General features: G+C 46.7%; 5 protein-coding genes across 13 annotated transcripts; 3 read left to right on the forward strand and 2 right to left on the reverse strand.

The window, feature by feature from the left end:
* Positions 1-292: 292 nt before the first annotated feature.
* On the forward strand, positions 293-29097 carry LOC134170963 (galactosylgalactosylxylosylprotein 3-beta-glucuronosyltransferase 1-like). 4 transcript variants are annotated; one of them, XM_062632806.1, is made up of 7 exons: positions 293-618; positions 17914-17978; positions 19227-19375; positions 19743-20281; positions 21907-22203; positions 22669-22776; positions 25804-29097. In XM_062632806.1, exons 3-6 carry the CDS (start codon positions 19264-19266, stop codon positions 22753-22755), a joined length of 1035 nt encoding a protein of 344 aa, XP_062488790.1. In that variant the 5' UTR covers positions 293-618; positions 17914-17978; positions 19227-19263; the 3' UTR covers positions 22756-22776; positions 25804-29097. The 4 variants fall into 4 exon arrangements, with proteins under 4 accessions (XP_062488790.1, XP_062488780.1, XP_062488771.1 ...); XM_062632796.1 differs by lacking the exon at positions 17914-17978 and having other exon boundaries at positions 19231-19375; XM_062632787.1 differs by lacking the exon at positions 17914-17978 and having other exon boundaries at positions 295-618.
* Positions 29098-33050: 3953 nt separating this feature from the next.
* LOC134171046 (beta-1,4-galactosyltransferase 3-like) lies at positions 33051-46943 on the forward strand. Its single transcript, XM_062632977.1, has 6 exons — positions 33051-33570; positions 40444-40679; positions 41297-41487; positions 42033-42155; positions 45212-45316; positions 46277-46943. The coding sequence occupies exons 1-6, from the start codon at positions 33333-33335 to the stop codon at positions 46416-46418; spliced, it is 1035 nt and encodes a 344-aa protein (XP_062488961.1). The 5' UTR covers positions 33051-33332; the 3' UTR covers positions 46419-46943.
* Positions 46944-47834: 891 nt separating this feature from the next.
* Positions 47835-71454, reverse strand: B4GALT4 (beta-1,4-galactosyltransferase 4). Of its 3 annotated transcripts, none has more exons than XM_062632956.1 (7): positions 71343-71454; positions 59622-60104; positions 58172-58404; positions 54356-54543; positions 51443-51565; positions 48651-48755; positions 47835-48394 (listed from the first exon to the last, which is right to left on the reverse strand). In XM_062632956.1, exons 2-7 carry the CDS (start codon positions 59887-59889, stop codon positions 48253-48255), a joined length of 1059 nt encoding a protein of 352 aa, XP_062488940.1. In that variant the 5' UTR covers positions 59890-60104; positions 71343-71454; the 3' UTR covers positions 47835-48252. The 3 variants fall into 3 exon arrangements, with proteins under 3 accessions (XP_062488940.1, XP_062488947.1, XP_062488930.1); XM_062632963.1 differs by having other exon boundaries at positions 71355-71440; XM_062632946.1 differs by lacking the exon at positions 71343-71454 and adding an exon at positions 64386-64505.
* TMEM39A (transmembrane protein 39A) lies at positions 51641-99663 on the forward strand. 4 transcript variants are annotated; one of them, XM_062632930.1, is made up of 9 exons: positions 79130-79267; positions 90823-91003; positions 92914-93136; positions 94510-94593; positions 95923-96065; positions 96463-96811; positions 97601-97788; positions 98223-98343; positions 99135-99663. In XM_062632930.1, exons 1-9 carry the CDS (start codon positions 79264-79266, stop codon positions 99366-99368), a joined length of 1527 nt encoding a protein of 508 aa, XP_062488914.1. In that variant the 5' UTR covers positions 79130-79263; the 3' UTR covers positions 99369-99663. The 4 variants fall into 4 exon arrangements, with proteins under 4 accessions (XP_062488903.1, XP_062488914.1, XP_062488887.1 ...); XM_062632919.1 differs by lacking the exons at positions 79130-79267; positions 99135-99663 and adding an exon at positions 51641-52030 and having other exon boundaries at positions 98223-98742; XM_062632903.1 differs by lacking the exons at positions 79130-79267; positions 99135-99663 and adding an exon at positions 79313-79433 and having other exon boundaries at positions 98223-98742.
* A 467-nt stretch (positions 99664-100130) lies between these two features.
* Positions 100131-117938, reverse strand: LOC134171005 (uncharacterized). The gene is made up of 20 exons (XM_062632860.1): positions 117753-117938; positions 117608-117664; positions 115579-115616; positions 113440-113580; positions 111834-111896; positions 110589-110709; positions 110049-110141; positions 108825-108985; positions 107784-107869; positions 107484-107567; positions 106394-106456; positions 106206-106283; positions 106024-106112; positions 105492-105528; positions 104117-104265; positions 103880-103942; positions 103528-103603; positions 102831-102915; positions 102571-102658; positions 100131-102063 (listed from the first exon to the last, which is right to left on the reverse strand). Exons 1-20 carry the CDS (start codon positions 117906-117908, stop codon positions 101953-101955), a joined length of 1839 nt encoding a protein of 612 aa, XP_062488844.1. The 5' UTR covers positions 117909-117938; the 3' UTR covers positions 100131-101952.
* Between the last annotated feature and the right edge of the window lie 14458 nt (positions 117939-132396).

Below are 132396 nucleotides of genomic sequence, written 5' to 3' on the forward strand. Positions count from 1 at the left end.
ATCTTATTCAACCCCTACACCCTGCCGTGATGGCAAGTGGTTTCTCCTTAGAGCATCCCCGGCGGGGAGTGAGAAATCACTCCAGCACTCGGTCAGCAGCAAAACGAGCCTCCAGGGACAGACAACGAAAGTCCCACCCCACCGCCTTCGGAGGGCAGAGCACAGGGAAGGGAAAACCTGCCCCTTGGAGGGACAGAGCTCCACTCCCAGCCCAGCTCCCCTTCCCCTCTCCCCGACTCGCTTTGGATCTCCTTCTCGCCGCTCCTTCCCCTCCTCACCAGCCCCGCTCTTGCCCCTTCCCCATTTAAGGTGGCCCCGCGGGATGCGCGGCGCGCAGGAGCCTGCTGCGGGCGGCCTTTGGCGCTCTCCCACCCCCGGCACGGGGTGGCCTTAAATCGGCTCCGCGCCGCGCGTAGCCGCATCTCCGGCGCCGTCTGAAGGCGGTCGCCGCCATCCGCGCCGACGGGCCGGTTTCTGTCTCGGGAGTCCCCGTCCCCGGCGGCAGGGAGGACCCACCTCCGCCCGGCGGCGGGCGATGCTCCCCTGTCAGCCCCCGGCCCGGTGCCGCCCCTCGCCCGGCGCTCCCGCATCTCCGCCGTGACCGGCGCGTCTCGCCAGGTAAGCGGGACCCTCCCCCGCCATAGGGCACTGGGGTCTGGGGGTGTAGGGAGGAGCGCTGGGGATGCGGGGTTGACCTTGCGATCCCCCCGGCGCTTGGCCGCAGGAGGGATGCCCAGCCCCGCGACCGGCAGCCGGGTCCCCAAACTTCGTCCGTGCTCGGCACCCTAACTGGGTCCGTGCTTCACGGGGAGCCCATGTCCTTGCACACACATATACACATACACCGCCTGGGCACCTTCTAGAAGAGCAACATCCTGCTCCCAGACTGGAATGTTCCAGCTGTGGGGAGATGCCCCAGTCCTGGTGCCTGTCCACCCGTGGCTGCAGCAGCCGCCGGGATCTCCGGCCGGGTTGTCCAAACGTTCCCCCCCGAGAGGCTTTATTGTGCCTTTTCAGTGGCAAATACCGGGGAAGCCGAAGTCCAGAGTGGTGCTGGGGTTTGTGTGCAGGCATAAATCGGGAACCGACCCCGAGCGAGCATCCCGGTGAGGAGCTCTGGGGAGATGGAATGAGAATGGGAGAGGGCAAGAGCAGGAGGGTCTGGACTCCTTTCACCCCCACCTGGCACACGGGTGTCTGCAGAGGGATGCACTTGCTGGTTTTCTGGAGCTGAGTTTGGGGTGTCTGTACCTAGGTGAGTTGGAAAGTACTTTCTGCTCACCCTCCTACCTCTGCCACTTGCCCATCCAGCTTGGGGCCAGGGGAGGGAAGGGAGGATCAGCAACCAGTGCATGAGAGAGAAACCCTGCAGGTGCTGCAAATGTGGAGAGAAGCAGCTGGTTCCTCTGTAACCCTTTAGGGAAACCTGGCAATGGGCAGTTTCTGTGCGTGCTTGGGAGCAGGGGTGTTTGAATCTGCAGAGCAGCACAAGCATCATTGTAGCAGGGCAATAATGACAAGCAATAAATACCCATACAGCAGCTTGAAGTCTGCATAGCTCAGAGAGTGAGTGGGGAACTGCGAATGCAGGTGATAAAGGTGCTTTCAGCTCCTTTCCTGGACCTCAGATGCTTCCTTGTGCAAAGCACATATGCAGTGAGTAGAGCAGAGTACAGCGGCTTTGCACACCGGTCTGGTCACCCACCTCTACTCAGGCTTAAATCGTGTCTGGTGCAAAATGAGGACTAAAAATGAACGGTGAGGTTCATGCCTTGCATCTCTGGACTGCCAAACAGCCTCAGGCAGGGCTAGGAGCAGGGGCCGTATAGCGAGTTGGGAGATGGGTGCATGCAGACAGCAGGACGGGATCCTCACATTGCAGAGGCCATCATTACTCCGAAATGAGATACTTTGGAAGGAGATTATGGGGACATCAGCCTCAGGTAATAGAAAGAGTTCCAGGGCAGGAGGAGGCCACTGGCAGAGCTGTGTGTGACAGCCTGTATCACATCTGCTTGCAGCAGTGCGTGCTGCCAATCCCCTTCTCTCTGTGCCTTGAAGCAGGATGCGAGGACCAAGATGGTTTTTGGTCGGTGCCTGCTCCATGGTTTACTGGAAGCTCTCTGTTAACAGGCGCGCTTGGGACACAGGCTGTAGGTGAGCACCAGTGGCTGAGCACATGCTGTGCTGGCCCAGCGTGAGGCCAGGAGCCCCGTGGCTGTGATTCCTTCTGCCTTCCCTCCTGTGAGCAACCAGTATCACTTTCAGGGCGCTTCAGTCTGTACTGAATTAAGGCTCTGAGGGGCAGTTAACGTACAGAGGTAGATGGGCTGAGCAGCTAACACATAGTATCGGGTATTTCAGGAATCGATTGAAATAAAATTAAAGCTCTTGGCTTCTTTGACATCTTCTGTGTAGTAATAATAATAACAATAACCATAACAATAATTGATAAATCATTTAGGCAACATTGCAATCCCAAAGCAATTCAACCAGCTGACACAGAGCCCAGCTGAGATGCAGCCACGTTTACAGAGAAGGGCCTCAGCCTGATCTGCAAGACACTTGGCAGCTGTGGGATAGGAAGTAACGCAGTTGGGATGGAGACACTTGCTCCCATGGCAAGGGTTTTTAATGAGTGAGGCTCCCACACCTTTGGGCTTTGTTATGGTGTCATTTGGGAAGTCTGTTGCCTAGGGAGCTGTACAGAGCTATACAGCAGCTAAAATGTGTGCAGGAGAGAATATACTTCCACAATGTAAAACCCTTAAATTCATGTTCTTTCCATGGTTTGGGAATGTCTTTGCGCCTAGTGCTTGTGTCCTCTAATGGCATCTTCCCTGCAGAGTGCCCAAAGTGGTACTGGACAGCTCAAGGCTGCATCTCGTGTGTACCAAGCATCCTCTTCTTGCCTGTGAGGCATCAGTAGAGGTGCTTTCTGGCAGGGAACTTGCCTCTGCTTCAGCAGCAGGCCAGGAGATGTCCTTAGTACTGAGACCAAAGTCGTTCTAGCCAGGCAGGAGCCTGGAGTGGATTCAGTCCAGCCATACCCCTGCATGGCTTTCCTCCCCTCTTCACAGTAATCACCTACCAGTGGCACTGCTCTGCACACACCCCCTGTTTCTCAGTGCCTTCATAGCTCTAGCCCCTGAGCCCATCTCCCTTGGGGTGCTGCGCAGGCACAGTCACCTTCAGCTATGAGGAGCCACTCCACAACCCCATCTACCTCCCAGAGCTCCTTCCTTTTTTTCAGCATTCTCAGTTGTCTGTCCTAGTCCTGATATTTGGGAACAATAAAGAGATCTCTTGACACATGCTGCACACCTTCCTGTGTATGCCTGCAAGGGATGGGATATTTGATAGGCTCCAAAGATGCCCTTTACTGAGCATGCAAAACTGTTTTGGGAAAGCTCTGCAATTATTCTGCAGGATGTACACAGGAAAGATGGTATCTGTCCTCTTCCTCCTTGTACTTAATTGTTCCTAATACAAGCAGAAGCCTAAACAAGGTGGTAATACTCCAGACTGGAGTCCTACACACCTGCAGGGCTCTGGAGAAGTCTAGCGTTGCTCTGCCCTTCTTGCTTGTGGCCTTTCGGTCTAATAATAAGTATTATGTGCTTCTTCCCATCCCAGAATCTCAAAGTACTCTGCATACGTGATTAAGAGCGCTCGCTGCCCACATACAGAGCTGTTTGTCAGGATGACTACCCCCACTTTACAAGGGAGACACTGCAGCTCATCGCGTCAGAGCTGAGACAGCCCCACATCGTCTGTCTCCCAGGCAAGGCCCATGCATCTCTGAGGCACGCTTGCTGGGATGCAGCTCAGCCTAACAGGACTGTGATTTAAATCCTACCAATACCAGAAGAGACTAATACATGCAGCATGAGGATCAGACCTGTGGCTATCAGCACCCTCCTCTTGGGCATAGACTTGACTGTGTTCAAGGCCAGGTTGGACAGAGCCTTGGGTGACATGGTCTAGTGTGAGGCATCCCTGCCCATAGCAGGGGGCTGGAACTGGATGATCTTAAGGTGCCTTCCAACCCAAACCATTCCATAGTTCTGTGACTGCCTAAAGCCTCTCTTCAGAAGGGACACTGGTTAGATGCCACCAATTCCTCCAGGTAGGGATATGTCTCCAAACCGCACCCCAACCCGCAAAAACTTAATCCTTTACCCTTTCATGCTGTTTTAAGCCATGCAGGCTCATAATTAAGAGCTTGAAGTCTTCGCTCTCATGTGGCATTAGTACTCCCAAAGGTCTTTCCTTAAGAGCTCAAATTTATCTACTTTGCCAACGCTCCCAAGTGTTCAATCAGCTTCCGCCGCCACACAGTGTGGGGAGCTGTCTGAGCTCCTTCTCCCGGAGATAAAAACATTGCACTCTGCAAATCCCTCACATTTGTCAAATGTGAGCAAAGTTTCCTCAGGAGACAAAGCTTCCCAGAGCTCTGACACAGAGCTGGGATCTGCAGCTCCAGCACAAGGGGCTCCTCAGGTTCTGTTTGCCTCCTCCGAGCAGGTAATCCCACTAATGCCTGATAGACATAGAGAGATTAGTTAAGAAGGGGTTAGTTAGCTCAGGGAGACAGAGGAGGGACATTGTGAGAAAACAAAGCAATCAGCGACGTAGAAAGGGAATGAATGCTTCTCTTCATGGCTTTTCTTAGTAGAGGAACTGGATTGCATTCAGGAAAAAGTGAAAGGTAGCAATTTGATGGTAAAATTAAGTCATTTCCCATGCTGCGCATAGTGACATATGGAACTCGCTGCTACAAGGTGCTGCTGGTGCTGAGTGTCGGGTTTGGGAAAAGAGGAGACATTTTGATGGATAGCAGATCATTCATCGCTGGACAGAACAGTCCATTTGAAATAGATCTAAATCACTGAGCTTCAACCTTTCACAATTGTGTAGCATAGGATTCCTCGTACCTTCCGAAACCCACAACATTGATCAATGTAAGAGACAAAGGACAAAAGGAGACAGATGTGTTCAAGAGAAGATCACTGGGGTGTAGTTTCATTTCCATGCAGAAGCAAAAAAGAGGTGTTTTCCAGCCTGTGTGCTGACACTTAGCTCCCACAGGTTTGGGTTTTGTCAGCTGGAGCAGGTTCAGGTTAAGTTCTGATGAGATTTGAGCTGGTCCAGTGGTGCTTACACTGCTGCTTCGCCTGCCTGCGCTGTTGATTTTAATAGACTGCCAGCATCCTGGCAACTTTGTGTGGTGCTGCTTGATGAATAATGCTGCATTACGAAAGAAAATGGTATTGTCCTGTTCTTTGGCTGTTACCCCTTGGCAATGACAGCAAGGGTATTTATTCCCAGCACAGCCAGCCTCCAGCTAAGCAAAGTGCTGGGATTACTTGGAGCTGAACAGGGTAAGCAGTCAGGCAATCTCAGCTCTGGATAAAAGATTTGAGAGCAGCAATGTTGTCTTGTTCTGTAAGTTCACGGTGGGAGTACAGGGCACATGGGAACCGCATTCTGCTAGCAAAGCAGGATCGCTCCTTGGCAGCCCTTCTGTGGGAGAGCTTGCAGGGAAAGCCAAGGACCAGGCAGGCAGCAGTAGCTTGCAGACCCTGCTTCCCCTGAGGTGCTGCAGGGCAGCCTGGCTATGAAGGATGCTGTGCAAGGGCAGAGGTAAAGATGTGGTTTTATCAAGTGTGTCTGCATCCGGCAGAGATCTCCCAGTACCCCGTGCTAGAAACAGCACAGCTGATCCTTGCCTGGCAGGAGAAGAAGTTGCTGGCTCCTCTCCCCCTTCATGCCCCAGTTGTTAAAGCAGGATAGTTAATATTCATCTCATCCTGAGCTTTCCTCATCCTGAAAGCGTGCTAGAAAGCAGCTGTAAGGGGATATTTCTCCTATGACTGGCATATTTCATTTATTATTATGGTTATGTCCATAGCTGCAGGTCAGGCAACAACAGTGAAAGCTGTGACCGCAGCAATTTTGCCCCACTGCCATTCATTGCCAAGCGCCACCTTGGAGAGCAGTGCTGGGTGAGCCTGGGTGGCAGGAAGGGATCTTGTCCCATCTGCAGCACCAGGAGACCTTCCTCACTGGAGCTGGTCCAGCCTAGTGCATCCCTCAGGTCCTCCCCTCCTCTTTCTCCTGCACCGAACACCATGGCGATCTTAGCTTTCTCCCTCCTGATACACCATACCCCACATCCTTCCCTGCTGCATCCCTTCCCCCAAGCCCAGATCCACACAAAGGTGAAAAGGAAGGAGGCGTGGATGACTTCCCTGTATCTGCCAGCTTCTCCCTCCACCTCTGATGTGAATGAGGCCCTTCATGTGCTCCTCTTGAGCAAACACAGATGCTTTTGTTACATGGGCTGGTGGGACGGGATGGAATTAATAAATTGGAGCGCCAGTGCTGTGCTGCCACATTCCTGCAATTTTAAGGCAAGATCACACACCAAAAAAAAAAAAAAGGCAGGAACGAAATAGGCAATCTCTTCAGAGCGAGCTTGGATGCTTTGACGGTGCCTCCTGCTTGCTGTCTCACTTGGTCTCCTGCTCATTCACCCTTGGTCATTCCTCCTCCTCCTTTCTCCCACTCTCTCATTCCCATTAACCTCATCTCTTCTCCTTTTCCCTTCTCCTTCCTTCAGGAACCACTTCCAGTCACACCTTACTATCTCACCTACACCCATTTTTCTTCCCTCACCTTCCTTCCATCCACGCTTCCCTTACCCCCACCTCATATTAAGGTGCATTCAGGTATGAAGTTCAATGTCCTGCACACAAGTCCCAAAGCCAGGAACGCCTCGGCTCATATACTGTGGACTGAAACATCTCCTTTTATACCCGCTTCAGTTTCTCCTCATATGGAGAATGGTGCTGCCTGGGAGATTGAATGAGTAACTCTGGGAGTAAACCACACAAAGTATTACTGTTCTCCTACCTGACACAGTATTTAACAGTGTTCCTGTGAGCAGAACTAACTCCTGCCCCAGAACTGGTGGGTTCTCTTTCTCCTGCAAGGGTAACCAGAAATGCTTTGCCTAAAATGGATTCTTTTTGAGCCAAGATAACAAGTTTTTAACATCTCTTCTTGGCTACCATCAGCCTGTAAGGGGCTAGGAGAACATGGCTTTTCTCCCCTTTAATTAGCTTAGCATATGTCAGGCTTCAGAAAGGCACGATGCAAAGCGTGTGGTTAGTATAAGCTACTGTCAAGGGGCTGAGGCAATTTTTGTTCACTGCAAGGGTTGTTTTTTCTCTAATGAGCTTTAGGCACTTGAAAGTCGTTTCTCCAGAGCGCTTCTACATTGTTGTGCTTATTTTACCTGTGGGGGAACTGAGGCACTGAAGCAGGTGAAATGATTTGCCCAGATCCACACACTTACGTGTAGTTGAAGCCAGAAAAAGAACCAAGAAATCTTGTTTCACACTTGAGTGCTTTATCCTCTGGCCTCGGAGGAGGCCAGCAAAGGCCTTTATCTTGTTTAGATGAGTGGATAGTCATTCCGAGAGGACGCTGGAGCAAGGGTATCTTTCTGTACTAACACATATCTTAATGAGTCCTGTTGCTAAGTGGCTTCAATGATAGATCGCGCAACTTCTTCACTAAGCATTGAAATAATTTTTTAATCATTAAAGCTAATACAGAATCCTCAGAACCATCCAAATCTCACAGCAGGGGCTCAAATTAGCAAGCAAACAGAAACCAAATCCTGCTTATCCCTGCATACCTCTACAGAGCCCACAGCAGCATCTGCTGAAGTCAAACATGAGACTGGCTGAGCTCTCGCTGGGCAGTCAGAGGCAAGCTGTCAAAACCTACTGCTCCAAGTAGTAACCAACAGCAAGTTGGTTTCCTCCTTCAGACATGCATGCCAGCTTGCCAGCACTGTGGAGCAACAGGACGGGGCATTAACCACTGACTCCAGGTAGATGAGGTGTCCCCTGGCAGGTCTTTAGAAAGGATCCAGCCCTTTGCTCTGCCTTCACTCACACATCTCCCCTCCACTGTGGGATACCACTACCTGTTGCTCTGTAGCAGCCCATAGGCTTCTCCATAGCTCCTCCAGTAATCCCAGTGTGTTTCCTGTTCTGGTTAGCAAATCTCGTGCTGTTTCCTGTTTTCCTGCAAGCTAGAATCATAGAAAAGTTAGGGTTGGAAAGGACCTTCCAGCCCTCCTGCATGCTCAGCACCATGATATCAAATGATAAGAGAAGCTTTTCTTGCAACAGAAGTGGTATTTCTAACTTCCATGTTAGAACAGGGTTCTTGGAGCATGAAGGAAAACACAATTTTATTGTGTTACTTATCGCTTGTCTCTTATTACTCAATATGCATCAGCAGCTCCATTACAAGAGAATGCACAGGACACTGCTAAGCACTTTGCTAAGATCCAGTCATCACTGTTGACCTCAATGCTAAGAAGATGAGTGAATATGGTTTGTCCCAAAGGATTCTTTGGGAAAGGATAATTAAAAATTGCTCTTGCCACTTCCAAGAGGCTTCCTGCATGACACTCCCTTTTCTTATCACCCTCTTGAGAATATACCTAGTACTGTTCATATATCATGAACACCTGTGCCCCTGGTCACATTAGCTTGCTAGACAAACCCTGCACATTTCATCCCACCTTGTGGAGGTGCTGCAGAAAACCCTTCTGCAGTAGGTAAGCTGCCATCAGCAAGTTTTGTCCATAGTCAATCAAGCCAAGCCACACTTGGATTGTAGCTCCTGGGATGTCCAACCAAGTCATGTAGCTGCTAAACACTGGTGCAAAGCAGTCAAATAGTCACTAGGCATGATTTCTGCTCTTTTGTACTCCCTTCTGCATCATACTTACCTAATACTAGGTATTTCCTAACCCCAAAGTGGGTCCTGGCCTCAGCAATAGGACAAACACAAATGGCCTAGAAATCAGTTACAGAAGCAGAACCAGGAAGCCAGTTTCTTCCTTCTTCCTCCCCAAGAGGGTTTGAGATGTTTCCCCTGCCTAGGAACTGTTGCTGGCCTTTCGGGGGTATTTTTTTTCAGAGCTGGTAAGGGATGGAAGTGGTTTGCATGTGGGAAGCTGTGTCTGCCCCATTCCTAGCAGTGTTAAAGACCAGGTTGGACAGGGCTTGGAGCAACCTGCTCTAGTGGAAGGCGTCCCTTCCTGTGGCAGGGGGTTGGAACTGGATGAGCTTTAAGGTCCTTTCCAGCCCAAACCATTCTGTGATGATAATGATGACGCACACTTGCAGAGGTTTGGGGAAGAAGTATGGGAGCAACCTTAGTAACATCATCCTAAATTCAGCCCAATTTGCGTAAAAACCAGCATCCATCTGCTGGAGAGGGTTAATAAGTCTAAGAAAGACTTTAGTGCAGCATGAGAGAAAAGGCTGTTCACCAGTCATACAATGCACAGGATCCGGTTAAGGACAAAGACTCTGAAAAGCAACCAGAAGTATGCTCTGTGGGCAGCAAGGACAAAACATCCCCCTGTTTTAAAGCATCCCTGAGTTTCTAGAGATCCAGTTTCTAGTTCTGCAGCTGCCACTTTTACCAGCACTGTGGGGACACTATGCACTGACCATGATGTTCAGAAAGCTTTGTGATAACCAGAGGGTGATTTCCTCCCCCCAGCACTAGGAGAGGTATCTGTTCCTCAGTTATTCTGTCCAAGGCCAACTGGCAGCCTGTGTATGTGGAAGGATAGGAAGGACAGTGCTCCCCAGGATGTAGAGATGTAAAAGCTGGGGAGAGGCATCTCCCAGTGTTCTCCTGCTGGTATTTCTGCAAAGAGCACACTTGAAGCTCAAGGGACAGACAGAGCAACTCACTAGCTTGGACGGTAGCATCAACCCCTTATTGCATCCAGGTCTTGAGCAGCCTGAAGCACAACACAAGTACGATACAGCCTAGGCTGACCTTCCTCCCAGGAGAAGGTTTATAGAGATCACGTGCAAAGACCACTTTCAGCCCAGGTTACTCTTGTGTGCAGTTAAGGAGCACAGCAGAGAGCAATCCCTGTACAAGCAAGCCCTATGCACTCTAAGAGAGCAGAGTTTCTTTCTCATAGTGTGAACCTGTTTGCCCTCAATTCCCTCACAGCCTACCTTGCCTTCCCAATACATAAGCCTCTTCCCTTTTAACAGTGCAAGGCATGGAAAAACAGAAACCAAAACCTACACCTTTTCCTTAAGGTGGGACTGGATTGTTGTCAGAAAGGGGTACTTGGCTTTTGCTTCTCCTCAGTTCCATCTGTTTACCCAAATGCATCCACTGTGTACTTTTTTCCCAAAGAGGAGCTTATTTCCATCATGATGTAGGTTATGTTCTGGCAGCTGCTGTCAGTGCCTAAGTTAGGTATTTCAACCATGGCAATGACCGCTCCCCTGGTATTGCCAGAAGGTGGGAATTGCATTTGGGTCTCTTGATTTCAGATGGCATCTAATTCGGATGTGGCCTGCCTGTGCTCTGGAATCAACAGCTTCCCTGCTAAGGTAGGGAAGGACAGCAGGACACTGGCCATCTCCTTCCTGCATTTCACATGCAGAGGGCAGGAGAACAAATGCTGTCATCTTCTGCCTCTTTAGTTTTAATTCTGGTGTTTAATTAATGGAGCCCAAGCTACACAGGGCAGCTGTGGCAATGAAGGTACAAGTCAAGCAGAGGCCTGTGGTCTCTATCTATTGCACAAGACAATTCTCTAGGTGCCACTTTATTTCTCCATTCCATGTGTGTGTTTAAAAGTGCTTGCTTGACACTTGGATGCCACACTGCAAGTGGCAAACCTAATGAGTGCTGATGGTTTATTTGGAGGAAGAACTCAGAATAAGCATTTTGGATCACCTCAGCAAGTGTATTTCACACAGCTCAGAGAGCTGCAACAGCACAAATGTCCATCAAGGAGACCAAAGTGGTGTTTCTCCTTCTTCTCACTTAACCAACACCTGCATGATGTGGTGGCAACCCATCAGTGCCAACCACTGTGCTAATCTATGGAGCAGCCAGCCATGAAAACACCCTGCCCAAGCCTGCTCTTTGCATGATGCTTTTATTGATCACCTAATTCAATCCCATGTGATTGGGATTGTTGTATGTGTATTGATTGGGATTGTTCCATGTGTATGGGATTGTTGCCCATACACATCCTCTGCCCACAGCTGTTTCTGTGCAATAAGGAGTCTGGAGTCTGACTCTTCAGGGTGCCAACACACACGTGTCACCATTAAAATGCCACTGTTTCCACAGGTTTTGGGAAGATGGGAGGCATCCTGAGCTATGTCTTTGTTTTAAATGGTGTAATTGCTGTTCCGTTCATTTGCAGTGTGATTTTGAGCCACAGCAGCTTCTCCTTTGGTTTCTTTTGCCCTCCCTAGGAGTAACCAGGGAGTCCAGCAGGGAAGAGCATTTCCACATTGCCTTTGAAAGCAGAAGGAAAACAAGCTGTCTAAATCAATCAACAGTGTGCATTAGTGATCGGATGTTCCTCTGGAGGTCTGCATTTGATGTCATATTGACACAGAGCTAAGATCAAAGCCCATCTTTGCATCCTGGCTACTACCAGAGAAACAGCATTGGCCTTTGGGCCCCGTATCTTTACAAGGAGCTTATGATAAATGTGATTTCCCCCTCCTCCACACCCCAAACTAGCACCTGTGAAATATAATTATCCATCAAATAATGCCTTTTTCTCTGAAAAAAATAATTCCTCTCCCTCTTTGGAAATGTTCTGGAAGCAAACACTATAGGTTTTTCCTTTCTGCTTTTGTAAGAAACCTGCAAAACGACAGCTCCCACTCCTGCTGAACAGGCATCAGCTGTTAACTCAGTAGGGAAAGCTCTGGATGAAATGTACGGATACTTTGGAACAATCCAGTGTTGGTTTTGTTTCCTCAGAATCATTTTGCCTCCTTGGAAAAAAAAAGGAAATCTCTGTTGGTGTTGTTTTTTTTTTTTTTTGCTAATGCAGATATTGGGCTGATTCACACGGGTACGTTCGGAATGATTATTCTATCACAGTCATCAGCATCTAAAAAGGACCTTGGTTGTGCCAGAGCTCGGCAGCAGGGGAGGGAAGCCAACGTTTGAATAAGCTTCTGACTTCCCTCTTGAGAGAGAATAACTCCAAGCAGAGAGGGCTCTCAGGAGAGAGCTGGCTTTCTCAGGAGACATCTGGTACCTCCTGTTTCTGCTCGGGCCCGGGCTGCCAATCTTTCTCCGGGTATTTCTGGCACCCCTGGATTGCGGCACTGCAGCACAGGGAAAGCGAGATGGTGCAGAGGGCTGCGGCCCTCTGACTCACAGCCCACCCTTGCCAAAGCCCAGGGGGACAGGAAGGTGGTGACAGGTCCCATGGGTTGATCATGAAGGACGTTTTGGGTCTGGGCTGGTTAAAAATAGCCTGGTTTAGACCTCCTTTTGCAGGCTCTGGAAGGCTCCCTGCCTAGCCGGGCTTTGCAGCCAAGTTCAAGATCTAGTCTATATCCAAACTGGGTTATCTTCATTCCTGCTGATAGCCCAGATAGTGCCTGGATACCCTTGATCTACCTGGGGATGGCAGGCTGAGCCACGTGCTGTCTCAGAAGCATTGGCTCCCGCAGGACCCAGCCAGTAGATTTAATGAGCTTCATCAACCTTTCTTTTTAGTTTTTTTTTTTAATGGGGTTTTTTGCCCTTTTTTTTAACTTGGGAACAAAGCCCGGTCTAAAGCATCGCCCTCCCCCACCCTGTGCTGCTCAGACACAAGTCTGGGATAAGGATGCTGTTGGGAAAAGTGCTGTTTTGAGCTGTTTATGGACCAAGCATGGAGGAAGGTGGTTGATGTGGCAATGGAGGGATGGGGGGGAGTGCACAGTGCTGTTCCCCAGGGATGTGCCTGGTTTCTGGGCTGAAGTAACTGCACTCCCATATGGCAAAGGGATCAGAGCTGGCAGGGAGAGGATGGAGCCTTTCTTTCCATCTGAGGAAGAAGCGTGGGGGCTTGGGAAGGGCGGCTGTTCCACTGGGAGTGACTCACTTCCCAGGGAAGTCATCCCTACAGGAGCCCATGCTCTGAATGACAGAGCGTGGATGGGGCTGAGCCTCGAAACCCCACAGCTGCTGGTAGCTCTGCTCTTCCTGCCCTGGGGAAGGACCTGCCCGTCCTTCCCCGTATTGTGTGATTATTTGTAGTTCTCTGCTGTTTCTCTCTCCAGGGGGCTCGGTGAGCTTTTGCCTTGCCCTGTGTCTCCACGAGCCATAGGGAAGTGCTCCCCTCACTCAGACAGCAAGCGCTGCTTGCCCAGAGCCATTCATGAGGTCTGAGACAGAGGGATGACTAAAACCCGCAGCAGAAGAGCACCAGGACCACAGTGGCCTGCATTGCTTGTGCTACTGAGAGGTCAAGATTCCCAGTTGTGGCTTCAGGAAAGAGCCTTTCCCTTCCCTAATTCCATCATTAAAATTTCCCTTCCTAGAAAAAAATACTTCTTCCTTCTTTTCTTTTTTTTAACTTTGCTTTTCAGCAACCCATTTCCAGCAAAGTTTAGGGGAGAAATTACTTCTTACTAAGCAGAAATCTCTTTTTTACCCTTCTGTTTCTCACCCCACGAGCTGGACGTGAACTCCATTCTGTCCTGCATGGATGCCATTCCTGCAGACCTATCCCGGGGTCAGAGGGAGTCCCACTGCTGAGAACTGTCCTGTTGTGGCTGTGTTTGCTCAGTAATTACTCCTGCTTATCCCAGAGCAATAACCCTTTCCACCCACCTCTCTGGTTGCTTGACTCCATCCTCCCACTTCATTGTGCACATCTCAAGCAGGCAGGAGCCTGCCTGGGGAGGGGAAGCGCTGCAGCATGTTTGCTGTGTCTCAATTTTCACCAGTGTTGAAGTTTCATCTGAAGGCTCTGATGGGCCCAAGGGAATGAGGGGAGAGGGGACAGCAGCTTCCTGTGGATTTCAGCAAAGCAGAGACAGAGCCGTTGCTGATCACCACAAATACCGGTGCTGCCATGAATTATGCATTGCTTGTTTAAAGAGAGGTCGCTCTCATCAATAATTGAAAGCTCCCTGCTCTGCCTTCAGCATCGCATCTCCCACACCGGGAGTTAGGGGAACTCATGAAATCTGCATGGACTTCCTCAGGGTGTCCAGGGGCTGCCGAAGAGAGGCAACAAAATGCAGGCAGAACAAACCACAAACTGAAGCTGCTGATGGCTTCGGTGCGTGAAATTAAGTCTCATCTGCACCTTCCAACTGCTCTGCTCCAGCTCTGCCTCTCGCATCCCTCTCTCCTAGCAGGGTATGCACAGAAGAGGTATACAAACATGGTACAAACCAAGATCAGAGGGTGCTCCTTGAATCCTTTGGCTCCATTCACTGAGACCAGGTTTTTTTGGGGTGCTTGCCTAGAAAATCTCAACATTGGATAGAGGGATGTTCCCAGGGGACAGGTTGAACTGTGAAATTGGTTCCTATGGGAAGATAATGATCTTTAGAGTCTGTGTCTCAGACTATAGGCATAGAGGGCTGGGCTGGTCCAGCATTCAGGGTTTCCTAAGTCTGGCTCAGACAAGCTGATGCCCTGAACCAAAGGCTGCAACATAGGAAAATCACAGGCACCTGAACTGCTCTGTCAGGCTTGTAATCCCCACTCAGCTGTGCCTCTTCCTAACTTTCACCTTTCTCTGTCATTCACCCCATGTGTCCTTTCAGACTGCTTTGTGACTCAGAGAAAGTCACATATGTGACATCTTAAAGCTATATCTGAACAGTGAGGCCGCCTGGGTTGTCCTCCAGCTTATCCTTCTCCCAACATCTGAGCTGCACTGCCGGTAACAAACTGTTCCCTGTTGGTAATTAGTCAACAGCAGATGAAGGGATCTGTCACATGTGATGCTCTGAGCCTCAGCCAGACCTTGCTTCTCTTCAGCATCAGTCTTGGGCATTCAGGCTGGATTTTTCCCCCCCCCATGTGCTTCTCTCATTCTCTTCTCCCAGATCCTTTCAGAATAATGCTCCCTGCATCAGCACAGGAGCTTAAATGGGGACTGGATGGTGTTATGTCCCAGGAACTGAGAAGTCTGACAAAGCAGCGTGAAGCAAGAGTAGTAAGAGAAATATTTTGTCCCTCTCGTACTCAGCTTTGTGCTCTGTGTGTGTCTGTTTGTTTATTTTTTAATGAAGAAGAGAAGATTGATGGATGAAATTAAGAAGAGGGATGTGTAATTGGAAAACAGCTCAAGAAGGCTACAGGCAGCATATTGAAGGCATCCATCAAACATCCAGCTAATGTTATTAAGGGTGTGTAACACAAACACGGGCTGCAGAAGACACTAGGAAACAAAGGGAGGAAGAAGAGGAATAGGCAGGACAGAGGGAATAGCAAGGGAGGAGAAAAGCAAGAGAGTACAATCAATAATATTTGTATTGCAGTCACATCCAACAGCTCCTGTCCGGATCAGGACTGTACAAGCACATTAAGAGACAGTCCCTGCCCTCTACAGCTTAAACCCAGGAATTACGGGATGGTCGCTGTGGATGGGTTTAGATAATCACAACGTTTTCTCCGGATCTTGAATCTCATTTAATAGGATCTCCTCTGAACGGGTTTAAAGGCAGAAGGCAGGTAGCTGGTTGTGCCAAGAATACACACAGTAATGCCTGCCAGCAGGCATGCAATTAATCTGAGCCACTTAGGGGACTTTGGTTTTAATTATCAAAAGTAGGTAAAGATATGTGCAGTAAACCTCTGCAAGCCCCACTGGGGCCATCGGCAGGCTACCCATAGGCATTATCATGTGCCAGGGGTTTCAGAAGGGTGGGATAATGCTTTAATGGACCACTTTGTGGGAAATACTCCATGCAGGGTGGACATAAAGAAAATGCAAAGGGTCTTTGTGTGGGGAAGGAGAGAAGACAAAGGATAAAATTATTTGTAAGCCAGAGGATTCTTTTAGTCCTGGAAATAGGAAAAATGGAGGCTCTCAAGGACTGCTGAGGTGAAAGACGTAAGGGAACAGGGAAGAGCACATGCATGATGGATGCAGAGGGCAGCAGTGGCAGGGAGAAGGTGATGCTTTGAAAGAGAAAATGAGGTATCCCAAGACAGACTTTCTGAAAGCAGTGTTCAAGTCAGCTCCTCTGTTAGGTTCACAAGTGGCCTGGTGCTTTATGCAGGGTTTAACTGCTTTAGCATCGCATGCTTTGGGAAAGCAATAGAGAAGAGATATAGAGGAGCACCAGAGGAGTTGCACACACAGACAGCATCTCCGCTTGTTTGCAGTGTTCAGAAAGCATGAACAGGGCTGGCTGGGAGGAGGAGGAAAAAGAACTAGAAAGAGAATTGGTTAAAGCTCTTCTAACTGATCCACTCTCCTCTGCGCTCTCCTGGTAACAGCACTGCCACCTCTCTGCCACCTCCTCCTTCCTTCCACAAACAACCTCTGCAGGCCTGCTGCATAGAAACTGTGCCTGTGTAATTAAGGCCTTTTATTAAAGGGAATGACTTTAATGCAGGGATATTTGTAATTGCAAACATACTAGAGGAAGCAAGGAGCTGTGATGACTCCGAGCCAGAGCCTGGGTGGACCTAAGCTTCTGCCGCTGTTACAAAGCAGTGCAGAGCTCTCCTTGGATTTCTTTGGTGGCTCTGTCTGTTCTCATGGCCCCGAGTGATGAGAAGCTTTGCTTTGTGCTGGTAAAGGAAGGCATCTCCTGGAGGGAAAGATCTGTAGCTTACCAAAGACCTATGCCTTCAGCACTAACACTTGAAGGAAGCTCTTGTACCTGCCCTGGACCCAGTCATCAGAAAGCAATGAGGTTATGCAGAGCCAGCATGTTTGCTGCACAAGGGTCCTGCAGCATCACCAAAGCATTCCTGTGTGCCTCTGACTACACAGGCTCCTTGGCCTACTTCTTCATCAGTTTTCCATAGCTTGAAAATAGAGGAATGGCAGCATGGTTTTTCCTGAGCGAGAAGGTAGGAAGCAATAGAGATTATCACCATGAATGGTTGGTTTGAGGAGCAGTGGAGGCAGGTTACAGTGAGGAATTGCTCCAGTGTGGTATTGCTGGTGTCTAACAAGGAATATGCTCATGGTGCAGCAGTTTTCTTAATAGAGCCTATGAGTATCTACTTGCCTGCCAGAAGACTTGCTGAGACATGCAAGATTGGGCTGAAATGCGTTTGTCAGTCATTGCTGATAGGGCACTGATGAGCCCTGCGATCACATAATCCTTGTTTCTTTCAGGACACTAAATGTCAAGTTAAAAATTAATGACAAGTACTACGAAGGTCCCAGAGGATGAATTTTGAACAGCATCCCTTGGTATTCTTTACTGTGAGGGTGGTGAGGCACTGGAATGGGTTGCCTAGGAAAGTTGTGAATGCTCCACCCCTGGCAGTGTTCAAGGACAGGTTGGACAGAGCCTTGGGTGTCATGGTTTAGTGGGAGGTGTCCCTGCCCATGGCAGGGGGTTGGAACTAGATGATCTCAAGGTCCTTTCCAACCCTAACTATGCTATGATCCTATGATTCTATGATCTTCCAGGAATACCGTGTGTCTCTGCAAAGTAGAGTCCTTTTGGACTAATCATCATGTTTCTTCTCACTTCTCTAAGGCTGAAGCAAGGCAATCCTTCCTCTTTGAATCAATGAGGAGCCACTGGGCTCAAATCCTGGGCAAGGAGTTTCATTTGCACGAAATGTGCCTATGTCCCTTTGAGGACCTCGGTTTTAGGTGACTGGCCTTCAATACACCTAGGAATTTAGAGCCAACCAGTTTGAGCCTTCTTTCCATCCTTTGCATCAGTGTGACGCCACATCGCTCTCTTCCCTCAGACTGCCTTCAGCCTAGGAGAGCAAGAGGGCCTGGTGGGGCTGTTCATCAGCTCTTCAGTTCCCAGGGGGTGTGTTTCCCAACAGAAATCTCTCCGCAGGAGGCTAATGGAAGTTTTAGGCTCCCTTTAGGCTCCTAATGAGCATCGCTGTGGTAGCAAGGAAGTCCTCTGGGAGAAGTACTTGTCATCAGAAAGGTAATCCCAGAGGAGACAGAATACAGATGTTACCGGAAGGGAGAGAGGGTTAAAATGCAGCTATCAAACACCAGGCAGCCTGCTTGGAGTGGCAGCAGAAAGTCCTAAGATACTAAAGAGTAACTTTGCTCTGTACCCTTCAGTCTTTCCATGGACAGCAGATGTGGATCCCTCCTTCTGGAGCACTGCTTTTGTTGCTGGTGTGTAATAACAATATCATATCCAGAGAGGGACCAAAGCAGAAGCTAGAAGTTGGAGGAAAATGTTCCTGACTGTGCCAGAGCCATACAAAAGGCAGCACATGCACTAGGCAAGCCCATTTGTGAAAACCAAAATTACTGCTATAGCCTGGACCATCTGTAAATAAGCCACCCCTTGTTGTTGATTATTCCTGATACTTTTGTCCTTTATCCCTCTTTATTTCCTTTTAGTTCCTCTTGCTTTATAGAAGGAGTTTTGAAAACAAATGTTAACTGTTGTGATTCCTCAGCTCTCGTGATCATGTACATTACATAAGTGCTAACAAAGCAATTAAAGTATTCTGAAGGCTGTGATTTATACTAAATGCTGCAATGGCCAAACACAGCAAATAAGGATGTGGAACAATTACACTTTCAGCACTGTGGAATGACAGAGGCAGGGATTTCGTGACAAGCTTCGTAGGTGATAGCATACATCCCTGATTGCCTCGCTGCATGTGCATAAGGAGGATGAATTAAAGCAGCTGGAGTGAAAAAGATGCTGGCTATCTCAAGGACAGCTGACGTCTTCTGTTTTGTCCAGTTGCATATGCAGGAATACAACTCTTGCACAGAGTTTTAAAATATTCTACAAAAGAAGCAAATTAAACAGTTACCACAAAGCTCAGGTATTAACACTAGTGCCAGAGAGGGGGCAAGTAACTCTGGTTTCAGAATCAGCAACATGAACAACCCGAAGTCAAGGACAGTGGGTTCATCATGGAGCAGCGGGAGGTTCTTTATAGCAACATAAATAGATAAAAGCTTCTATTGAATAGCACAGGAATTGGCCAGGGCAGCTGGATAACGATTTGGGCCACAACCTTAATGGGGCTCCTTGTAAACTTATACTTAGACAAATGCTTTGCTGGATTGGAGCCCAACATTTACCATGCCTCCCTCCAAGCAAGACAAGCTCAGCCTATTAGTCTGGCCTCTAGACTCAGTGTCCTAATGTTTGCAGTGACTGGTATTTCAGAGGCCTTACTCTTTCTTTCTGCTCGGAAAGGTAGAGAGATGCCTGGGCATTGGAAGCTCTCTGCAGCATGCTGAGGAGACGTAACCTTCTGACCACGATCCTGATTGCCTTGCCATGGGCTCTTCTCCTAACCTTGTGGCACCAGTACCCAACCACCCACTACCTCAGCCTGCTGAGAAGTAAGTGCAAGAGTTCTGCTGCCAGCGTGCTGGTGGTCATGATGATTCCTGGTGTGAACCCTCGGTAGGAGATGCTCACTCTTGGGATGGGTTAAACGAAGACAAACTTGTCTGAAGGGTCCCTTGGGTTTGCCTATAGCAGGCACTCAAACTGTTCTTAAGAGTTACACATACCCCTTAAGGGATGGGGAGAGGATGCTGATGCAGTGGGTTGGAACTAGATGATCTTAAGGTCCTTTTCAATCCAAACCATCCTGTGTGCTGAGCACTGACTCCAGACAGATGTGTCCCCAGCACTCCCTGGAGAGGAGGCAGTGATTAGTTCTCTAACACCTTTCTTCTTCTTCCTTCCTTCCTTTTTCCCCAGAAGAGACAGATGAGAACGTGACCTCTAAAGCTTTCCTCAATGGTACATCTGCGCTGAGAGAAAGCAGCCTCCCATCATGCATTCGGCAGCAGCAAAGCACAGGGGCAACGCCGAGAGTTATCCAGAGCTATGTGTACTCCAGGCCTCCCCCATGGTCAGACACCCTGCCAACCATCTTTGTTATCACCCCTACCTACACCCGGCCAGTGCAGAAAGCTGAGCTGACCCGTCTGGCCAACACCTTCCTACACGTGCAGAACCTGCACTGGGTGGTGGTGGAGGACTCGCCCCGCAGGACCAACCTGGTATCCAACCTGCTGGAGAAGGCAGGGCTCAACTTCACCCACCTCAATGTGGAGACACCCAAGAGTCTGAAGCTGGGGCTGTCCTGGATCCCGTCCCACACCCCAAGGGGGACACTGCAGAGGAACCTGGGGCTGCACTGGCTGAGGGACAGCTTCAGCAACACCGCACCGCCAGAAGGGGTAGTGTATTTTGCTGATGATGACAACACCTACAGCCTGGAGCTCTTTGAAGAGGTAAGAGCCGTAACATTACATGGGACAGAAAAGCAGGATACAGCTGCAAAGCCTCTTAAGGCCAGAAGCACTTGCAAAGGCCTCTTAAAATACGACTACCATGTGGACTTTTAGCATCAACTGGGACATAAGGGCTCCTGCATGCTGCCTAGAGCCCTCCTCACACACCCTGCACTCAGTGGGAGCTGGGTACAGGGCAGATGCAAAGCTATAGATATGCAAACTCAGTAGTCATGCTCTTAAGGGCTGAAAGAGCAAAGAGCAGATCTGCCATGGTACAGGCCCCCCCCACACCATTGCATCAGGTACAGCCCTTTTTGCCAGGGACCAGAGGATATATAGCCCAGTAGTTATATCTCTCCCCAGGGAGAGCTGACCTGATTTAACTAAACCCAAAGAAAAACTCCTGGCAAGGCATAAATGTGCCTTGTTGCAGGGGTGTGATGAGTAGGGGACATTAGGGAAGTCGACAGGCTTTCTAGTCCATCTTTTTGCCTTGGCTGCCCTTCTGTACTCTGAGTTCCAAGCACTACAGCAGGGCTGTGCCCCTGGGATCACAGAAGCTTGCCCACAGTTCTGCTGGAAACCTGGCTTTTGTGAGACTCCACAAGTCTAGTGTAAACTTGCAAATATTAAGTAAACTCCCCTGTCCTCAATTTCAGCCAAACTGTACTACTTGAAACACAGTTCTGCATCACAACACATTGCCAGCTTTCCTATTTTGTTTTGATTCCTGTTAAGCTCATCCTTTCTTACTTCTTTCTAGGTCCTTTCTGATAGTTTAAATAAAACTTTACACTTTTAGGTAATAGCCATGGATGGAAGAACAAGGATTGGGGGGAATTTGTGATGAGTACAGAGATGCAATTCTCAGGGAGGGAGATTACTTGCATGAGGGTGAAGTTGGAGTGGGTGGAGTTGACCATACAGAGCTAAAAGCTGTACTTGGCATTCACAAAAATGATAACATTTTACCAAAAACTGGTAACAGTTTAGATGAGATCAGAAAACCAAAGGTTTTCCTTCAGAGGGACTGAAGATAGAATAACAGAATGGTTTGGGTTGGAAGGGACCTTAAGATCACCCAGTTGCAACCCCCTGCCACAGGCAGGGACACCTTCCACCAGAGCAGGTTGCTCCAAGCCCGTGTCCAACCTGGCCTTGAACACTGCCAGGGACGGGGCAGCCACAGCTTTTCTGGGCACCCTGTGCCAGCGCCTCAGCACCCTCACAGTAAAGAACTTCCTTATATCTAACCTGAACTTCCCCTGTTTCAGTTTGAACCCATTGCCCCTTGTCCTGTCACTACAGCCCCTGATGAAGAGTCCCTCTCCAGCATCCTTGTAGCCCCCTTCACTGGAAGGCTGCTGCTATGTGCATGGAAAAGCAGAGAGTTTGGTGTGCAGAGAAGAGAGTGCTAAAACAGCATTGTGGCTTTACAAGCTGTAGCTCCTCAAGCTGTAGCACGGGTGAACAAGAGCTTGTACTGCCTAGAGCTGTGTGGTTGTGTGGGAAGCCAATGGAGGAGGATAGGTGCCAATGACAACAGAGAGTGGCACACTTACGGGCTGGGACAAAGGTAGCAGGGTGGAATTCTCATAGCACTGTTTCCTTCTGGCCCACAGATGCGCTACACAAGGAGGGTGTCAGTCTGGCCTGTGGCTTTCGTTGGGGGGCTGCGATATGAATCCCCCAAAGTGAGCCCAGCAGGGAAGGTAGTCGGCTGGAAAACCGTCTTTGATCCAAACAGGCCCTTTGCTATTGACATGGCTGGGTTTGCCATCAGCATCAAGCTGATCCTGGAGAAGCCTCAGGCCAGTTTCAAGCTGGAGGGAGTTAAAGGAGGCTATCAGGAAACCAGCCTGCTGAAGGATCTAGTGACTATGGATGGGCTGGAGCCCAAAGCAGCCAACTGCACAAAGGTGAGTAGGACATGAGACCTTGAAGATACATTCTCCTTGCTGAGTCCTGGCTGCTTTTACAGCCTCATGCCATATGCCTCCACCTTCCACTGTGCTGCAATGCTGAGCGGGGCTGAGATAGACAGACAAATTCTTCACAGATGCAGGGCTCTGAGAGCGCTAAGGAACAGTTAGTGCCATGCACTCTGTGTTAATAAAGAGCCTTAGATGTGCAATTCATGCCCAGATTGCTTCTCCAAAATCCAGAAGGACTGGCAGAAGGTTGGTCTGGTTTTGGTCCAGAATCATCCTTCCTCCTTGACACTGTTTCATGTGCCTGTGAAGTCTCTCCCAGGCTCAGCCCCTTTGAACGATGCTTCAAACAGCTGTGAGCCCTGGGTTTCTGAGGATCTCACCCGATGGATGCACTACTTTTGGCATTTCTTTGGCATCCAGAGCCCCTGAACTCTGCATGATTCCCTCTAGGTGTTGGTGTGGCACACAAGAACTGAGAGGCCCACTCTGGTTAACGAAGGCAAGCGTGGATTTACAGACCCCAGAGTAGAGGTGTAAGCAGAGAGCCAGCTCCAGGGTGTGAGTACTCTTGTCTTTACTGCTTTTGGCAAGGTAAATAATCTGTACCTGTTTCCTTATTTATACTATTGTTTCCTCCAAGGCTATATATATATATGAATGTCCCAGTAACTCCTTTACCATGCCACCCGTTGCACAAGAAGTAGATTTTCATCTTTACTCACTGAGTCAGGTTCAGCAGCAGGATGGGGGATTAAGGCAACCACAGGTGAGGGCAGGAATGTATCAGAGATCAGTGCTATGTTCTTAGAAGTAGAGATTGATAAAGAACAGGTTTCATAGAAGCTGTGACCTCCTCTGCCCTCTGATCCCAATGTCTGCCCTTGGCAGATTCCTAGCCCAGAAGTCCCAAAAGAATAAAGGTATCCAATTTGGGAGTACCCAGCTCTTTCTGGAGTCACTTGTATCTGTGGCAGGATAGAGGATGCTGAATGATTTACTCATACTTTAGAAGATACTTCAGGGCTGCTTCCAGCCCTGACCCCAATATACACCTCAGCTGAGCTCTACCAGTGGAAGTAAAACTGACAGCTTTTACACAGGCAGTCATGAGTATTCCACTGCGCTGATCTGCTATGTGCATTACTAGTACCTCCATACAGTATTTCCACATCACTTCATCATCTCTGAGTGACAGCCATATGAAGAGTGCAAAGCAATCCCAGCGCCCACACACCCAGCAGCAGATGGGACAGACAGTTGCTAAACAGAGATACCTGGTGCCACTATGGGGACCCTGGGGCAGCCTACCTGTAGGGCACTAAGTCTATACCATATCTGCCAGCTTTCCATTAATATCTCAGCTAACCCAGCAGCCCATATGTGATGCTAGACACCTACGCATGGGCAGAAGCCCCTCTTTTAACCTGTGCTTCTGTGAAATCCACTAGCAGTAACAGGCTCATTTTGCATACCCACCATGCTGTAGGCTAAAGCTGTGATTGCCCAAACTTAGCTCCTAAGGACTCAGATTCCAGTTAACTGGTCTGGAGGTACGACTTTGTAAAGGATGAGCAGAGTAGACCTGCCTTGCCTACTTGTCAGAAGAGGGGTATACTGCTCCACTACAGATGCAAAGTGTGGATGTGTGCCATTTATGTATCAGCACTTTTGTCCTCATCCTCTCCCAGCCAAACTCAGCCATCCTCCATGAGAAATGCCACACACCTGCTATGGAATCTTATGGGAATGGTTCCCCATATGTCATTTGTTGTGGGAAGCAACCAGTCTGATAGATCAAGGCACTGCCACTCATTCACCAGCAGGACTCGCACCTTTATCTAGAGCCATCCGGTGCTTTCAAGCCAGAGTGTCAGCTGGGTCAGCTCTGTGTATTTATAAGGAGCTTTCCACTTGCATTAGCAGTGAATTTGACCACAGCCCCTTCTGCATCACTGCCAAGTGGGAAGGTGGCATCCATTTCAGGAGATACCTGCAAGGTAATTTACTTGACTGCCCAGCCATGCAAAATCATTAGATTCCCCCCTTTAAAGTTTTAAATTGAGATCTCTGCTGATGGCTACAGTGCTTTAAAGGTCCTTACTATCAAGGCTGCTGAGCCTCAGAACCTTGACAGACATGATGTAGATAAGCCAGCACTGAGAAAGAAAAAGAAGGTAAAATTGCTCCCCTGAGGATGTTCTGTTCTTAGACACAGTAGGAGAATATTTCTGTCTTTCCCTCCTGGCAATCAGTCCTTGCTGAGGATAAGATCAAGCCAGTCAAGCCCAGACCTTCCAGAGGCCTCTTTCCCCTTTAACACTTGCAGATGTGAGCCAGGCAGACAGTGCTTGGTATGGGATTTGGTGCTCTGTTTAGTTGGACCACTTGCATGGCTGCTTGGCACACATCTTGGTGGATAGCCCCCAAGGGACCTGCTCATCATGTGAAGATCAGGCTTCAAACGGCACTACATAAATAGTAGGTATTTTGTTCCAGCTGAATCGCACACTGTCTTCCTTGCCCCCATTCCCACCACCTGTAGCAGTGTCCAGCTAAGGCTGTGAGAGAAAACTGTGCACCAAAGCAGAGGTGCAAAGAGGGAGCAATAACACACGTCAGGGTTTTGCTTTTCATGAGAGACAACAAAAAGATAAACTCATAAGTTTTAAACTCAATGGTTTTCCCTTCTTCCCTAGAAAGTCTGAGATGTGCTGGGATTGGGTCGAAAGCCTCAGCTACTTGCCCAACCTCTTTGCTCAAAGTAGAGGAGCGGGAGGGATAAAAAGGTGGTCTCTGAGCCCATCTTCAGCTGGACAAAGGCTTTCACTGTGGAGATGTTGTGGGAAATGGCTATAAGCCTGATCTCTGAGAAACACTATGGCGGCATGCAGAGTAGGAAGGGGAATGTGGACGATGGGAAAAATCCTTGGGATTTCCTGTATTGCAGCCAAAAGCTCTCCCAGAATCTGTCCCTACCGACTGCAATGAAACCCCCTCAAAACACAGGGTTTGGCTTCTAAGAGCAGGAAACAGAAAACAATTTTGCTTTACACTTTTCTTTGTTAAAGCCCTGAAAACAGTCACTCAGGACTGGTGCTATAAGAACTACCTGTTCCTATTGCTAATATCTATTTACAAGCACCCAAAAGAGAAGAGTTTGCTTAGGTTAGCACAGAACTCCTGCTGCCTTGTGACATTTGGAAACAGGGGAAGTTGTTCATCTGCGTTTCAGAGCTCGCAGACAGACTGTACAGCGATCCTCAGATCTCATCCTCCTGCTCTTTCTTTTAAGATAGGCTAAAATAATTAGTTTATGGGGAGAAAAACTGCCCTTCAAAACCTCTTTCTGATCCATAAATATCTTCCAGCTAGGACTGTAATGCGGACAGAACAAGCAGCTTTTCAGCCATATCCTAGCCCAAAGCTGTGCATGGTGTGATTGAGGAACCTGGCTACTGATGCCTGCCTAGTGCCTACCTGAGCTGGGGACAGCCGTGTTGGAAAAGCATCCCCTGCCCTGCTGTCCTGGGTGTAGCATTGACATCTCTAGCTCCTTCTTACCTCACCCTGTGTTTGTTTTGACAGAGGCAGCGGACAGTGATCACTCCCAAAGTCTGTCATCAACCCCAGTGGCCTGTTCTGCCCAGCTCTGCTTTACTGCTGGAGGATGCTAAACCCCCCCAAACCTCGCCACGCCGATCAGCTCCCACTGCCTGAAAGGTGGTAACAAGGAGGGACAGAGCTGATGTGGTGCCCTGTGATCCTACAAGTTCTTCACCCTTGACTTCATGCACTGGCTCCCGTTCCCCACTTGGGAGAGGAGTGTTTCCCTTCCCCTGTGGGCTCTGTGTTTTTAACTACTCATTAGGATTTATTACACGTGATCTCCATTCTCAGCTGCGCCAGCATAGAGGCTGAAATCCAGGATGGGTATGGGTGCCTCTGAAGGTCTCTCTGGCAAATTGTAAAGCCTGAGCTTCAGTGCAGCAGCTCAGAGCTGCGGTGGTTCAAGGACAGGAGTTAGCTCATAAGCACAAATGTGGACCTGCTGGCCTGAAGCTGGTACACTCTCAAAACAGCTTTAAAACAAAGCTATCCTGAGAGAGGGTCTCCCTCCAAAGGATGCACATAGATACCAACACAGATCAGCCTTCAGTACTGGAGAAGGACCAGTGCTGAAGGGGTTTGGGACCTCCAAAGGGATCTGGTGCCTACACCACAGCTGAGAACTTGAACTGCCCTCACTTAAGGTTGGTTTAGAAAATGCTGTCCCCCATCCCCAGGCCCAGAGCCCCCTGGATGAAGTTCCTCTCCTGCTCAGGGAGACCCAGCAGGTACCATGCCTCCTTGTCTCGCTGCAGAGACCAGAAAGCAGGGGCGAAGATGGGTGGACTTGAAAGTGTTGCTCCTCGCCTTGAAGCCTTTGGTAGCCTCAAATCATGTATGCAGTCTTGCTTCCTAGGCCTCCAGAGAGGAAGACTCCTCTGTGAGATGGAGGTGGGTGAGAAATGCTCAGAGAAGAGGAACTCTCAGCCTGCACCCATCTCCTGTAAGAACACAGAGGAATGTGGAGCAACATCAGTGGGAAACTTATCTTGAGCACATGGATGCCAACTGAAATAGCAAATGTGACAATGTTTTCCAGTTGAACTCTGAAAGGCATGTGTGTTGCTGTGAAGAGAGAGGAGACAGTGTCATGAGGAAGGGTTTCCCTTTCCCTCAACAACACAGGAAGGCAGCCAGGTGGAAGGCAGCCCACAAAGGAGGAGGTGGCAAATGAGGACTGAAAGAAGGATGCACCGGATGAAAAGCACAAGTGTTGGTACCATGTGTGTGTGCGTGGGGAGTGGTGTCGCTGTGACTTTTCCAGGAAGAATCCTCGAATGACCCAGAAACCCCTCTGAGCATATCCTGACATCCATCTTCACTCAGGCCATGAGAAACAAGGCTTTAGGCATCCAAAACACATCGAGGGGGAAAGCTATGCGCAATTGAGTCATGCCCAGCCCAAGAGATTCTGGGCTGACAGGAAACTTATTTATTTGTTGATTTATTTATACCAGAATTCTTCTCTGCCTGTTCCTTGTTTAGGTTTGGGTTTTAGCTTAGATCACCTGAGGCATTCCTGAAGAAAGAACATTACCCCCCTCACCGCAAAGCAGCAGAGCTTGGTGTTCACCAATGAATGTCTATGTTCTGCGCTCCCTGGGGTTTCTTCACAGTGGTGTCTTAAACTGGCAAAACCATCAAAAACACAGCAAGGAAGGGAATTACGGTTCGTTTATGCAGGAGATGTGGGTGGCACTAAGCTTACTGCTCTCGAGCAATCAGAGCAAGGTAAAGAACATGTGCAAAGGAGGGCTTCACTCAGCACACAGTCCCCATGAGATCTCAGGAAGCCTCCGTGAAGGGGGCTTTTTGAAGGCTATCTGAATGAGGGGGTCAGTCCATGTTCCCTCAAATGGGGAATGAGCCAACCTGCATCCTGCTATAGGAGGCCGGCTAAAGCATAGGAGGGGGCAAAGGGATTGAGATGCCTCCTATCAGAGAAGGAGGCAGGAGAAATCAAGGTTAGAGCAGCAAATAGAGAAATGGAGACTGTGTTTAGTTAGGCTGAGGCTGGGGTCTTTCTGAATGAACACACCCAGCACTACAAGGCCACCCTGCCAGCCATCACAGCATGAAGGAATACTGAATGGGCCATAAATTGTATCTCTTTTGGGCCCTGGAAAGGTTCTTACAGAGAAAGGATCTGGCATACTGGTTCTGGATAGCATGAAGGAAACCCAGCGTCCACAAAACACTTCTCATTTTCCATGTGTCCGAGCTCTGTGTCCTGTCTTCTACAGAAGGTAGCAGGCCTTGCACTCCGGTGCTTTGCCAACTCGTCTTGCCACCAGGCAGGTGGGCTAGATGCTTTCACTCAGCATTAAACCAAGATGAAGTCCCCTTCTTTGTAATTTGAATGAATGAGCAAGAGCGAGGGAATAAAGGAGTTGGTTCATGACCTCCGTTTTCTCCTCTGAGATGGGCAGGGTTTCTGCCCGTATGAACAGAGGGGGATATGGTGATTAATTCCCTGACCTCTGATCTCGCACAGCTCCTACACAGGGGTTTGGCACTGACAGTGGGTGTTTGGAGCAAGGATCTGTTCTCATTGCGAAGGATACCCTCACATACATGCTTTTAGAAAGTTCTCTCTGCATCCCTATAAGAAAGTCAAATCATTATTCCTTTTTTTTTCCAATGGGGACCTGGATTCCAGGGATAGGCACTACACCATCAGTTCAGTGCTGCTCGGAGGCTGCTCTCAAGACCAGCCCTCTTGTGCCATCTCCATTCTTGCCCCAGCCTGGCCCTGTGGAGGAGACTTTCTGTGAATCAAGAATCAGTCACAGGACCAAGACCTCGTATGGACACAGCTGATATTGCAGGCTAGCAGACATCTGGACCTGCTCAGCACAAATACTCTTTTCCCAGTAGAGCAGCCTAAGGACTGCTGCTGGTCAGGTTGTATCAGCTAAGGGTAGGTAACAGATAGCACAGGTTAAGAGGGTTGTTTGTTAGCAGAGTTGTGTGGGAGAGCCAGAGTCAAGAGCTCCAGGCTGCAGGGGAAGTAAGGATGGAAGCTGCAGTTGGAGCCTGAAGCATTTAAAGAAGAGAAGGTATCCCAGCACCTGGTTTTTACTAGCTTATTAGTATCTGATATTCATGTTCTCTGAGATTCATCCAATTCACCAACCAGTGAATATTACTAACATTTCCTGTTGCAGAAAATACTATTGATGAAGGAAAAAGAATGTCAAGAAAGTACTTTTTAATGGTTATTTATTTATATTGAATGGTACTAGAGCGTTATTAAATATGATGTGAATAGTACGATATTGCACCATTGTCTTGTCTTGCAGCGTAAACTCATGGCATCTGTAGCTGTCATTTTGGTGGCATGGTGACTGTCCCCACTGAGATAGGAATGTCCACATCTTGGAAGTGAGAGGTGGTCAAAACACCCTGCAGACAGGCAGTTCTCCATCACAAGGGAGGGAGGAAAGGTGCTGCAAGCTGCCTTAGTGAAACAGCAAGCTGCATTGCATGGTCACGCAGAAACAAGGCTGCTGCTGGCAATCAGCAGGCTGCTGACTTCTGTGGAGGTTTGCTGTGTGACAGTACTCATAGAATTATGGAATGGTTTGTGTTGGAAGGGACCTGAGCCAGTTCCAACCCCCTGCCACAGGCGGGGCCACCTTCCACTAGAGCAGCTTGCTCCAAGCCCCTGTGTCCAACCTGGCCTTGAACACTGCCAGGGATGGGGCAGCCACAGCTTCTCCAGGCAACCTGTGCCAGCACCTCAGCACCCTCAGGCTTGTGGCCCTCTTCTGTACAGCCCAATGCATCTTCTGGATGAGGTGAAGACACCCAGGAGCAGCAACCACCAGGATAAGGCATTACAAGCTCTAACCTTCCTACCAACTGCGTGCTGTTTCAGTCCCTACTTCTTTCAGTCCCTGCAAGCTACAACCCACAGGGAAAAAAGCATGAACTCTCACTGGAGAGATGTCAGTGCAATGGGATAAAGGTAGGGAAATGACTCTAGTCCTTCCTTCTCTCTCCAGACTGCAGGAGAATGGATGGACCTATTTGACAGCAGCCTGCTGTTGGCTAATCCACAAGCCTGGGAGAAGCTAGTAGACCCAGGTTACTACTGTTTGTAATGCTCTCACTGATTTACTCTGTCATTCGGCCAAGGCATGTGACATCAGCTGTTTGGTATTATTAATAACAAGAAGGGATCCACATCCCAGAAACATAGAAGCACTCTTAAGGCTCTTTTTTAGGAAGCATTCCTAAAAAATTAGCATACTAGAACACAAACCCCATCTGCTCCTGTGTAATAAAAAAATCACAGTCACAAAGATGTTGCTTAAAGTGCTATGTGAGGTTCACAAGCAGTGATCCTGCAGAAGGCTTAGGAAGAACTTGCCATGGCAAAGGGACCTGAAACATCCACCCTATTAGAAAACACAGTCAGTCCCCAAAAAAAGAGGGACAGCTCTGCTTGCCTGTAGTGGCTGAAAGCTCCTACAATGCCTGTACAAGGCTAAATGTGACCTTTCTCTTCCCTTGATAGAAACCCTGGGGTTTGGGAGGATGTTGGATAAAACACGTTGACCAACACTGCATGAGCACCCTGCTTTGGTATCACTGTTACAGCAGCACATCCCCTTTTTGAGGACTGCATTTTCCCAGCCAAGCTTCCCAGCCACTCTGCTGCATTTTCAACAGGGATCTAGTGCAGGCCCCAGGAGACGAGGCATGGAGAAGAAGGGGAAAGAGCAAGAGCAAGCAAGAATGAATCTTATTAAACAGAGCAAGGTACTTCTCTCAGTCTCACATCACGTTCAGGGCTGATGGGAGGGAGGGGAAGCCCCCTCCCTGAGGACAACCCAGAGGCTCTCGCACAAACTTAATTTCAAGCTCTGTTGAAGATGGTGTTTGTCTGGGGTTTTTTTTTAATGCATTCAATTTAATTTCTCAGGCAGACATGTGAAAATGAGAAAGGCAGACCTTTGACTGCGGAGACAGCCCAGTGCCTGCTTCTTACACATCCGACTCTCGCATTGTTCTCCTCCATCACTGCCCTCAATAAATCTGTGTGCAGGGGTTGCTCGAATGCCCGCCATCTCCCTTCCACGCTTCACTGGAGACAGTTACATTGGTTTGTTTGCATTTAAGCACTCCAATGTATTTTTAATTCAAAACACACCGCAGCTTTCCTTGGCTGTGTTTAAAACAGGAGCACTCTGACCTTGAAAAGGACCTGCAGGCACCAGGAGGTTCTGATCTGTACGCTGCTGGCCAGTCCATCTTTGCTTGCTGTGTTTCAGATCCCCCCATTTCAGTGACAGTGGTTGAAGGAGAGGAACTGCATTTAGTTTTGGAAGGCTTCTGAGGGAGACTTTCCTGGATACAGACACATGCAGCTCGGCTCCTCTGCGGGCAGTTGGCCTGGTTAGTTGTATGTTAGTTTTCCAGCCTTAAGAGCACATCCACATGGTAAAAATAGAGATTGGGGTAGGATTTCCAGCTGACCAGATGCATCTGCCCTGGTGACAATCTTTACAACTAAGCCCTGAATGACAGGAAGTTAGCAGAGATGCTGGCACAGGACAGATCCAGCTCCTGCCTCTGAGACACATGGAGGCAAACAGACCCTGCCCAAGTCGTTCCTACATTGTGATTTCCTACTGTGACCCAAGGGAGGACTGCAAGCAAAGCATAAAGCATAAAAACATAAAGCAGAACCAGGGTCTACAATAACTGCTGTCTGCAACCCTGGGTCACACCACAAAAATCTTGGTTCCTTTGTTTCATGGTTGACGCAGATATTAATTCTTTCCTGTCCACGGCATTGTACTGGCTGGAGCTTTCAGCAGAACATCAAGCACTGCTTTGTTTTCTGGAGGGGAAGACAAGCTGGGTGGGTTTGCTGTGGTGGTGGAGTGAATGGCATAGAGAGAACATAAATGGCAGAGCAGTGTGCAAGGAAACCAATCTTTGCAGCAGCATTGGGTGAGTGGGTTTCAGTAAAGCAAGACTTTGCCCAGGCAAAAGGAATATTAAATAGGCTTTTGATTGTTTGGGTTTTTTTTAATTTTAAAAACAATTAAAATTAAATGTGAAATCACAATTTGCATTCAGGCCTTAAGCAATCCACTTAAATTGGGTAATCAGTTGTTCTGCGCAGCAGAATGACTGAGGTCAAGTTTCCTGTGCACTGGAATCCAGCCGTGAAGCAGGAGCGCTCCCAGCTCCCCATATAAAAGCTGTCACCCCATCCACCCCTCCTTTGTGCCTTGTCACCCAGTCTGGAGGGCAAATATCAGCACTGGCCTGGCTGGTTTGGGGCTGGGTGCCCTGGCTGATGGGCACCTTGGGAGGCTGAGCTAAGGGACGTGCACCTCTCTCACAGGCATTTATTTTACTGCTCTCCTCAGTGCAAACCCAGCCACCGACTGCTCTTTGAAGCCCTGTAGGGATTTAGTGTCTGTACCTTTTTCTGTGCCGAATTTAAGTGAAAACGGGCAACACATGGAGAACGTGTCAGCAGAGCAGGCGGATGGATCATGGGTGCTATCTCCTAAGCCACGTTAAGAAATTAGCCAGTAAAGAGATAGGTGTAAAAGGCAAAGTTGTTTGCTACAGCGAGACCGTGGCAGGAGGTCCCTTGCTGTGGAGGCTGTGCTGCTGCAGTCCCTTCAGGCACAGGTATTCACTCCAGCCCATCTCCCTCTTCTCAGTTCACAGCTCCGTTCAATCCCAGAGTGGTTCGGGTTGGAAGGGACTTTAAAGCCCATCCAGTTCCAATCCCCTGCCACGGGCAGGGACGCCTTCCAGTAGGCTAGGTTGCTCATGAACGCATAGCTACCAGCCCATAACTAATTAAAAGCCGGCACATTGGCCCTGTGTTAACAGAGGAGAAGCGCCACTCAGCAGCCCCTCTTTCACCCCACAGCGCCATTACCCGCTGCCGCGACCGCACTGGGCCTGAGGGAGGGTGGGAACTACACCTCCCAGCATGCTCCGCGGCGGCGCAGCCCGTCCGGGGCTCACGCTTCCCCGCTTTGCATGCTGGGAGCTGTAGTCCCTCCGGAAGAGCGGGCGGGGCTGCGCTGGGTGAACACGGCCGCGCCGCCGGCCGGCTGCTCCGCAGCGGGGTAAGGTATGGCCCTGGAGAGGGGTGGACTGAGGTGAGGTCGGGCGTCTACGGAGGGGTTCCAGGCGAGCCTGCTCTGTCACCTCCCTGTGCTTTCCGCCGCTGTTTCTCTCAGAGCGCGGTCCCGCCGGGGTAGGCGTAAGGCTGCGGGAGGAAGGGGGCCGCTGCGCCTGTGGCTGTTGTGCACCGGGTGGGCTTGAGCAGCTTTTTGTCTCCTTCAGTCCGCCCCGCGGAGCCTGTGGTGGAAAGGGGAGGTGAGGCCGTGGAAAGAGGAGCGCGCTGCCGCCTCCGAAAGTTGGAGGAGGAGGAGGAGATCTTCCGTGCACAGCGATGTAGCCCTGAACGTGGAACAGCACCGCAGCTCCTCACCGGTGTGATTGCAGAGCATGGGCTAAAAACGATGTCCCTCTCCCGTGCGGAAAACCCTTGTTTTCTGCTGTTTCTGTTTGTCTTCCAAGCGGTGTTTATCCTGATCCTGTACCGAGGTGGACCTTCGCATGTGTTCCGGGGGTTCTTAGCCACACCGCAGGTCCTGGATTACTCCAGGACTCACGATGTGTACACAAACCTCAGCTTGTTCACCCGGGCTCCTAATGAAGAAGCTAAGCCCTACTGCTCGGCGCGGTCACCGATATTTGGTAGGTATAAACCCACAGTGATGGAAGTGGCTGCTTTGCTACTGATAATGCTGAACACTTTGTAAATATCAGTTGTGTATTTCGCCAACTTTTTCACTTTAAAACTGTTATACTGGTGTAATACACTGACAATTTTTTCTTGTGGTAATTGACTCATATTGGTTATGTGAGGAAAAGTGCTTTATTGACCTAAAAACTTCCAATCTGAAGGATTTGGCTATGCAGAGGTTGTCGAGCAAGAGTGAAAACAGTGCATATGGGTTTAATGCCAAGTTAGGAACATTTTGGATTCTTTTCCTTTGGCAGTCCTGTATAAAATGTGCCAATGTTGTACTTCAGTAACTGCATGATTTTGACCCCTGACTCAGTGTAACTACAGGGTTCTTTGTCTCAGCCTTACATCAAGCCTCTATCTCAATATAAATCAATTAAGTTGGCTTTAAGTATTGTTTGTATGAGAATGTAGCTTGTATCTTGCTCTTCATGGCCATCTTTTTGGCCGATGATTGTTATGCATCCTTTAGACTTAGATACTTCTCATTTAGACTTAAAAGTCTGGTCATAGGCTAATTTGTATTTATACTAGGACCAAGTTACAGCTGACCCTAGAGGTAGCATTCATCCAGCTACTGCACTGCTAAAAACAGTTGAGGAACTGTAAGTAAGTACAAAGTGGAACCCATAAAGCAAGTTTGTTGGCAGTAAAAGTGGTGCGTCTCCAATAGTAATTAATCAGGTCAACTCAGGAATGGATGAGTTGGTAAGTATGAACTTACAGCTTGTTTGGGGACACCTACTTCTCTGTAGTAAGTTACCCTTGTCTGATTGTCTGTACTGCACAGGTTTCTGCTTAGCCAAGTCTTGAATATACTACTCGCAACTACTACTTAGTAGTTGCCCTGCTGCTCTAGGAGAGCTGATCACCTCACATGGAGCACAGTAAGCAAATGGCTCTTACCACCTGGTTTAAGGTGGAAGTATTGTGGAAAGCCAGTGCTGTGGTTACTCTTCTATCAAGTTGCTTACTTCAGTTAAGAGAACTCTGCTTTGGATGAGCCTTTTTAGACTGCAGTCTTTGTAATGGTGTTTGTTCTTTTGGGAAGATTTCTTCCTTCCTCTGGTGCTGAGGTTAAATGAAATAAATGCGGGATGTATGATGAAACTACATTATAACTTTTGGGAATATACCTCAGTATTTCCCTTGGAAACAGCTCTACTGAAATACTTACAGTACAGGGCCTTTTTGCACAGGTGCCAGCTGGAGTGGGCTTTGTGCAGTCTCTGTTCATCACTAGGTACAGCCCATCAGTTCTTCTGGGAAGCTACAATCCTATGCTTCAGCCTGACCTGTTTTATTGGAAAAAGCACAGCAGAAATGTGCCTGCGCTCTGCTTGTCTCTGCTGCTGAGAATCTGCTGCCCTGCAAAGAGTTAAATGAGAAAGCTTTTGTCTCAAAAAAGAAAAGCAACAAAACTAGGTGCAGTTCTGTGCAGCCTCCAAGCCATCAGATAAGTAGAAGTAGTGACCTATATAAAGGAGGCAGACACAGAGTAAAGTTACAGTGATGAGTGCTTTTAGAGCTGTGAAATCTTTTGAAGACCTCTTCTTCTGCCCATCCCTGATTCAGATCAGCTGAATTAAGCTGCAGCTTAACTTTTACTCAGTGATATTTCCCTTTAAATGTGAGAAATAAATTACTCCTACTGGTATCACCATGTGCCAGCCTTTCTGGGTAGTTTGGGGTTTCTTTTAGCAGAGACACGTGTGCTGCTCTGCAGTGTAGTTGCTCTTTGTTCTGTGTGTGATGGTCACGTATGAATAGATACATAAATACTGTATGAATGTCTTGATCAACTTCTCTTATGGGACTGAGAGAATGACTGAGACTTGTGGGCCTTTAATTTCATAACTCCATTAAATGAGACTTCAAAACCATTCTCGAGGACTCCAGTCTCCAGTTCAGAGCTGTGGCCACTCCAAAGCATGTTAAAGGAATTGGGAGAATGCCAAATAGCTTAAATGGTTTCTGCATCAGGGCTTTCATGAAGTGCAGTGCTTCTCCCACTTATGTATATAGTAGATCATTTGGATAACTGAATGTAAGATCAGCTCATCTGGCTCCCACCTCATAAATCTGCAGCATCTTGGCTCTTCCAGGCCTGCAGAGTAAGAATTACAGTATAATTGAGGAACATCTTTGCCTTGGAGGGACTGGACTTGCTGACTGATGTTACTTTTTTAATGCTTAGTAGTGTCCACTGAGCATTTTGCAACCAGCAGCTTGAAAAGCGTTGTACGAGATCCTCGTTGTCTTCATTAATACTGTGAATAAATCACTCCAGTTCCTTTAAAGGTTAAAGTTTCTACACAAATAACCAGTTGCCTGTTTTCTCTTCCTTTGTTCTTGGCAAAAGCAAAGCATCCTCTTGACTTTCTGACATTGCATGCAGGATGTGTTGTTTCAGCTCATCTTTTTCTCTGAGCAAGAAGAACTTTGATGCTGGAAGACTTAGACTTTAAGAGGTACCTTCATGCATGGTGTGTGCTGAATGAGTTGGTTTGGTCCTCAGGGGCTTTAACAGTTGAAAGTTCTGTTTGTAACTCTGCTGTTCATACTCTGCTCGTGCTATGGATGAATTTCTTTTCCTCAAAGCCCTTCTTAGACTAGTTACTCCCTGTCATAACCCTTCCATGAGTGTAACCATCTATTATGGTAATGAGTGGTTCCTGCTGTTTTTTCTAATGGAGGCTCTCCTATTAGAGTTTCTTCTCTTGGATTTAAAAAGCAGTGAAAAGGTGGGAATGCTGAGATTCACTTTCAAGTGCAGTTGAGGCAGCCTTGTATTCTGGCATTAGAAATTGCTCCTTAAGTTAGGGCTGTTGCTGTGCTTTTTTTTTTCCTGCTTCTTTATTCAGACAGTGGTAGAAATATACAAGTATGACTCTGCTAATGTAGTGTGTGGTGCTGTACTTTCTCAGTGAGGTATTTATCTATACTACTGTTCCCATTTGCTCAGCTTGTGTAAGTTCTATTTATTCTCTTTGAAATGTGTCATAATAGCTGCTAGCTCCAAATGTGTAGCGAGGAGTTGAGATGTCGTGTAGTTTCTTTCCTAAGATGGGATAGATATGGTCACCATCAGTACATTCCCACTGATAGTCAAATGTGTTGCCTAGAAAGTAAAGCAAGCAAGGAGTGTGCTGTCACTGGCACCAGTAACAATTCAGACAGAGATCTGTGGGGTTTAACACTATACATAAAAGTTTCATATCAGTTAAAACATTATGTGAATATACAGGCACAGGAAGAGCTTAGGACCCATCCTATGGAGAAGTGACTTGGATGTTTCAGGGTGCTGATCCTGCACCTTGTCTGAATTGGGATCCTGTGCCAGCACGTCTAAAATGGTTTTTCCTTCTTTTCCAGAGCTGCACTCTAGCAGTTCTGTTTCTCTTTGGTCCAGCCTGCAACTGCTCTGTTCACAGCTGAGATTTAACTGGATTACAGTGCATTAGCCTCTTGGTAGTTGGACAGGAAAGAAACTGGAGAGCCACAAAGTAGCTTGTACCAAGCAGTATAGGGCAGCAGAGGTTTTGGGGTTTTGGAGACACAGACTAACTTCTTTTCTTCTGTGTTTCCATGGCATAGTGAGTTTCTGAGCTGAGGAGTGTGAGGTATGGAGTGAAACTATTGCATGTTACCTTACTCATTCTCTTATGTCCAAATTTAGACTGGATTGTTTGGAATTGAAGGATTATTGCTACAGAATCTTAACTCTGCAATACAAAGAGCCCTGATTGTATTATAGAACATGAAAGACGGCTGTTGTAGGAGAACAAAAGGGATTAATTCCCTATCTTATATTTTCCTTGGAGCAATGATGTGTAGTTGAAATCCAATCTGAATATAACATTACTTTAGCAAGCTCCAGTTGTCATCAAATCAGTGGGTAATGGTGGTTCAGTTAAAGATCTGATCATCAGGGAGTTCATAAATCTGAAAAGCAATAAAACCTACAGGTAACAAACAATGTTGGGCTGAAACGTGGTGGTCTTAAAGGCAGAAAAAGAAACTGCATAGAATCAGAATCAACCAGGTTGGAAAAGACCTTTAAGACCATCAAGTCCAACTGTTCCCCAGTACTGCCAAGGCCACCACTAACCCATGGCACCGAGGGCTTCATCTACACGGTGTGTGAACACTTCCAGGGACGGTGACTGCACCACTGCCCAGGGCAGCCTGTTCCAATGCCTGAGCACCCTTTGGGGAAGGAATTGTTCCTCATCTCCATCTAAACCTCACCTGGTGCAGCTTGAGGCCATTTCCTATTGTCCTGTCACTTGTTCCTTGGGAGCAGAGCACAGCCCTCTCCTGGCTCCATCCTCCTGTCAGGCAGTTATAGGGAGCGATAAGATCCCCCCTGAGCCTTCTATTCTCCAGACTAAATCCCGCACATCCCTCAGCCATTCCCCATCCCACTTGTGCTCCAGGCTCTGCACCAGCTCCGTTGCCCTTCTCTGGCCCCGCTCCAGCACCTCAATGTCTCTCTTGTAGTGAGGGGCCCAGAACTGAGCACAGGATTCAAGATGCAGCCTCACCAGTGCCCAGTACAGAGGGAAGTAGTGTAGAAGTAGGTAATAACTTCATAAAATCTTAACTGTAACTATGACCTAGATTCATGGGCCCACAGCATGATTCTCTGAAGTACTGCTCCTCTGTTTGAGGTATGGCAACATATTCACGCTTCCTACTTGAGGGCAGCAGTCAAAATCAAATTCCCCTGCATTTTACATATTTAGGGAAGGACTGAAAAGTGAGTCAGCTATTGCAAGAGCTTGCTGACAAGCAAAATTCAGGTTTTCCTTTGAAAACCAAACATAACCAATAAACCCCATGAAGTGGGATTCCCAGCAGGTGTACCTTTCTGACAGCATGAGGAATGGCATCACTGGCTTTTCAGACTGACCCTCACGAAGTGCCCTTGCATGTTCCTTGAGGAGGAAAAGGGGACACTTCCCAATACAGGTTTGCCCATCAGATATGGGAGTTACACCAGCTAGCAAACTGTTTCCCAGTTCTGAATGGCCAGCTTGAATCTTAGCCCCTAACACTTGTTAGTGCTCAGAAAACCCCCAAACTTCCCCCCACAGCAGTGGAGGGATGTTGTTGCTTCGTGTCAGTTAAACAGGATGTGGGTGAACACAGGCTCTTTTTTTGTTGTGATTAGAACTGTAGCAGGAACTGGACTCTAGAATGGGCTGGAAAAAGAACCTTATGGACTCAACTGCTTCAATGCTTAGACTTGAAACATGCCTGTACATTGCCCTGCTCAAAGGAAAGCTACTCAGCACCAGGCCTAAATAGTTGTTCTCTCAGGCTTCATTAGCAGAATGATTGATTTCAGTGGTTTAAGAGGGAGTCTGACATACAGCATCCTGAAAACTCACTTTGAGACATTAAAAATGAGCTTGGAAGGGAAAGAAAATTTTATTTATAGCTATTTAAAACCAAAGCCAAACTAAACCAAACCACCAGTAACTGGTGGCAGGCTTCTGGTGCAATACCATACGTTGTCTTTGGGTAGCATGGCCTGCAGAGAACTGTTGGTCCTACTTCAAACTCTCATGTGAAATTATTAGCGTTACTTGTGATTTAGGTGAATCTTGCTCGTTCATTTAAGGAATAGATTTTCAACTTCTGCATTTGTGCTGTCTGTTTCACACAAGTTGACAGTGGTTAGAAGCCATGAAGAGACGCTGGTTTAATATCTAAACTAACAGAGCTCTTCTGGTAGTTCTGGAACCTTCTCTTACTCCCCAGAACAGACACTGAAATAATTGATTTGTTTCTTCATGCTGCAGCAATAGCAAGCCTGTGATAAAATGTTAGTTGAAACTTTCTATAGTTTCTTTCTTACCTGTGACTTGTCAAGCTCTTTCCATCTGATGAATGGACGAATCTGTCTAAAAATGCAGATTTTGCTGTGAAAGAATCCATCTAAAAATGTGGATTTTGCTGAGGTAAGAACTGAGGGACACATCCAGTATGTTTTGTGTTTAATATCAGAGTGCGGAGCAGAGAAAGTACATCTCGGATGTAGTTTTCTTGCTGCCCTGTGCTTCTTCCAGAAGATATAACATCTCTCTTCTTCCTGCTCAGTTGTCATCTGCTGCTCCCCACATTCTGAAGCACTGCCTGCTTATCATAGTGCATATAGTTAAATGACACAGCATGAACAGCCTTTGTGGCATGTACCTAGAATGTCAAATTGAGCTTGAGCCTGTTTTAAGATAAAGCTGACACTTCCTAAAGTGTTCGTATTCATCCAGGCTTTAAGCTATTTTTTCCCACCCTGCTGAATGTCCTTTTGAACATCCTCCATGCCCGTATTAGCAGCCTTCCAGTATCTGAAGGGGGCTACAAGGATGCTGGAGAGGGACTCTTCATCAGGGACTGTAGTGATAGGACAAGGGGTGATGGGTTCAAACTGATACAGAAGTAGTTCAGGTCAGATATAAGGCAGAAGTTCTGGTGGTGAGGCACTGGTACAGGCAGCCCAAGAAGTGGTAAATGCCCCATCCCTGGCAGTGTTCAAGGCCAAGTTGGACGGAGCCTTTGGTGACATGGTCTAGTGTGTGGTGTCCTTGCCCATGGCAGGGGCGTTAGAACTGGGTGATCTTAAGGTCCTTTCCAACCCAAACCATTCTGTGATTCTATGTGAGTACATCTGTTTGGTGGTGTTACCTGTTCTGCAGTAGGGCTGGTGTCTGAAGTAGTAAACATAATGTAGCTGATGTGGTAGGTGTGAATGAAGGTTGAGAAACATCACTGGTCTTTACTTTGTTTCCCTTTTTTCTGTCTTCTCCTCACAGTTGGTCCATTAACCATCACCTTCAGAGTGCTCCCTAGTGAAAAGATGATCATCAGAAAAAACCCTTTCGTTCGGCCTGGTGGCAGCTACAGGCCACCTCACTGCCTGGCCCGCTACCGATCAGCCATCCTTGTAGCCTACAGGAACCAGAAGAAGTACCTTCACCATCTTCTCTACTATATCCATCCTTTCCTGCAGCGCCAGCAGCTGAGTTACACTATCTACTTGATTCAGCAGGTAAAGCTCAATCAGATGTGCCCAGTGGGGTAGCTGGGCTTCCGAGTTCAGGATTAGGTTCTGAACAAGAAAGGTGGCTTCTTCAGTGTGGAAGTACCATTTCATGCATGGGCTGAGAGGAGGTCAGTTATATGCTGTCCCATCTCCGTACCATCATTCTGCTATTGATGGGTTCTGCTTTTTCCCTTCTAGAGGGATAAAGTTGTCAGTAAGTGGTAACTTGTATTTTCATCTCCTCAGGAGTTGCATGTGGCTTGTCTGTAGCTTGCCACTGGGGCTATTGAGCAAAACTAGGGACACTAAATGCTAAAGTGAAATCAGGTATTTTTTAGTCTGTATCAGATAAAAACATCTGGTTTGACCCTCCTGAGGGGAAGCTTGGCTTATGGGCCTTTTAAAAGCGAGCCTTCTTCAGGTGCCTGGAACAGCAAAGTGTACAACTGGGAACACTGGAGAGAATGCGTGATGTTTTTAGAGGCTGGGGCATGAAATTTGCAGCCTGTATTGATTCATCCCAACTTCATTCAATCAAATCAGGCTTTTTTTTGCTCACGTAAATGTACATGGAGTTCTCATCCTTGTTGTTTTGGTGAAGAAATGTAGGTTTGGTTTTCCAGGCGGGGAATGGTACCTTTAACCGAGCAAAGCTGCTCAATGTCGGTGTCCGGGAGGCCCTGAAGGATGAAGACTGGGACTGTCTGCTCCTGCATGATGTCGACCTGGTACCTGAGAATGATTATAACCTCTATGTTTGTGATGAATACTATCCCAAGCACATAGCCAGTGCTATGGATAAGTTTCAGTACGCGTAAGTACCTTCATTTCCTTTGGATGTATGCATTCTAATTGGTTCACTTTGGCATAGAAAGTAGGAATGGGAACAGTGGGAGACACACCTTTGAGAGGTTTTGTTTGTTAGTGTTGCAGTAGTGACTTCCCCAGAAAAGGGTGTTCTTAATCGTAGGCATGCAGTGAGGAACAGTTAGGAACAGTTCCTTACCAGCAGCTCCCTGTTCCACTCTCAGCTCAGCCTGTTTGCCTGTCCTTCCAGGACAAAAGTAGAGGGTGGAAATTACTGGATCAAGTGGAAGGTGTGTGATAGGATGCCAGTATTTTGAACTGCCCCAAGATGTGACTTTCAAAACCAGCTTTACGTCAGTCTGCTGGGGGAGAAGGTGGGAGGGATGGAACGTGGTAGGAATTAACACTGGGTTTGTTGTTTTGGGTTTTACCACTGTTATGACAGTGTCTGTAAAGTATGATTGATGTATGTGCGACTTGGATGATGATGTTAGTTTATGGAAGGCTGGTATTATCCTTTAATACTGATATTTTTTTCCCTTTCTCTTTTAGTCTGCCATCTAAGTCATTTTTTGGGGGTGTATCTGCTCTGACTCCAGAACATTACATGAAGATGAATGGGTTTCCAAACACATACTGGGGCAGTGGTGGTGAAAATGATGACATTGCTACAAGGTACTAATGCTGAAACAGAACTAAGCTGGCTCATGACCATGTAGCATTACCCTGAGAAAGGAATTGAGATGATGGATGTTCCTTCATGTAGTTGTAGTTATTGTTATAATCCAAAATGCTGCTGGCGTTGGGAGTGGTTAATGTCAGCAGATGCTCAGAATCTCTGAATTCAGTCATTGTATGCTGGGAGGACAAAGCTTTCCTCAGACTCTGGAGGGCAGAATGTTACTTCATGTCCTTGTGCTTTCAGTGGCTCTGGAGTGTGTCCAAGGGGTTATAACCACCAGTAGCTGACAAGTGACTCCCTTGACATTAACAGTCCCAAGGGAGGGAAGGAATCCGCAGGCTTGATAAGGAAACCAAGAAGGTACTTAATAATGCTCAGCCAGTTGGGAATTTAAGTTATGTGAAGTGCATTTAGCTTGCTCCAAGTGTTATCGAATCACCAGTACTTGGAATTAAGGAAGACAAGGAGTTCTGGCTGCAGCGCTGAGCGATGGAGAAGCCTGTGTACTCCTGTTAGTCAGTGGCAGCAAATCTGATGGGGTTTCTTGTACTTGAGTTACCATGGCAGCAGCACACTGTACTAGTGAATACAATGAGTTTAGTTCCAACCTAATTCAAATCCTTCATGTAGAAAACCATGGCTGTAGCTGCTTTATTTGGCTTTCCTCTTGCACTGTGCACCTTTCTCTCATGGCAAGCTCATGAGGAGTTTAGTGCACCAGCACTAAAGGCCTCGTGTGGTTTTTGTCTTGCACAGTGTGACAGGTTACACAGTGCAGTGTTCTGTTCCAGCACTGTAGGAGTTTTTGGAAAGCAATATTCTTCTCAGAATTGAAAGTCGGCTCTTCTAACATAGAATTCCTCCTTTTCCTTTCAGACGAAGCTTAACCAAAAGGGTGTAGGATTGTTTAGAGATTCAGCATTTCCTAAATGAATGGAATGCTGGGGAAATAGATCCATCCATCAAACATGGGTCTATTCAGCTGTTCTTGGTACAGCTGAGGCACTTAACATGGCTTTCGGTACCGTGACGGTCATGGCTGCCTTAGGTTATGTACATCTCCAAATAGCCCTTTTGTGAAGGGGAGTAAATCCTGTGGTGTTTCTCTGAAGGTTCACACTAATGATTAGCTCTGTGGTGGCCACAGGTACACAGAGGCCGGGGCAGTGCCTGTTAATGATTTATCCGGCCTCAGCCTGCTGGAGTGGGTCCAGAGAAGGGCAGTGGAGCTGGTGGAGGGCCTGGAGCACAAGTGTGATGAGGGAATAGCTGAGGGACCTTTTGAGGGGGGGTTAGTCTGGAGAAGAGAAGGCTCGGGGGGGACCTTATTGCTCTCTACAACTAGGATGTAGGAGGATGGAGTGAGGTGGGGTCAGTCTCCCAGGTAGCAAGTGATGGGACTTGATGATCTTAAAGGTCTTTTCCAACTGAGCTGATTCTGTGATTCTAAGTTGGAATGAGCTGCCTGGTCTTGAATGACTAACTCGATGCACCTACTGGGATTTGGATTTTAGAGGATGCTCACACACTTCTTACCATGTGGCAATAAAATGACTATTTGAAATTGGACACTGAAATGCAGTACTCTGCTTGTCTTAGCAAACACCAGGATCTGCCTGGTTTTAGAAGAAAACACTACTCAAACTGGTAGCACTTAGGGGTTAACATTATCAGCTCCAGGGAGGTCTGTTGGGTTCTTCTTAATAGTAAATGAATGTATTGACTCTTTTATGTTATGGTTTGAGTTGAATCTTGTAATGCAAAGCCAGTAACAGCAAAGCTAGTTTAGTGTTTGTGCTTCTTCTTGTCTCTTTGATTGAATCTGCTTATGTTCAGGAAACAAGCCTTGTCTAAAACTCAGTCTGAAATGACAGCGTGTCACACTGTCAATGTTGTCATCATGTGATGGCTCCAGACTAACAAATCCCTTCAGTTCTGTGGCCTGTGCCAGTTCTGCAGCATTCCAGGTTCAGTGCAGCTCACTGCTTTACCAGCTCTGGTACACGTGTTGCAAACATGCCACTGAGGTGACCGCAGTTGAGCAAACATTCATTCTTAGGATCACGGGTGTGATGATGGAGGTTTGCTGGCCTTAGCACTGCTGCAGGCACTCGGGATTGGTAAAGTACCATAGGTGCCATCAGCAATGGGTTACAGCATCTGAAATGCTGGGGTTGAGCTCTCCTCTGGAATTCTGAGCCTTCAGCTCACTCTGTTCTTATCAGCCCTGGAGCTGAGTGGCTGTCCTTGGTTTGGCTGGTGCCTCTGGTTATCACATACCAGAGCATCTGAATGAATGGCACTTCTCAAAGAGAGGGAGACTTAATCAGGAACTCTTCATCAGCAACTGTAGTGATAGGACAAGGGGTGATGGGTTCAACCTGATACAGAAGTAGTTCAGGTTAGATATAAGGAAGAAGTTCTTTACTGTGAGGGTGGCAAGGCACTGGCACAGATTGCCCAAAGAAGCGGTAAATGCCCCATCCCTGGCAGTGTTCAAGGCCAGGTTGGGCAGAGCCTTGGGTGACATGGTCTAGTGTGAGGTGTCCCTGCCCATGGCAGGGGGTTGGAACTGGATGAGCTTAAGGTCCTTTCCAACCCGAACCAGTCTGTGATTCTATGACCTGAAACTCAGCACTGGCTTCCTTTCAGGAACTGCAAATTTGGCTGTTGGGTTTGTTTTCATTTCAGTGATGGAAGCCTAGGCAGTGAAAGCTCTGCTCTTGCTAGGGAGTGAGAATCATGCTCAGTTGTCAGATTGAAGGGGATAGCTCTAGAATGCTCTCTGTGCTGTTGTTCATTCCCTGCTTGCTATAATCCTCTCTGTACACTGTCAAAGCACCCTGTAGTTGGGAGCATTCCAGCCCAAGCCTGGGTAGGACTTGCTAGAGAAGATAACGTGGCACTGTGGTGTTAAACCCACTCCCTTCAGCCTTTTGCTTTTCCTGCATCAACACTGCAAATCATCCCTGGGTTTGCATTCCCCTATAACTAAGCCTAGAAATGGCATCTTTATGCCTAAGCAACCATTTCCTTTGTTGTTTTAAAGGATTCAGCTGGCAGGAATGAAAATAGTCCGGACCCCACGTCACCTCGGACGCTACAAAGTGATGGACTATGACAAAGGGACAGAGACACAAGAGCCTTGGGGAAGGTAAGTGTTGGGGATGGTGGTGTGTGGAGTTTGGTGGCTGTTCTCTGCCTTGGTGCCATCATCTGCCTCCAAACAGGCAGTTAAGTGTCACTTTGTCTAATGCCACTGCTTGTCTTTCTGCTTTCACATGGCTATTTAGAGGAGTCTCCCAGGAGCAGAATGATTCTGTTGCAACTGACAGTCTGTGTTGAAGGGTTTCTCCTGGTTTCCTCCTTGTTTTTCCTATGGTTAAGGACACATGCTAGCTAGGAAGCTCATACATGTCAGATTTATTCCCCAAGTGATTTGATGCTTAAAACTTGGGAAAGAAAATACTGCCTTTCTTGTAAAGAGGGAGAGTTTAGTGTGAAGAGGCACTTTGTTACAACTTCCCTATTATACAAACCTGCTCTTCAATCTGTGGATTTACAATGTGTTGTTAAAATGCTGGAAAACAGTAGTGTAGTATGAAGACATGAGGAAGGGGTTGTGAGAGATCTTAGCAAAAACACAGTTGTATCTAAGAGCTGGAAGAGGGTTTTGGGTCAAGTGTGGTGAAAGTTTCCCTTTATTATCTCAAACCCTAAGTTTCCATAGCAGCCCTGTCTTAAACCCCACCTACAGCAGCCTGTGTACATCACTGCTCTGAGGCCTGTGATGCACACCCTGCTCTCGCTAAGCTGCTGCTGGTTCCTGGTTGCTTTCAGGCTGTAGTTGTCGCCTCACTGGTCTCCCTGGCTCATTAGGTTCCAGTCTGCATTGCCCTCCATGTTTAGAATACTCAGAGTGAACTTAATCTGATCTGTTCAGTCTTGCAAAGTGCCTTCTCTCTGGATTATGGATTAGTATTAGCCTCTATTATACAAGAAGAATTTTCTTGGGGCTTTTCTGGTAGCAGCTTTTACCTGCTGAGCCCTTGGAAAACTGTTTCTTCAGCTGCAAACATCACCTTTGTTCTTCTATTTATTTTTCCTTTCTCAGGCCCACTTCCCACCACAACACCAGGAAAACATGGAAAGATGATGGAATGAATTCATTAGAGTTCAAGCTCCTCTCCAGGACAAAGCATCCTCTTTACACCAACATCACTGTGGACATTGGTTATGTTCCCCCCTTCTCTTAGGGGAATGGAAACAAAAGAGGTCGGTTGGATGCAGTATGGCAGCGTGCATGTGAGCCTTCAGCCTCTACCTCCTGGTGGCAGTCTCACCTGAGACTAATCCTTTTGTCTTTCATATGTTTGTCTTTTCTTCTGGGTACAAGTTAGAAGAAGAGGCTTCAGGAATAGAGTATGACAGCAAATAACCAGGCTGGGGCTTACTGTACACTGTAAAACTAACTCCTGAGCCAGAGCCACCTCCCAGCCCTCAGGGATCAAGCTCTCCTTACCCAAGTTGTCTGGAACCTTTGTTCCAGAGCTGGATGGCTCTGTCCTGCTTTGTACTTAAATGGTGATTGAGATAAAAGTTCTTCTGGCATGTGACATGCTGTATTTTAACCACTTTCTATACTTGTTCTGTAAATACCTGGTGAATTTGAGTCAAATGGAGTTGTGTTTGGGTTCAGATTTTTCTAGGATGTTTACCAAGAGTGCAATAAAGGAGAAAACTCTTTTCTTGCCTGCTCCAGCACTTGTGAAATGTGTTTATTGTAACTGTGAGGACTTGAGGGTGAATGAGAGCTGAGGCTGCCACCAAGCCTGACCTCCTGCTCAGAGCAGGGAAATGAATCCAGTAACTCAGCTGTGGCTCAAACATGAAGTATATTTCAAGGTTGAGCTGTCTTTAACATAAAAGACTTCTGAGAAATTAAATACTTGAGGAAAAAGTCAAGCATGCCAGGAGTGGAGTTGGGACACTGCAGGAATGTACTTGGACTTACTGAGTGGCCAAGGCCTTGCCCTTTCTACAGTCTCTCCTCTACACAGCTCCTGTTACTGTGCAAGCATCGCACTGGGTAGTTTTGCTTGTTACATGTAGATAATAAAACCCCTGTTTGCTGAAAAGCTGCATCTATCCCCACTAACACCCAAGAACTTACTTAAAGGTTCAGTTGTTTCTGCAGGTGGAGTAATGGGGCAACCAGCTGGAGCATAACTCTTCAGTGTGTAAAGCAGAAGTTCCTTTTTGGCATGTGTTGTGTCCTAAATGAAACTCTCCCAAGCCTGGCTTCATATCTGTCACTAATGGGTGCACATCCGAGATGCAGGGGTAAGGACAGTCTGGTATATAATGCAGTAAGGAAAGGGAAGCACTCTCATCAGGACTTTAGAAGTGCTGTGGAACAGTTATCCACAGACTCTTACCAGTCCTCTAAAACCAGAATCACAAGTACTAACAGCCTGGGTCTGGTCTATTACAGTCTAGCCCAGAGCATTAGAACCAGGGCCAGGAATTTCTCTCCCTCTGACTTAGCCACTGCATCTCCTTCCACATCTCTCCAAAGTAACATGCAACGCACAGCACCAAGACTTGTTTTGACACGGGATACTTCCACCATCCCACACCAGGGTGAGCTCAGCTCATGAAACACAGAAGCCTTTTGCAGTCAATGGAGTGTATTTATTGAGAGATCTCACCCCTGACCATTATTCCTTCCCTCACACACAGGCAGTTTTTCCTCGGGCTGGAAAATAAAGCAGCTTTCCTCAGCAAGTTTGTTATTTGGTGAAGGACTCCTGTGCCTTTAAGAAGCCCACAAGAAGTTTAGGAATAGATCCAAGAACAAGTGTTTTTTCCATGAGACTTGGTTCACATCCTTCCACTGGCCCATCCCAAACAAGGACGGTTCTGTGAATGTCCCAGCAGAACACAAGGATCGGTCCCATGGCTCCAGCCCTCACAAAAGGGAATTCCCAATCAATCAGACTGTGAAGAAAGACTCTCCTGTGTTACTGAAGTCCTCTTTCAAGCAAACAAGATCTGTTGCCATTTTCACATCCTGTGTGTTGCCCATCCTTATGAGACCTTGGGCTGCATGCTGAAGTCCACTGTGATGTTGATGTATAAAGGGTTATGTTCCACTGAGAGCAGCTTATATGAACAGGAGTTCAGTCCATCTGTCTTCCATGTTTTAGATACTTGACTTAGAAGCTTCATCCTGAAAAGAAAGAGGAGAAAATCTTCACTGACATGCACAGGAGAGGTGTTTTGAGCTCTTTTCCCACTACTAGTAAACTTGGAAGCAGAGCTACTGCTGTTCTGTACTGCTGGCAACATAAAATTATGCTTTTTCCTGTCTTCAGTATGGAAAATCAGACATGAAAATGTCCATTTGGCCTAGAACAAAGCTCTTGGCCCCAGGTGCTTGGCCACATACTAAGAGGATGGAAAGTGGAACCCTGTTCCTGACTCACCTCTCTTCATTCTCCTCATTACCATGGTCTCGCTTGTGGAAGATCATTGTATACCTGGCTACCTCCGCAGGTGGCCTCATCACTCCCATCTTCTGCAGGTGAACCCTGGAAGAAGCAATAGTGCCATGAGCAAGGCCTCACCTAGAAACACACTCCCAAGGAAAAGAGAAACAGCAACATTCGGAGACTTCATCTCTTGTGGATGCCATGGAAGCAAGCACAGAGAACAGCAGGAAACTCATCTACATTTCCTCCAACGCCCATCTTGCCAGAGAAATGGGGCTGAGGGTTGTGTTTCTGGAGAACAGACCCAGCAGGGTGACAGATGGCCCTTTCTTTTGGTAGCAGATAGCTACTACAGTAGGTCATGAAGAGCTTAAATGTGCTCTGTTGTCAGCGTGTGCTTTAAAATAGTATAGTCTTGTCTAGTGTGTACTACCCTGTATTAGCCTGGGAGGGCTGTAGCAAGATCCCACATGCTTTGCAGCAGGTTCATCTCAACTCCTGCCATAAAACCTTTACACTTGATAGCTCTCCCCTTGAAAAGGGGAGAAAAAAAAAAACACACCCAAAAAAGCTTCATTTTCTTTTTCACTAACTGGCACAGAGCTGCAAAACTTGTATTTGTCTACATGAAGAAAAAGTCCTGAGAACGCTGCCAGAAACCCCGAGTCCCACACATGGATTTAAGTGTTGGACGTCAGGAACTCAATTGGAGCTGCTGTTGAGCTTTAACAGATCTTTGGAGCACAGGAGTTTTGCTCTGTCAGCAGAAGGGGTTAACTTCATGACTAGAATTAAGGAATAGCCCAGGTCTTTGTGGTCATGTCAGCAGCTGGGGGAGCAAGAGGAAACCAAGAATTGAAGAATCCTAGAATCAACTTGGTTGGAAAAGACCTTTAAGCTCATCCAGTCCAACCGTTCCCCAGCAGTGCCAAGGCCACCACTAACTCATGGCACTGAGGGCCTCGTCTACACAGTGTATGAACACTTGCAGGGACGGTGACTCCAGCACTGCCCAGAGCAGCCTGTTCCAATGCCTGAGCACCCTCTGGGGAAGGAATTGTTCCTCAGCTCCAGTCTAAACCTGCCCTGGTGCAGCTTGAGGCCGTTTCCTCTTGTCCCATCACTTGTTCCTTGGGAGCAGAGATCAAGATACTGAAGGGGATGGTGCCATCTGCTGCCTTTGCTGGGAAAGGCTGCAGGATCCACAGCCACCCACCGGGACAGCAGCTCCTCATTCCCTACTAGAAAGCTGAGTGCTTTCTAGTAGCTTGCTTGCTTACACAAGCAAGCATCACATTTGATTCCAAACCCCTTGTAAACATGGTGGAGACCCTCAGTAAATCTTGCTGGTCTGCTGCTCACAGCAACATCTGAAACACCACCACCACCACCACCACCACCATCACCTTTGTTTGCACCTTAACTGGGACACTTCCTGCAAAGGTGGGGAATAAGATGGTACCAAGCCATCCCCTACCACTATAAAAGCCAGCTCCTAAGAGAAGTTGGTATCTCTAAACAGGAGTAGGGAGAAGAAAAAAAAACCCAGCTGTGATTAAGAAGTGACAGAAACCCAGGCCTCCAGTAGTCCTTTTACATTTCCTGAGATACAGCTGCCTGATACAGAGGGAAACTTCCATTTGGAAGTTCCTAACTCTTAACACACTTGATTTCACCAGTGTAATCACTGAACATCACCAGGGAGATGAATTTATGTCCCTAAAATGTTTGGTTTAAGCAAATGAAAAGGATAAACACTGAAGAACAATGTAGGCTTAAGCTACAAATGGATGTGCTCTGCCAGCAGAGCTTAGGGGGTTGTTTATTCCTTTTGGGTTTGTGTTCTGTTTGCCCCCTTCCCCTTCCTTCACTAACAGCAAAGCAGGATTAGAGGTTTCCTTCTAAGCAAAGGGCAAAAGATCACCAGAAAAATTAGGTCGAGTCCTTTGTGCCATTCAACTTCTCAAACTGACAGGTTTCTCCTACTTTGAAAGGCCCATTTGCAAAACAGGATTTCACAAGAACAAAAGGCACATGCAGATAGATGCAGTCTTTCTAAAATTCAAGCTATTCACTGTGTTAACTGGAATCAACACCACCCACATACAAACTAAGCTGTGCTTGGAGTAAATCGTGGTAGTCAATGAATGCAAAAAACCCAATCCCACCAAATCAAAGCCCTCCCACACTCTTATAAAACATTGGAACTGAATACATTTGTGTCTCTTTGGCAAATCACCCTCCAGACTTCAATCTTCCTGCTTCTGTTATAACCAATATCCAAGTGACAATGCAAATCCCGTGTAGCTGTTGACAACACCAAACCAACCCAACCAAAAAGAACCCCAACCCAAAACCTAACAAACCCTGCACCCAACCAGAAATACTTGTCAGGAAGAGGACGAGGTCTCTGGCAAAGAGGAAACTGTGCCCAGAACTGCATCCTGCAGCCCACTGTTTGGAACTGAGAGCTCCTGTCATGTTTTGCCTTTGGGGGCCAGGTGGGAAGTTACATCCATTTCTATTTTTTAGGCATCATTTCTCTCTAGGTTTTTATTTCAGAATGGTTTGGGTTGGAAAGAACCTTAGGTTCCAACCCCTGCCATGGGCAGGGACACCTCACACTAGACCATGGACAGGCTCTGTCCAACCTGCCCTTAAAACACTGCCAGGAATGGAGCATTACCACTTCTCTGGGCAGCCTGTGCCAGTGTGTCACCACTCTCACAGTAAAGAGCTTCTGCCTTATATCTAACTTGAACTTTCTTACATGGTTGACTTCTTACCTGATTCGAAGGTCATCATCTTCTCCACCCCAGCCCCAGTAGTTGTTAGAGAATCCATTCACCTTGGCAAACTGTTCCCTTGTTAGAGCAGTTACACCTCCAAAATAGCCAGTGTACCGTAACCTAGAAGTACACAAGAGGAGAGAATGAAGAATTAAAAGTCAAATTCTACCAACAACAAAAACCTCACCCTGAAACTCTGAATTGTCTTCTGAAACTCTGGCTTTAGATGCGTCTTTCAGAGTTGAGGGTGCACAAACCCATGAGGTTGCTCTGGTTGTCTTCCTCTTTTCACAAGAGGATGGTGATTTTCTCTAGGCCTGGAAGATTAAACTCTCCAACTGAGAGAACAATTCCTTCTTCAACAGTTTCTCTCTTCACACAATTCCACTTGCCAGGCAAACAGCACTTCACCTCAAGGACTTCCATGAGTACAAAAGGAACAAAGTCACACACTCACATAGCAGAAGCTCTGCAATAATGACAGAAGCCACTGACCACATTGGAGCTGAAGCTGAGAAACCTGGAATGAAACCAGATCACAGCACAGGTACACATGCCCTGGGATACTGCAGGAACAACTCCAAGGTAAGGTACAGTGTGAGATGCTAAGTAACCTACTGTAACGGTGCTCAGCTCTAAAAGAGATTCAGTTCTGACTTCTACCTTCTTTGTCCTGGGAACTGCAGCTGCTCTAAAAGATATTTACATACCATGTTTATCTTCTTACACCATTTTGCTACTTGCTGTTTATGATACCCTCCCCTTTCTGGGCCCTTAAGGTGAGCAGTACAACACAGCCCCTACTACACTGCCACTGCCAGGGGTGATGTGCGCATGGCTGCAGGTTGAATTTGGATTGCTAGATGGATGTGAATACAAAGAGGTGAACAAACTGCCAGGGCCAGAAAATACCCATGATGGCAATTTATATGCCAGGCAAGGAAAGGTGTGATGCTTATTCCTATTGCTGGTTTACCAGGAACCTAATTTAAACACACACACAAAACAACAAAGAAACTAAACCAAGACCAAACTCAGAAACCAAACTCAGACCGATTTTGTTGGCTGATTTGTGCTCCTGTCATAGCATCACAAGAGAACTGCAGAGCTTGAGGGGCCTCTGGATATGAAGCAGTCCAACCCCTCTGCTCCTACAGCAAGTCACTGAAGACCAGGCCCATTCAGGTTCTGAGCATCTCCAAGGATGGAGACTCCACAACCTCTCTGGGCAGCCTCTTCTAGTATGTGACCACCTTCAAGATTTTAGTATAGAAGCCTTCCTTTCTGAAGCATCTAAACCTGTAGTTTGTGTAACTAAACATAAGGTACTGACTCTCCAAAGCTGCCAAGATTACCACACACTGCATCACCATAGATGATGCACCCACATTCCTGCCCAGGATGTTGTGTGTTAATGCAGAACATGTACAACTTCCACACATCTAAGTGACATCTCTCAGTATGCTCACCTCAACCTAAGCAAAACACTGAGGTCACCCAACTGGGTTTTCAACCCCAGGTCTCAGCTCAGTTCAGGATCTGAATTCCTTCAGATGTACCCAGGAATTCCTTTGGAAATACAGTGCTGTTATGCCCACTTCATGGATGTGAACAGAGGCAGTGACACAGAAAAGAAAGTATGAATCAAACTCAAACCAGCAGTATCCCAATGAATACTGGTGCAGGGTATTCACAACAACATTTTGTCTGTACCCTTTAAAGACAAAGCTTAAACCTTTATACTCTTCAAAGTACTCTTTTAAGTACTCTTTAAAAACAAAGCCTGTAACTAACAGTTCCTTTCCAAAAGCAGCAGAAACCTGAGGAAATCTATAGTAAGAGGATCCTGCAGTAAAAGCAAGAATCCATCTGCTTAACTAAGCAGAACACTTGCGGTAAAACTGAGGCACAGGAGGTTAAGTAAAGCACCTTAAGCTTTGTGCCATGTTATCAGCCTGGATTCTACATGCCTGTGCATTACCCAAAGCAGTGTTTGTCGCTTTGGTGCACTGACCATTCCATAGCCCTCAGCATTCTGTCTGCAAGGCAGAGTGCTCCAAAAGCCTGTCACAAGCCTAGTTCAGTCATTTAGTGCTCCAGTTTGCACTAAATGACTGAGAAGTGAATGGTATTCTGCATAAGAATTTGCACACCCCACCTCTCTCTCATATATTTAAGAAAGGAAACCCACAAGTGAAGCAGAGCTTTGCTTCAAAGCACACAGAGATCAGCTTCTGAAAAGCCCACTTGGAGTTAATATTGAGATGACATGACATAGGAGGCAAATCTTAAAAGAAACAAGTTCAATGGAAATACTCTGGTCATTAAACTCACCAGACTTGGGAGCCTTTTCTTCTCTGAAGTAGACTGAACCTGACTTTTCACATCACGCTGACATTTAGGGGACCCATTGCAAACCCAGACTGATCCTGTATCAGACACTGCCCAGCCATGTCATTAAATACAACCCTATCCCTGGGCATATTCTCATACTTGAGCTCTCCATATCAGATGTTCCCTCTTCAACAGCAAAAGGCAAGTGGCAAGTTTTTCTATAGCAAGATCACACCCTCAAACCAGAGGACCAGGGAACTGCAAATGTATTTCTAGCATTGACAGGTCTCTGCACAACCTCTGGCATGTTGCTTTCTTCTTGGAACACCGTTTACCTCACCCCAGAAACCAGAAGGATTACAATGATCACCTGTACAGGTGACCATGGAGCTGATTTAAGAGATGTCCATACAGTTCTATTTTGCCAAGGGCACTCCAGAGAGATGAAGTGTTACCACCAGAAACCTGGTGTCAGGAGAAGGGGTAGATACAGCACAGAGCTCCATTAGAAGAGGAACATTAACAGTTACATGGCATTTCCCAATTGGTATTTTTTCCATATTCCTGGTTTCCTACCTGTATCCAGTATTGTTCCTGCCAACTACAAAGTGCTTTGGTCCAGGGCCACATGTGTAAATGTTAAAGTCATTTTCTGGCACCAGATCCACATCATGGAAAATGAAACAGTCCCAGTTAGCTTCTTTTAGGGCCTCTAGGTATCCTACATTCAGCAGCTTAGCACGATTAAATTTGGTGCTGCCAGCCTGTGGAAGAGAAGGGAGAAAACCTCTGAAGAAGGTGTCAAACCTTTAGAAGCAGAACTGCTCACAGATATTTGTTCTGATCATATAATTCACAGCCGCATCTTCCAGACAGTAACCACACACAGAGCTGGCCCATAGCACTGGCTACAGCACCACAGAGGCCAGTGACACAGAGAGCTTCTTCCATCTCTGCTTGTCATGAACAGAGCCAGGGCCAGGAGAGTCTATGGTTTTCTGGGCACCAGGAATATGCATCCTGGATGACACAATCTCACTACTATTGCTGTTCCCATCCCAGAGTTCTGGATGCATGTAGATACATACATAGCATAACATACAGGTAACAGTAACAGCTTAGAAATGACAAAGAGGTACCAGTAAACAGCTTCGAAACTGGTGCCCTATACAGTGTGTCAGCAAAGGTTATGGAAGGTGTTTAAAAAAGCCAAACCCAAAGCACATTACTCCCATTCTCATGAGTTTATCCACATCAGAGCACCTGCCACAGATGATTTATGCTTGTTCTGCAGTTCAGAGGATAGCAATGCCTGAAGAATTCACTGTATTTCCTCAGCTCACACAGTAGGTGGCAGACTAGAAAATAAAAAGCAGGTCTCTTCATTTTTAACTCCCATCTAGAACCTCACTGTTACGCTGCACAAGGATTCCCCCTAGCATGGGGCTTCACTTGACTTTTACTAGCCTTGTTGTACAGGCTGAGTAAGTTGGGGCTGTTCAGCCTGGAGAAGCTGTGTGGAGACCTCAGAGCACCTTCCAGTATCTGAAGGGGGCTACAAGGATGCTGGAGAGGGACTCTTCATTAGGGACTGTAGTGATAGGACAAGGGGTGATGGGTTCAAACTGAAACAGGGGAAGTTCAGGATGGGTATAATGAAGAAGTTCTTATAAGGAAGAAGTTTACTGTAAGGGTGGTAAGGCAATAGAAAAGGTTGGCCAGAAAAGTGGTAAATGCTCTATCCCTGGCAGTGTTCAAGGCCAGGTTGCACAAAGCCTTGGGTGACATGGTCTAGTGGGAGGCACCCCTGCCCATGGCAGGGGGTTGGAACTGGGTGATCCCAATGTTCTTTCCACCCCTAACTATGATTCTATGATTTTCTAGAGCTGGGAACTCAAGTGTACTCAAAAGATAAAAAGCAATTTTCAAGAGAAAGGGGTCATTTGCTAGAAGGTGCCTGGACTGGGAGAGACACAGTGAAAGATGAGATAGAATCTGGCCTCCCCAGGCTGAGAGAAAGTTAACTGGAGGGAAAATAGTTGTATAGAAAGCATGGTTTACTGTTCTATAAGGTAATGTTTTGCTCTGAAGCAGCAATTTGTTCACCATCACTAACAGCCATCTCTCTTTGAAGAAAGAAGAGTTATGGGATTTACGGCTCCATACCTGCAATGAGGGAAATGTAGCCCAATGCCCACTCCAAGAAATTAAGAGAGGGATCATCAGTTGCTTCCATTCTGAGTCAGGGAAGGAATTTTCCAAGAAAAAATGAGATAAAATTCCCTAAAATATATGAGGTCAAATTTCTGCGTGAGGGGTTTTTGAGTGTTTGTTTGGTTGGTTGTTTTAAAGAGTCCTGTATATGAAAGCATCCATCAGAGAATCTTCTCCTGATGATGCAAACAGACTATTGAATGACCAGAACAATTCAGATGACTGGCAAAGAACATGCAGAGAACTTCACTTGTGTTTGTATCAAGAGCAGGTGAAGCGCAGACCATCTGGTCCAGTTGTGTCTCCCCTCCCTTTGCCCACTTCCTGTGCAAAGGCAGCCAAACACCAGCTACAACAACTGTCCAGGAAGGGAGTTTTACATGTTAGACCTCATGCTGAGCAAATAGCAAAGTTTACTCTCATCTTTTATTGAGAAAAGAATTGTCTTCCTTTGTTTCTATGGGAGGAGAACACCAACCACAAGACAAACTTAAGTTGGGCAATAAATTACCCGCCCTTCATGGATTATAAACTCACATTTTTTCCAGCACTCCACTCACCTGTGCACACATTTATGCAAAGCAACGTGATGTTCAAGATGTTACCATTATCTCATAATGAGAGCTGGAGTATGCCCTTCAATTGCTCAGAGAGAGAGATACAGAAGACCCATTTCTTAATCTTCCTCCCAAGTCAACTCTGTGTATTTTAATAGTTAAATCCTGGTTTTAACTACGTCTTTCCTCAAAAGATACTTAAAACAGCTAATGACATTACAAATGGAAAGTGAAAATGGATTTGCCATCAAAGAGCTGTGTCAGACCCACTTTTCAGTCTTGGGTGCTTCTACCTACATGGAAAGGGGAAGCCAAAGCTTCAAATCTTCAAAGTAAAAACTCTGACAGAACAAGTCCAGACTTGACACTACTGCTCACATCAGACAGAACTTTCATAGTCTTCTACTTCTTTATGCTAATATGCCATCAGCTGTTCTCCACCTCAGAGATTTCAGGAGATAAAGAAACAGGTTGGATGGGGCTTGGATCAACCTGATCTAGTGAAAAGTGTCCCTGCCCATGGCAAAGGGCTGGAACTGGATGAGCTTTAGGGTCCCTTCCAACCCAAACTATTCTATGATTGTCCTAACTTGGTTGACAGCTGGAGTGAGCCATTATACATATGATTACACACTAAGGCTGAAAAAAGCCTCAATTTCTCGACTCTATGGGCCATATGACAACTTTAAACAAGGGAGGACCAGTCTATTCAGACAAAGCATATAACCTGCCATGACTTCTGCTGCTGTTCTCCTGTGCCACTGAGCAGAATTGTAGGCTTTCACCTCGAATGCACTGCCTCATGCTGGCTGACTGACTCTTTGAACAGAAGGGAAGAGAAACTCTATTGATTTATCACCTTTTTCTCATGCTGTCTGCAAAATCTGTTTAGATTCAAGGCAGAACATATAAATAAATGAGAGCAACAGAAAGCAAACAATGAAAGATCAAAAAAAAGTCAACATATTACATAAGAGAAATCTGTATCTTAGATGAAAATCAACATAGCACAAATCTGCATATGCAAATTTTAGCTGTTGACTCAGCAAACTAGGAAGAATGCAAAGAAATTAATAAAGCTCTCAGGAACCAACTGCTTTCTCATGAGTACTTCTGCCCACAGCCCTTACTGAGCAAGTAAAGCACCTGAAAGCAGTAGCTGTCATGTCTGGTTTGAGCTGGCAGAAGTGAGTACAACACACAGCTTACTAAACATGACAGCCAGCAAGCAGATGGGAGAGTAAAGCTGGATACAAACCGAGGCCTTCGATCCAAACGACTCCAAATGAAAAGACAGAAAACATGTCAGCATAGTTACTGCATGTATGCTGCAGGAGAAGTGAGCTGCATTAGTAACGGGAAAGATGCTAACCTTGAATGATAAGTTAGGAATAGTAAGTTACTCAGACTGAGAAATGGACACCAGTTGAAAACACTGTTAATTCTTTCCAGCTTTGCTAACAGCAGCTGAGATCCTGCAGTGGTACCAGCAATGGCCACATGCACCACTGCATCCCTCAGCAGGTGCTGGAAACAGACTTGGAGGACTGATGTTACCCAGCAAGCGTCTCCTTGGCCTGCAGAGCATCACCCCCAAGCACCAAACACATCTCAGCCTCACCTGGTGAATAACATAGATGCCATAGTCCAGCTGCTGCCTCTGCAGGAAGGGGTGGAGGTGCTCCAGGAGGTACAGCAGATGCTTCTCTCGGTTGCGGTGTGGGATGATGATGGCCACATGGTGCTGTGCTGCGCACTCTGGAGGGTGGTACCGGCCCTTGGCTACCTGAGGGTTCTCCTTTTGCACTTCTTCTAGTGTGAGAGATGCTTTGAAGGTGAGTTTGCTGGCACCAACTGCAAGAGAAGCACAAGAAGCTTTCCCCAGTTATTTCTGACTGTAGCTAGTCCAGGCATCTAACTCTGTAACAGCATAAGAAACCCAGGATCAAGCCCCAGTTGGTTTCCCTCACTTTCCAAGAGAAAAGTAGTGCCACAAGGATACTATGCAGGCAGTGGAAGGAGAGAGCATCAAGTGTCTAGTTGCTTAAATTGATTAAAAGTGATGGTAAAAAAATCATAATTAAAAAAATCAAAAGAAGTTCCTATGGCAGGAGAATTGGCTCAAAATGGCTGCCAGGGCAAAGCAGAGGAGAAGGAACTGGAAAGAGACATAGGACTGTGGCCATGAGAAGCCACCTCTACTTAAAGCATAAACAAAACCATTACAGGCTTAAGGTAAGATAAAACATATCAAGGCTTCGTCTAGCCAGATTTTCATCACTTCTCTTGCACTGAGCTATCATTTCATCCCCTTTGGGCTCAGCAAACCCACTGAAGAGAACACAGGTCACTGTGATGGCTAGAGCTGCAGTGCTTTCACTTAAGCAAACACATCTTTGGGGCAGGGAAGGGGGTGTGCAGTGAGACAGCAGCTTTTTTGGACTACAACAGGGAAGAGTGAAAAATCAAGCTTCCCAAACAAATCCCTAATCAGGTCCACAAAAAGAAGAGGAAAGCAACAGTGACATGATAGCGCACAGCAGAAGCCTGGTGCTGCCAGCAATACCAAGACCAAAAGAAACAGCTGTTGGGAAGATAAACACTGTAGCCATGAACACCCTGCTTCCTCCTTTCCCTACCCTTTTATTGCTGAGGGTGGGAAATGGCATGGTCATGTTGTATGGAATATTCCTTTGGTCAGTTGAGCTCAGCTATCCTGCTGTGTCCACTCCCAACCTCTTGCCCACCAACAACCTACCAAATACTAGGAGGCCAAGACAGAGACAAAGCTTCAACATCATGCAGACATGCTTCAGCAGGAGCCAAGTCACTGGTGTGTTACCAAAGCTGTTTGAGCCACAAATGCAAAACACCACACCATATGGGCTGCTGTCCCAGCCAGACCCAGCACATAAGTCACTTCCTCACCCAGAAGTGCTTACTGGGACTGGCTGTGTTGTATTTGTTTCACAGGAAAAGTGTGCAACTGTAAAAAGCTAAGAAGAAAACCAATCAGGAATTGTAAAGCAGGTATAACTTGTTAGAAAAGGCAGGAAAGCAGGATCACTTACTCAGGTACGGAGACAGAGCTGGGCACTCATCCTGAAGTGATTTTACTGTAGGAACTTCTGTAACTGATTCCATCTTCTTTTCCTTTTGACTGTCCTTCAGGCTAGTCACCTTCCTGAAATCCTCCACCATGATCTTAGCTTTAGGCGTTTCCTGTCTGGAGTCCACATAGTAATTGACTGTGGCCCATAGCACCATCAAACACAAAGTGACAAGCACCAACACTTTGAACTTATAGAAGAGGTGAAAGATATACAAGCTCAAGGCCATGATTTGTCCTGATCCACTAGCTGCCTCCTCTGCTCTGACGCCAAGGCAGCCTGCTAAGCAGCCGCAGGGGGGGATGAAACCAAAGGTCCCAAGAAGGATGTCACAGTAGAGGAGTAAAGCTGGAGGTAAGTAGGGCTGCCACTCTTGTTGCAGTTTTGCAATTCATGGAGCCCTGGTGCTGTTTGCTCTTCAAATGTCAGGAAACAGGACTTAACCTGGACAAAAAACGAGGCAGGAGTTAGTTTCTGCCTCTCTCCACTGCTGTGCCTTAAGGAAAACAGCTTATGACCAAACATGAAAGGAATAGCAAGTATGAACTACTGATCAGATACAAAGACACCGAGCTCAGCCACAAACCAGCTGCATGATTTTAGGCAAATCACCTTCCTGCTTTGTTCTCCACTCCCAACTTCTCTTTCATTTTCCTTCCAGAACAGAAAGTACAGCTACTACCCCATGTTATGTCTGAGTACACTGCCTGGCAATACACAGGCTTCAGTGCTTCTGCTCCTACGAAACTTATCAACAGCTGTAAGGTAAGAGATTCTGCTGGTTATGAGTTAGCTCCCCCCACCCAAAATGAAAAACACATGAATTCTCTCCAGAACTCATCTGGTTTCTTCTGAAAGAGAGTATTATTGATGCTCCATCACCCTGCACCATGCAGTGTGCATCCTGCAATATCTGACTGGCATCAGCTCTGTATCTGCTGCCTGCCAGTGGCTCTTTGCCCAGTGTTCCCCTCTCACATGCTGCTGCAGGAGGCAAATCTGCTACTGTTCAAGGGAAAGGTTCAGTTTTGCAGTGTTAGGTCTGTGAGGATCCAATCCTTTGCTCTGCTTCCTACAGTCCTTCAAGAGCTCCATTTTCCTGCAGTGCACATTATAAAGTTACCATGCAAATACTTTTGTCTACTAACAGCTCATAGCAGAGAAAGAATGACATTTTAATAGAAGAGAGCTTTGATATAGAGAACACCCAAGAAAACTGCCACGTGTAAGAAGATGAAGGACTGAGGCTAAGTGAAGCATGGCAGTGATTAAAGCCAATGCACACAAAACAGGCTGGATCAAAAAGAAGAAACACCAAAACATGGACAGTTATTTTATAACAGCTTTCAACATATACATGAGATACCCAGGCAGAAGGAATACAGTAACTGTACATTCCCACTACTTTAGTCCAGGTGTCTTCTGGAAAAGCCTGCTGATTCACAGGGATGGATGTGGGAGCCAGGCCTAGGACTGACAAGATGAACTAATCAATGTACTGCCCAGACTTCTTGGGGTTCACTGAGAATGGGCAGCTGCTGTTCCTCCTGCAGGCACTACACAGAGGGTATAACCTGCTCTCTCCAACCACATGCAAGGCACAGCACTGCCCTAAGGGAGGGACAGAACAGTTTTCAGTGACCTTACCACCAGCAGTGAAGGGTCTCCACATCCACTTCAATCACAAGGAAGAAAGCTTGGTGCCACCTCCCCTAAATCCTTTCCTCCCACTGCTGCTTTACAGCCTGGTGGTCCTTAGCATCTAATTGTACAGTGACATCACTCCAGTCTTTAGGCTCTGCTCCCAGTTACCATGATCAGTCAAAGATTATCCACAGTCACCTCACAGCGACATCATGCAGAGGGAACTCACCCACAACTCATGGGTGCATTCCATCATGGTCCATAAAGCTACATATGTCCAGTTCACTCAAGTATTCCCTGACTGCTTAAGTGATCCTCTTCCACCAACAGTACATCTTCCTTACTCCAGCCTTTCCCCCTCGTCTCTGACACCTGGGATTCCTGTATCCCAGCCTCAGTAGTAAAAACTAGGCAAAAAAAAGGCATTTGGTAGTTCAGCCTTCTCCATGTCCTGCACAATCAAGTCCCACTGAGCAATAGGCCCACATTTTATTTTGTCTTCCTTTTGTTACCTGTGTATTTAGAGAAGCCCTTCTTGCCATCTTTAAATCGTACCTGATATACTGGGGTTAAGAAAAAGATCACTCAGTGAGACATTAAAACACAAGCAAACCATAGTTCAATCCAAACTTCAATACTAAACACATCTTGCTACACACAATAACCTCCAACGTGCCAGAAATGTCATTCTTCTACTGCACTTTATAACTCAGGGTGAGTAGCTCTCAAACATGGGTAGGAAAACACCTATGGTGCAACTGAATTCTTCTCATAGTTCTCTAACTTGACCTTAGCTCTATCTGACCATTATCACAGGTATCAAGAAACTTTCACAGGAACAGAAAGAGCAACTGTTCTTATGGAAGAAGTTCTCAGTGAAGCATAACCAAAGCTAGTTTAGAAAGTCACACCTGACTAGAAGGGCACACAGTTAAAAACATCATGGTACCCATTTCTAAAACCAGGAAATGGATTTGAACTAAAAAAAAAAAAAAAACCCACAAAAAAAAAAAACCAAACAGTTATCCAGATATGACATTGGCCAGAATTCCAAAAATCAATGAAGAAATGAGAAAGGTCTCCATCTCTATGCAGACACTGCAAACACACTTCCACACATATCCATCAGGGACTGTAGCAGTAGGACAAGGTGTGGTGGGTTCAAACTAAAATAGGGGAAGTTCAGGATGGATATAAGGAAGAAGTCCTTCACTGTGATGGTGGTGAGGCACTGGAACAGATTGCTCAGAGAAGTGGCAAATGCTCCATCCCTGACAGTGTTCAAGGCCAGGTTGGACAGAGCCTTGGGTGACCCCTGGTCTAGTGTGAGGAATCCCTGCCCATGGCAGGGGGCTGAAACTGTATAATCTTAAGGTCCTTTCCAACCCAAACCATCTATGATTCTATGATCATAGTGAGGCACATAAATACTGCATGATCTGTGTTCCCCAGCATCACACCTATGCCATTACCTTGTCTCTGAGCTCTGCAGTTTGCCTGCCAACACAAGGTCTGTAGCCTGCTGTTTTTTTTGAAGCATATGCCAATCCCTGCTTGCTTGCTCCGAAGTTCCTAACACTGTTCAGAACAGGCTGCCTGCAGGAACTGATCAGACATGCAGTGCTCCGATTCCTTCATGAACAGGGTGTTCAGCTCTGATCCTTGAGCCTGTTTGCATGAACATAAAGCCTTAACTTGCCCCAAAATAGTAAGCAAGGTTCCAGCATGGACAAGGCATCTTTCAAAGCAAAGCAGGAACATTAGAACCCCATCCATTTTCATTCAGAAATACACATACACTGGAGTATGACATGCTGTTCAAGCACAGAGCAAGTGAGTAACATACATACAAGCTGCGTCCCCACATAAGGGCCTGCAGGGTCAAGGCAGCCATTTGTTTAGCAGCCTGACTGAAGCCACTGGCAGAGATACACAGAAATTGTAGCCTGAAGGTTGTTCCTTCTGATCTAAGCCAAATTCATAGGTAGACAAAGACACTACCAGCAGGAAGATCGATTACTGGTAGCCCTGAGCCAGATGGTAGTGAAGGAAAGTAACCTCATGAACAAGATTTGGTATGGAACTGGAGTAGGTGAAAAGTCATTATTTTCCAAACACTTACTTCCCCCTGATATGTCTTTAGATATAAATTGATGACTACGCTAAAGCCTAGATTCACATGATCACTTATGGAGAAAAGTTACTTGTGACAGTATAAATAATCAGTGAGAACACACTGCCTACATGTTACTTTTCACGTGCTTTCATTTAAATCAATTCAGCCTCAGGAAAGCTCCAGAGAGATCCTGTCATTTGCTGCATGGAAACTTAACTTTGAACTTACACAAACTATCTTCTGACTCTACCTGTTCCATACTGCCCAGTAAGGACAGGTTTCTTATGTAGGATTTTCAGAAACCCTTCAACTTCTTTCAGCTCACAGAGTAATTCCACAGACAGAAGAACAGGTTCAGCAGCACGAAGGATTCATTTCAACCTAACTTTTAAAACTTTCCTAAGTTCAAGCAGGAAATGAAGCATGAAAGAGTTTCTTGGCACTGCCTTTATCAGATCTGTATTATTAGTTAGCATTTTATCTCTGCAGACTATTAGTTAGTATTTCATCTAGACCAAAATCAAAGCAGCAATGGGTTAGCTCTGCTGTAACTTTTCATGCTGCTCCAAATCTTCTTCATTAAATCCCCCAAGAAAGAATTGAGTTCTTTATAACTGACAAGGCAGAAAGCATCAAAGGTACAGCATCAGCTTATCAGCTTTTCTATGCAAGAGAGTTCAAGCTCTCAAGTTTCACATAAGGCAAAACTTGCTCCTTTCACAGGCATTTCCTTCTTTTCAGTAGATTAGATTTGTAGTAGAGCATGAAGCTAATAGTTTTTAACACCTCTTTTATATAACACTTATAATCCTATTACCTCTTTCTATTAAAAATGCCACTAAATGCACTGAGAAATGGTGAATTCATGGGCTAAGCAGAACAAAAAGAAGCAACCCAACCCTCAAATACCCTTTCCACGTCTCAAGATTTCAAGCCAAATAAAGCAAGCACATTAAACCACTTACTGCTGCTGCCACATTCCTCCCTCCTGCAGAGCAGTCACTCCAAGTAGTATGGAGAGCGCTATGCGAGTGCAGACACACTTCATGCAGGAAACCCCACACCATAAAGAGATTTCTGTTACCTCTCACATGCTGCAGGAAAGAGTCAGCACAAAACTGGCAAGATGACAAATAAAAAGAGCCAATACATCCTGCTTTTCCCCAGCTCCAAGAGGAGGGGGGCATGTGGGACGGCGCAAGTCCCAGCAGCCCAGCATGGCAGCCAGCTCACTCCTTTCCCCCTAGCACAGAAGGGCCAGCGCGGGCGCAGTACGATGTATCTGGACTGTACTGTGCCAGAAGCAGGGCTGCACACAAAGAGTCACTATAACAAACCACAGGCCAAAAGCCTTTGCTCCTAGAAGGAGCAATTTGTATTGCAACAATTTGTATTTCAGCCCTTTGGCTATCTGTTCTTAACGTTAAGAGATGCCCTTCTTAAACACATCAAGCTGCCCACCCTCTTGTCCATACTTGTGAAGCCCAGGCACTCTTCTCTATAAGCACTCAGCCAATACCACCACAGACAGAAGTGTATACTTTAAGCCCAGCTTACTGACCAGTTTTTTCACAATATGTAAGTTATTATTACAAGGTTGTCCCTTCCCTGGTGCTTCTCCCACCACTGCCCCACAACACTCCTCTAGCAAACTGGCAGGATGGAAACAACAGAGGTGTCTCTTTGCCATCTTGCCAGTCCAGAGCAATCAGGGCAGCATCAGTGCAATGTTTATTGTGCTGGCTAAGATCTGATCTGGCATGCATCTACCAGGAAGAGCTTTGCTGCCAACCTACCCAAGTCTCCTCCCCTGTATTAACTTGACAAAACACAGTTCCTTCAGTTGCATCCACGTTTGAGGAATTTCTGAGCACACCTCTAGCAGGTAAAGGGTGAGATTTTCTCATGCTTTCAGTCAACATACAGATAATCACAAAGACACAGAAAGGATGAGACCTGAGTACAAACAGGGTACACAGCTAAGAATGATTGTATTAGAAGTGGGGAGAAAAAGGATAGGAACAGCCTCATGACGTGTGTTGATCTCCTGTAACTCAAGCTTGTTTGAGCTCTGTGTGTGATATGTACATTTTGAGCAGGTAGATATTGCAAAGCTTCCCCATTAAGCCTCCTCTATGCCACAAAGGTCTTACTTATTACTAGGATGGCACAAGAGTTTTGGGGAAAATTTCTTGTTTCAGACACCTAGTAGTGCAGAACAAACCTTTAGGACTCCTTTATGTTTCAACTGGTCAGACGCATAAAGTCAGACCACCCTGGCTCTCAACTCTCACTGTCTCTTCTTCATCTCTGCTCCAGTCCCCAAACTATCCTTTCTCTGCACTGCAGTGGCTCCCATGCAAACATGGGTTAGCCAGATCAGTAGGCAAGCAGTGAATCTAGCAACCTTCTGTAAGCCTCCATCTAACCTTCCCAACTGAAGACCTGGTACCAGCAGCAAAGGAGTAGCTCAGCTTTCAGTTGAATAGGAACAGTTGTTTTAGAAGAATAATATCCATTTCCAGGCAATAAGTGGTAACATTCCACAAGCTGTCTCAAGCCAGACAATTTTAAAGAAGAAGTATATGAGTTCAAAAGAAACAGACCAAGGTGCATTTGTGATTAGAATAACAGCCACTGCCTACTAAAACATTCCAGTTGTGTGGAGAATACAAGCAGACGTGGTAGTTCCACACTCTTTTCTTGCTGTTTATGAATTGATAACTGCTTGGTACACAGTGTCAAGGAACAGAAGAATCGGCAGCTCCAACTCCTGAATCACAAACTGAAGAAGATAAAGAATACACAACACACCAGGAAAAAAACTGTCACGGTTTAACCCCAGAGGGCAACTAAACACCACACAGCTGCTCGCTCAGCAAGATGGGGCAGAGAACTGGAAGAGGAAAAGTGAGGAAACTCACTGGTTGAGATGATGACAGTTTAATGGGACAGAAAAGGAAGGAAATAATGATAACAGTAATGATAATAATTAGAATATACAAACCAAGCAGTGCAATTGCTCACCACTCACCAACCAATGGCTAGCATCCCAAGCAGGAGCCCTCAGCCAGCTTTCCCATCAGCTTCTCTACTTAGCATGGCATCATATAGTTTGGAGTATCCCTTTGGCCTGCTTGGGTCAGCTGTCCTGGCTGTGTCCCTTCCCAATGCTTTGTACCCCTCCAGCCTTCTCACTAGGAGGGTATGAGAAGCTGAGAAGTCCTTGACTTAATATAAACACTAGCTGAAAACCACCAGTGTGTTATCAACATTATTCTCATACTACATCCAAAACACAGCTCTGTGCCAGCCATGTACTGGAAAGGAAAGTGACTCTATCCCAGCCCAAACAGGATAATAAACTACATATTTATCTTACATATTGTCTCTGTGTTTGTGGGCGTCAGGGAAAAAGTGACTGGAACAGATGTAAATGAGGAAAGGCTTAGCAGGCAAACACAGCAAATCCATTTCATACAAAAGGAACATCCTAGCAGAAAAGCACTGAAAGAAGACTCTGCATACACGTGTAACTGACATGCAGGACAGGTTAAGAAAACAGGAGTGTCTCAGTATCTCACCTATCCCTAACAGGGATGCCACTATTGTTCTACCCAACATTACCCCAGATGAGGAGTGGTATTCCCCTGTTTCAATCTGTTTTGGTTTATGATCAAAGAGCTGAACAACTTGCTCCACAGGGAACACACAGGAAAAAAGAAGCAGCCCCTGAGCACTAGTGTGTGTGAAGTCCGTTGTCCATCCAATGTGTGCTCCTGGTTTTCTGGCTGCCACTCTCTCAAATATTAGACAGTGAATATATGGCTTCTTTTAACATTCCCAGACAATTTGCTGAGCAAGCAGAAGACACTTTACCATAGTCATGTTTCACTTATCAAAACAGAGGCTCAACTCTTGGTAAATACTTAGCACCTAAAACTTCACATTAAGATTTCTGAGATTACCAAAGGAAAAGGTTATGTTTTCTCTATTAAGCACATAGAGAGCCTTTGCTGCAAATGGCCCAATATCATTACCAAGCACAGGCCAACTGAGTGGGTGCTGTTTTCACTTTTCTAAGATGTACTAAACTCTGATTTTATACTAGGAAATGCAATCTAAGGTCTCCAGGCCAAGAAACACATTTATGAATGGCCTCTCTTGTTACACAACTACAGCTGAGCCATTGACCTCACTGTAAAGGACACAGCACTGTCAGACTCAGTGCAAAGAGATGGATCAAGGCATACAGCAAACAGAACTGGCACAGCCTGGAACCCCCTGACTGCTTACCATGGCAATACTTTTTAAAGAAATTAAGCACATTTTAAAACACCTTCCCCCCAAACTCAGTGGAATAGCCTGAAAAAGCACACAGTAAAACAGGTTTGTGTGAACACAGGAATCTCATGTGGATGGAAAGCTAGACAGGGGAAGTTCAGGTTAGATGAGGAAAAAGTTCTTTACTGTGAGAGTGATGAGGCACTGGAACAGGCTGCCCAGAGAAGCTGTGAATGCTCCATTCCTGCCAGTGCTCAAGGCCAGGCTGGACAGAGCCTTGGGCAACATGGTTTAAGTGTGAGATGTCCCTGCCATGGCAGGGGTGCTGGAACTGCATGACCTTAAGGTCCTTTCCAACCCAAACCATTCTGTGGTTCAACTCTGCAATACCCTACCTTTTTCTGGCAGCTGTCCCCTTGCTGAAGTGGCACATGTCAGTATGGATGCCACATGTCAGAGACCTTGCCACTGCACAAAAAAACCTCAATGCATTTCTGACCAAATCCCTCCCTCACCTCTGTCCTGCACAAAAAAAAGCTAACATCTGAGAAACACACTGTATTACAACAGTGTAGATTCTTACTTCACCTTTAAGTACTTCACACTATGCTTTTTAAACCAAAGTGGTAACCACAGACAGCTAAAGCAATAAAGGAAGAAGCTGATGTAAAAAGTACTGTGGCTACTTAACACATTTATGAATTTCATTTTACAAATACCTATAAATAAAGCTGTGGAAAAAAAAAAAGAAAACATAAGATGTACATGTATTATGAAAGCACAGCTAAGAACAGAATCCCATTCTTGGTTTTTCATGAACGTACTTCAGCATGGGAACTGTCAAGAAATTCCTGCTGAAGCTTCCTTTGGCATGAACAGATTTTACTTTATGATTATTTCTTGTAGTCTTATCTCAGTAAGGGTTGCAAACCATTGGTGCCTACTGCAAAGACAAGTATCAAGAAGCTGTGTAGATGACATGACTTTGTGAAGCTATTAAATGCATAGGGCGTTTTCCATCTTAAGAGACAATTTACACCTATGCTGATTTTCAAACAATCTGCAGATAGATTTTTATGCAGGAGAAAGTTTTCAAGCACACATTTTAAGCCCTCTAACTCACATCCTTTGGAAGCATTATGACCTAGAACAGCATCTGAGAGAATTCAGAACTGCTCCAACACTTCCACTTCAAGCTTACACCAAACAATTGTAATCAGTGTCTTGTGGAAGTAGTTCTAAAAGCATACCCCTGAGAATCAGGATACTATTAAACTTTTTGGACAAGCAGCTCATCAAGATTCCAGGCAGAAGGAGACAGTGCATCACTTATCCTCACACTCAGTTACTAACCTCTTTTCCTCATCTCACCAGATCTTGTCTGGAGAACTAAAAAGTGAGATGTGATGTGGACTCCTCCTGTCCTACACCCTCGGGGTTAAACAGCTCCCATCCCTCTACAACCTTCCTCCTCCTCACCCAAACAGCAGCAGGCTCTACCTCTCTCCAGGAACAAAACAGAAGATCAAGGGGATGATACTTAACTCAGAAGCAGAGTAGGGGAAAGCAGCTCCTTTCCCTTCACTTCTCATCCCTGTGCAGGTATTACCCCTCCCTATCTCATCTGTGCGTAAAATCAGCTTTAAGAGTACAGAAGCCAACTACAGGACTGAGAGAGACGCAAGATCAGTGATGCAGATGCCCCACTAACACTGGATACAAAACTTATACTATTATATATAATTGTGTACATTTAGAATCATTGTGATATCAGTTTAAAAGGATTACCTGAAGTATAATATGCGATATCTCCATGCCATAAGGCACTGCCTGACAAAAAAAGTATTACCCAGTTGTTGCTCTCAGCAGCAGTACTGCTTTAAGGACAACAAGATGACACAAAACAGGCTGCAAAGCATGTTATTTGTACATATGCAACAGGAGGAAAAAAAAAAAAACTGAGACAGAATGCTTATAAAACTCCCTAAATATGTCAAAAACTATAAAGAAAAAAGGCATGGAAGCTCCCTCCCATTGTTTTACAGTATTTCAAAGGTCACAGTTATGCACAGCACAAAACCCACAACCTCTCAAGCATAAAAATGTCTTTTTATGTCTTTATTTTAAGTCACCCAGCTCTGTTGCACACCTGTGGGCTGACTTCTGGACTATGTATTTGCCTAAACAAATAGGTTTGAAACTGAATTTTTGCATCAAAACAGGCAGTCATTCCAACAGGCTTCAGAATCTGCAAGCATACCTTCAACCTAGCAAAACCCAACTTTCCCCAACCCATTTCTGCAAATTAAATTTAGGATCATAGAACAAAATACAGAAATCAAGCATCCCTCAACTTCTATTTTTTCCTATGTATTACTTAAAAGAATGTGGCAACTTAAACTGCAGAAAAAAGAAAAACCCTTCCAAAGCTGAAGGAACAAGTAAAGTATTTGTGAAAATGAAATACAGCTGTTGGCAAAATGAGAAGGAAATACCCCAGAACATCAAATCCAAGATCAAACATCCTTAAAGAAAGTGCTTCTCAAGAAAGCTCACTGACAGTAACATTATCTTGGATGAAAAGTGATCTACTTCAGTGTTAAAGAAGCATTATGCAAGTTGAACAGCAATGGAGAATAATATAAAACCCCAAAGGTGTGGTTTTCAGTATTCTAAATTTAATCAGAATGTTTGTAACTAACAATGGAAGATTTATAGAATCATCACCCGTTACCGAGAAAAACTAAATCTTTGAAGAGCATGTCACATAACCATCAACCTTACTGATAAAAAGTGCAAATATTTAAAGGCTATCAGCAGATACTAGAGTTTTGCCTTTGTTTTGTTTTTTTTCATGTTAGCCATGTCAATGACATCAAACTTTCACTTTCCTCTTTTCGCATCCTCTCTGTTGAAAACTGAGCTCTACTAAACTGATTCAGGTGTCCCTTGGGAACTTGGCTGTTCATAAGCTTTAGTTATAATGAAAAGAGCAGCACATTACATCCATCCTCCTGATTTATAATCTCTGAGCCCAATACAGTAAGGCCACACCTTGAATACCAGGTTCAGTTCTGGGCTCCTCACTACAAGACAGGCATTGAGGTGCTGGAGTGGGTAGAAGAGAGAAGGCAAAGGAGCTGGTGTAGGGTCTGCAGCACAAGTGTGATGAGGAATGGCTGAGGGACCTGATGGGTTTAGTCTGGAGAACAGAAAGCTCGGGGGGACCTTATCGCTCTCTACAGTTACCTGACAGGAGGATGGAGTGAGGTGGGGTCAGTCTCTTCTCCCAAGGACAAGAGGAAACGGCCTCAAGCTGCACCAGGGCAGGTTTAGGCTGAAGATGACGAAAAATTCCTTCCCCAAAGGATGCTCAGGCATTGGAACAGGCTGCCCTGGGCAGTGCTGCAGTCACCGTCCCTGGAAGCGTTCACACACCGTGTAGACAAGGTTCTCAGTGCCATAGGTTAGTGGTGGCCCTGGCAGTGCTGGGGAACGGTTGGACTGGATAAGCTTAAAACTCTTTTCCAACCAAGCGTTATCCTACAATTCTATGATTCTACTTCCACCTAACATACAATTTTCAGATATGCAACTGTTCCTCATCATACCAGTGACACTACAACACCATTAAGCACCAGCAGACTTACCTGCAAGAATACATCCCCAGGTCCCGCCTCTGATGTTCGAGAGCGATCCCCACTGAGGAATTCCCTGTACGCTCCCTCAGACGCGCCGCGGGAGCCGACCCAATGTCTCCTCCACGTAGCAAATGCTAACCCCCCTCCCCTCTTTAAACCGGAACCCGACCGGAAACCGGTTATCCCACCACACACATCCCCCTCCTCACCCTTCCCTCCGCGCCTGGCCCCGGTCCCACCGCACCCCGCCTTTAGGAGCATCTCCCCCTCACCTTATTAACCACGTCTCGTACTCAGAGGCCCCCTGCGCGACCGGCTCCCGGGACAGCGCTGACGGACACCTCCGCCCGCTCCCAGCGCGACCCCGCGCAGGCGCCGAAGGCTGAGGGGAGGGGAGAAGATGAGGGCGGAATTGAAGGGAAGAATTGAGAGGAAGAATGGAGGAGAGGGGTCGGGTGGTTCTTTCGCGGAGGGAGCGGGAAAGGGATAATGTGCTGCAGCCGGCCCTTACTCACCGGTCTCTGAAATACGAACTCACTCCTCTAAACGAGATAACGAGGTTTTATTGAGGGACAAAGTCAGTAAAGCAAAAGCAACAGCGCTGGGCGCATGCCTGGAGCCAGAGGCGCCACTGATTAGTATTTGTTACAGGTTTATAGACTTATACATATTCAGAATTCCCGCGTATAGGCGGGGAATATTATAACTAGTTCCAGGAACTTATTTATGTGTTTATGACAGGTCTCACTTCGCACCCTGGCTGCACCGCTGTGACCCCCCCCTCCCCTCAACACCGCCTCCGATCACAGAGCGCGGGGATAGAGCGGCCGCCTGCCGCCACAAAGACCCCGGTGGAGGGGCTGGAGCGGCCCTGGTGCGGTTATGGTTGCTGCTCGGCGGGGTTGTGAGTAGCGGGCAGCGCGGGCCTTATCCGCTTGTTTGCTTTAGGGTTGCAGAGCAAACGCTGGAGGCACAGCGTTATCAGCACAGTTCAGATAGTGCCCGCCGCTCAGCCCGCCCGAGGTGTGCGTGGCTGGGTGCCAGATCCCTGCCAGGTCTTGAAGGAATGTCAGGGTTTGGAGCTTTGGGGTGGGGGGTTGAAGCTGGAAGGGAGTTTTGAGGGCCATGGGTAGCACAGCTTTTGGTCGTGCTCACCAAAACTTGGGAGGTTTGCTTCCTCTCGAGATTTATCTGTTCTGTTTGGCACTTCTCTGCAGTGAAATTCGAGGGAGCTCAGCAGGAGTTCTTCGGTCTCGGGAATGAGGGCTTAAGATGCCTGTTTCAAAAACCTGGTTGCTCAGGAAAGAGAAAGGTGTTCATCTTCGTGAAGTAGAATCACAGCAGGGCTTTTTGTGTCGAGTCCTAACAGAGCGCAGGCAGAACTTCAAAGATACATGCTAGGTGTGGGGAGGAAATTCTTTACACTGTAATAAAACACTGGCACAGGTTGCCCAGAGTGGTGGTGGATGCCCCATCCCTGGAGACATTCCAGGCCAGGCTGATGTGGTGTTGGGCGCCTTGATCTAGTTGGGGATACCCCTGCTCATTGCAGGAAGTTGGACTAGATGAGCTTTGAATGTCCCTCCCAGCCTGAACATCAGTATTTTTCTTACTATATGAAAAAAGCCTCAAAAATATTTTCACCTGCAGCACTGTATGGATTAACCAAAGTTTGTATGGCTAGAATGTAATGTTTGCTGTTTCTGTATCAAAACTTCCCAGCCTGACTGCCCCTACCAGCCAAAATTATTCTATATACCAGCCAAATAAAATTATTTGGCCAAAACATTGAAGCCATTTCACTGACAATGGCAAAAAAAGCAAAAGGGGAGCAGTAGGGATGATCACAAACTGCCCTGCTGAGTGTGCCTGGCTCTAGGGTAAGCCTGCATGCATGCCTATCAGGGGCTGGAACAAACCAGCCCCAGACCTCTGTAAGGTTGCATCCAAGTCTGTCAAGCACTAAAAACTCTTCAAGAAAAAGGCAAAATTCAGCAGCTTTTGTGGTGAGAACTTCTGCTAGAAGCATCAGAGAGGAGAAAATCTCTCTTTAGAAGTGTAAAAAAATTAAATGAAGCAAACTGTGGCAAATATTTTTGCAAGAAAAAATAAAAAACCCTCCACTGAAACTGTCAGAAAGGGTTCACTGGGAGGGTGCTCAGGCATTGGAACAGACTGCCCTGGGCAGTGATGGAGTCACCATCCCTGGAAGTGTTCACACACCGTGTAGACGAGGCCCTCAGTGACATGGGTTAGTGATGGTCTTGGCAGTGCTGGGGAGCGGTTGGACTTGATGGTCTTAAAGGTCTTTTCCAACTGAGGTTATTCTATGATTCTATGGAATTAGATCTGAGAAGGAACGACAGTGTTAAATTTCTTCTTGCTTGTAAATAGCAAAGGAAGTTGATAATCCAAAATTAAATATACATGAGTAGTTGTCCAGTAAAAACTGCACAAGTGACCCCATTTCTAATGGCATCATATACACCTATTGATAGTTTTAGTTGTCTTTTAGAATCCAGATGGTAGTTGATGATTGCAATCAAATCTGCCAAAGCAGCATCGCTCTCAAAGATAGTGTCTGTTAGTACTGTGAGAATCAGAGCTGTAGATGCAGCAAGCACTGCTGAGAGGGTGACAGAGAGCATTAGTCATTATGTGACCCAGTGAGAATGTATCAGCATTCTCCAGCTTGTCAGGCCACACGCATGCTGCAGATTTAATCAGTGTGTATTTTGTGTCCCAACACAGGCAGCAGATCACATTGTTCCTCATCTCACAGGCCAGCAGCGAGAGGTAAGTGAATGATGGGACCTGGAGCTACTGTGGTGGGGGTCTCATGGGTTAGGGAAGGGCAGAGAGGAGATGGCCAATGATACCTGTGAAGATGCTGGAAGTGAGTTGGGATCTGCAAGTGTGGACTCAGAGCATCGGGAATACTGTGTTACATGGGTATGAAGGATGTGCAGGAAACTTGGGCTACTGCAGTCAAAGCATCATGGGGGATGTGGGAAACAAATAGGGAAACAGACAACAACTAATTCTGTTTACGGCCCACAGAAACCTGTGTTAAATGATATCAATTCTTCTATGGCTACACTATTATAAAAGTTCCTCTGTGTGTTTCCCCTACAAGTGTCCTTATCTATCAGTTTCAACATTTGTCAGGTTTCTTTAATCAGGTTTCTTTCTGCTGGACTAAATCCTATGCTTGTTCCAAAAAATAAAACCCTCTGTGTGGATCTCATGGGAGCAGAATCTGTACTGAGAAGCATCCTGAGTCTGAGGTGTCCTTCAGCAATCTATCTTTAATCTTTTATGAAGCAAAACCTTACCTTTTCACCTACCTCAGAAATGCAGGTTGTCCTAGGTGACATCTTTAGCTGTTGATTTTAATCTCATTTGTAGAATCCCAGAGTGGCTTGGGCTGGAAAGGACCTTAAAGCTCATCCTGTTCCAGCCCCCTGCCATGGGCAGGGACACCTTCCACTAGACCAGGTTGCTCCAAGCCCTGTCCAACCTGGCCTTGAACACTGTCAGGGCTATGGCAGCCACAGCTTCCCTGGGCAGCCTGTGCCAGGGCCTCACAGGGAGGAGAAGAACCAAACTTAAGCTGCCCAGAATATTTGCCACATGTAAATGTAGTACAAGCTATTTTCACCCACATACCCCCAAAAAATATCCCAGTGACTCAGAGTTTTCAAAGTATAAATAATGTTTTTGAAATCTTTGAAAAAAATAAAATCCTTATTGTGGAAATAATACCAATAAATAATTAGCTGTAAATTTAGCAGCAGGTATGTCAGTGGAATGCCACATCTCCGGTTTGGGGAGAGAGACAGAGTACATGGCATGTTGATTAACATTGTTGTGCTGAGATGATGAACGAACCTCTTATTGTCTTGTCTAGGAAGAGACAGTGATACCAGACAGAAAGCCTGGTGCCTCTTTGGTTTCCTTAGCACAGCATTAACAGGTTTCCTCAAAAGTCAAATCCATAGCAGCAGGGTCTTAGTGCAACTAAAAACAATCCTCAATGTACTTTATCTCAGTACAGTGTTACAGAAACAGTGGAATTTCTGAGCAGACAGAGTCAGAAGATGGGTCACTAGGGTCTGTTTCTGTTAGCATTGCTGTTTGTGGAGCAGGAGTAGGTTTTAAAAGGTTTTAAAGTCCTGCAGGTTAGTTTCCTATTCACAGAGACATCAGTGATCTGAAGGAAAATTGTAGATGTCTAGAAGCACTTTTTTCTTGGATACAGATCCAAAGTCCACATTGGATGCTCTTCCTGGCAGCAGGTGTGAAAGCAACCTTTCTTCATCTTTGTTCTTCAATCTCACAGTTTAAACACAGGCCTCTTACCTGATAAAACTCTCAGATAAAAGATATTTGCCTAATGCAGTGCGGCCTTGAAAGGTGAACAAGATCGGTGGCCCTGTCTTGCATGCAGAGGTGATGCAGAGGAACCTTTGGAAGGGGCATTGGACTTCCCAGGCAGTGTTTTGTGCACAAAGACCAACTGATGTGGCCATAAGGGGAAGTTCTGCCTTAAACAGAGAAGACATGAGTGACTCACAATCCCTGTGACACTAGTGTATATTCTGCAGAAGTGTTAGTATTGCTGTGTTAAATCCAGAGTTCTGTGTTCCTGGTTTTGTTGTGTCTTTCTCACCTACACTCTGTTTTAAACCTTGGAACCCAATCCTTGGACACACTACCTAACCATTTTGCGGCACAGAATAACTTCCGTGGTAGTATATTCTGGTGGTGATGGCTCGCTGTCACAGTCGCACAACTCAGCAAAACAGAGCTTACTTTAACATGGGGCAGGTGCCAACAACAGTGTGATGTCAGTAGAAAGGAGCTTAAAGTGGACTTCAAAAGTAGTCCTAGCAACTGGTGGATGTTCAAGCAATTGGTTTATGCTGAATTTCATGTCACTGCAGCTACACTGTGGTGGTAACCCAGCTTGTATAGATACGTTGTACACAAGACCAAACTTGTATCTTTGTGTTGTAGGGTTAAGGCTTTGACTCCAAATTAAGCATCAGCTGTATCCCAGGGTAAATTTACAGGGCTGGTCAGGGTCACAGCCATCGATGTCCCACAGACTGTGGAGCAATAGCCCTGGAGTAAAAGGATAGAGGGGATGTTTGATAAAAAGAGAAAGGAAGGAATTAAATTGATAAGAATGGAAAGGGATTTGAAACAGAAAGGAGAGTGAGCAGCAAGGAAAAGGGGTTAGGACTTCTAGGGAACAGTGGGGAACAGACACTAAGCATGGCAGAAGTGAGAACCAGATGAAAAGGGTGTTAACCTGAAGTACTAGAAAGGAACTGAAAGCTAGAAGAAAACAGGAACAGAGACAAACACCAAATCAAGTATGTTGCTGGCTGAGAGTGCAAGAAGTTGTATAGCATTAGTGTTTGCCATGTGCTGTCTGGTGGTGTAGTAACTCGGTATGTATACTCTATCAAAGTCCTCATAGCAGTTACACACACTGAATGAGAGAGGAGGGGTCTTTTCGAACATGGATCTTTTCGAACATACCTCCCTGGGCTTCTCATGGCTGTAATCCAGTGTTTTGCATGGTGAATTCCCATGCCAATTTCCCAAAATGCAAAAGGGATGGTCTCATCTTTCACATTCTGCCTGATCTGCTGCTTGTTCCTCAGTCCAAGTTTCATTAGCTCAGTCTGGATTACAGTTTCCATGCAACTATGAGGAGACCAAGGACCCAAATGTTTACAGAGCTCTGTAAGGAATTCAGTGATAAAAATACCACGTGTCATGGGTTGGACACAAGGGCCTTGGCAGATAAATGTAAGGTATTTCTGAAACAGCGTTATCAAAGATAGAATAAATTGTCACATCCTGTTTGCATGTGAGAATGCGAAAGGAAAAGATGAGGCACCCATCTCCATATCATTTCATTGAATTCTACTGGTGTTCAGATTTACAGCCAAAAAGGAATCTCATCCCTGTTGAATTAGCACAAACCTGTCTCCTGCCTTACTGTGCCCTGTTGCACAGCTCCATCAGCTAAGATATACTGGGCATGTTTTACACAAAGAGCAGCTTTCTCTTGGGGCAGGGGCCTCAGGCCTTGGAGACACCTGGTCTGAGGTTAAGAACAATATCTCTTTTCCAAGATTTCACAGTTTAGTTTGGGTTTTTTTTCCAGCTGCTCTGGGACAGTGGAATGCTTTGGCAGGTTTCCTGGTAGAAGGTGCGTATTACTGAAGTGCAAATGCAGGTCTGTGGCCACAGTTGGCTGGTCCAGCTGGGGTGTGCCTGGTCATTTCTGCAGCTGTAGGGAGAAGGGTGAGCAAAGCTGAGGTGTGAGGGCAGTGAGGTAGGCACATGGGTCTGTTTGGAGTGTGGCAGCTGTTTTCACATTCATAGACGTGAAAATGATCAGAAGATGATGCTGCGGCTGAAGGAAGGAAAGTGAATACATGAGGCACATGTATTCCCTGCAGGCAAGAAATGAGGAGATAGAATTCTGTATCAGAAACAAGCCCAACCGCGCTGATAAAACAATGAGACTGTACCAGAGCCCCTTCCAGACCATTTTAAAAGTTAGAATAGCGGAAAAGTTCGGTTAAGCCAACTCTACCGTGTTCATTATAGTCTGTTGCTCACACATGAGATTCTTTCTTTCCTCCAGTATTTCCAGAGCCTGTCTCGTTGTGACTGCGAGAGCTCATCATTCAAAGAGGTGTCTTTCCACCCGTGCCGCTCCCCAGCTCTGGGCTGGCACCTGCTGAAAGCCCCTCAGGAAAGCCTTGGGTCGGTTTCGTACCACCTTTGGCTATCTGCTGCCGCTTGGTGACTGTTGCAGGTACTGCCCCGTGTCCCTTCCCCGCTCCCGGGTCTGCGCTGGGTCTGTCTCGGTGTCCTCAGCACCCGTGTGTGGCTTCTCACACAGCCGAGTGGCCCAGGTCTTCTCCAGTGAGGCCCCTGCCTCGCACCTCAGCTTAGGGTGGCAATGGCAGCGGGACTTTTCAGCTGCTGATGTTCAGTCATAGATTTGCTGACTGTAATGAAGCACTTAATTATGATTTAGTGTTGAAGGCCAGGCTGGACCGGGCTTTGAGCAGCCTGGTCTAGTGTGAGGTGTATCTGCCCGTGGCAGAAGGGTTGGAACTGGATGAGCTTTAAGGCCGCTTCCAACCAAAACCAGTCTGTGATTTCATGATGCAAAGCACAGAGCTTTCTGGGTTGATTAGCCTTGTTCAACCCGGAGAAGAGAAGGCTCTGGCAAGACGTTATAGGAGCTCTCAGTACTTAAATGGGCCTGCATGAAATCTGGAGAGGGACTTTTTACAAGGGCATGTAGTGATAGGACAAAGGGGAATGGCTTTAACCTGACAGAGGGGAGATTGAGATGAGATCTGAGGCAGAAGCTCTTCCCTGTGAGGGTGCTGAGGCGCTGGCACAGGGTGCCCAGAGAAGCTGTGGCTGCCCCATCCCTGGCAGTGCTCAAGGCCAAGAGCAACCTGGTCTAGTGGAAGGTGTCCCTTGGAACTGGATGAGCTTTAAAGTCCCTTACAACCCAAACCAATCCATAATTATTACTTGCGATTCTAAAGCACCAAAATGTACCTGGTGCAACATTAAGCACGTAAAAGCACAGAGCACCTCCTCGGCGGCAGCCCTGCTGCCACCACCAAGATGGCGGCTCGGTGTGGCCGCCCCGCCCCTCCCCTCAGCGCCCTTCCCTCCCTGGGCCGTCCTCGGCCGGCGATCGCCGCGGTGTGTGCTGCCGCCGCCGCCTGTCGCCCTGTGATGAGAGCATCAGCCCTCACTGCCACGTCTCCCGGGCAGCTGCGGTGGCGGCGGGCTGCGGGGCTCGCCGCCGGGACGGGACCCCGCTGCCGGCTGATGTCCGAGCCGCGCCGCCGCCCCCGCTTGGATGTGTGAGTACCGGCGGGACGGAACCCTGCCCCGGCCGTGAGGTGCGGGACGGTGCGGTGCGGTGCCGGGCGGCCGAGCCCGCGGGCTGCCGCCTGCCTGAAACTTGGGGTGTATGTGAGTGGGCGCCCGTTGTGGTGCGGAGGCTCTTGGCTTTGTTTCGTCCTGCTGGTGAGTTACGGCGCTTGGTGCCGGGCTGCTTGTTTTAGACGTTTCCTGCTGGGTTAAACCAAGAGGTCCGGGCACGTTGTGAGGGGCGGTTGAGGATTAGGGGCGAGGAAGTTGGTCTGGGGTCATGGGTAGGTTTGCTTTGGGCTGCTAAAGCGCTGTCGCTGTGTAGTCGGTCCTACAGAGGTAAGAGAGGGCACCGTCCTGTAGAACATGGAGAAGTGAGCCAGTCCTCTCTAAGCCCAGGCAAATCTAACTCGCCATAAGGTACCGTTTCCAGAATGGGTGTGGGTAGACATCTCTGTCGCTGTTCTTTTTTGTGCCACTAAGAAAACAGTATCGGTCGTCCTCCCTTATGTAGGACAGCAGTTAGGAGGGTGATTTTCCTTGTGCCATGAGGTAGCTCCTTTGCTACTCCAGCATAATTTTAACGTGTGAGACTGTAGCAGGAACAGAGGCAGCCTTGTCTGCGATTTATGATCGCTCTCATCCATGCTTCTTCGTTGTGAATAACGGGCCCCTCGTATCACTGGCAGCTGCTACTGCTGTAAGTGAAGGAATGAGATGTCTGTATCACAAAGTGGTGAGTCGTAAAGGTTTTGGAGACGAGGCATCCCTTCTGTAACCAGCTGAGGTCTGTTAACTCGCTGTGATCACAAGAGATTTATTTGGGAGAGGGGTATGGTAATACAGGGAAGGGACTAGAATGGCTCAGCTCCAGTTCCACAGGATGCTGGGAGCAGAGAGGACACCAGCCCTTTAACCTGCAGCCTGCTCCTTTGCTTGCCGCCTGGCATTCCTGCTGTTGGAGTGGCTTTGTTTCCCATGCTCTTTTTCCTTCCAGCCTCCTTTGGAGCATCAGCTCCTTCAGCTGAGGCACTTGGTAGTGTAATGGGATGATGCTCTGCTGGTAGATCCTCAGCCCGCTGGCACCAAAGCATTAGCCAGGCAATGATGAGCTCTCTGGGAGTTGTGCAGAAACTTCACTCGCTCCTTGTTGTCCCTTACTGGACTGGAAGTTCTTCAGTTCTCCTTGCTGCTATTCCTGCAACCTTCTTTGGCTCAGGTTTTGCAGTGTAAACCAGCATGTAGGGTAAGAATGCTGTGCAGTCTGGTATATTCGGACAACAGAGGAGCACAGGTAATGTCACTGACACGGTTAACTGTGTCCAACGCGATGCATGCTCCTAATCTCCAGACCACAGAACATCAGTATGCCTCCTGTACAGCTCATTCCTAGCTCTCTCTTTGCAGACCCAGTGGCTTGCAGTATTTGAGACCTGATTTTCAGAAGGTCTGAGTATCCACACTCCTACTGCCTAAACCTGGGCATTCAAAATTACTGATAATTTAGAAAGGACAGCCTTTTATTTTTTTATATTTTTCCTTTCATTTTTACAGTCTTTCTGGCTGTAAAATAGGAATAAACCATTCTGCTTCCTGCTTTGGTAGAGTTTGTTTCTATTCTGCTTGCAAGGAGATAAATCCTTTTCAAAACTTCTTTCAATGTGCAGGCTAGCACCTTACTGAAGTACTCTCATTACAGAGACACAAATGTCATCCTGTAGTAGCTAAGGAAACAAAGCTATTGTCATCTTAGTGACCCGCCTATGTTAGCTGATGTAACATAGCCAATATACTGTTATGTATTACTCAAAAGCAGACAGATCTAATCACTCTTTTGTCTGTGCTTTCTTCGGGCACTGCTTTTTGGTCTGCAATTTTAGAGAGAGAGTTGAATTGTGTAGGTATTATTTGAGGGAGAAAACCCCACCCCTTTCTGCTGGTTTTGGAATTGAGCAGCACTGAATACAAGTCTTTCTCTGAAAGTGTCTGTATTGCAAATTGACTTGGGCAACTCATGTCTGGATATTGTAAAACAACTAACCTTGTTTTTCTTCTGCAGGCATCAAACCTGGATGTTTGAGAATACAGCAAGAGCATGTATGCTAGAAATGTTTGTTAAGGTGGCTTCCACTTTTCTGTGAGTGTTCACTTCAGAAGTGAATCCGGCCCCTCAGTGCAACTCTGGAGTTACAGTTCCTAAAGATGAATATGGTGAACAGCAAATAGATAGTACTGATTCGGAGACCATGCTACTCCTCACTCTTGGTGCCTTCCCTGTGCCTCAGTATCATGAAATCCGGGGAAAAAAAGTTTTCTTCTGGCAGTAACAAGCATGTGGTTCAGTTCTAGTTCACAGATGTGAAACTCTTAAGTTGCAGAGGTTGAATTCATACTCTAGATTTAAAGTAGAGATATTTTGTCAGTACAGAGATGTGTGTGGTTTTTAGCACTGGTGAAAATCAGTTGGAGATTTGTCTTAATTTTTTATTATTTAGAACATTTGGTCTTAAAAATATTACCAATTTCCAGCCAGTCTTTTCCATTGTGAAATTTTGTGTTCTGGCATGTTTATGGACTGAGAAATCCAGAAGAGGGTAGAATTTGGCTTGCAGAACCTACTTAAATGCTTGGCATCTTTAGACTTTAGTATTACTTGATCTGTCATTAATTGTACAGTATGACATTCTGTTAGACATGTTGTCCTTTTTTGAGGCCCATTTTTTTTTCCTCCTTGCACTGCTGTTCAGTTGGAGAACTCACACAGTTTGACAGTACTGTGCTACACAGGAAGCCATAAGGAAGATCTGAAATTACGACAGTCAGCCTTCCTCTTCTTTCTGTGTTCCCTCCCTTCTCCTTAAATCCACTCTCCAGCTGCAGAATTTGGCCTGTCCCAGTAATCAATGGTGCCATGAAGTTTGCTTTCCTCTTCTTTGTCCACCTAACAGCAGCAGTTCTCTTGTGCTGATGAAAGCTCCACTTACTTCTAACTGTACCACAACCGTACTACAGCTTTTAGGCGGTGGATTTTTAAAACAGGAGGTAAATCTCTAGTAGCTGTGACTTGGGCAAGTAACTTACGAGCTACCAAACTCTCCTGAGAGATTTCCTGCCATTCTTTGTGGCAAGTAGTCATTGGAGAGTCATTTCCAACCTTTTTTCTTTCGACTTTTCGGACAGCTGAATGTGTTGCAAGCGGAAAACAAGACTTTTGGTGGGAAGTGAGTGTTATTATGCAAGCTGGTCAGAAAAGCCATGGCAGAGGCATCCACATAACATATACTGAAGGTGCTTGGTTTAAAGCTAAATTGTCAGTAGACATCTGTAGCCCAGAATACTTACAATGGAGCATGTGTGCAGATTCAAACAGCTAAATGAGTCTTGGTGTCATTAATTATACCAGGGATTAATGTTACCTATTGCATTTTCCCAGTCTGATCGATTAGTTGCTCCATAAATGGTCACATGAAGTTCTGAACAATGGAAGCAGGAAACTTGTGTATTACCTGTGCCTGTTACTTAGGAGGCAAGTAGAGGGGAGCTGATGTATTCTCTTATGCAATTTTACATTTTAAATCAAATGTGTATTTTATGCAAAATATGATTTATTTAGAATCCCTTGTGATAATTCTGCCTTTCTACAGTGTCGAGGATATGCAAATCATTGTCACACTGGTGCTTTCTGATATGAATCCCAGTGCAATGACTTTGGGTAAGCCTCAAGGAAGCATTTCTTCCTTGTGTTCTACTCCATTCCTTCAAACTCGTTGCTACAGATGGCAGATGCCTGCCTTATTTTTAGCTATGTGAGGACAAAACAGAAAACTCCTAGTGACTCCCCATGATTTGTCATCATGGCTGATCTCCATTACATTAAACATTGGGATTGGCAGAGGAACAAAACCAGCAGGAAAGCTGCTTCTGTTTGTTTTGAAAAAAAGCTTGTCTAAAGCACTAAAATAATGCTGTAAAAACTATTCGGTGCTACCTGCAGAGACCCCTGGGAGGAGAAATCCTTGCTGAACAGTTTATCCTCTTTGGAATAAGGAAACTGAGGTCTGACGTGGTAAAATAAGTTCCCTGGAAGTGAGTTGAAGAGGAGAGATAAAAAAGCAAAAAAGTTCCTGGTTTGCAGTCCTATACTTAGTCCATTAGACCATGTGTATGTGTTCGGCGTCGGGAACAGAATGAATGTTTTGGTGGCTTGCTTGGCTGAAAAGATGAGCCCTTAAGGCAAGAGCATCTTTTATCTGTTCCCCTACCCCCCCAGTAGTGATCTGTTTTGCTGCGTGTTTGCTCTAATCAATTGGAAAAGCAAATTTCAGTGGCTGTAGCCAAAATTCCCTCCCTTTCCCAGTCACTGTGTGGGGCATGGTGCAATGGAGGGGATTGATAGCTGTGGTGTAGCTGTACCTGTGCAGTGTTAATGAAGAGCTTTGGTGCAAGATGTACTTAGGAGTGTGTGTTGATAAACTGTATTACCAGCCAGCTTTGATAGCTTTGCCTGTGTTGTGTCTGCTAAAACAACCTCCTTGGGATAGAGCATTACTTCCCAGCCAGTGCCCCCTTCTAAACTGAACTTTTGCTTCTGGAAGTAACAGGCACATGGAGCTGGAACTTAAAACTTTTGTGTTGCTGCATACTCAACCCTGTTTTGGAGCTGAAGCTGAAACTCTCCCAAGTTTTCAGGTGACAGTGCAGGTTGTCTTTGAGAACCATATGTCTCACTCTAATTCCTGCCAGCTCTTTAATTTGAGCCTCTTGTTTTGGATGAGGATAACTTCTTGTCCCTTTCCCCACACCATTTAGAAGCATGGGAACTGTAGGACCAAAATAGACCATGACCCAACTGGTCAGGCCTGCATTTGGAAAAGCTCAGCTTTGCAATTCTGTCATTTTCTCACACACAAGCAAGCCAATGCTCTCTTTATTCCCAGATCCAGCATTTGGCTGTGAGTGTTGCTGAATACATCAGAAGAAGCCAAAGAAAATGTTCATGTCTTGTGATACTGTTGTCTTGGTGAGGAGTGTGTTATTGGCCACTTGTAGCTGCTGAGCCCTGAAGATCTTGTGTTGTGGGGTTTGGGTTTGTTGTTTTTTTTTTTCCTTCACTTGTTTTTTGAACATAATTTCACTTGTCTTCATTCATAAAATTATGATAGTCTTTCATTAAAGCCTTGCTAAGCTGTTTGCTTTGACCTCCTGCACCAGTTAGTTGCACAAGGTAATTACATGCTTATGAGGTATCCAGGAATCGTTGCTTTGTTCTTCTACTTGCCAGAAGTTCAGTAAGAGCACTTACTGTGTGTATCTTCTTTCCCCCAATTCACAAAGACTTGAACTTGTCTGCAGTCTGAATAGGACCTCTGGAAATCTTTCCCTCTCACCCCCTGAAGTAAGATCTTTGAGGGGACTTTTAAGGAATGTGTAGGATTTGTGTTGGAAATCTCTCTGGTTTTAAAAATGGCTTTTTCAACCTCTTGGATAGTTTTCTTGCTCTGGAGTATTAAGAACTTAAATCTACGTCCTCTCCTTAAAGAGCACATCAGCAAAATGAGCTGTGCACTTTAACCTGGAGAGGTTTTTCCTGTAACCTTTCCTTTTCTGCTCCCATTTTTGTCTGTGGGTATTTGAAGCACAAACGGCAAGTGCTGTCTTCAGCTTGTCTTTAGCTACAACTTCTATTTTCCCCCTCTAACCTGCCTGCTTAGCTCTGGCCTTCCTTGCTGAAGATGCCTGGAATGAGTCATAAAACATACATGTAAATTCTTGCCTTTTTCTTGCTACTTTCACCCTTCTGTTTTGACACGTGTGCAGAGGACTGATAGATGGAGCTGTGCTGCATTAGAAAAGCCTGTGCTGACTTGGCCTTGCTGGGTTAGTTTTGGTACTACAGAAAAATCCCTTGGTTCTTAGTCACTGAGCAAAGCTTAGCCTTGCTGGTGCATCACTTCATGATGGGGATTCACCACCCAGCTCTGTCTTTCTCACCCACTCCTGGGATGTGCTTTATGGGGGCTTCTGCCTCTCTCCACACCAGATCTCTTTCTTAACCTGTCGCTCCATGTGGCATGAGGACTTGGAAAATGTGCTGACTTGGGAGACCTCCTCCTAACCGGTTTTGCTTCCCAGCCCAGGGCCGGGCCTTTGGAGCCAGCCTGAGTTGAAAGGTTGTGTTGATTTAGTGCTGCACAAGCCAAATATTTAGCTTTCCATCTGATAACCTGTCAGTTGTTTCCTCCCTCATAACAACCTAATGCTTTTTTATTCCCAAACTGAGTTAGGGCTTCATCCATGGAAGTTCTGCAGCTTCTTGGCTTTCGGAGTAGCAGATGTGAGGGTGCTGACAAGGTGGCCTCATGGCATGGGTGCAGCCATTGCTGCTCCTCAGCTCTCGACCATTTCGGTGTGATGGTGGGTGAATGGGTTACCAGCTTTATGTCTCATTTTTCCAGATGTCAAAATGGTTTTATTTAACATAAATAAATAGAGGCTCACACTAAAAGGAAGTAAAATCAAGCCATAGTAACAAGGACTCACAGGAGTTCAAAAGAAAATTTCACTATAAAGTAGATTTGCTGATAATTTGCTAAAACATTTGGATTGCTGGACAAATGCATGTTTGGGATGAGGTTGCCCAGCTACAGTGACTTGAAGTGATGTCATGAGTAACCAAGAGACCTTTTACATTGCTTGTTTCAATTTCACAGACTGATGGGGGTAGAGGGGAGGAAGAGGAGAAAGAGCTGTTTGTCTGCCAGCTGAAAGTCACCACTGTTACAGTACATACTTAATCCCGAAGGTTAGAGAATCCCACTCTATTTTTCTCCTCCCATCCTTCCAGAAATGGTTTCACCTGGGGCTGGGAACTCTTTTTCCAGCAGTGCTAACAAGGTTTTATAAATAAGCTGCTGTTGGGGACGCAGTGAGTTGTCACCTGTGGAGTGAAAACAGAGGATGTGCTGGGGACAGAGCTTTTTGCTCAGCTCAGGGTGAACTGTCCAGCTCTTAGATGATCCCTTGCCTTTGTGGTCCAGGAGCTTGTGCCTCAGGGCTTGTCCATACAGTCGAGTTCCAGGATATGCGTTCCTTTTTGAAGGAAAATAACCTAGAAGCCAGTGCTCCCGACAGCAGGGACAGGCAGCGGCAGCAGCAGGGAGGAATTGACAGATACCGGGACACAGGAGTGCTTTGGAGATGGGCAGCAGATGGGCTGCTTCTGGCACTAAACAACACTAGGAGCTTATATGTTGCTGAGGAGAAGGTAGGCAGAGCTCCCTTGCTAACAGCAACAGAGGCAGTTTGTTGCTTCACCCCAAGATGTCACATACTTATTGACAGGAAAAAGGCTGCTTTGGTCAAGACATTGCAGTGAGATACTTGTGGTCTCAAGTGAGGGTGGGCACGTTTCCCTTGCTGCTCTTGATTGTAGCTGGTTGTAGGACTTGTGGAGGCAAGGAGAGCCTCTTGAGTGTTTTCCAAGCTCTGCAGCAGGCTTCCCAAGAGGACTGAAGGCTTTCTCATTTTCTCATATTAAAAAACAACCACACCATCAACATAACTGGCTGAGCATTGTAGCATTTCCAGCAAAGAGATAGGGAACCAGGCAGACTTTTCATTCTGATGACTCACTGACTCTCTCCTGATTTGCCTCTTGCAAGAACTGTTTGGGCAGCTGCTGATGCAGGAACATGATGCATTGGTCCCTGGGGAGCAGAACGGAGCTGCGTGGTACTTCACCTCTGAACTGGTGGATAGTTCATCTGCCTTGCTCTTCACCAATAAAGCCTTGCTCACAGCTGTGGTTCTTGCCTGGGGAGCTGATGGGGAGAAGGAGTGTTGGTGCAGACAAACAAAACGCCCAAGTGCTTTCTGTAGTCTTAAAAGCAAGAATTTGAAATCAGAGGGGCTGATGCGTTATGTTCCTGGATCTTCTTATAACCATGTCACAGCTGAAGGTTTTGTCTGTGGTCCCTCTCTAGGACCCAAGAGTTGCCCAAACACATATCCATTCTCTTTGTGAGGACAGGACCACTGTTCTATACTTGCTCCACAGATCCTTCTTGTGTGATGTTATGATGCCCATGTGTGTCTGAGAGAGGAGATCTTGTGAGCTCGGCAGCTTCTCTTCTGGAGGTGCTGGAGATGGAGGGACTACAAGTATGCAACTTATTTTGAGTGAAATTATAGGTGAACTGGGAAGACCTCAGAGCAGCTTCCAGTATCTGAAGGGGGCTACAAGGATGCTGGAGAGGGACTCGTCATTAGGGACTGTAGTAATAGGACATGGGGTGATGGGTTCAAACTGAAACAGGGGAAGTTCAGGTTAGATGTAAGGAAGAAGTTCTTCACTGTGAGGGTGTCCATGCACTGGCACAAGTTGCTCAGAGAAGCTATGGCTGCCCCATCCCTGACAGTGTTCAAGGCCAGGAGCAACTTGCTCTAGTGGAAAGTGTCTGTGCCCATGGCAGGGGTTTGGAACTGGGTGATCTTAAGGCCCTTTCCAACCCAAACCATTCCATGATTCTGTGAACAATGTGGAATCACATTAATGGACTAAAGAGTCTTGTCAGGAAGCTTTTCTATTACTCAGTTTTTGTGCCTGTGACTCCATAAAATAAGCTTCCTGGTGGGGTGGGGACTCTGAAGACAGAGAAGGGAGTGTGGTAGACTCCCAGTGTGCTCTGAGGCTCTTAATTAACACTTTGTATGACTTGGATGCACACAGGAACATTATCTGTTGGACTAAAGGGTCATGGACACTTTTTTTCCCCCAAGTTAGGATATTTTTTACAGTAGAATCATGCCTTTGTTTATTAATTGAAAACTATTAAGAGGCTTTTCCCATGTCTGTCCCCTCCAAAAGGAGAGTTATTTATTGGTTCAAGGCCAAAACAAGCAAACTTGGAGTCAAACTGATCTGTAATCTCCCTGCTTTGTTTCACTTTATCTGGGGAGCTTCAGTGTGGCTGGGTTTACAAAACAAAAGCAAACAACCCAGGGATGGTTCTGAGGCACATTTTGCTCTAAGATTTAGCTGATTTCATTCAACTCCAGTGAAGTAAAGTTATTTAAAACTTGAGGAACAGCCCAGTCTGTATGTTCACAGATCACTGTGAAAGGGCTTATTCAAGTGCAGTTAAAATATGGTGCACTGATGTTCAGGAGGGCTCCTTTCTTTTCCACAGGCATTCTTTTTGAGTGGTAGAAACCTACATTTTACTAGTTTGCAAAGCCAGAGGGGGGGAGTGCAATTGCACAGTGTCCAAATGACTATATGGGTGAGCATGTGGAGCATACTAATGGGATAACACTAATATTAATGGGACACTACTAATGAGAGTTGTTAAATTATTGACATGTATTACTGAATGTGGCATCAAACACCTTCCACTGTTAATAGCACTAATCAAACCATCAGTTCATTGCATCCATAATCAGAAACATCCTGAAGGTTGAATCACACTGTTTTAGCTTCCACAGGCCCCTATAATAGCTTAATCTGTCTTAAAATGCTTTCAGAAGTTGCTTCTTTTAGAGGTTTTCCTAATTTTTTTCTTCATCTTGGCAGCTGATGTAAAGTGTTTGGATGCTCTAATGAATTCTGCAGTGTCTGTTGCTGCCCCTGCTCATCTGCTGTACACAGGAGACTTTTCTTCTGTTTATATTTAATTCATGAAATACAAATATTCCCAACTCATATTCTAGAACATCCTACAGAAACTTCTCTGAAAGCTTTAGTCTTCACTACAAAGAGAAGGTAAAGGAAAAGAAAGGTAAGGAAGGCTTCAATTCTCTCTTGTGTCCTCATTGGAATTAGAAGGAGAGTTTTGAAGTCTGCCAAAACATATTCTTTGCTTCCAACCCCAAATTATCCAATGTTTGTTCTCTCCTTTCATGTCATTTCACAACTCTTCTTGCTTTGGGTATGCATGACCTTCATCTGGGTATGTGGAAAGCATTCAGCTTTTGAAACATCTTGATTTTTGTGGAGATGCTGAGAATTGGTTATTTGGAGCAGGGATGAAGGATGGGAAATTTTAACCCAAAGGACAATTCTTTGAGGGAGTCCAGTTTTCCTCCACACTGCTCATGGGCACAGTGTGTGTGACTCACTAAGCACACACTCAGCTGTGATTCCTCAGGGGTTTCAAGGAGGTGATAACCGAGTTCTGAATAGATGAGTTCCATCTGTAAATTCAGAAGCTAGATCCAGAGTTCCCTGGAAGGTGAGAGGTACTTTTTTGGATGCTGGGTTTAGTTCTGACTATGCTGCTTTGTGAAAAGGGCAGCTGATGAGCATCCAGACACCCCAGAAGCCTTGCAGTGAGATGCTCACTCAGTGTTGATTCTGTACAGCACAAGCAGTTAGAATGACTTCCAGATTCACACTCTCTTCTGCCTGCTGGCCATCAGCAACTTCCCCAACTGCAGAAATCCTTCAGTGGCATGTGGAAACCAGGGGAATAAAAGCAAAGTCATATGGGAAATTATAAGGTCTGTGCCAGAGAATCCACCTTTGTTATTGATATTCGGAGCTGCCGAGGCTCTCATATTCATTCAGTTTAAGGACCTCACTGATTTAAATGTGTCACTTGAAATAAATATTTAAAGGCTTACTTTTAACCTTTTTATTTCTGTTTTTTGAGGGCTGGGGTATGTGACTACCTGTATGTGCATTGAAGTACATGCATACATGAGTGGTTTGCTGCACTAATCTGCTAACTAGAACCGCTTTTAAGTGGACCTCCTACCATTGTGTCAGTCAGGCTTGCTTAGTACAGAAGGGATCTCACAAGCCTAGAATGGTTTGAGTTGGAAGGGAACTTAAAGCTCATCCAGTTCCAACGCCCTGCCATGGGCACTTTCCACTAGACCAGGTTGCTCCAAGCCCCATCCAGTCTGGCCTTGAACACTGCCAGGGATGGGGCTGCCACAGCTTCTCTGGGCACCCTGTGCCAGGGCCTCACCACCCTTGCAGGGAAGAACTCCTTCCTTATATCCAGTCTAAATCTACCCTCTTTCAGTTTGAAGCCATTACCTCGTGTCTGGGCTTCTTGATCAGAACCGTGCATCTTCATGGAGATCAGTCTGTTCAGAGCTCTGTCAGAGAGGGTCCAAATCACCCACCAGCACCCGAGCCTGTCAGTGTGTTGGGTCATTAAAAGACCTGTGAAGCTGTAGTAGCCCCATGCACCAGAACAGGGAGAGGGCTCTTCCCAGGCTTGCTTTTGACATGAGGCACAGAGTAGTATGTTCTCCAGCACTAGCCATACCCCTTGTGCTTTCCAACCCACAGGAAGTGCAAACAGGCACTGATGGCTAATTTAAGCAGCTGCTTTTAAAGACACAGTGTCAGTGGTGTCCATTCAGTGTATGCAAGCAGACTCTGATCTGGTGCCACTGAAATGCCACAGTGCTTTAGGGTGGTGATGGATGCCCCACAGTGCTCTGAGTGTGTGAGTGTATTCCTTTTGCGTGAACTCGCTTGGCCGGGGTGTGAACTAAGCTTGCAGCTTAAACGATGTTTCTGCCTCCTTTGCAGACGTGGGAAAGCTTCAGGATCGTGGAGTGGGTCTCAGGGAGGCACTGGAAGTGGCTTGGTTCCTGGTCATGCCCGGTGGAAGGAGGGGACCCAGCCGGCAGCAGCTAAGCCGTTCAGCTTTGCCTTCTCTCCAGACGCTGGTTGGCGGGAACTGCGGGAACGGTGCTGGGTTGAGAAACAGGTGAGGACAAAGGGAGGGTTGTGGAGATATCTGTAGTGGCGCCAGAAGCTGAGGAGCCTTGATCCACTCTGTGCATGAGTGTGGCTTCATGGTTAAAGTGAGAAACTGGGGCACGGGAACCTTGAGCCCTCCGCTGTGGCATTAGGAGGTGGCCCATCCAAGAGGGAATATGCCCTGCATGACAAACCTCTTCCAGCTTCTCCCCTGAGCTCTGCTACCATGATTCCCTTTATGGCCCCTCTCATGACTTCATGCATTAAAATCAGCCTTGTGGGGAGGATTGTGGAAGTGGTCACAGCCACCCTTCACTGCTCACCATGGTCATAATGACCAGGGGTGGAATGGCACAGTGCTCAGATTGTCCTTCCCTGCAGCAGTCACCAGAGCAGTGAGTCCTGGCAGATTATGAGTTCTTGCCTCTTGCTCACTTGTCTGCAGTGCTACAGGGAGTCAGTGTGACCTGTCAGAGCTCAGCTGTGAGTCCCCCTCCTATGTGATAGAAAAGCGTCCTCCTGCCCTGCCTATCTTCTGTTTTAGTCCTGCTGGCTGCAGATGAGACTCATTCAGTTGGCAAAGCTCCTCTCAATTTTTTGAGGAAGTTGGAGGCTGAAAAAAGAACACACAGTGACATTTAGTTCTCCACATTTGGCACAAAGACTAAAAAAGGCCCAATGTTACTTCCTTCCGTACAGAAGTTAGCAAACTAGAGAAGCTCTGCTGTATGCTGAGGCCCTGATCAACCTGGTATAAGTTCATCCTTAGAGAGTAAAGAGATCCAAGCCATTTAGTTTTGGCCTTTAAAGACTTCTCTGGCTGGGACAGATGGACAGATGTCACACTCATAGCTTCTTGAGCAACAAGTGACTGTTTAGACCATGGAGTCAGTGCCTCAGGGTCCTGGGCAAGCGCTGTTTATCCTGCTTGCAGTCAGACACAGCAGAGTTTGTGTCTGAGCTTCCTCCGTTCAGTCTGCTGGAGCTTTTAGTTGTCCTGTCCTCCTCTGAAGCCTAGGAAAAAAGGAAGTGTGAGAACACTTGAGAAGTCAGCCTCTAGGAAGTGGCTGAACTGCTCTGTTCCATTTTTAGTTACCCCTCACAGAGGAACTGTGAGGAGAGGAACGATGGACACTTTGCAGTGCTGGAGAAAGAGGCTGGGTGCTACTGTAATGTCTTAGTGATGGGCGGGCGGAGTGAATATTCATAGGATCATAGAATGGGTTTGGGTTGGAAGGAACCTTCAGAGGTCATCTAGCCCAACCCCCCTGCAATGAGCAGGCACATCTTCATCTAGATTAGGGTGCCCAGAACCAGCCTGGCCTTAGATGTCTCCAGGGATGGCGCATCCACCACCTCTCTTGGGCAACCAAGGTGTTTTGCCACCCTCAGTGTAAAGAATCTCCCCTCTTTTAGTTTAAAACCACCACCCCTCATCCTGTTGCAACAAGCCCTGCTAAAAGGTTTCTCCCCATCTTTCTTCTAGGCCCTTTTTAAGAACTGAAAGTCTGCAATAAAGTCTCCCTGGAGCCTTCTCCAGGTTGAACAACCCCAACTTTCTCAGCCTTTCCTGATATGGAGAGGTAACATTAAGTGGTCAGTTTGGCATAGAGTCCTTAATGTTTGTTGCTTGGAGTTTTTTCCTCACTCTGTGTACTTGACTTCCTCCAGCTTCAAGTTTGGTCCGTGTCGTAACAGCTCAATCTGCTGCCTGGAGAAAACGCTGAATGTTGGTTTTGGCTGAACTAAGATAAAGCTCACCACCAGTCTCATGCGAGAAATACAAATGTGAGACTGCTGCCACCTCTCCTCTAGCAATGCTCAGTCCCAAATTCACAACCTCAAGCACTCCCTGTCCTGCAGAATGGTAGAGATGATGTAGGATGTTTACCAAATGAGTGCTGTGTGTCTCCTCAGGAATGGTAGTGCCATCAGCCTCTCGGCGCCTCCCATCACAGCGCTGATCACTCCAGAGCCTGTCCGTCACTGCCGCATCCCTGAGCTGCCACTGGATGGGAGCCTTCTCTTTGAATTCCTGTTCTTCATCTACCTGCTGGTAGCCCTCTTCATTCAGTACATCAACATCTACAAGACTGTCTGGTGGTACCCGTACAATCACCCTGCTTCCTGCACCTCACTGGTGAGTTCCCCAGCAAATGGCATCACTCATGGTTTTTCATTACACAGCTTCTTTTCATGCTTCCTCAGGCCAGGAATCACCAAACATTTGACATTAGGGGAGTGAAGGAGAGTTCACATGCAACCCCCATCAGCCAGGATCATGTCATCCCCCATTTTACAGGGGAGAAAATACATAGAAGGTGAGAAAGAAGTGCCAGCATGACTCCTTCAGTGGAAATTCCTTGCATGGCCTAGCTAGATCCTAGGGTTTGAAATGGAGTTGAGACTCCAGGAGCCTGCTGTCTCCTGCCGTGGGTGCCCCTTCGCAGTGGAAACAGCAGAACCTGAGAGAAGGAAGATGGTGCAAGTTTTCTTTAGGATCTCACAGCGTATCAGCAGCAGAGGAGTTGGGGAAGAGATCCTCAGGTTACGTCAAGCTTCCAGTCTCCTCAGTTTTAGTCTTCTTCCTGGCGCAATAAGCTGCACAGTGTGGCAATGACCTGTACCTGAGTCAGCAAACCTCATGTGAGTGAAGCTAGCTTCTGAAGTGGTCCTTCAGTTTTTATGGTGTCCTTGCTGCTTGGAAGCATGAAGTGGTTCCTTAGTTAACTATACCGGCAGGTGGTGCTGGTGGTGCAGTTATCAGTTTCGAGTTCAGCTCTGCCGTGCTGGACACAGCTTGCTTTAAACAGTAGTTTTAGGCTCCCTACCTGAAAGGATTTAATGGTCATTTGTTTGTTCCCATCAGAAATCAAGCATTCTTTTTCACCCAAAATGGCCTTGAAGTCCCAAACAGCAGTATTCACACTCTGCTAACTGTTCTAGCCACACCACCTTTGATAGCTTCCTTCAAAAATCAGAAGGGGTCCAAAAACTGTATCTAATTTGAAGAAGCCAGAGCCAACATGAAACTTCTCATACAGATCTATGGCTCGTGAAGATGACATTTCTCAGCTCAACCTGATTATCAGGGAATATTGGTCACCACAGACCATTTCTAAGACCAAGAGCTAAAGTGAGCTGGTGTGCTCGCTCTGGGCTCTGTTTCATCTGCCCTTGCTCTGGTTGCTTATTGGCTTTTCCAGGGATGACTTGCAATCCTGGTCCAAGATGTCGCTTTGACCACAAAAACACCTACCTGAAGGGTGGGTTTGTTTTCAGTGGAAATCTCTCCATGGGAAGGAACCTCCATGTGGGGAAGATCTTACATCTGGAGACGTTCCTGTGTTACTGATGTTTATCCGTTCTCCCTTATCCCTAACAGAGAGACTTGGGGAACACTTAACCTGAGGTCCTGATGCACTCGAGCAGGCAGCTTTCCTGTCCCACCCCAGCTGGGTGGTTCCAGAGCCCCTTCCCCTGGTGAAGACCCTTTTTTCTTTCCTCCTTCAGAACTTTCACCTCATTGACTATCACCTGGCGGCGTTCATCACAGTGATGCTGGCGCGGAGGCTGGTGTGGGCCCTCATCTCTGAGGTAACATAACCATCTCGGAGGCTTCCTCTCCTGCCCCTAGTACTGGTTGTAGAGCATGACCATCTGTGGCCTCAGAAAGTTCTGCAAGTTGGAGAGCTGGAGGGTTTCTTCCCCCCCAGAACAAGTCCGCATGCGAAGGACTAAGATTGTGGGGATGCTTTCTCCTTGAGCCCATTCGTGTCCCGCAGTATTGGGTAACTCGGTTGCCTCTGCAGATAGAAAGAGGTGAAGGAGATGCTCCCACTTGCTTCTTTATCGCTGCAGGCCAGTATTGTACCTCACTATCTCGAGGCAGAGAAGTGGCTGAGGGAATTGCAAGTCAGTTAGCAGAAAGGCAACTAGGGAGTTAGCCAAGAATGAACAGGAGATGAGTGGGGAAAGGTCAGGAGGAGGATGTCTGAGTACACTGAAGTGAAATAGGAATAGGTGATAGAACTGCTTTTCCAGTCCTGGTTACTCAGTAACTTTAGGACTCTGGTCATGCCACCTCAGATTTTGAAGATCCTCTGTGAGAGCAGAACCAGACCAAATGTATGTTTGACAAAGGTCTTTTTGAGGAAGATGGAAGTTCTGTCCTCTGAAATGGTTAATAACAACACAAGGCTAAGCAATACATTTAAAAACAGATAAAGGAACCGTTGTGTCCTGTGGAATGAGTGAATGGAGAAGATCTCTGAAGTTCTCCTTTCATCTCTGATTCCTCTTTCATTTATGTTCCCATTCTCCATAAAACTTCTGGCACATCCCATCTAAGAGCTGTAGCCCCTGAGAACCTTTCCATAGTTCAGTTACCTTCTCCCTTCTGGAGGCAGGAACAAGCTTTCTCCCTTTCCTTTCCAAGGTGGTGCCTCCTCAATGAACTGCAGCCTGTACACCCAGTAGATGAGGGGTGGAAATCTAGCTTTGGGATTGGCAGGGTGCACCATCTTCTCCTCCCTCAGCCGAGAACTGTGACATGCCAGTTCTTTAGGGAAATGAATGATGAGGCATGATCCTTCTGAAGGAAAGAGGAAGAGGAAATGTCTCAGACTTTCCTGGACTATCATCAGATAAGGGACTGGAACAAAAGTATTTTCTGCTTTGCAGACCCTATTTTAGCCATGCCTCACAACTTGTGCTTATTTGAATCTTGGATTCTGTCAATGCTGAATAAAGTCAGATGTTCACCTTTGTAAGAGGGTCAGCCTCCTTCTTCAGGGAGGGAAAGGGCAGCCATTCATCCTTCTCACAGTGCCTCCTGGCACCATTTTCCTGCTCCACAGGCACCCATTATGCTCATGTTCTAACACTTGTGTTCCAAGCTGCTGAATGGTTCTTCTCCATTTGCAGGCCTCTCAGGTGGGTGCAACATCAGTGATTCACTACATGGTGCGCCTGGTGCTACTCACCCTCTGTGGATGGGTGCTCTGCTGGACTTTGGTCAACCTTTTCCGCAGCCATTCTGTGCTCAACCTGCTCTTCCTGGGCTACCCGTGAGTGACACTGCCTGGTACCTTGAGGGTGAGGGAAGCAGAGCTGCTGGGGGTGGATGAGCCCCTATGGGAAGCAGAGCTGTTGGCTGTAATCGAGCTCCTCACCTTGTTAAAGTGGCTGAGGACGTAGCAGCACTGAGCTGATGAAGTAATTGCCTCAGCGTGCTGTTTGTACGGGAGGGGCCTTTACTGTGACCAAAGACTGAGCCATTGGGATCATTGGTTTCACAAATAGGATTTCAGAAAGCTTCTCTGTCGAAGCCTCTAGACTTTTATGGGGAGAAGAGATGGCCACTAGCTTATGGAGTAAGGGTCCCCCTCATCTGTTGAGAAGGTACCCCTGCTTTATGTTGGGTTGTCTGTCATTCCAGCCCTTCATTTCTTTCTCTCCCTGCAGATTTGGTGTCTATGTTCCTCTGTGCTGCTTCCACCAGGACAGCAGAGCACAGCCCCTGCCTGCAGACTGTGATTACTTGGTACAGGACCAGATGGTGGACGATGGGGCTTCAGCTGTCAGCAGCCTGGTCAAACCCAAAGATTTCCTCTCTCTTCTGTGGGAATCCCTGAGGGAACAGTTCAATAACCCCACGTCCATCCCCACCCACAGCTGCCCCCTTTCCCCAGATCTCATCCGCAATGAGGTGGAGTGCCTAAAAGCAGACTTCAACCGCAGGATCAAGGAAGTTCTCTTCAACTCTCTCTTCAGTGCCTACTACGTGGCATTCCTGCCATTGTGTTTTGTGAAGGTAGCTCTCGCCTGGCTCTCTCCGTGCCCCTGAATGTTGTGTGAATTGCTGCCAGGCCAGATTCCTGGTTAATTCCCCTTTTCTCTGTCTCCCCTTTGGCAGCCCGGATAGCGGAGCATGGCTGCATCCGGAGTGCACTAGTACTGCTCCTGGTTGGAGGATAGGTATTGCTGTAAATGTGATGCACCTCTAGTCCCATCACCCCACTTACTAACTCCCCTCCTCCCACCCCTGTCTTAGGCAGATGGATAGCTGTGTTAGAAAAGGCAACCTCTTGTTACCCATCTCAGATCCACCATCCTGGCTTTCGAGTGCTTGGAATAGAGGCTTTGGTGGTCACCCTGTTAGAAAACAGAGCCAACTAGGATGCTTGGCAAGCTAAATCCAGCAACCTCTTGTCACTGTGGGAGTTGTATTTTGCAGTCTGGTGTCTTCCTAACTTGAACGAGCTTCAGTTGGTGTAGTGAAATGGGCAGAGTCCCACAATCCATGTAGCAGTCTTGGTGCATTTGGTGCTCCTGGGGCATTTCTGTGGCAAGCAAACCCTGTTGTTACCTGCTGCTGGAGGAAGAGATATACCAGCTGCAGCATCAGCCCCTGCCCTTTCTCCTTCAGGTCAAGGAGAAGGGAGTCTTGAGTGTTTCCTAAACTGTAACCTTCTGAAGCCACCGGTCCAAAAGCGCATGCCTGTAACGTGTGGTGTGGGTCTGCTGGATGCACTATGTCCGTTGTCGTTCCTCCCTTCACTTTGTGACAGTGGTGCCAAGTTCTTGTCTGGTCTTTTTGCAGAGCACCCAGTACTATGACATGCGTTGGTCCTGTGAGCACCTCATCATGGTGTGGATCAACGCCTTCGTCATGCTCACCACCCAGCTGCTGCCTCCCAAGTACTGTGACCTGCTCCACAGATCAGCTGCCCACCTTGGCAAGTGGCAGAAACTAGAACATGGTTCCTACAGCAATGCTCCACAGCATATGTGAGTATGGGGCTGGGGAGGGCTTAGTACATTCTAGTAGATAAGCAACTACCAGCAGTAGTTACCTACTGAGGACACCTCCATTCCATGTGAAACTCTGCTGGTCTTTTTGTTCCCTAGAAACAGAAACATCTGCTCTCTGAGCTCCTTCAGTCACTGCTGGTTCCTTCCCAGAAACAAATGTTGAGGTTCTTCTTAGCCAGTGGAGAAGTAGCTTGGGCAAGGGGTGACCCTCTCCAGTGCAGTGGGCTGGGTTGTTGCGCTGGGAGCCATTTGTTCACATTGAGTGCATGTGATGTACTTGTGATGACCCCTCTGTGCTTTTCCAGTGGGACATGTCCTTGTGGCAGAGGCTTTGGTGTTTTTCAAGCTACAGTCTATGTCTGTGAACCCATGGTCACAGATGCTAATGCTCTGGCATTCTTTCCTCACAGCTGGTCGGAGAACACAATATGGCCACAAGGAGTTCTGGTGCGACGCAGCCGGTGCCTGTATAAAGCAGTTGGGCCTTACAACGTAGCAGTGCCTTCAGATGTGTCCCATGCCCGTTTCTATGCAAGTATCTCTTCTCCTGCTTCACATGTCCAGAAAGGGACTCTTCATCAGCGACTGCAGCAATAGGACAAGGGGTGATGGATTCAAACTGAAACAGGGGAAGTTCAGGTTAGATCTTAGGCAGAAGCTCTTCCCTGTGAGGGTGCTGAGGCACTGGCACAGGGTGCCCAGAGAAAGCTGTGGCTGCCCCATCCCTGGCAGTGGTCAAGGCCAGGTTGGACAGGGCTTGGAGCAACCTGGTCTCAGTGTGAGGCATTCTTACCCATGGCAGGGGTTTGGAAGTAGATGATCTTAAGGTCCTTTCCAACCCCAACTATTCTATGATTCCATTCTTTGTTACTATTGTGGGAGGAGGAAGAGGCCCAAACCTGGCTGCAGTAGAGCAGAACATGTGGAACAGAGTTTTGTTCAGCAGCAACAGGCTGTTGTGCAGCACTAAACACTGGCTTGCGACAGAGAGGCTTTCCTGACGCAGTGTTACAGTGGTGTCTGGGCAAGGTGGAAGCCACAGCTGCCTTATCACTGCTGTCTCATTGTGGTGATCAGGCATATTCTTAAGGGAGTTCTAGTTAATGTCTTCCACAGATACAGGAAAGCGTGTCAGCTGGCCAATAGCTTATTTCACCTATTAAGCAAAATGACACTTCTACATGCCTTGTTTCTTACACTGTTTTTCCTAAGTGGTAGCTAGTGGTGGTCACTAGCACTGACAGCATTTTGTACATACCTCTCCCCAGTTGACCACTGCAATGAATGATAAGAGATCTCCCCTTTCTCACTGTCTCCTGCAGTTCCTTTTCCACCGTCCGTTACGGCTGCTCAACCTGCTCATTCTCATCGAAGGCAGCGTTGTCTGCTACCAGCTTTACTCACTGCTGCGCTCAGAGAAGTGGAACCATACCCTCTCCATGGCCCTCATCCTCTTCTGCAATTACTATGTCTTATTTAAGCTCCTCCGGGACCGGATAGTATTAGGCAGGGCTTACTCCTACCCGCTGAACAACTATGGACTGAAGGCACACTAGGCCGGCCACACGTGTACCCTTTTTCTCCTTCCCTCCCCCCAGGGCAGGGAGGGAACCTCAGAAAAAAAAGAAAAGATATTTTCATACAGTTCTATTTTTTTCTTGCAGCATTTCTAAATATTTAAGATATTTTATATTTTGTATACTATTGGTTTTGGGGGGAGGGAAGGGGGGAGGGAACCAGTGGCAATTAAATGTCGCTTTATAAACAAGGTGTTATTTTATATATATATAAAACCAAATCAATGTGTATATACCGTGTATCTCTACCCATACATGTATCTATGTGAAGCAACAGGATTGTGTGTGTGGTCACTGTGTCTGCTTTGCTCACACAACTGCTTTGCTATTGCATACTGGGGATAGAACTGTTGTTAACTGGTCTGCTATGGAAAATGAGTAAGCAGACAGCCAGGAGCAGAAAGGAAATACAGGGGCCTTCCCCCAGGGTGAGTATAGTTTATCTTTTAGCTCAGTACCAGAGAAGTCTTGCAGTGGAAACGTGCACTGCTGTGATGCCAGTTTAGGGAAAGGGAGGAAGCAGTGTGTGGAAAGACAGGCTTGGGTTCCTGTCAGTTTGTAAAAGCTCTCAAGTTCTTTCTCTCCACTGGTAGCAGCATCCAAGTATGATTTAAAAGGAACTCTTGCTCCTATCTCTCTCCCCAGCAGCTTCAGCTCCCTCACTTCACCCAGGGAATTAACTAAATATTGAAGCTGTAATTTGAGGGTAGTATATCATTTAGGAAGAGATTAGCAAATAAATAGCTTCATCTGCAGTTTATTCTTGTAAAACACTTCAATTCCCTTATTGCTATACAATGGATTTTAACAGTCTTTCACTCTTAAGGTATATTGACTGGTACTGTTTAATAACTTACCATTAATAAGAAAGGAAATACTTTGCTTTTAAAGTGTTCTTCATAAAGCTGAACTATACCAGAACCTAGTGAAAAATCTTTGTGGCAGTATCACAGAGAGGAACTGAAGACAACAGACAGTATTAACCATAGAATTAATTTAACTGGGGATGCTGGTGACAGGCTGATGGTAGGAGTTGATGCAGTAATTCAGGTATTTAAAGAGGAGACAGCAATGCAGTGTTCTTCCTTTCAGATGCCGCCTGATGTAACTGTGACCATTAGTAAAGTGCTAGCTCTGGTTAAAGAGTGACTGTGTAGGGGGAATAAACCCAAACTCTGCTGAGTTTGGAAGAAACTGCAACTACTTTCTGTTCCTTCTTTCCTTCCAAGGCAAGTAAATACAGTGATCTCTGCTCCTGTCTGCATGACAGCTTCTCCAGCAGCCTCATCACAGGCCCAGGATACCTACTGAGGGAGGCAACAGGAGATACCTCCGAGCTTTAACCCCCAGCTACTCCAAAATGAACACAAACACTTAGCTTTGGTTACTCCTAGACTTTGTCTTATCTTTCATGTGGCCCCTAGTGCTGCTGACAAGGACACAGGTGCTTCAGAGTTTAGAGTCTGGGGCCTTGCATTGAGACACAGGCTTTTGAGCCATGTCATGCTTCCTGTAGTACAGCCTCATCTCTAATCCATGTCTTAATTCTAGCTTGATTACTTTGGGAAGCACATTTGGGTAAGAAGGGGTTGGCTTCCTACCTAGAGCAGTCTCTGCTGCATGTGGCTTTGTGCAACACCTTTCTTGAAACTGGGTGCAATTCTTGCAATAGCTCAGTACCATTTCATACAGATTTTACCTGTTTGGCATAGGCTCAGCACTCCTTACTCAGTATTACCAAGTAGCTTCTTCTATTTGAGCACCTAAATGATAGGCTTATACTTAAGCAATCACTAGAAATAAAGAGGCTCTCCCAAGGCCTGTTTTGGAAAACAGAGATGTGCAATAGAAAGCCAGAACCTTGAGCCAGGGCTTTTGGTCATGGAGTTGATCGGGATTTATGCTCTGCTTTTAACGCCTCTTGCATGTCAGGCTGAAGGTAGGTGAGCACACCCATACCTTGTGCAGCAGTTAGATTGACTTTACACTGTTCATAGCATAAGGGACAGCAGAGCAGTGATGCTTCCATAGCTACAGGCTTTCTATTTTGCTCTGAGGGACTGCAGGGCCAAAACACACACTCCTTAGCAGGTATGCTAAGATCCCTCTCATTCCAAGGGAGGTAGGCATTACTTGCTGCCTCTCCCCCTCAGAAGAGTACCTTGGTTACATCCTGGAGCAGTAGTTCTGTGAGGTTTAAGGTCTAGAGACTGTATCTGTCCATGCACAGTACATGAACTGCCTGCATGCAGTCCTGTAGATTCAAGTGTCTTCCATCTTTACACCTACATGGAAAGAAGTTGCAGAACATAGTTGCAGCTTCCCCTGTGGGTAAAAACACAGTGAGGAACTAGCTAGCACAGTTGGTCTCCCCAGTATATACTGGATCATCCAATAACAAGGAGGGAGTAGAAATCATGTCTGCTCAGCATCAGTGCCCGCTGGGCTCAATGTTCCTCCCCACTCCATAACTGGCTCTGCTGCTAGGTGAACACTGAAAACAAGTCCACTCTGATACTTGGTCAGGTCAGATGGGGAAGAACCAGACTGTTGGTCACTGCCATCATGCGAGGATGTCGTAGTAAATAGATGGTTTTTTGGTCTGACAACGGAACTGCTCCAGCTTCAGGCCAATCCTCAGAAGAACAGCTTCATCCCACCACTTTGCCATTACCTGGGAGAACATGGGGGAGTGGCTGTAAAATAGCATCACCACATACAGATGCTCTTGAAAGTCCTGGAAAATACATCCTTCCCCCCCCAACAGCACCTAAAGGACATGTGTTTTTCCCTGTCATCCTGTTAAGGATGGCATCATTGCACTGGGATAACAGCAGCTGACTAACTTTTAACTAGAAGACATGGAGCTTTCATTTACATGAGACCTGTTTCAAGGGAGAAGGGCCCAAAGAAGTTACAGAAATAAGAAAAGAGTAGTGACAAGTACTAGGTACTTCTGCAAGTAGAGAGAGAAATCTAACTCCCAGGTACCTGAAGAGTCCCTCTGCCATTCAGGAGTGAGTTACTCCGAGGCAAATCTCTTCTTCCACAAGTTAAAACATTTATTACCAGTACCTGCCAAATCCTTATGTGTGGAACAGCAAGAACCTGGTCATAGTGGTTCAGGACAAAGCTAGCTGGGGGTTCTGTGACCCAGCATCCACAAAGAGCAAATACTCACCTGGAAACCAATGGGAAGCCCAGCCACAGAATATCCAATGGGAACCACAATGCCTGGAATGCCAGTGAAGTTCGCAAGCTGCATGAACCTGGGGGAAAATCTGTCATCAGCATTCCTGCCTTGGGACAGCAGCAAAGTCTTTCTTTTTTTGGGAGTTAGGATCTCTCTCCTGTGCTACAGCCAGAGCTCCATCAGTTTGTGCAGCTAATCTCCAGCTGTTCCCAACCTCCTTTCCATAGTGCAAGCAGCACCCTTCTTACCTCATGGACCGCATCGTGAAGGCTGAATCGCTGCTCCCAGTCAAGAGGTCAGATTCATAGATTCTTGGGGCAGTGGAAGGAACAGCTGTGGAGGGATCACAAAGTGACTGAGATTGAAAGGGACCTCACGTGGGCATCGTGTCTAACCTTCTGTCTCAAGGAGTGTCAGCTAGAGCAGGTTCCTCAGAACCATGTCCTTTTGAACATCCCCAGGAATGGAGAGTCCACAGCCTCTCTGGGCAACCTGATCCAGTGCTTAAAGAGCAATGAGAGAGTCAGGCAATGGACAATCTCCAAGGAACAGTTCATTAAAGCCACAGGTTTGATGCACATGGGTGATGCAAGCTCACTCTCCTGCAATGCAGTCAAGTCACTGGCATTTATGAATGAAGCAGTTAAGAGTCTACTTAGAGCAATAGCATTTCCATACATTAGTAATGTCCAGTCTCTCTTGTGTAAATGTGCAGGCTCTGCAAGTACCAAGGAGTTTCTCACTACCATGGATATAGAAACATGCCAGAAATACACAGCAGCCTTTACAACCAGGCTGCATTTTCTTCTAAAGGCTTGAGGCACAACAAAGCATGTGCACAAAAGTCACACTTAAAAATAGGGAGGGAAAGTGTATAGAGTGATTGCTCTTAACATGTACCACAGAGTTGCTGGGGACCAGCTCTTTGGTCAGGACTGCCCATACCTGGTGTAAGGATACAGTGCACGGTAGCGAAGATGTCCTGCAGGAATCTCATGCTCCGAGTTCTTTGTCGATTTGCCTGCAAGCAGAGAGACCTGCATGAGCAGGCCTCTCGGTTCACAGGTCTGATGTTGACAGACTCTGCCCACCAAAGCCTATGCCTTTGCAAAAGAAGACCTCGTTCGTGCAGTTTGGAATCAAGATGCAGGACATCATGTCCTCTGTGGTGCTTCACAATTCAGCATGCAGAGGAGCACAGCTGGTGCCATCTTTCCACGTGTATAGGGAGATTAAAACAAGCCTCTACCCCACTTTTACAGTCTCACTAGGTGCCTTGTCACAGCATGTTCCTTACCGTAATATAATCCAGAGCTGTGAACTGGGAAGCCAAGGCCAGGTTAGCCCGAGTGTCCAAATTCTGAAAGAGAAAACCTGGATCATGGCTCTGCTTGCAAGAAACTGGATGTGACAGCCAACGAGTTCTCTGCTTGTATCAGTAGTCATCCAGCAGGTGGTTTGTCATAGAAGCCTCAGTGACACCGACATGCCACCCGTTCAACTCCTGCCCCTGCTCCAAACTGCTGCTACTTACCATTTCCTGGAAGTGTTTATTGAAGTCAGGTTGCAGGAAGTCCCTCATCTCACTGAGAATGCAGATTACGTGTGCTACCCGCACCTCCTCCATCTCTGGGAGAGACACTTCAACCACACTGGCTCCCAGACTCTGCAGGTGCTCCACAGCTGCGTACAGAGCAGGTAAAGCACAGAGAGCATCTCTGAGTTCACAGAGCTTCATAGAAGGGCTGCAAATCCCCACCCCTTAGACCATCACAAGCCTTTTCAGTGCATCATGTGGTATGCAGGCTGCTGCTGCTGCTGCTTCTCATAGGTGAAAGCCTTCAGCCTAACTAGGTATCAGTTTTCCAGCAGGGCAGAGTTTGTAGGATGGTTCCCAGCTTACCCCACTGTACTTCAGCCAAGTTCATCTCTTCCTTCTAGCCTCTCAGTTAACTCAGAGTGAAGGCAGACTGACTGCTTCCCTGAGCACTTAATGTAACCTGTATTCTATGAGCGTGATCACTTAGCATCATGAGATTCCCATTCAAAGCCTCTTCTGAATCATGAATGTAGAGGAACCCAGAGGATACTCAAGAGACCAGGTCGTCAATACAGGCTTACTGAGTCCTGATGGATTTTAGCAAGGCTGAACACCAGGACTTTGGGAAAAGTCAATCTTTTGCAGTGTAAGAAGAGTCCCCTTCTTTCTTTGACTCCAACTTCTTCATGAATACCAAAGGTTGCCTGTTTTCCTGGCTCATGGTGCATCTCTCCTAAGAAAACTTGACACATCTAGAAGCATGAGTGTCTGTGGAAATAAGGAGGCTGAAGCAAATCCAGGCAAACAAAGCCTGAACACTGTGAACTCTTTCAGCTCCAACACATAAGAACCCAACTACTGTACCAGGCATTGTACAATCTTTCTTCCCCACCCCCAAGTACTCACCCAGGGTCAATTTTGCTTTGTTTGAAATCTGACAAAGCCACCCTAAAGGCACCATTTAGCTCATTTTAAGGACATACCAGAGGACTGGATACATCACAAAGCCCTAGCCCTGTCTTTCCTACTGAATTATATTGTGAAACAAGTGCATCCCTTAAAAGTCTCTTACTATTAAAGCCTTCAGAGTAAGTATTCCTGAGCACAGCTCTGTCTTTATACAGAAGCTTAGCACACTGGATTGCATTCTTGCATTGTAATCTGACAAGCCCACAACTGCTGAGCTTTTTACCCCTCAGCAGTCAGGAGGGTTTCCCTGTAACAAAGCTCCTGCTGTTTGTCCAGCCGGACCTCTCAACAGCTGCCTTTAAGGACTTCAGGCAACAGTTTTGTAATGTATGCAAGAGAAGCACCAAGTGATCTCATTACATCAGGCAGAGTAAGAGACTTACAGACTTTTCCTCTTTACCTTTCTCACAGATGGACAGGACTTCTTCATCACATTCCTAAAGAGTAAGAGGAAAGAACTAAGTAAACTGCAGTAACTGCCCTCCTCTCCTTGGGGAGCACACTGGGGCTGATGGAGCTTTCCTTATTACTGTCTCTAGTGGTAGTGAAGCACAGCCCTCCAGGACTGCCTTAGGCCACCCGCTCCAAGAGAACTGCTTGCAGGTCATACCCCTAAGGAGAAAAAAAAGTCCTCTTTTCCAGAGGTAGGGATAGTTCTTCTCTGCACTGGGGCACAGCCAGAAAGAGTCCTTGTTTTCTCTCCAGGGAAGAAATGTTGAACACATTTGTGAGGGTGCATTACAATTGCCAAGCTGTACTAGTGTGCAAGCCCACTTTCTACATGGGAAGGGTGAAATACTACTCTGCAGCTACAGCACCATCACCAAACGGATACTCTCATTACTTCAATGATAACAGGCAAGAGAACAGTGAATGAATTGAATTCTTTTTAAACCTCATTTTGCAAAGCAGCAGAAAGAGAGAACAGACACCTTAAAAAATGTCCAGTCCACTCCCAGTTTTAAGCCCTTCAGGTCAGGAGCACACATCCCAGATAGGGTTGCTTTGGGTTGTTTGAGTCCTGCAGGGAATAAATAAAGAGTTCCTCTTTTTATCTAGGATGTCTCTAGGAAGACAGAGGACCTGGGCTCAGGGAGGGAAAGCTCTCACCTACCATATGGATAGAGTGGATCTGGCTCAGCAAGGATACTGTAAGCAATGGCTGCATCTACTACTGAGGTACACATAGGGCCTGTAAAAGATAGATAAAACAAGGGGTAAATAGTGCCTTCCTCTCAAGGTCTTCTGTAGGCACAGATGCCCTCCCCTGTGAGAGCACCACAACACCATAAGTCCCCTTACCTACGCTGACTGTGGAGTAGGAGAGTGGCAAGCTGCCATGAGAACTGATGCGCCCAAACGTACCTGCAGACAAGGAAATGGGCAGTTAGGGAGATCTCAGCAGTCACTGGGGAGATCTGACCCACATGGCTCTGGTACACCCAGTAAGCAATATACCCATGCCAGCCACTTTACTGCCTGTCATTTCAGAGCCCAGTCACTCATCTTTCAGTACCCTGTTCTGCTGGCCACGACCTGCTTCATCAGTCAAACAGCAAGAGTGAAACTTGTTTCTCCCCCCTCCAAGAAATTATATAGTTGAGGGGAAATATGTGCAGGGACATTTCGAAATACATGCATTTAAATATGCAGAAGCAGCATCTATGATATGGAGGATGGAAAGGTAGGAACAGGATTATCACCCACTGGGAGATCTCACCCACTTCACCAGTGAAGCTTCATGCTTGGGTCACCTTTCTGACCAGTTACACTTTTGTCATGGTCATCAGTATCTTCATCAGATGAATCAAGATTAATCAAGTTGATCACATGTGAAGGATGGGAAAACAGAGTAATGGCTGAATATCTGCTCTCAGATGAGGCAGCAGAGATCCTCTGGAATGCTAAACTACTCCCAAAAGCTGGCATCTCTTCCAAATGACAATCCTGCTTTGCTGTAGACACTGCCCTGTGCATTTCTGTGTCCTCTGCACATTAAATTAATTCTGACTGCAAAAACTGCATTGCTACTCTTTGTAACACTGAGGTAAGAGGAATGGCTGTGTCCTCATTTCACACACCTATTACCAGGTTTAACTTACCAGATACAGCTCTGAGCAGCATCAGCTTCTCCATACAACAGGGGTGATGCAAAGCATTGTGGGTAGGGATGCTTTTCACCAGCTCACTACATGTACCCAACTATGTTGGGAACACCTCCCAGCAAAGAAGAAAAACTGAAGAGGGACGAGTGGGTAGAAAGAAAAGCAGCACACTGTGTTTTGTTCAGCATTCGACTCAAGCAAGTTAGGTTTCTTGGAACACCTCTTCAATAGCCTGCACTGAGAATACAAACAAGACACACACCCCCTCCGTGATTCAAGTACTCTACCTTTCAGCCCCACCACACCACAGAATGAAGAAGGAATCCTCACAGAGCCACCTCCATCTGTGCCAATAGCCACTGGGCAGAGACCTACAAATAAAACATGCATTGGCCTGTGACCAGCAAGACATTGCATTGCCTTGACCATTCTACCAGCAGCTGTAGCCATGACAGCACCCTGAGCTTTCTGTCCAGCAAGGAGTTCCCTCTACCTTCTAACCACCCCCCAGAGAAACTAAATGCCTGAGGTGCTTTAGCTCAGGACCTTCCTCCCACTACACCTGAACTCCATTGAGAACCACCTACCTGCTGCTACAGATGCTGCTGACCCACTGGAGCTCCCCCCTGTGAAGTGGTTCGGCTTGTAGGGATTCCTTGGGACCTTGTGGTACCTGAAGCAGACAAAAGAGGACTGAACCTTTTCCTAGGAAGGACCGGATGCTCTACAGGGTAGGAAAAGACCCAGAAACACAGCTCAGGGATTCTGATCTCTTAGTAAAGACAGATACCATTTAATCCCAGATACTGCAGTGTCCCTAGAAAATAAGATGCAAAAAAACCACTTCTGCCTCTGAGTACAGTCTCTTGTTACCATAAGCAGCCTATTCAAGAGGCTCAAAGCAAGAGGAAGGATGCTGCTTCAGCCCTTTTGTCTGTGACAGCACTGTGCCATTACTGCATGCCACAGTTCCCCAAGTCCCCAGTCTGACCAAAGTCCCTGGACATCAGAAACCTGCCAAGGTACCCAGCCAAACCTCACAGAGTGAGGAAATGCCCTGGCATGTTGTTACAGCTGAAGGCAAGCCCCAGTTCCATCCAGCTGCACATGCAGGAAGGATTGCTCTGCACATGGCTTATCAAGGCTGTGAGGACCACTGCTCTGGAGCAGCAGTTCTCAGCATGGCTATTGCTGGAAAATTCACAACAAATTCCAGTGAACCTCTTTTAGCTAGGAAATAAACCCATTATGTTCTCCTGAGATGACTATACCTGCTCTCACTGTTCTGGGCCACTACTGTGACTGAGCATTAGCCTACTATTTGTGTTCTATCCCTGCTTCTGTCTACCACTCATGCGTGTAAGCATTCATACCTCCAAGCCTGTAAGGCCTGGCAAACCAAGTTCCTTACTCAGCACCTGTATCCTCTCCTTCCTCTGATTTCAGGAGCCTTCAGGCTTTCATAGCTACTCTGACCTTTAATTCTACAATGCACAGGGTTCTCCCTGTGTGGGGTGCTTCTGTTATCCTTACATGCTTGCCCTACACTTGTACCCTTTCTTGTCAGTTCTGGACAGACTTTCAGGTCTTTCTAAATCAGGGGAAAGAAAGGGGAAAGGTATTTTTACCTATTAGGGTTGCATCCAGTTGTTCCAGTCCCTAGTTCGTGCATGTTTGAGACCCCAATAATGATAGCTCCAGCCTCCCGCAGCTTCTTGGCCACAGTAGCATCTTCTGTTTCAGGCTCTGTCCCAAGATACACTGTTCCCGCTCGGTGATGATAAGGTACCTCAGCAAGAAGACACACTATTCATCCTAAACCCCTGGCAAGGTAGGCTAACCCATGCACACTTCAACCCCACAACAGATCCCAGGCATCAGAAACCACAGAGGTAAGTAAAGAGCTAGGAAGCTTCACTTATCAACTTATGCTATATTTGTTTCTGTTAGGAGGGACACTTAACCCTTTAGTATTTGGTCCTTCACCCATGAAAAGAGGTCCTTTTAATACCATGATACAGAAAAGCAGGAACATGTAGATGTTCATAAAGTCTGCCTGCCTGAAGCAATGCAACTGCTACTCCCAGGGCTGTAGAACAGTCGCTTTGGCCCCACAGCATGCAGGAACTCCATTTCCAATTCTTCTATGGACAGAGCTGCAGTTTAAGATCTGCAGTGCTTGGAAGCAAGGCCCAAGGCTTAGATGAATGCCAAAATACCATATGGCCCCATTTCCAGGGTACGCTAAGTACTGTTCCCTTTGGGGCAGCAATGGAAGAATCTGTACACAAACAGGACTGCCACCCTATGGCAGCAATGGAAGAATCTGTACACAAACAGAACTGCCACCCTATGGGTAGGTCTCTGCAGAGCCTACAACAGCTTGATGGCACTGCCAGGGGTATTTAATGCTAGCTGCTGTGAGGCTACAGGAAAAATTCCTTGTGAGTGGTGATTTTCAAAGTAACTTCCATACTTCTGACACATCCTTTGAGTTATCCCTAAGGAGAGAGGGATGCTTTGCCAGTGGAACAATGTCAGTGCTGGAGAAGTACAGATAGTTACACCCACTGCTACAGATGCCTTTATACATTCTCACTGCATTGTAAGAGAGGCTGTTCCCACCCTCTACTCCCTGTGGATTAAAGAGACCAGAACAAAGCAGGCAACATGCCTGCTGTACCCGAGATCTGTCTTCACTTGACAAAACTTGTTAATCCTACTCATTGCAAACCCACACACTACCCCTTACTACAAAGATATTCTCAGGCTTCTGCTGAGGAGTTGGCCTTAAAACCTTGTCCAGGTTGAGCTCCTGCAGCATGAGCTGAAAGCTGGACAAGGCAACTCACCACTCTGAATTCTTCTTTCAGACACACTGGGATGCCATCCAGATAAGACAAGGGACATTTATTCCTGTAGCGAACAGTGGAGGCCTCCGCCATCTGCAGAGAAAAAGCATGTGGTTTATATATACATACATATATATATATATACACATGTATGTATGTATGTATTTAATTGAGCTGAAGGTCATCACCAGTACTGGAATCGATACCAAAAACAGCTCTCTCTGGCTGCTACTAAGCCAAACTATGAAAGTTTCTTTCTTCTTCCACCATATGCTGATGGGAAATTACTACTTGGAAGTATCTATGCTCACGGATGCCACATAAGCACACACAAGTCCAATTTTAAACGTAGTTGTCCAGCAAGAAACAGATTGCTTTAATGCTACCTCCCTCTGCAGGAAGGAAAGACTTGTTGGTCACCCTCTACACAAGGAGGGAGGAAAGATGTATGTATTTTCCTGTGCAATCTATCAGCAAAAGAGCCTCTGCCCCTTCTAATGGTGTGGCAGAGGCCCCTTTCCTACCAGAGGCAGACATTACCAGCATTATTTGCTCCGGGTCCCATTGCACTATGGCTCTGAGTGGGGGTGTGGATTTGTTGCAGTCCTCCAGCACAGCAATGATGTTCTTTGCTACCTGGGATGGCGTCAGCTTCCCACTCCTGCAGGACAGGAGAAGGTGGGACCATGTTACAAGACCCCCACACCACATCCAAACACAGGGTTTGCCTCTCATGGGGCTGTCAAACTGTAAGCAAGAACAAGAGTCTGTGTGTGATGATGGTTTCAACACAGTTGACACCATCAAGACAGGAGGCTCCCTTTCCTTAAGGGAAGGATTTGCCTACACAACAGGACTCCAAACCTTAGAGTAGGGGCAGGAGCTAGGACAGTTGCCCAGATATTCCTGATCCACCATATAAACAGGAAAGGACAGCTGAGAACCTTACAGAGAGCCCTCAAGCTCCTGGAAGCCTGAGGCTATGAAGTTCCCATAAGCTAAGACCAAGAGGCCTGTCTGTCCCCTTTACAGAGAAAGGGAGAGAAGCCTGTTACAGCGAAGGGTCTCCCAGCAGTACCACCATAACCCACCTCTAACAAACAGAACATTCCCTCCTGACTAAAAGCTATGTTACACCACAAACACATCTCTCTTTGGCCAACATGAAAGCCTCACAGTCAGGATGCACCTTTAACACTAGACTGCAGTGTCAGGCTTTTGCTCCATGGCTGCAGCCTGCTGGCAAAGGTGGCCCTTGAAGAACAAGTTCAAAGAGGATTTATCTCAGAGCCCCACTCCTGGCACATGTCCCAGAGGCAATCAGGGGTTATTGTGCAGTCAACAGCCCACAGAACCTCAGAGTCAGAGATGTGCTTCCAGCTCTTTCCCAGCTGGACACGTTTACTGAGTAAAACCAGGTAACAAGCAGCTGGGGAACCAAGGGATTCTTCAGAGCCCCACATTCACATTATCCAGCTTCTCCTCCTCACTGATGTGTTTGGGCAAACAAGGTATGTAGAAAACTCCCCCAAAGAAGAATGACAATCATCCAAGGAAAATAGCATTTAAATATCCTTGCAGGGCTTGTAAGAGTTGAGCCAGCTCTCCCAGCTGGCTTTTCTTCTATTATTCTGTTAGAGGGAAAGGACTGCAGAGGGTGAGGCTAAACATTGGTACCACAAGGACAATCCTAACAAAGAGATGCCTGAGAGCTCATGGAACACAAGCAGCCCACAGCAGGGGAATGTGCAAGACAAGTTGTTTCCAGACCATGATTTCACTTACTGGTAGCACTCCAGGTAGTCTTTGATCCCTTTGAAGCTAAACCCATTGCTAGGAGAATCAGACCTGCAAAGAAAGGATTAAAGGGGCAACTGTGATCCACGAAATCCACCTCTGTTTAGACCTGTAGACTTCAGCATCAGCCCAAAGCAGGTCTGGCCACCACTCACTGACCTGCTGGCCACCTTTTGGACCACTAGCCTATGTATTTCAGCTCACATTCTGCCAGCCTCTTTGCACTCATGCCAGACACCAGGTACACTAAGGGTGCCATACAATTAAGGCATCAGTCTTGCTGACATGTTCTGATTGCTTCATACTTCTGCTGCAATACAGCCGTCGTTAAACTGTTTGACATCTGAGGTTTACATCTGCTACTCACCACTGCAGGATAGCTAGGATATAGTGGTAAACCTGCCTCCAGGATCTCTGTCCCTAGGCAGATCCTGAGACAACCAGCAGCACATACAGTGTATGGTGTGGAAAGAGGAAAAGGCACTATGCAGCACGCAAAGATACCCATCAGCAAACTGCTTAAAAACAAAGTTGATGGCTCTAGCACATCAGAAAGAGACATTTCTCATCACAACAGGATAAACATAAAAGCTAGCTGCAATTACTACTCCTGTGATGGCTCCATGTCATCATGCAGACCAGAAGCCATGTCCTGGAACAGGCCAGTGTACAACACCATAATGTGCTATGCAGGGAAGAGGTAAGACTCCCTGTAACACTCAATATATCACTGGTGGAACTGGAGACACAAGAACCAGAAGGCTGCACTCACCTTATCTAAAGCCTGTAGGAAATACATCCCTCCCTCTAAGGCAAAGGAGCTGAAAGCTTTTCATTGCTCTAGCTTAAGAACTCAATCAGGGAGCAAGATTAGTCCTGCTAAAAGCTAAGATGCATACAGAGAACCCATCCTCTGAGCTGCTGCTGAAGTGGAGCTCAGACATTTTCAATAACTACTGGATAGGCTCACAGCTTAGAATCAAACTCAAATGAGGAGAGCATTCGTACCAGCCCAGCTGCTCCAATCTCACCATCAGACCTCAGCAAGACATGCAAGCCTGAGTGATGGCTGGAATCTAGTGGGATTCATTCAAGCCCAGGCTGTAATCAAGAAGCTGAACAGGCTTTTACCCAAGCAACCTAAACGTGAAAACAAACCTTATGTGGATTGTTTTCTCTCTTGTTCCTTCTCTCTTCCAAGCAAACCCTGTGTTCTCTTTGGGATTTCTTGCAGGCAAGAAATGGCACACTTGCAAATTCATGTAACGCCAGCCACTAAGTATATCTGCTCTGATAGTGCAACCACAGCCCTTGCAAGGGCAGGACCCAGTCTCTCTCCAACAAGGAGACTCCCTGGAGCTTGTAGAAACTTCACATTTCTTGTAAGAACAAGTGATGTGTAAGTTACACAAGGAAAGATGACTGACAGCACTATCAGTCTGTAGAGCTGATAGCAGACTGACAGCACTATCTGCTTTGTAAAGTAGCTGGGTGTGTAAGATCTGAATCCAGATTACTCCCAACAACAGCTTCCCACTTAAACCATGCCAATACGTGTGTTGTCCCACACTACTTTTACACATCACGCACTGACCTTGCATCTAGCAGCTGCTTGATAATATCTGCAGTGTTTTTAGCCTCAGACTTGTCTTCTGTGATGTCCGCAGCAACCTCTGGGATAAATGTGGGATCTTCATGGATGTCAAGCGAACGCATGAGCAAGAAGTTTTCCAGCCTGGAAGAGAGTTACTGATAGTCTGCAAACTCTCCCATGAGTAATCTCCCAGCCTGCTCAAAGGGAGCCTTACCCAGAACACTGTGTCTTAGCAGTCTGCTCTCCCAGCAGGGAGTTGCAACAGATAATGTCTTGCACCTTTCTTTCCCAAAGGCAGCACCACATTTGTTTTGCTTGCTTAATAAAACCTCCTACCACTTGACATAAAGCCAGCAGCCTCTATAAACTCCAGCTGGGAAAGAAATGGTGAAAGTTTCCAATTTGCTTTCACCAGATGCATCACCCACAGACCAATAAAGACAGCATTGGAGAGGAAAAGCAAGGAGAAAGGAATACAAGCCTTACATTCAAGCACTAATCCTGCTAAAATCAGCACCTCCCTCAAGCTTTTTCATTACCTGCTTCAACATAGCTCATTTGCAAATACAACAGGGAGCACAGCACAAGGCCAGTGTTTGGAACATGTAAAGACCCTGTCTGTTGGTTGATACAGGGTGAGTGGTGGGTACTGTCTACCTGGATTTCTCTTCCAAGGCTTTTATACAGTTTCTCACAGTTTAGACAAGTGGTCTGTGTAAGGGATGAGGAACTGGCTGGCAGGCTGCACCCAGAGGTTGGTGGTAAATATCTCCTTCTCAAACTGGGGACCTGTCACCAGTGGGGTCCCCCAGGAATCAACACATTGGGCCTAATTCTGTTCAATATCTTCCTAAATGACCTGGAAGATGGGATCAAGTGTACCCTGACCAAATTGACTGATGATACCAAACCGAGTGGGGAAGTGGACATTCTGGAAAGGACAGCCACCCTGCAGGAAGACCTGGATAGGCTCCAAGAGTGGGATAACAAGAATCTTATGGAGTTCAACAAGGACAAGTGTAAGGTCTTGCACCTGGGTAAGCACAACCCAAGAGCACAGCACAGGCTGGCATCTGCACATGTGGGGATCAGCTCTGTGGAAAGGTACCTGGGGGTCCTGGAGGACACAAGCTCAACAGGAGTGAGCAGTGTGCTGCTGCGGCAAAGAAAGCCAACAGGATGCTGGGTTACATCAACAAGGGCACCACCAGCAGGCATAAAGAAGCCATTATCTCACTCTACTCTGCGCTTGTCAGGCTATACGTGGAATACTGTGTTCACCTTTGGTCCCCACTGTACAAAAAAGATGTGAACAGGCTGGAGAGTATCCAGAGAAGGGCCAAAGATCCTCAAAAAACTGGGAAGCCACATGAGGAAGGGCTGAGAGAACTGGGTTTGTTCAGCCCAGAGAAAAGAGAGTTTAGGGGTGACCTTATCACCATGTTCCAGTATTTAAAGGGTGGCTACAAAGGAGATGGAGACTTTATATTTACAAAAAGTCACATGGAAAGACAAGGGGTAATGGGTACAAGTTACTCCTTGGGAGATTCCACTAGGACACCAGAGGAAAATATTTCACAATGAGAACCATTGGGAAAATTAGGATAATTGAGCCATTGAGATAATCTCCCAAGGGAAGTGGTGGGATACTCAACTTTGGACACTTTTAAGACTCAGCTGGGGCATCTTGTGCAGGTCATGCTTTGCCCAGAAAACTTGGACCAGGTGATCCCTAAGGTCCTTCCAACCTGGTATTCTAGGATTCTATGTCAAGGAATGACCTGCTGTAAAACAGGTTTCTGACTGACTCAAAAAGCCTATGTTCCATGTAAAAATTCAGGGGTACTAATTGTCTGCAATACATGCCTCAGATGACCCATTAAATGACAGGCAAACTACATGAGCCAAGTAAGAGGCTCCTGATGCCTCTTACCTGAGTGGCTCTTAGCACAACATACACTTGAAAGCACAGCTTCTGAACAAAAACTGTAGTAAAAAAACATCTATGAAATAACCTTGCTCGCTCTCCAATCAGTTTCTGCAGCTTCCCTCTTAGAAAAGGTCTTTCCAGATAACCCATAAGTGGTATGCAATGCAAGAAAAAGAAGCTTGGAAGGGGAGAAACCTCCCCACTCTTACCTTAGTATAAGTGGCAGTAAGCAGATCTGTCCAAAAGCCTAGAAGAAAGTAAGCAAAAACATCAGTTTGCAGTAATCAAAACCTGAACACCTTCCTCACTAGACAAAGAATGTGCAATAGCTGCAGTCTTGGAGCACCCTAGAGAACATGCAATGCTATGCAGTAAAAAAAACAGCACAAACACTTGTGTTTCAGGCCACAAAATAGGCTCAAAATGCTTTCCCTCTCTCACATTTATATTACAAAGAGTGCATTCTTCTTGCTCTCCTGCCTTTATCTTTCCCTTACTCAGCCTGCAGCTGCAGGCTGCAACAGTGTTAAGAGGCATATACATAGCTCTTTTCCATTACCATCTTCATGTTCCACAGATACTGCAAACATTGAATAAGGCAGTAGATTATTATCATCATCTTCATCAACCCACTGTTAAGATCTTCCCTGTCACTCAACTACCTCCTGCAGCAAACTGAGCCAGCTTGGAAAAGCATGGGAAATGTAGAGATTCCATAGCAGCAGACAGGGAAAACACTTTGGATAACTTGGTTCCCAGTGTAGCAATACCATCAGTCCCAAATAAAGCAGCCTTGTTCTAGCCTGTCTTAACAGCTCAACAATGGACTTCCAAAACATGTTAAGGGATGTGCAAATACAGTACAAGTCTGAAGCAAGGCTCACACCTCTAGATCCATGAAAGGTATGTTGCCTCACACCTTATGAAACAATTAGAGTCTCTTTTCTAATCTATATCTAATCTAATGCAGCACAATCCTGCAGGAGATTGAGAAACAAATGCCTTCCCTCCAAAGGGGGTGTCAGGAAAGGAAACAAGCAACAGAAATGGCCACAAAGCAAAGGATAAAAAGGTGTTCTGGCTGTTATATCCTGGGGGAAAGCCACTTGCAAGGTATTCTCATGAATAAACACAGATCATCACTAGCATTTACTCCAGACCCAACCAGCGGCCAAGGTCTGTAAACAGATCACACTAACATTGACACCAGCTCAAGAGGCAAGGCTAAGCAGCAGCAACAAAATCCACCTGCTTTCAGGCAGATGATGCTGCCGCAGGCTCACTACCAAGAGGATGCAGGCTTTTCTCCCCCCAGCACCCTGCCATACAACGGTCTCATGTCAGCACCAGCCACAGACGGAATCCACCCACAGGCTCACAAATCCCCCCCTCCCCGAGGAGGGCAATGGGGACAGCTGCCTTCAGCACCAAATCCCACCCGAGGGGAGCAATGGGGACAGCTGCCTTCAGCACCAAATCCCACCCGAGGGGAGCACTGGATACAGCTGCCTTCAGCACCAAATCCCACCCGAAGGGAGCAATGGGGACAGCTGCCTTCAGCACCAAATCCCACCCGAGGAGAGCAATGGGGACAGCTGCCTTCAGCACCAAATCCCACCCGAGGGGAGCACTGGATACAGCTGCCTTCAGCACCAAATCCCACCCGAAGGGAGCAATGGGGACAGCTGCCTTCAGCACCAAATCCCACCCGAAGGGAGCACTGGATACAGCTGCCTTCAGCACCAAATCCCACCCGAGGAGAGCAATGGGGACAGCTGCCTTCAGCACCAAATCCCACCCGAAGGGAGCAATGGGGACAGCTGCCTTCAGCACCAAATCCCACCCGAAGGAAGCAATGGGGACAGCTGCCTTCAGCACCAAATCCCACCCGAGGGGAAGCAATGGGGATAGCTGCCTTCAGCACCTGCCTGAAAACCCCACTCCAAGGGCTGAAGCACCTGAACCCCTTCAGGTCTGAGTAACGTTCGCGGCGGCTCTACGATGATGCTGGATTTGGGCTCTCAATGCCCGAGTACATCCATGACACCCTCACCCCGAGGGTGCCTCTCCCCACCGCCTCCCACCCCGGGGACACAACCTCCCTCTCCAAACGCGGGTTTTACCTCCCCATCGAGCCCCGCTCCCTCCGCAACCCCGGCGGCCTCGGCCCCGTCCTGTTCCACCCGCGCAACCCCGGATTTCACGGCCTCGCCAGCCGGCCCCCTCGCCCGCACTCACCGTGTTGGCCACATGGACGAAGAAGCGCAGGCCGGCACCGCACAGCCGCGGGGCCCACTGCGGAGAGGAGGCGAGAGGTGAACACCGGGCCCTGATCCCCGCCACCCGCTACCCCCCCCCCCTTCCCTCCTTCCCCGGCGCTCACGGAGCTCCGCGGCGGGCTGCGGCCCCTCGCCTCGGCCCGGCCCGGCTCCCGGCGCTGCACGGCGGCCGCCGCGCTGCCCGTGTGCCGCCGCACGCAGCACAGGTACACGGCGGCGGCCGGCAGCACCGCCGCAAGCAGGAACAGCAGCAGCTCCATGACCGCCCTTCCACCAACCCCTGCGGCTGCAGCGAGGCAATGCCGCGCCGGGCCTGACCCCGCCTTGCGGCCCGTTCGAAGCTGAGGGGAGGAGACGGCAGCCGAGGGAGGAGCTCGCGGGCCTTTAATTAATAGGGTGTGAATACAAGCGGCTCCAATGAGCCACAGGGGCTGCAGAGGACGGAGCTGACCGCCTCAAGGTGCAGAGTTCCCCTGACGGCTTCAGGCAGGCTCGGCTTGGTGGTGGGCTGGATGCTTGGCTCCCCCACGCTGCTGTTGCCCCTTTCATCGTCAAACAGCTCTGTGCTTCAGGACACCTTCTACAGAGCGATGTTCAGTGGCCTCCAAGAGGGTTGAGCGTGAATCATAGATGTAGAAGCGACTTGGCTGCAAAAGAGCTTTAAGATTGTCAAGTTCAACTGTTCCCAGCACTGCCAAGGCCACCACTAACCCCTGGCACTGAGAGCCTCGTCTACACGGTGTGTGAACGCTTCCAGGGACGGTGACTCCAGCACTGCCCAGAGCAGCCTGTTCCAATGCCTGAGCACCCTCTGGGGAAGGAATTGTTCCTCAGCTCCAGTCTAAACCTGCCCTGGTGCAGCTTGAGGCCGTTTCCTCTTGTCCCATCCCTTGCTCCTTAGGAAAAGTGACCGACCCCACCTCACTCCATCCTCCTGTCAGGTAACTGTAGAGAGCAATAAGGTCCCCCCCTGAGCCTTCTCTTCTCCAGACTAAACCCCCAGGTCCCTCAGCCATTCCTCATCACACTCGTGCTCCAGGCCTTGCACCAGCTCCATTGCCCTAATGTTCTAATGTACTTTCCATTGCCCAACGTGTGTTCCCATGGGTGGGGAGCACCCAGGCTGTCTGTCCTGCTTCCACATCTTCCTTAGCTCTGGGGAGCTCTTATTTCAACCACTGTGCTAGCTGGGGTTTGTGTTCCCTGAGGGCTGGTGAGTTACTTCCCATGCTCAGCATGCACATTTGCCCTGGGGAAGAGCAGGCGGCAGTGGCACAGTGTTATTAACAACACACAGCACTGGAGTCCAGGTACAAGGAAACATCTTGAGAACTCCTACTTGACTTGTTTTGTGAGAGGTTTTTGACATTTTGTGCCCCATAATAAGGATTGCAATGGTGGTAGTAGCCACAGTGACCTGCAGTTGAGGTCTGTCCTAGCTAAAGTGCAGGAAACCTGGAAGACATCTTGTCAAGAAATGATTATTATATGATACTAGATTGGAACAAACATTTCCAGTAGCCTGAAGCATGTCCTTGGCTCTAGTGCTTACATGTATTAAATAGTGGCTGGAGGTGACAATCAAGGTGTCTTTTAGGAATGCAAAGTAGCTGTTTAATGAGCAGATTGGGTTTCTTATACAGCCCTTTGTAAAGGCTCAGGGCATTTTTGTGTCTACAAGCTGCTGAATATGGTTTAATTTAATGGATTTGCTGTAACACCGGTGCCTGCTCTCCAGGAAGGTAAACTACCTTTCCTCCCAGGAAAACTGGTGTGCTTTTCCTGGAAGGCAGATCCTTGGGAAGGCCCTGTTTCTGGTGGCCTCAAGGGGTAACTGTGCATAGAGTGTATTGGTTGGACAAAGCCTTAGGTGACATGGTCTAGTATGAGGTGTCCCTGCCCATGGCAGAGGGTTGGAACTGGATGATCTTAAGGTCCTTTCCAACCCTAACCATTCTATCATTCTATGATGACTGTGTAAATGTAACAGATTTCTTTTATTCCCAGGCATTAAGCTTTGTCCCTATCAAATAAGTATAAACTGGCTGGTGCAACCCTATGAAGTCCACAGGGTTCTGTACCAGGATATACTGATGTATATACTGATATATCCTGACACAGCCATACTGGACTTCATAGGGTTCAGCTGGTTTTACTCAAGGGGTTTTAAATAATAAACTGGTAGTTTCAGAAAGTGATGTATGGTAGATCTTCTTTCTGTGGCTGTGGAACGAAAGGTCTTTGGAAAGGGCTCCAGATATCAAGGTCATGTTTTGGGATCTAGGCTTTTTTGTCACTGATGGTGGATCTCATTTGATATTCTATTGACTGGTTTGTGCTCAGGAGTCTATGGGAACTGGATACAAAGCTCAGTAAAGAGACAGTTTCTGTAGGTTCAGCCTATTGGGTGGAATCCTTTCCTCAATATCAGAAAAAATCTTTTCCTTGCTTCCAGATGATTTCTCTACTTCTATATTTGACAAAAAATAAAAATAAAAATTAATGAACAAGGAGACAGGTGTGAAGTCCCATGCTTTCACCAGAGCCAAGGACGTTCTTCGCTCATAATTAGAGCTTTGCCTTTACCAGCTTTCAGTGAAGAATCTTTAATGTCAGCTAAGATGTATGTGAGCTCCCTCTCCAAGGACAATTTTCAAGCCAGTTAACTCAAAATAGTATGATACATAGTGACTTACAGCAGTACAGTAAATATCAGTCCAGAAGACTTGGTATTTAAAACAGAGGAGTCTTTCAAGAGCTTCACTTACTACTTAAAAAGGTATTAGATGCAAAATTTCCTACAATTGACTTGCATTACACTACAGTGATCATATGCTGTTACCGTGGCCTCAAGTTTATCACCTCTTGCCACCAGTCAGAACTAGAGAGGGCTTCTGGAGCCTTATGCTTTCAAACAGGACTGGTTATAGAGCTGACATTCAGCTTGTAGGAAGTATTGTCATGGTTAGACAGCACTTTACAGAAGCATACAGCTGAAATAGGGAGGATTTTTCCTGGTTTTTACTAATAGTGCAAGTGCCCTGCAATAGTGATGAGTGCTGTGACAAATGCTGGGGGCAGGCAGATATCAGGAATGGCTCAGGATTTGTGTAGGAGCAGAAACCCCACTGACCCAAGTTTGGGTCTCCTAGAACTAGTGGGGCCTGCTGTGGGCACCTTGTTGAATTCCAGCAAAGCTCCTGTCCTTGGCCACTGCTGGAAATAGCAGGTTGTGCTGGATGAACACATCATGGGAAGAGCCAGGCCTAATGGAAGGTGGCCATGGCCATGTTGTCCTTACAGCCGTATCATGTCCTGCACTCCTACATGTGATTCTTCTTATTTTGCAGTTTAGCCCTGTTACATAGTACCCAGCGAGAGCAAGTAACTAGCCCTAGTACCACAGAAATGACAGCTCTGGTGTAATTTCCTACTTCTAAGGCTGCACATAACCTCAGAGCCATGTTACTCATGTTTGGGCCTTTTTTACCTCTAGCCTTTCTTCTTGAAAAAGCAGTTGCTAATCAGTTGTACCTTGTCCTGTGTCAGAGCACTTGGAGCACTTTGTAGAGGTGGGTCAAAGTTATCAGGTGTCACACCACCACTCCTTACCAGCGGTGTAACAACACAAACAAGTTGAGCAAGAGCCCTGCTCTAATATAATCCATTGACAGATCAGACTCTGCTCTGCACATGAGCTTCTGCAATGCTTCACTCTGCAGTGTCCCCTCTGCAATCCAGCTGCTGAGCCTGTAGAATAAGAATAATGACATTTGAGTGCCCTGGCAATGGAGAGCACTCTTCAAGACCAAAGAGAATCAAGGCAAACAGGCTGTGAGGAGAACTTAGGTTGCTGTGATTCCAGCCCTTGTGTTCCGCTGGGAAGAGAAGTGTGTGGCAAGAAAAGATGGAGGGCCAGGCTTTCCCTCCCCTGCCCTATTTATTGTATGTTACTGACTACTTGAAAGAAGTCATTTCAGTATGAGGAGCTGGATCAGAGATGGTTTGCATTCTTGTGCAGTCTGTGAAGCAGTGCCTCCTGGGGCTGTGATTTCCCTTTGAAAACTTCCAAAGGACAGATCTTTAACAAACCTTGGGAAGTTCTGATGTGGTTGTGGAGGTCTTTGTCCTTATGCTGTATAGCACCTTGTCAGTGGATGCCTCTCCCTTGAATGTCTTTGCCACAGGACCAGCCCTGGGCAAATTCTGGACTTGAAAACATCTGTATTCCTGTTCTACAGTAAAGTCTGGTTTAAACACAGCACTGTCTGAGCTCTAGAGCTGGGAGGAAGGACAGCTGATTTCTCACTTATACATGGTTGCAAGTAGAGCTTGATCTTTGAGGGTCATTTGCTGGAGGAAGAAATGCTCTACTGTCACCGAAGTGCTGACACTACATTCTCCCAGTGCTTAAGATGCCTTTTAGTGTGTGACTCTCAAAGCAGTCTGGTGTGGCAGGCCATGTGGTGAGGTATAGCTCATGATGCTAGCTTGAAGCTGAGGATCCTTTTAGACAGGCTACTTTGGATCCTCACCAGGCTGCATCCAGCCAGCAGCAGAACTGTGCCAGAGCCTTGTTACCTCCCTGTGACTCCACACTCTAGACATGGCAACTGGTGGTGCAGATGAAGCTAACTAATTGCATTTGAACGTGGGGCTGAAAATGTGAGGGAATGGGCTATGACTCTGTGAGGCTCAGTGTAGAGAGTGGTGAGGCCCTGCTATGTAACAGTGACCCACAGTGACTGATTCAGCTGCTGTAGCCCCTCTACCACTCTGTGAAATGCTGTCACAGTATGTTGAGGCTCATGGTGCCTCATGTTCTTCTTCCAGTGGCCACCGTGTCTTGCTCTTTCCTCAGATGACTCAACTGCTTGATACCCTGCAAGCCCATACGGACTATAGAGGTATGTTCTGCACACTTTGGCAGCAGGGGTTTGTCCTAATGATCACTGCCATATATTGTTCCTTTGATTTTGTTTGATCTGCCAGGGATGGAGAAGGGGCTGTGATGAAGATATATTGCTGCTTAGTAGAGAAAACCCATATTCTTGCAGTGGTGCTGTGAGTTGAAGGGCCTTGAGTTCAGCTCTTTGCTGTGTTACCACCTACCTGAAATGAGCTGGCACTTAAATGTTGTTCTTCAAAGCAGTGTCAGCTTTGGTTCCTCAGCAGAACTGAGCTAACAGATGGCAAGGTAGCAATATTTTGTTACATATCCCTGTTCAATCATGTATCTGAGTCCTCAACTAATTTCACTGAAGGCAATAAGATTGCTGTAGATTCAGTTTGTCCATCACAAAGTGCAATCGGGCCACATTCACACCAGGATATTAATTCTTGATTAAAACAGTTGTTGGCAGTGAGGCCCCAACATATCTGCCTGGGCAGGTTGGAGCAGACCATTTCTGGCAAGGTCAGCAAAGTGGTTTGGGGACATTTCCTTTTGTTTCAGTCTACATGGCTCCATGCCTACTTAGGATTTCCCATGAAAGAGGCTTTTGTTTGGTGTTTATAGTTTTGGACAACGAATAATGCAGGATAAAGCCAAATGTAGGGCTATATCCCATACTGCTCACAGGAAAGCACACATTGAAAGCCATGGGAGTTTGCATAAGGAGGATCCAATGGTTGTTGGCTTTTTTTCTGGGGCCAGCAGCCAGCATAGCACAGTCTGAAATGGGATTGTGTGCTAATGTTCTTTTACTTAGGCTGTGAATGTTCCTATTGTGTTTCCAAATAGTAAATTAAATGCTAAGAGTCTCTGCTTCAGACTCAGCTAAATTCCCCTTTGCCAGCAGGTAATCTGTAAATCAGGGTCACTCCTTCAGCTTACACAAGGTTTAACTGGGAAAGAATGGAGGAGTTGAAGGCAATAAAATGAAAATGAAGGCAGGAGGATTTTGCCTTGGTTCAGGCCAGCAGTGAGACAATAATGAATGAAGTAAGAGGGGAAGAGCAGAGATGGAATTTCAGAAACATACATGTTGCATGTTTGGAAAGGCTACAGTTACGAGTCGCTGGATGGTGCTGTTGGAGAGAAGAAAGACACTTCACCACTAACAACTTCAGTCAACAGCCCATCTTCATCTTCCTGCTGAACAACAAAAGCGGGTAAGTAAGGAGAGGAGAGACAACCAACCTATCTTGCTTCTACACTTCTCTTTTGCTCTCTCTGTCAAGATTTCAGGGAGTTCTGAATCCTGCAGAGCCTGTTCATGTGGGGATTTCTGAGGGAGACGAGACATATTCTGAACTGGGGTCTCTCAGCTAGGACATCTGGTTTCTGTGCTTTCTTTTCGGTAGCTGATGCCAAGATAATTTTCATATTGCAGGCACTTGAGTTACTTGCTTTATTCCAAGATCCATAATGTGCCAGGTTGAGCTTAAAGAATCTAGCTAGTATTTTATTCCTGCAAGCATCAGACTTTAGGTGAGAACAGCCTTCCTTTGAGTAAGCTGGTGGAATTGCTTAAATTTACTGAGCGTGGACGTCCTCTATAGCTGGCAGATAGATTCACATTAGAGCTTCTTACCTTCCTGAGACTATAAAGAACACCGTGGGACTGCCATCTGTGCTTCCTCCCCTCTTAGCTCCTCAGGCAGATCTGTGACTTGTACAGAGATTCAAACCTCCCTGTCTCTGTTCAAGCACAGAGGCAGGCTTCTGCTTGTCTCCAGAGGGGGAATCTGTACTGCTTCATCTCAAGCATTGAACTAGGGCTTCCTTTGGCCTTCTGGTTAGACTTTCCTGGATAAGCCTGGCTGCAAGGATATTGCAGTGCATTGAGGGGGCAATGTGGAGAGACTGAAGAGAAGCACCTAGTACTAGATTGTAAGAGTGTGTTTCTCACCACAGTGCCTGAATTCTCCTTGCCCATGTCAGCCAGCCTTAAGAGTTGTTTTTTACTGCACGCTGCTATGTCTGGCCAAAGCAGCTTGCATTCAGCTGGGAACAGGAGTTCTAACAGTATTTCCATCACTGTTATGGACAGATTTTTTCAGGTGCTCTGCTTGCAGGGATGTTGTGATTCCAGTGAAGAGGTGCTTGGCATGAGCTGGAAGAAATGTAAGGCAGCAGCTCCCATCTCTTTAACTGCAGTATGTAGTCACAATAGTGGGTATAAAAAACCCAACAAACCATAAATAACTTCTGGTTTGTTTTGTTTTCCCCCCATGAGAACCCAAACTCCAACCTCAAAAATTTTAAGTCATATAAATACCTAGGATCTGGTTCTCGTAAAGTTGGGCCTGGTGTTTTCCACTGTTTCAACAGCGTATTTACCAGCTGCTTCTTTGCTGCAGCCAAGTGATGACTTGGGCAGTCCCTTGTAGCCTCGTTGAAGTCAGTTCTCACTGCCAGCAGAAGGATATGGCTTGTTCACTAGTTTGATATCCAGACACCTTTGCATTAGTTTACTTGCACCCTATCATTCTTTACTACGTTGCACAGCACAGCTTGGGTTTGGGCTTTGCAGGAAGCTGAAAACGGAAGCTTACCCATCTTTTCAGATCCTTATGAGACTTAGATTTGGGACTGGGAGATGAATTGGAGATGATCAGATCTGACAGATGCTTTCATAGCATAAATTCCCCAGCTTCTCCTTCATTTTCTGATGGTGACGGTTTTTGTGACCTTCTTTGTAGGTGGAGTTGGCATGAATCTGAGAGCAGCAGATATAGATATTTTTACTGATGGTGATTTTAACCCACAAAATGACTTGCAAGCAATAGCAAGAGCTCACCAGATTGAGCAGCACAAGTGAGAAATGCTGCTACTTCTGATTTGGTTGCTGACCCTCTTGGTCTCTCAGTATTGCTTTTCCTCTTCATAGGCAATAGAAGGTTAAAGCACCATAAGATCAAAGAAGGAGGGCAGAGGGGATTTTATGTGTTTATTTTTCTGTTGCAGCCTCATGCAGTCTTGGTTTCTCTGACTGCAGTCATTCAGGTACTCATTCCACTGTGAGGACCATTTTGGATGATGCTCAGGGGCTGGAGCACCTCCCGTATGAAGACAGGCTGAGAACATTGGGGCTGTTCAGGCTGGAGAAGAGAAGCTGCGTGGAGACCCCAGAGCAGCTTCCAGTATCTGAAGGGGGCCTACAAGGATGCTGGAGAGAGACTCTTCAGCAAGGACTGTAGCAATAGGACAAGGGGTGATGGGTTCAAACTGAAACAAGGGAAGTTCAGTTTAGATAGGAGGAAGAGGGTCTTTACTGTGAGGGTGGTGAGGCACTGAAATGGGTTGCCCAAAGAACTGGTAAATGCTCCATCCCTGGCAGTGTTCAAGGCCTGGTTGTACAGGGATTAGAGCAACCTGGTCTAGTGGAAGGTGTCCCTGCCCCTTGCAGGTGGTTGGAACTGGATGAGCTTTAAGGTCCTTTCCATTTCCAACCCAAACCATTCTGTGATTAGTGTGATGCCTGTCAGATGTTTTTTTAGAACTAAGTCTTCTGTTGAGAGTCCCCAGCTGACCTGTTTATACCATGTCTGGGGGAGGAGATAACTGGGAGTTCAGAATGACGGAAATGACTCAGAAAGCAGCAAAAGTGAGAATCTGAAAACCCCATCCCAGAGTTCCAAGTGATAACCTGGCTCCTTGGCTGAACACGGTAGTGGTTTCACCTTCCAGGAAAGGAAACAGAGGTTTATAAGGAAGCTCTGGTTTTGTCACTTCTTTAGAAGACTTGAATTTGCCCTACTGCCACTGTCAGCAATCCTGGGAAACTGAAAACCTGAAACAAAGACAATGGTGTTCAGAGCACTCTGCTTCCTTCCTTGGTGAGTCTCTTAATGGACATGTCTGGCATTCTTTTTCTTGACACTTTTTATTAGAAACTACTTCCATAGGAATAAAGGCTCTTCCTCTGCTTCACAACCACTTTCATCTTCAATGACAGTCTCAAAGCCATAAAGATGCAGTAGTTTCATTGAGAAGCATGCACAAAAAGCCAAGGATCGTTTCAACATCACAGCCTACCTGTATGAATCCACCTCAGGAGCATGGCTTATGCAGCCATTATTCACCTCTCTATCTCTCTGGCCTTTACCGGCCAGAACACTGACATACTGTCAGTGGCTCTGGCGAGGAATAAGACTGCTTCAGAGCTCAAAGACTCTTTGGATAAGGATGTTGGCTCTATCCTACATCTGTTTTGGAGACAGAAAATTAAACTTTCACTCATGGTCAGTAGTTATTCCTTCCATTAAAGTTATTCAGATTTCATCCCTGGTTTCACTATACCTCATTTCAATCAGTTTTTTTAGTGGTTACCTGGGAATCTGAGTACATGCCCACATAAACCTCTGAGTGGAAAGGAAGCCGTCCATCACATGACAAACACATAATATAAACTGTTTATACTGTTCCAGTCCCCCAGAAGTCCATTTGACTTCCATCTGTTCATATTTAGCCACATAATGCTTAAAATCTAGCAAAATCCTGACCACTACTCTGGGCAAAAATGTGCACGGCTGCCAAAATTTGAGCCTGGCTTTAGGAATGACACATTTCCTTCTCCCACAGCTGCTTTTTCATTACACAGCAGGTGTTGGGCAAAACCAGTTCCTTACTGCTCCCCAAAAAGCTGTGTGAAAGGTTCCATATCACTTTGATTCACTTCAAGACTTCACTCTCCATGCAGAGTTTTTGATGGCTTTATTGCAGGAGAACTTGCCTGGGGTTTACATTGTTGGCACTGTTGGCTTTAGCGTATTTTATAGGGTGCTTTTTTAGTACAATGAGGCAATAGTAGCTCTCCTAATAAGTGTTTTGACCACAGAAACTGTGAGATGCCAAACTTAATTCAATTTAGAGTTCAGCTTCGAATGGGAAATCACCCCACAAGCAGTGGAAAGTTTGTCTTCCATACCTAATTGCCAACACACATCTCACTGGCTCCATTCACACTGCCTCTGTGGCACCATCTGGTTACAGGCCTGATTCCGACATGGATCATCACTCTGACTGGTGTGCTCCACACTCAAAGAAGCCTTCCTGGGTTGGATACTCTGTCATTAGTTCTTAGCTCTAACCAGTCAAGCCCAAGTGATGTATTATCTCCTTTGGCCCTGCTGAAGCTTAGCTAAGCTAGTGCTGTGTATCTTACCCACGCTGTGGGTAACACCTTCCTTGCAGCTGCTCACAGGATGTATCTGGAGAAGGGTTTGCAGGATAAGAGTCTGGCTGTGGAGTGAAAGGTGGTCAATGGATGTACATTCCCTTCTTCCCCTGCCATGTGAACTGGCACTCTTCCCGCAGGCCGGCTGGTGGCACTGTTCATCAGTGCAGCAGCGCATGTTGCTCTTTCCTCGCGGAGAGAAGGGCAGTGATCCCCAACCTGGAAAAACGCTCCCTCTTTGCCAGAATTAAACCACCAATTATGCTTTTCTCTTTGCCAGCTTGACAGAACACGGAATTTCACTCTGCAGACACAAGGCTCTGTTCCTCCACTTTTCTTTTCCTGTATATTTATTGCCCTTCTTTAAAAGGGTTTCATTCCCAAGTGCTCCAGTGTGTTCTTGTTCCTCAGCTATGGCCAAATCCCAGCCCACCTACGGCTTCTCTGGCCACCGTGCAATTACACATGGCCAGGATTTGTTCTGTGGCTGAGTCCCCCAGAACAGATTGAAACAGTCTGCCACAACTATTGCCAGGTACTCCTATTTGAGGACTCATGCTTTCCTTTGTTTCTAGAAGATGGGGCTCTGCCTCTGTGCTGTGACCCCACCCTGTGACTAGAGTTATAAAGGAGAGGAGGATATGACAAGTGTCTAAGATAAGGTCCACAGGGGGCTGCAGGGTTTCTGGTATGCACAAAGGAAAGCTCATGGTATGCAATAGGTTCTAGCCCTCTTGACTTAGGGGCAAGTCAGACAAAAGATGTTCTTTTTCCCCCTAGTCCTCTTCACCTGCACAGATGAAATCTACCTTATTTTTCCCCTTTCAATCTGCCTAGGAAATACTTCTGGTCTGTGGAGCTTTTGTTGCTTTGGGGGTTTTAAAACAATATTCTTTACATCTGCTGAATCCAAAGAAAAGCTTTCCAGTATCTGAAGGGAGATACAAGGATGCTGGAGAGGGACTCTTCATCAGGGACTGTTGTAATGATAGGACAAGGGGTAATGGGTTCAAACTGAAATAGGGGAAGTTCAGGTTGGATATAAGGAAGAAGTTCTTTACTGTGAGGGTGCTGAGGCGCTGGCACGGGTTGTCTGGAGAAGCTGTGGCTGCCACATCCCTGGCAGTGTTCAAGGCCAGGTTGGACAGGGATTGGAGCAACCTGGTCTAGTGGAAAGTGTCCCTGCCCATGGCAGGGGGTTGGAACTGGATGATATTAAAGTCCTTTTCAACCCAAAACATTCTATGATTCTATGATTCTACTTGCTTTGAAATGGAAGTGAGATTTCAAGTGAATCCTGAACTAGGTTTTGCAGAATCTCAGCCAAGTGAAGTTTTTCTAGTGTTTGCTACCCACCACCATTTCTCTTTATTTGGGCAGAAATCACTTATTTTGGATAACTGATTCCATAAAGGGCTTAGTAGCTTTTACGCAAGCTGCTGTGCAAAATAAATGTCATGCTGTTTCTTCAGCTGTGCAGTACTACGCATTTTCCCTTTCTAAATAGCAACCACCCCAAAAGGGAAGGAAGGTGTTCTTTTGTACTTGTGTCCCTCTGGCCTTTCTCTTCCTCTAAACAAAGATTTCTGCAGCAGAAGAGCTGAAACGTGGCTCCTTGTGCATATCTGTCACTGCATGTTTATTTAAGCCCAAGACGTGTGATGCTAGATTGAGGTCAGTGGCACAGAGCAAGATCACAGAGAGTTCACATTGGATGTACAAGCAATTTCCTCAGGTAGCACCTATGAAGTGGCATCCAGTCTCAGTGGAAAACTTTACACCTTGCACTGGAGGTTCCAGCTGATGCCATCTAACAGTGGGCAATAATTGAGAATGATGTTTTACTTGTGCTGGCTCAGCTCATACTTGTGCTTCTTGCTCGACAAAGCACTGCCTCTGATTCTCAAAGCATTGTACAGATATACTGTGTTTGGTGAGGAATCTCTGTGGCCTGTAACTTAAGAAGGATCTTTTCATGCTACTCAGGAAAGAGAAATCCTGGAAAAATCAGGGTTTATGCACATGTCGCAGACAAATTTATCAGGATATGTCACTGAGTGTTGGGAAAGGTGGAGGCTATATGTTGGGGGAAGAAAATAGACTGGTTTCCTAGGTGATGGAGAAAATCTACAGCGAATTCAACCTTATATTTTAACAAAAGTATGTGTGTATGTATATGTCTCCAAACAAGGCAGAATCTGGCCCAGAAAGATGGTCCTTAGAAAAATATAAGGAGAAGTAAATGGATTTATTTAAGAACAAGTGAATGTATAAAGCTTTTAAGCAAAGAAATAACTTCAAAGGGTAACTTATACGTCAAATTGTGTGATAGCTTCCATCACTTTACACTAGAGGATCCTAGAAAAGAGAACATAGACCTTTCTTTAGCTCATTTGACTGGCTAGTACATTGATCATGCACTGTGATCAGCAAATCAAAATGTAAGACACAAATGCTAGAGGATTTGTTATAAGAAGGGATAATGCCCACATTCCAGAAGTACCTCTTCTAAGTAGATCCAAGATAACTTCTGTTCCACACAACTGTGGCCACAAAATCCATCTCTCCCTGGTTTTCTGTCCAACTCTTGCTTTTCAGCATGAAAAACACAAACCTGAGGAATGCAGTAGCAGGATTAGTAGAATCATGTTTGAGTATTTCCTCTAAAAAGCAGGGCTCTATATCATTTTGAATTTCCTGCATGAATGAGTCAGTGTGTGTTTTCCAGGCTGGACTCGAGCATCCATCCGTCTTGGCTCTGTTCAGATGGTATTGCATTTGTGAGAAGACATGCCAAACTCATAGCAAACGTTTCCTCACATCTCAATGGTTTAAACAGATGATGAGAGATAAGCATGTAACAGCCCATCTTCAGCGTCTTCCTCCTTTGCTGATACTCTGTGTAACAGCTTGACCTAGTTGCGTGCAAGTGGGCCTCCACTGCTGGGTCTGGCAGGTATCTATACAAGCTAGGTCTGGACAGGGCGTAGGTGCTGGTCCTGTCTGAGGTTTGTGTAAGTCCTTAGCTTAGATCTCTTAGCAATCTCCTTTATGTGGGGTGTTGAAACAAGTCCTGCTGCTCTAGACCACGAAACTAGTATTTAGAAATCCTCTAAATCTTCTTGAGCAGCAGTTGGGGTAGCATAGTAGGAGAAGAAATACAGACTGAACAGAGGCTTTTTGATGCCTTCAAGGAAGTCCAGTCAAAGACCTCTGAAAAAAGACCCTTTTCCCTTGTTAACTCCAAGTTTCCGCAGCCTTTCAGGCAGGGCAGCATCTCCCCTTGTCCTCTTCCCCATGTGGCACAGGTAAAACCTTGCTCCATGCACTCAGTCTCTCCCTTGCAGCAGATGCATGGACTGCATAAACTCTACCCTGTTGCCTCTAGTTGCATTTTCCCACCTCTGAGCAGGGAAGAAGCAAACCATGTTGTGATAGCTGAGCCATGGGAGGCATCAACAGCCAGCGAGGCTGAGAGGGAGGCTTTCAGCAGGCTGTCAGACACTTTCCAGGGCAGGGCCAGTGCCTGGAATGCAGCAGAGTATCCAGGCCTTGGGCAAGTTTAGACACATGTTGATGCATAAAACAAGATGGAGCCTATCACTTGATATCAGCCTCTTCCAGGGTTGGGTAAGCATGTACATGTGAAACAGGAGGTAGTGTAACTACCGAATTGGACTGATAGGGAAATGCTTCTTTGAATTCCTGGATAACTGTTCCATTGGAAAGTCATTCCATGCTGTGTGGATGCTGAGTTGGGGGCAAGCACCACAAATAAAACCCTGGCATCAGTCTGGAAAAAGGTAATGAGGAGAAACTGAAGGGCAAAAATAAAAGATCCAATCTACAGAAGCCACAATAATGCAACACAGAATAGGATAGGAATAACTTCAGCATCTTCTGCACTTATTCTTTGTTGGATGGTTCTTCAGGAGTTCAAAGCACAGGGCTGGAATCTAGGAGGTCTAGATTTTCTTCATGCATTCCCAGCTGCTGGTTCATTGAAATCGTAACTATTTTTAAAGGGTAAGACAACCTAAAGGTGAAGTGAAAAAGGAGCAACATTTGAATACAGGAAAGGTGACTTGCATGGCATGCAGAACTCTGCCTGTTCCCTTCCTATTCCCTTCCCGTTCCCTTCCCAGCTACCCAGAGCATGGGTGTAACGAATGAGGTGCCCAGGGCAGGCTTTGCGAGCTGAGATGTGAAGGAGGCAGAACTTCAGCGAGAGGTTCAAAGGGTTAAATCGGGCCTCAAAGGGGTGAGCAATAGGTCCAGATGTGAGCGCCCACCAGGTATGGCTGCAGCAAGGGCCAGCTGGGAGATGCCAGCATTGTAGCCAGAAGTGATGTAGCATTGCTGGCTACAACACTCCACACCTGGGGAAGAGTGGCTGGAAAGCTGTTCATGGGAAAGGACCTAGGGGTGATTATTGATGGAGCTGAACATGGGCAGCTTGTGCCCAGGAAGCCAAGAAGCCACCAGCATTCTGGCCTCTATCAGCAATAGCATAACCAGCAGAGCCAGGGCAGTGATTGTCCCCCTGTGCTGAGCACTAGTGAGGCTGCACCTCGAATCCTGTGTTCAGTTCTGGGCCTGTCACTACATGAGGGGCATTGAGGTG

The sequence above is a fragment of the Pezoporus occidentalis genome, unplaced genomic scaffold (genome assembly GCF_034315485.1).
Source record: "Pezoporus occidentalis ecotype Australia unplaced genomic scaffold, CSIRO_AGI_Poc_V1 ctg111, whole genome shotgun sequence".
Lineage (NCBI taxonomy): Eukaryota > Metazoa > Chordata > Aves > Psittaciformes > Psittacidae > Pezoporus > Pezoporus occidentalis.

Excerpts from the sequence above, each read along its gene's own strand:
- TMEM39A (XM_062632930.1), top strand. Across the intron at positions 94,594-95,922 it reads TGTGGGCCCTCATCTCTGAG|GCCTCTCAGGTGGGTGCAAC; the intron begins GTAACATAACCA and ends CTCCATTTGCAG. Across the intron at positions 96,812-97,600 it reads TGCCATTGTGTTTTGTGAAG|AGCACCCAGTACTATGACAT; the intron begins GTAGCTCTCGCC and ends GTCTTTTTGCAG.
- LOC134171046 (XM_062632977.1), top strand. The coding sequence starts at position 33,333 with ATGTCCCTCTCCCGTGCGGAAAACCCTTGTTTTCTGCTGTTTCTGTTT. Across the intron at positions 33,571-40,443 it reads GGCGCGGTCACCGATATTTG|TTGGTCCATTAACCATCACC; the intron begins GTAGGTATAAAC and ends TTCTCCTCACAG. Across the intron at positions 41,488-42,032 it reads ATGGATAAGTTTCAGTACGC|TCTGCCATCTAAGTCATTTT; the intron begins GTAAGTACCTTC and ends TTTCTCTTTTAG.
- LOC134171005 (XM_062632860.1), bottom strand. The coding sequence starts at position 117,908 with ATGGAGCTGCTGCTGTTCCTGCTTGCGGCGGTGCTGCCGGCCGCCGCC. Across the intron at positions 115,617-117,607 it reads TCGTCCATGTGGCCAACACG|GCTTTTGGACAGATCTGCTT; the intron begins GTGAGTGCGGGC and ends ACTTTCTTCTAG. Across the intron at positions 106,113-106,205 it reads AGATCCACTCTATCCATATG|GACTCAAACAACCCAAAGCA; the intron begins GTAGGTGAGAGC and ends TATTCCCTGCAG.
- LOC134170963 (XM_062632806.1), top strand. The coding sequence starts at position 19,264 with ATGCTGAGGAGACGTAACCTTCTGACCACGATCCTGATTGCCTTGCCA. Across the intron at positions 19,376-19,742 it reads CTACCTCAGCCTGCTGAGAA|AAGAGACAGATGAGAACGTG; the intron begins GTAAGTGCAAGA and ends CTTTTTCCCCAG. Across the intron at positions 20,282-21,906 it reads GCCTGGAGCTCTTTGAAGAG|ATGCGCTACACAAGGAGGGT; the intron begins GTAAGAGCCGTA and ends TCTGGCCCACAG.
- B4GALT4 (XM_062632956.1), bottom strand. The coding sequence starts at position 59,889 with ATGGCCTTGAGCTTGTATATCTTTCACCTCTTCTATAAGTTCAAAGTG. Across the intron at positions 58,405-59,621 it reads AGCTCTGTCTCCGTACCTGA|TTGGTGCCAGCAAACTCACC; the intron begins GTAAGTGATCCT and ends CTTCTCTTGCAG. Across the intron at positions 51,566-54,355 it reads AGGAACAATACTGGATACAG|GTTACGGTACACTGGCTATT; the intron begins GTAGGAAACCAG and ends GTGTACTTCTAG.